The 121896-nt window shown below is 37.9% G+C and overlaps 1 protein-coding gene across 3 annotated transcripts; it reads right to left on the reverse strand.

Moving 5' to 3' along the window:
- Positions 1 to 69167: 69167 nt before the first annotated feature.
- AEBP2 (AE binding protein 2) lies at positions 69168 to 121556 on the reverse strand. 3 transcript variants are annotated; one of them, XM_067306369.1, is made up of 9 exons: positions 120862 to 121556; positions 101755 to 101962; positions 98423 to 98530; positions 90497 to 90683; positions 83678 to 83802; positions 76942 to 77009; positions 72890 to 73003; positions 72565 to 72631; positions 69168 to 71249 (listed from the first exon to the last, which is right to left on the reverse strand). In XM_067306369.1, exons 1-8 carry the CDS (start codon positions 121506 to 121508, stop codon positions 72577 to 72579), a joined length of 1512 nt encoding a protein of 503 aa, XP_067162470.1. In that variant the 5' UTR covers positions 121509 to 121556; the 3' UTR covers positions 69168 to 71249; positions 72565 to 72576. The 3 variants fall into 3 exon arrangements, with proteins under 3 accessions (XP_067162470.1, XP_067162474.1, XP_067162480.1); XM_067306373.1 differs by lacking the exon at positions 72565 to 72631; XM_067306379.1 differs by lacking the exons at positions 69168 to 71249; positions 72565 to 72631; positions 72890 to 73003 and adding an exon at positions 76597 to 76756.
- Between the last annotated feature and the right edge of the window lie 340 nt (positions 121557 to 121896).

The raw sequence follows: 121896 nt of genomic DNA on the forward strand, positions 1-121896 counted from the left end.
ACACAGACAGCTTTTGAAGGAAGAACTGAAATTCAGGTATCCTCAATACATCAACTATCCCCTGACAGTCGTGGTACTTTTTCAGGAAGTAGCACAGCTACAGTATGTGGGCTACAATCCTAGGCAGTCAAGGGAAGGGACTGCATCACATCTCCACCAGAGGCTTTAACCACAAGACTGTTGTGTAAACTGGAGTACCGTTACCATCCCACCCTTTCCCACAGGTTTTTTAACAAATGCAAAGGCTGCCACTGCACTCTGTATGGAGCCTAGTCTAGGAGATAAATCTTGACCATGCTGATAGCAGCAGGGTCCCAGACAGAATGTCTGCCTAAGGATCAAATTCTGCCTGATCCACGCACAGGTCCAGCAAATTGCTCTGCCCTAACATAAAGCAAACCACTCTGGACATACATTACTTTATATGAATGAGAAACTTTACTGGCAAAACTGTAGGTGTCTGCGGAGCTAGCTGTGGACATCCAAATCCCCTCTCTGTCCTAAACTCTTTTGAATTAATCTGTCCAGAGCTCAGTTTTCTCGTGTCAGGAATGGAGATGCTATAACTTTCTAACCTATTAAAAGTGACTTAAGGACAAACTTACAAAAATAAAAATCTGAAATCCTCAGATATAAACAGGTGTTAAATTTGTATCAGAGAGAGAGAGAGAAATAAACTTATAAGGTCTATAAACTTATCTCTGTTTCTGTGCAAACCTCCATGAACTTCCCCCTTGGATTATGCCTTTCTTGCTGTGTTTACAGGAAACTGAAAATGATTGAATGCAAAAATATTGCTTCATAAAGGCTTCAGTTTGCAGATACTATAACAGATAGCTTAACAGATATTTTAATGCCTCTCTGACTAATGCTGTATTTCCTAGTAAATGTATAAATATATCATTGTTAAATAAACAGTCCTCTAACTTCTTGTAATTACACACAGCTGCAAAAACCTGTTTGCACTAATTTCAGGAAGCAACACACAGAACTTTTTGCCTTTTCAGACTTTCCCATATTCCTAAGCAATTTATCCTGAAGCTTGAGCTGGTATATTTATCTCTTTTTCCTTTTTTTAATTATTAGAAATGGATTTCATTTTTTAAGCTTTTATGGCACATTCACTACAAACAATACTTGTGTTTTGCCCTTTCTCATAGATCTTTGACTAGTCAAGACTTTTCACAAAGATTTTAATTAAAGCAAAGAGCATTGTAGGTCAAGGTTGACATTTGTAGGTGTTAGCTTCACACGATATCCACAAGTTCATTATCCACAGACAACTCTGCTATACTTTGCCAATTTAAATCAATGTGCTGCCCAAAATGTCTGAAATGTATTGAGTTTCAAACAAAAAAACAAGTAGGGTCATAAATCCATATAAGTGATTTAAAATGAAAGATGGTTCTGAATTAAAACCTTGATCCAGACTCTGACTGCTGGTGAAATTCAAATCCAAATCTATTCACTCAAAAACTAGTGATGAGAGCCACATAAATATTTTAATACATATAAAATATTTTAATACATATAACTTCTTGCCTGGCTTCTTTCCTTAGAAAGGATGAAACAAAAAATCCCAAGTCCAAATACTCTCTAAAGTCTGGGAAACTTTTTATCCAGCTCCAAACTCTGACTGTTCTCTCCTTATTTGAATTCTATGCCAAATAAGGAATAAAGGCTGTGGTTTTCAAAGCAGCCCAAGATTTAAATGCCCAAATCTCTTTTTTTTTTTTAAAAAAAAAAAGTTTCAATGTTAGAAGAAGAGATACTACTTATATGTTCATTAAATACCACCCCATTGCAAACTTTTGTTTCTAACTACTGTGCAGTACAGCTGCAATTATTAAAACTTCAAGTGATAATAGTATAAAACATTAGCGTCAAAAAACTGTGATGATAGTGTGGATGTGGAATCTTACATCCCTTCCAGATTTAACTTCATCATCCATGTCTGGGCATTTCCTTCTTCCCCCCTAAGTATTCACTATTCACAGATAGATTCCAGGACGCTTCCCAGGTGACCAAGTGACACAGTGGAAGATTTACCTTTAGAAGTTGACTCAACACAAGTAAACATGGTGCACATATGAACATAATCCAGAGACTTTGTTTCTAAGCAGAAATTTTAAGAACAATGACACTAAATTCAAAAGCCAAGGAGAAGTTCTCACCTCTTTAAGAGAAGATGGTCCTTGGACCAAAAACATAGATCCATAAACCTTTAAGCTTTATGGAAATGCAAATTTAAGTCCAAACTGCATAACATTTCCCTGCCTATATGCCAAACCAGAGCATTACACACATCACCATTCCTCTCAACTCCAGCAGCCTTTAGGAACTTCATTCAGCTGTAGTTATGATCGCACCTGATCAGGGTGGGGAAGTGAATTCTGCCTCTAAAGATCTTCTCCTTTTAACTACATAAGCCTGCTGTTGCTTATCCCCAAAATCTTGTGTCTGCCACAGAAACGCAGGTCAGGGAAGGGACTACTGGGACTGAAGAAAGGGAAATGGAACAGGGAGAAAAGTGTGTGGCACTGCATAAGGCTCTAATCCCCGAGCATCCTCCTTCACTAGCTCCAAAAGTTCATGCATAATACTCCCTGCTGCACAGCCCAAGAGCATATGGCTGACAAATTCCAGGTGCAACAAAAACCTTTGGAAAGCATCTCAGAAGAGCAAATCCTTTCATGAACTCTGATTCTTGACCTCTTCCTTCCCTTTGGAAAGCTGAGCAGTCATAGCAAATGCCTAACAAAAATTAATTAGGATTCACTCTCTAAGTGTAAATAATGAGTGATTAAAAAAAAAAAAGTTTCCAGCAGGAGAAATACATTTTGATCACAGGGGTTTTCTGTAATAGATAAACCAGGCAGTGTTTTTGACAGATGCAACTGTGGGTGAAACAAACTCCAGCTTTTATTATCCACTAATATATTTTAGTCCTTTCTTTTCCATGTATTTTTGTTTTCAAAAAAAGAGCTAAACAGTGTCCTTACTCTAATATACAGATTGTAAATAGCGTTTTAAATAGATGCAGGGTGCTTTTGAGCTGGATTCTAAAGCAGATGGAGCCAACATAATTCTTGAAAGAAGAGGCTGACATTCATGTTTTCTGACACATAAAATGAGGGCAGACTGCAGCATTCTGCTCCTGCTGAAGAGCTAAGATTTGGGCCAGAGAGCTGCAATAGTCAGGCTAGGAGGACATGAAGGCAGAATGGACATCAGTCAAAATGATGCCATACATGGGGAATACTGCATGACTTGCACAACCTAGTGCAAACACAGGAACAATACTACTTCACTGAAATTATTTACAAGAAAAACAATAGGGGCTTCTTTTCTCAGATGCTAAGCATTTAGAATTGCTAGACATTTCTCTCTGCTTATCAAAGCTTAAAGGACCCAGGACTGCCTACAGCTAGTGATTGTTCTGCTATTGGCAACTAGCAGTAATGGGATTTGGAGCTCAATGCATTAAAGACTTTGCTGAAATATAGAACATTTTTAATGATGGAAAGTCAAACTGTTTTCCTACATTCATTATTTTTATCATAACTGCTTGCTCACCCAAGCCAGACACCAGGCTAAGTTTTTCAAGGCCAGTAATTTGAGACATTTTATCGCTTGCAGAAAATCACACAAGAACCATGCTATCTTTCTGTGGATACACGTTCCAGCTATCTCATCAAGGCAGGAAAAAAAAAAAAAACACATCAAAAACCTATTTTTCTACTTTATTCGGATACAATATGTCTCAGGGAATAATTGACTGGGCAGAAGCTTGGTCTAGCGAATGTGCCCTACAGTTCTTAGAAACTGACTCTCATATCTTTCTCTCAACCAAGGACTCCCAGAGGAACTTTTCTACCCTGACACTTTTTACCATCTGCCAAGCAGTTACATGAGCAATGCATTCTTCCCATCCACCAAAATCTCTCTTTGTGCTCACAGTTTTTATGAGGACCAGATGTTCTTGAGTCTCACTAGACCTAAGACATAGAGATACAGCAGACAATAATCTAATTAGGCATAAATGGGTCTCAGCTCCCCTTAAACAGCCATTCATCTTATGACAAACTAGTTCAGGAACTTAATATTTTTCAACTGGCTAGCTAACTTGCTTCTTTAAATGTCAAGAAGAAAGAGGTGTATATATGCATGTTTGCATAAAGTCCCTCCCTTCTAATATATGTTTGGCGTTTAGGAAACGTGCCAAGACTACAGACACCATAGACTCAGAAGTCTATATTTTTCTCATTTAAAGCAGCGTAAATGTATGTCAGTTCCACCAACTTCAACACAGTGACCTAGGAGTTAAATTATCTTGTTATAGTTTTGTCTCAGGAATATTTTACTATGAATGCTAGAAACACATGGATTTACTTACAGAAGTTTTCCCTAACGTTTCAGTTTAGGTGGAAATTGTCCTTTTTCCTTGCTCCTTGCTTGTTTCCTTTCCTTTGAATCTTCCTTTCATTCTGCAGGCACTTAAACCACTTCACAAATGCACTTTCTCCAGTCCATGTAATCCCTTTTCTGACTGGAATGTTTTCAACACACTGGGTACACCCGAAGTGCTGAAGGATGTAGGAGTGCTTCTCCAGTCAGGACAAGAAGAAGCCGCACCAAACTGCCCCTCATCCTCTGAGCATGCAGACAAGAGCACTGTACTCCAGCAGGTCTGGGGACCTGGACAAACACAGACATAAGCTATATGGACTAGAGCTAAGGGGCGGGGGGTTGGGGGGGGAAAGTTACTCATTCAGACCTGTTTGTTTTATACAGAGCAGCACACAACACTAGCGACTCCCAGTAGCTTGCTCGATCAGAGACTTTATAGATCTATCATTGCTGCTGCATTTCTGGGTAATAACAGTGACCCTGAAGTACATCTGTTACTGCAGGATGACCTAGACAGTACAATCTTTCACTGAACAGGGCAGTCCTTGCCACTGGTTATTCAAGCTTTTATTATTTCAAGGCTGATCTATCACTTCTGTTCAAAGAGGTTCCTGAAATACCCTGGAAGCCTCAGCTACCGCAGAGTGCAGCCTTTCAACTGAGGCAGGCTGTTGTGAATGTATAAAACTTACACTACAACCCTTCCACATGGTCATCTTCACTGAAACTATTTCTTTGAAGCAGTGTCTTTATTTAAAATGCAAATGAAGTATTCAAAGTGATATGATTAACACAGAGCGTTAGAGAACCTGAGGGAGCAGAAGGTGCCAGGCCAACTACCTATCACAACCTGGACTTGTTCCAAGAGTATACCAAGTGTCTAAGCTTCCGGGAGCAGTTCTGGAAATCCATCAGCAACCTGCTGCATGGATGGTCCAACCATATATCCCTCACTAACAGCTAGATCAAGAACCACAAGGACCTACTAAGGAATCTCTACATTATTCTGATCATAAAATGTTCTGCTTGGTTTCTGTGCTGTGGAGGCTCAGAGCACACACTTCCCAAGATGACAGGAAATCTTGTTTAAATTTCAGAGCATCTGTGCAAGTGCAGATAACTCCTCTATTGCATTAGGCTAATGAGCTGAGTTCAACTGATAGCAGAACACTGGAGGCCCAGTCGTTCCCTCTTGACATCTCAGTCTTTTCAATGAACTCTTGGCAAAACTCTTGGCACACGGCACACACCATAGGAATCTGCAGCCCAAACCATCTGTTAGTGGGTACCGTTGTAGCTTTTCTTTTGAGGGACTGAATTTCCAAGATTTCTTTGTGCAATTATGTTCAAATGATACCTCAACAGCCCAGTGGTCAGCATCTTAGCACAGGCACATCCCTTATTCCCATATCCAGTGAATGGTACCTAGAAATCAGACTGGCAATCAATTGAATATATCCTGCTTTCTGAAAGTGTCACACATCTTGGTTTCCTATTGCATCCCATCTCCTCTAGTCATTTATTATGTTATTTATACTGTTCTAGTATTATTTACATTGGAAGAGTACAAAGAAAGGCATAAAACCAGAACAGCAAAGCCTATTAAAGCCACATCCGACAGGTGTAAACGCCTGGATGAAATTTAAGGAACTGAAGAATTAGGACAAGAGCATTCAAGCCCTGAATAAAACAGGAACCAGAGCTGGCCAGACAATGTTTCAACACTACATTTTTCCACTGAGAAATGGCTTCACTGAAATGTTTCACTAGAATGAATTTATTCAGAGAGAGATCAGTTTGGAAGCTGACGCCTTCCTCACCCGTAGCCCAAGCGGTCTTCCTCGCCGCATGAAGCCTAGGAGTACTGGCAGAGCAGCTCCCAGCTCTGCAGCAGGCTGGCTTCCTGGGTGCCTTGCCCCAGGGCAGTTTCAGATTCCAGGCTTTGCTGCATTCTCTGGCTGCCTCCTGGACTCTGCCAGCTTCTCAGCAGGTGGCTGTGGGCCTGGGAGTCCTCAGCATCAGTGCCCCTCTACATGGCTATCTCCTTCGCCTGTCTTTCCCAAAGATTAGGCGAGGCTGACTGCAGGCCAAACTCTGTGAAAAGTAAGTAACCTTAGTTCCACTTCAGGTGTCTGTGTTTGTTTCAAAACCTCTAAATTTTTATCAAAGCAGAAAATTCCATGACTCCTCAACTCTGACAGAGAAAAATCTCAAGCCCCTCACTCTATCACAGTTCTGGACAAGTTTCAGTGGATGAGGAAAGGAAAAATGCCCTTGCCTGTGGAAGTCCCATAACTGGGAAAACTTCTACCTGTTGAAGCCCATATTTCAACCAAGGAAATAACAGAACTGAAAAGTCTGAGCGTGGGGAATAGAATATAGAGAATTTGCCTCCTGCAGACTGCCCACTCATGTTTTGACCATTGCTGATTGCCAAGAGTGACTTGTCTTTCAGCCTACAAAAATCCTCTCTACCTAACAATGTGAGCGCGCCAGTGCTGCTCGCCAGTCAGAGTAAATGCAAAGGTTCTGTTAGGAAGATGTGATGTGAAAGCAGGATGAAAAAAAATCATCGTCTGTAGGTGAGGCTGAAGAGTGACCCTGAACTTGAAAAATGCTTGTAAAATTAGAAAGGCTTCTATTGTGTTAATTCAAATATTTGCAGGTAATTGCAGGCAATCTGAATTCCATTTCAAGGTTAGAGGAGTTTGCATAAATGATTCTCATTTAAGAGAGATCAGAATAAACATCATTTAGAGAACTTAAGTATTTATGACTGGAAACAAGCCTGTTAATTTTTAACTGATGAGCCGAATCCTGGATAAGGTCATGTTTTGAAATAGGATATGGAAAAGCAGTAAAACAGGTGTAATAGCCCTAGGAAAAAAAAAGGCAAAAAAAAAAACCCACCCCCAAACCCCTAAAATATCAAAACAAAAAGGAAGAGAGATTGAAATGGCATAGGTCAGGGTTAGTGCTTGATGAAGAGAAGCAGAATACAAGAAAATCTTTAGTTTCTCCTTTCTTGTTAAAATAATCATCGACTAATCAGCTTATGTGATGCGCTACTAGCATCATATATGCCCACATCCCAAAGCTATAGCTGGAAAAGAACTCTTCCTTGTCCCATAACATTTGGAGAGTTGCATAAAAATAAATTAATACAAATCTGGAAATGAAAAGGGGCCTTGGCTAATGAGAAGTGTTTGAAGAAGGACACACGTTTGTCTGGAGGGGATGTTTGGGGGAAAAGGAGCTCACCCCCGAGCCACCAGGAAATCCAAGCAATGATTCTGCTCAAGAGCCCCAAGCGTTTTTAACTCTCCCTGCTGTAGGGACTTGTCCAACAAGTTGCCAACAGCGACAACAAAGATTATGGCATCCTCTGTAAGGCACAGAACAGATTACTCCATGACTCCATGTTAAGAAATTGCACCAGCTGAGGAGCACTGGAGAGGGAGAACACCAGAGAGCAGCACAGCTGAGATTCTCAAACACCTCTATCTTTGACTGAGTTGAGTCTAGTCTTTTTAAGGGGGACCAGACTTTCTGAAACTCCTCTGTGGTTATCATCACCAATCTAAATCAGGAGTGGAGGACTGAAACTGTGGCCTGGGGACTATCAGTTTTGGGGTGTTACTGGAAGGTAAATAGCAAGATGGACTAATGCTAGTGTTACAGAAAGGGGACACACCTTTTATTCTTTATTTTCATATAGTTTCAGTTCTGCATTTACCAAATGCATTTGGTCATCCACTGATAAAAACTGGTTTGTATCTGAATGCGTGCAGAAGGCCCCATGGAGGATACATTTACTTATTTCCGAGTTTCTGTGCAAGGGCTCAGCCTAATTTAGAATACATGCAGGAGGCAGCCTAAATATTTTGATTCTGACCATTTTTGCTATCACTCACCGCCTGACAGCTTAAAATTACGATGACAGACATCTGTCCAAATCAAACTCTATTTCCTTTTAGCAATTTATGCTATCATCACAGGGAATACATTTGAATCAAATAAAAACATCCCTGCATAGTTCTGCATCAGTACAGATAAGACCCAAGATCCTTTCTGCCTTGCAGACGTGAACTGCTGCATTCTTCCTCCTATTCCTTCTCACCAAGCTGTGGATTGCTGCAGTGGGAAAGAAGGTTACTTTTGCCTCTTCCCCAGTCTTACCAGAGCTTTGCCTTCCCTTCAAGTTCAACGGAATCCTTGTGATCCTGGACCATTTTTTCCTAGGCAGAGAAAAAAATCTTATTACAGCTAACCCACAAACAAATTCTGACTGGATCAGCGAGCACCTTGGAATTTCAATTTTTAGGATATTTTGGGTATAAAGACATCTATCTCTCTGAACCCCTGACAAACAAATTCCAAAATGAGAAGACAGTGTAATGCAGGGCAGAAACACCTAAGCTGGCTCTGCATGAGATAAGATAGTAGTCCTGATACCCAACTAACATCTTTACATGGCACTGTAATGCTGTACGTAGCAGCACCAGCTCAGGCCAGCACTCACTCAGTGTCTCAGTGTTGTGCTCTTTTGTTCAGTATTGACATGGAAAAAAAGAAATAATTTTACTTCAAACACTTTCTTACTAGAGGCAGAGTTCATACGGCATTCCCACCCTCCAGCTGGTCTTTGAGTCAAGCTCTCTAGGGACGAAGAGAACCTGTCTTTAAAGAGGATATTCCCCCAGGGCATCAGCTGAAATCCCAACTCTCCTGCCCTTGGAAAGCACTCTCATAAGGTATCATCTCACAGGTCGGAAGCACTGGCAGCCGGTGATGAATAAATCATACTCTATAATCTCTTTAATACAAGTCTCGCTCCTAACTCCTAATAGACGAAAACACTATGTTTCCTTTAATAAGAAATGCATGAAAGTGTGCCATTCATAAAAAGATTCAATTAAACATATGAAGCATATCCTGCTGTGACCCATATTGGAGTAACAATGTGATCTTCTTTCTTGTGTGGCAGTGGGACTTGATCAGGCAATATTTTTTTACTTGTGAGTCACCTCATTGAGAAAACCTGGTCAAATTTTTAGGACTAATTCTATGAACGCAAAAATAATTCTCCAGTGCAAAAGCAGTAAATAGAACTATGTGAATAAAGGCTGCAGAATCATGTTTCTTTCTCCTTGAAGCAAAAATTGTTTTTTTCCTTTTTCTCTTAATGGAAAATAAAGAGGAGTTTTGATGCAGGCTAGGTAGATTTGGAGGAAGACTGGAGAAATTGTTTACAAAGAGAAAGATCCTCCTTCTCCAGCTTTTTGCTTCTAAATAATTGTATTCAGGTCTGAATGTAAAAAACTAAAATGTTATTAAGTGTCAATTTTTCTAAAGTGCTTCAAACGTTTTATTGCCATCTTTGATTTGAACAGTCCATGAGACAGAAAAGTAAGCAAATGAAGGAAAGGCAACAACAGAAGAGACCAATATCCCTGAAAAAAGAGGACAGTCCATAAACACACTACCTCTCCCTGAAATTAATTTACTGCCCAGTTTAAAGTCACAAAACTAGTTATCTCACTGTCATGGAAAAGCCTTGTCCTATGTAAATAGATTTCACTGAAATTACTCTAAGCACATACTGAACATTTACCTTTCTATTACAGGATTATTTAATTAGAGTGAAACCTAGTTCACTGAAGTCAATGGGTATCTGCTACTCACTCCACTAGTGCGAGGCTTTAATCTACAGATTTCAAAAGGACTACTTATGTGCTTTAAACTGAGCAGGTGCTTAGATACAATGGGTCACAAACCTCTACAGCTTGTTTATAAAGTTCTGTAGAAAATATGGAAAATAAGTATTAAGGAATTTCTAAAAGTGGGACCTATTAGACTCATCATTGAATGCTAGTGTCCTGCTTTCAGTTTTGCAAAGAACCTGTAAATGATGTTTTTTGGTGGTTCTTACCATCTCCAATTAGCTAAAGGATTTATCCCATTTCTGTGAAGGATGACACAGTCTTATTGACACACATCCACTACCACAGCACAGTATACCCTGACAGACAGCCAACAGCTCCCAATAAAATCCAATAAACAGAAGATGCTGCAACACTTCCCCTCTGTAATTCAAACCAGCATGAGCAGATCAGACTTACTCTGCTCTCTGTCAAGGCTTCTCAGGGAAGGAAGCCATACACAAGGTCGCAGCTCTCATCTGTTCATCACTTAGTAGCCTTCTAGGTACTGAAAGCATATATTTAGGACATCTCCCAAAGATGCAGGATGAAAATCATGTCATCAACAGTGATGATACTTTAGCACAATACAACTTTGTTTATGTAAAGGTAAAAGCTCAGCTGTGCAGAGCTTTCTTGAAGGACAGTCTAAAAATTCTCACTGAAGCAAAGACAAATCTTAGCACATCCCACTCTGTATGCAAAGCACACTTTAACCTTGCCCCTTTCTCTTTGTATCACAAATATGCAGCTGTGAATTGTTTTGAAACAAAACCCATATAAAATGGCACAAATAACAGCACATGCATTTGTCCTCCAGTGGAAAAGCTGAGAGTGAATAACATGTAACAAACATTAGCTGTGTCACTTTTTACAGAACTGCAGCATGCTCAGAAGCTTACAGTTATGAAAGCCATTGAGATATGCAGCATCCTGTTCTTTGAACAGGCTATTCATCCCACATTAAAATTATTGACTTGGAATCAGCAGAAACTGTCCATAATCAGGATTTAATACTGAAAATACTTAGAAGTCAAGCTAACTGAGCATGAGTAAAAGAAGCCATATCACTCTTATACGTATAAAAACATATTCCACACAGCAACCACTTCACATCAGAGATATGTCCCAAAAGAAATGTGCAGGGATACCCATACTTAAACCCTGTCTGATTACAGCGTACAGGTGATCAGAGTACTTCCTGCATGTTCAAAGTCTTAAGGACAAGTTCCTCCCAGATTTTTCTATCCTGGCCAAAGCATTGTGGGAGCACAACGATAGTTTCCGCTGTCCAGATTCTGGTACAGTACAACACATTTGCTAGGTTTCCATGGAATTCTCATTTTACTTTACCTTTTTGGCATGTTCCTTCAACAATCACTGAAGAGTTTTGTCCTCAAAAAACAAATTTAGCATGAACAAACAGCATTTAGGGAAAACAGTTTGTGATTAAAGCAGAACAAGACCTTAATATCTGTGACCATATGATTATTTGATATGCTTAATATTAACATAAATATTTAGAAATTATAGCATAGTTGTTATAAAATATATGTTAGCATTAGGCTAAATACCACTAGTGATAAAATGTACAATAAAAATTGATCAATTCCTAATAAAACTAAACCAAAACCTTCAAAAATCATATTACAAGATTATTAAAAATGCATTAAATAGTTTTAAAACTCTAGCAAAAGCCATTGAAGTGCAGTTTCAATGTACACATCCTAAAACTGAATATAACCAGCAGGTGAATGATCATTCAGTCACAAATTATTCCTATAAAGCCTTATTTTTGATAAGGGTATAAGCAAATTCAGTATTATCTCATTATAAGTTTTGGTCAGTTTTGCTGTGAATTAGATATTAAATGAAAAGGTAAATACAAAAGGCCAAGGAAAGGGCATATTGTACATTTCCTCAGTTGAACTAATAAACAGGGGAAATTCTTGCTGGAGATTATAAAAACTGAGCAGTTATAAACATGAGTGAGATATTGAGAAAAACATAGCTTATGCCCTCAAAGTTTTGGGAGAACCTGCTGGAGGCATACTGTATTCCCCAGCATCAGGGCATAGCTAACAGTCTCCAAGAACATGATATTTAAAAAATTCATCTGCTGTTTATGTGAGCTCGGTATAGCACTATACACACTTGGTAAGTCAAGGATGGTTACCAGTAGAAGAACACAGTATGCCATGTGGACAAGCTCAGTGCATGCTAGAGCTTATGGAATGGACAAAGATAAAGCTTGCATGAAAATGAAAAGTCAACCTGAAAGATCATATAACCTGTCCATGCAGTTATTACACCACAGCTGACCACAATGAAATTCTCTTTATTAAATTTCTCTTTCCAAAAACAGTTTAAGTTTTCACAAAATGGAAAAAATGCTTGATTTTATATTTGTTTACTTTTCTGGTAAGCTCTCATATACAATACATTACACAATGAACCCAAGCGTTCTCTATTTAGAACCTTTTATACTATTTTGATTGTCCTTTTAAAACTTACAGGCACCTACCATCCGCCAGTTACTGCTATACATGCACATATAATTGCCATTTGCTTTTCGCTATTCAGTATTTTAAGGTCATCTACAGCATTAATCCTTTCTCATATTTTATTAAACCACCATTCTCTTCCACCAAAAAATGTTATGTTGATCTCCTAAAACCCCTCTAGCTCCAGCTGTAATTCTCTTCCACTATGGATTTAGTCTGTTGCTCATCATTACAGCACCAAGTATACTTGCCTTAATAAAAATAGGAATGAATTAGACTTTAGTTAGCAATTGCCAAAGGGCAAGTTAATTAATAGCTAAACAGACATGAGTATATAATCACTCATGTAAAATGAACAGTGTGGTCTACCTGCTTGAAATCCTTATTAAACCTTTACTTGTTTTATTCTAGTATCAACAGAACGAGACAGAGCAGTCAACTAAGGAAGCTTTTGTCAGAATGATTTCTAGAACAGTCTTTTAATGCAGTCATTTAGCATTTCAAGATAAAGCCACAATAATTCAAGATTCAGAGACAGAAAAAAAACAGTATTTGATTTCTTTGGGTCAGAGTTTTACCTTTTGTCCAGATGAAGCATATTAGCACTGGGGTCTGAGATCTTACAGTCCTTAGTCATGTACACAGTACTATCAACTGCAGCATTCTGAAGACAGCAATAATAACTAGACACCCCTACACACACACCCTTACACACACAGGTGCCAGATAAGGCGGGCTGAACAAAGAGCCTGCTATTAAACCAGTTGTCAGTATTGCTTTCTCTTAAACTCAAAGACACTACTTTTGATTCAGGAACTTCTGGAGCCACAAGTCACTGGTGGCTTATAGAATATTTTGTGGAAATAGCACTATATCTTTACCTTATTCTTCTGTTCTGCCTCATACAGCCACTACTGCCACTATCAGAGACAAGATACAGGACTAGATGAATCTGGCCCAGAAATGCCATTCTCATGCAACATGAAGTTTCTTTGGAAAACATGAGGTATCAGTAGCTCTCACAGGGGTCTAGTAGTCTGGGTCTCTATTCAGTAGCTCTGTCTCTAGGGCCTCTACTACTGAATCAAGAGCAATCACTCTTCTAAACCAGATTTATTACTTGTGTATTAGTAGGATTTTTATCAGGTCACATATTGTTTGTCCTCCCAGTGCTGACATGAAAACATAAGGTCAACATAAACTGTACATCATGTGTTCTGACAATGATAAAATGTGACTGCCTCCCCATTCCTGATCCAGATCAAACCTGCACCAGGATATAATCCTGCATTGCAAAGATTAAGTATAAATGATCAAGGAACCACAGCATCACTTAAACATGCTGTATTAGACAGTGCTAGTGGCACAGCAAACTGAACCATAAATAATACCCCTCAAACATTCAAGGCACGCACCCTCCCAGAAAAAAAGAGCTGTGAAAGTTATTTGCATTTATATTACAGATACACAGAAGCAGGAGATGAAAGTCTTCAGATCTGTGTTTGTATGGGATTAGAAACAGGAAGCCACATTTCTGGTAAAAGGAAGAGTGAAAGGAAGTTGCCACCTATGACTGAAGAAAGATGCCAACAGTTGACTAACTCCAACAAAACCACACATTGAAGCTGGTATGGCTTTGAATCAGGACAAACAGGGTGGAAAGACTCTGGCAATAGCTTGCGAGAGTAGAGTAGTCTGGTGTTGAGCTATATTCCCATCCCTCCAGCTTTGTTTCAGAAACCAAGAATAGCAATTAAGTGATGGGGTATTTTTGTGAACTCTAAGCCCCCCCATCTCTAATGGCAAGAATATGTTTGGCCTACCTTCAGAAATTTAGTATTCAGAGAACTACACAGTTGTTGAGGTAGACCAGAATTTCATCTGTATTTGATTCACTTTTCACCAACTGTTCCTCGTCTTTCAGCTAAAAACCTGACCTTAAATGTTGTTTATTAATTCTTGTAGATTATTATGCCTTCTCAGCATTGTGGGAAGAGGGTGAATCAGGTGCCCTGGCTCCACAAAAATACTCAAATAAAACACTGATAACAAAAAAAACCCTATACATGTTAGCACTTCTAAAGACCTGTATCCACAAATCTGTAAAGACCACAAGCTGAGGAGTGCTTCCTGCTAAATCAGTACGAGACCTGCTATTGCATGGTGCTGAGTCTTGGAAAGAAGTATCCCATGGTAGGCACACAGCAATACAAGGATCAGATGACCTATGTACACATTCATGAACATGAAACAAGAAGCATCACACCTCCTGTTTTTGTGAGACCATCCACATTACATCAACTGAAGCTACTCTCCTCGTCCAGTCAAATGTTATTCTGCTCCCCAATTCATTCAAGACATTTATCCCTATTTGTGGCATCAGGTTTTTCTTCTCACGTTTGACTTCAAAGCCTCACACAAAGGTGTCTGTTCTACTTTTCAGATCTCACATCTAATGGTATCAACACACTGTCATTTCCTTTTATACAGCAAAAAATGATGGATAAAAGGAAGTGAAAAGGGGTGTGATCAATGACAAGCCAAAACTTCCTGATAATACAAAATTATTTAAGGTAGTTAGAATGTGGGCAGACTGAGAGGCTAAGCAATAAAATGGCAGATAAAATTCAATGTAGATAAGTATACAGTGATGCACAGGGGAAAAACAATCACAAGTAGAAGGTTCTGAGCTGACCATTGCCACTTCAGGAGTGAGGCTCTGGGATTAAAACAGTTCCATGAAATCATTATTTATGTGCTCAGCAATAGTCATGAAAGCAAATCAAACATTAGATAACATCAGGAACAGAGAATATAATTATGCCATTGCACAAATTCATAGTTTGTTCACACCTTGAATACTGTATGTTGTTCTAGTCTGGTTCTCAGAAAGAATATGTTAAAACTGGGAAAGATTCAGAGATGGGCAGCAAAGGGTTATCAGAGTACAGAATGACTTCTATATAAGGAAGATGATTTTTCAGCCTGAGGAAGATGACTTGGGAGAATATGGTTGAAGTCTATGAACTCTTGAATGACAAGGACAGTAGAGACAGGGATGACCTGTTCCCTGTCTCTTCCAAAGTGAGGTAGGGGCCATTCTGTAAAGCTGGTCAGAGCCTGGTACAAAACGTATAAGGAGGGTGATTCTTGCTCCAGTGGTTAGCAAACCTATGGTACTCCTTGGCAAAGGAAAACATGTATGCAATAAGTCTATATAGGTGAAACCAGGTGCTTAGAAAGATGCATCTTATGTTACAAAGCAGACTAAGCACAGGCAGGCTCAGGAAATTCTCCGAGGTGAGTGTAGCCAGAGCCTGAGAAAACATCGGAGTGGAAGTAGTATGTATGTTTGACCTATTCTCAGTCTTCCTCAGGCACCTATCTGTTTATGGCCACTCTTAGAGATAAAATTCTGGGCTATGTGGACAATTTCTATGAACAATTATGGGTGCTGTTATGTTCCAACAGGTTTGGAAACTTATTCCAAATTCTACTCCCCTAGCTGAACCCTCTCAAATCTTTTCTGAAGATGCATTTGTCTTATGAACCACTAGAACATAAATATTTTCAATATTTGAATTGTCTTTCCCTATCTGAAATCACTCCATTCCTTAGATTTCTCAAAGCATCTATAATAGGCCTTTCAGAACATACTATGACGAACTGTCAGTTTTGTACATTCATGAGATTATTGTAACACTTAGGTATTAGAGTTGAAAGAGTGCTGCAGAGATAGAGAAGGTGACATTTTAAAAATCCCACTTAAACGACACAGAGCTATGAAAGTCCAGCCCAAAGTTTTAGATAAACAAGCATGTAAGACTTTAAAAAAACTGGAATTAAAAAATTTTGCGTCCTAAATCCATTTTTAGAAAGATGTTACACACTTACTGGGAACTGTTGAGTAACTAGATCTTATAGCACCTTGATAGAAGAATATCTAAAACACAGGCTATAGAGCCATGTCTTCTCTTGGATTCCTCCTCCTCTTCTCATTTATTTCAGCTGTTATTTTATGTCCTCATCAGCCAGATTTGTCAGATAGAATTTCTCTAGTCAATACCACAGCCATCCATCTATTCTATATGCACATCTCTTTCTTGTGCTCACTCAACAAGGATTAAACAAATTTTATTAAAAATAAAAAAGCTTTACTCATCAATCACAAGAGGCCAATAAAAGCCTGTTCTTGGTCTGTGTCTTTGGTTCTGAGCAATATTCTCCCACAAAACTATGTTTTATTCATCCAAAGCAAAGCACAGTGTTCCTGGTTTGTGTACGTGTGTGAATCCACGCATATGTCTATGAAAATTAAAAACAGTCCTACCATCAGAACTGAGTGGAAATAATGTTTCAGAAACCTACAGATTCTTTTGCAAATAATTGTTGTCTCTGAATAAAAGCTTCTTTTTTCACCAATATCTAGGTGTTAGCAGTTTCCATGACAACTTTCTGTCAGTTTTCCACTATTTCCATGAGCTTTTTGAATTAAAGCTTACATATGTCATTATTCAAAGATTACCTTTAGTTTTCGCAAAACCCTAAAGCCTTCGTAACAAAGGCTGTTATGCCAATAACATTGGAAAAGTGTTTAAAGTCAATTTTGACACAAATGTCACATCCCCTTTGATAAAAGGAGGAAGAAGGAAATAGCAATGACTACTTATGTAAACATGCATTTATCATCTTGCAGCCTCGGCAGTCTATTCAAAACAGAGCATGCTATCATTCAACCATATCAAGGGGAGAAATACTTTGAAGAAAATCATATGAGAAAGATGTCTCTGACAGCAACTTGAGTCATGACAATCAAAGCTAAAATTGCTACATATTTTCTGGTTTGGAGAGTCAGAAGCATATAGATCATCTACGTTTCAGATGATCTCTCCAGCACTTTAAATTAGGCTTGATTCTTCTAGGCCCCTGATGGACTGGCTCATGGAAAGAGCTCAGTTTTTGAAACAAAGGAGGAAAAAATATAGAAAAGAGCTTCTGTACAAAATTAAATAATGCAGTTAACATTCAAAGAGGGGGGAAAAAGTTATGAAACACGCACAGCTTTATTCATTACATGACAAGACATTTTTGTTTGGTTCAGAAGATTGTTGGACAAGATTTGCTGTCATGGCACAGGGCATCTTAAGCTTGCAAAGGTGCTGACCTAGGAAAGAGTTTGCCCATGGCAGAAAAGCTCTTCTGCAGTCTTTACAAAAGACAAGGAGTAGTGCAACCTGACCACTGCAATTCTTAAGAGGGGTCCAACCTTTACTCCTGCTAGAAATGAATCTCTTTTCCCCTACCAGATCATGACAGACATTTTATTCTAGGGTAGGATATACCAGAAAATTAAGTCCTATGAGTTTTTTTTATATATTTTGGGTTTGTTTTTGTGTTTTGTTTGGTAAAGCAGAACATTTGATGTGATCTGTAGTTCAGACTGGCTTGAATAAAAACATGACCCTGTAAAGCATTTAAAATTGGCAGTCAGGCTGGGGTGAGCATTGAGGCAGCACAGCTGGGTGCCTGAAAAGGGAGAATCCAGGCAATAGTGACTGCACATGTTTAAATCCTGTGAGGATGAAAAAAGGATGCTGGCAATGTTCTACCCTGTCTAGAACGGGGAAAAAGCTTGTAGTGGCCCCAAACAGGGGAAACAATAACATGTGGTGATTCAGACTTGAAAGGGCAAAACACTTTGTTTGGTGCTAGCACTGTTTGGTGCTAGACTACTCTCAGGAAATGTCTGGACACACAAATCAGAGGAAGGAATGAAAGCACATTTGGGAAGGCCTTAGATAATGCTCAACTGTGAATGTCTGTGACTGCACATGGGTATGTAGCGCCTCATGTGGCCAAACCTCTTTCTGAAATTGAACATGAAGATCAAGCAATACAAAGCCAAACCAAACCAAAGTGGAAAGTATGGCTTTCCTAGAACCCTGAAATAACAAGAGTTTCAAGCAACTTCTAACACCTTCACTGCCATGGGGTCACTCTGGTTGATGTGCATTAGATTACTTGCACAATTAGAGGTGCACAACTACTACAGAGCATTTGCCACACAAGAATGGCAAGACAACAGGTCCTCTAGTTAGAGGCATCTAAAAGGGTCTTAAGGCTATTAAAAGGTGTGTTTTAACACCATTCGGATCTCTAACTCCTGTACATGGGGAAATGAGAAGGAAGACTACATTGGCTAAGTCACTGACTTAATACATCAGAGCTATCAGATACATAAACTATGATTACCTGTTACGTTCTGCCTTTTATAAGCCTTCTGTTACTCCCACTGCCATTGGATCTGATACAGCACACTTAAAAAAAAAAAAAAAAAAAAATCAAAGCACCTCTATGCCATTATTTACGTTTGGGAAGCTAAGCAGAGACCAAACCACCTACTTTCAGTGCCTGAGGAGCGAGTCAGACCATTCAAGTTTAGGATTCAAGGTCATTATCCTCTTAAGCACACAGACCTCCTTGAAGTCTACAAGGGGAAAGAAAATTGAACTAAAATTACCCACTGAACCACCATTTCTCTTCCTTACAATATCTAACTACAATGGCAGAAGATAGACAGGCATGTGGTGATAGAGAGATTGCATCATTTGATTCTCTTGGGGTAGTTTGTTCATAGGTGAGCACTGCAGTGAGATTTTCTGGCTTCCTCTTGATGCCACCAAATTCTGCTCATCTTCCTTTGGGAAAATTCACCTTCCAGAGAATAGCAACAAAGGAAGATCCTTATCATTCTTCTAAAGTCATCTGCTGAGTTTCTTCTCAACAACAGCCTGGCTATGAACACTAATATATTTCTGAAGCAAAGAAAAAGTTGCTCAGCGATATACTGTGATAATTCATTGCTGATTTTGGTATCATTGTGCTCATTTTAAATGCCATGCAGTGAACTACTAATTAGCTATTGAGATCCCCTTTGCACCATATGCATCATGGGAATTCTGTTCCTTTCTGTAACAGGAAAAGGGATTTATTTTAGAAGTCTCTTTCAGCTCATAACCTAACATGACACGTGTTGTATCAAACACTTATAGAGACAAGGTGTCTTGATCTGGACAAGCAATTACGCTAAAGACAGATGCACTGGCAGGCTGCAGCCCTATTAGCATAACACTAGGAAGAGCTGCTTCTCAGTTGGCTTCTCATATACATCACATGGCTTCTTCAACTCATGCTTTCTGTAGCTGACCTCTCAGATTCAACTCTTTTTCTCATTATCCTCCCTCTTCCCACCTAAAGATGGACTATAATAGGAGATGGACCTCAGTCTGCAAAAATTTTTGGCTTTCTCTTCTCCCCTGTACACAACGTCTATGACAAGGTGCCATTCCTTATCTCGTCTGTTTATTCACACTGATACAACTATAAAACTCCTCTTCTATAGACATCTATCTTGTTTATAAGAAACCAGAAAGGAGGATAAAAAATAAAAAAGAAAATCATCAAGCCTTTCCAAAACTGTCTCTTAGGAGACAAGAGGCTGAACTCTGAAGGCAGCAAGAAGTTGGACTTCCAGCATCTTGAAACATATAACTCCTGCACCAATGCTACAGGGCATTTTAAAGGACATAAAGCTCTAAAAAACACTAAATATGTTGTTTACATAAAGACGGTAAACCTGAACAAAGTGATAGTGCAGAAAAATCTGGCTGGGTACTTGCAAACTAATGCAAGTTTGGATATATAAGAGATTATATTGCACCCCTTTTGAGGCACTTTGCAATTTCTTCTAAGCAACTCTTGAAGAACTCTCTGGCAAAGGAGGCAGCAGTGAAGAAACAACTAATGACATTTGAAAAGGAAATAATGTGTCAAATCACTACAACAATTTAGTAATAAAAATCAGGGTAAATGGGATTCACAACAATTCCTAAATTCATGCACAACCATATTATCTAGAGTTATTTTGTTTTTTTTTTTTTCCTGGGCTCTCATTGCTTACAAAAAATAAACCTAAAGTACTATCAGTTTTGTTCATTTTTTGTTCGACTCGACAACATTCTCTACATAATGTGGGAAGTTGAACTTTCACAAAATGGTACAACTCCCATTTGCAGTTCTAACAGCAGAAGATTTCTGTTTCCTTTTAAAGTCAGCCCAGATGGTCTAGAGCAGACTTGCCCAACACAGTTTTTTTGGCATTCTTCTCCATAGTGATTTTGTCCCAAACAGATTTTTTTTTTCTTTTTTCTTCTGTGGAAGGTCTTACGACTAACACTCGGTATGAAACCACCTACATTTACTGAAGACTGAATATCCTTCATACCTATTCCAGTCAAGACTGTTGCTATACATTTCTTATACTGTCCCTATAATGCCCCATTTCACCTTCCTTACTGCTAACGCATTTTTTTCCCATTTGGTTATTCAGCCCCTGATGTTACCATGCAGTCATTTCCACTGCTTTACACTAGCTACAACCTCTTGGAGAGGACTATGAGTTGCCAATCAGCAAGTATCTTCTTCTGGCTGACCAGTGCAGGATGAAGGGAGCCCATTCTGAAGCATTTACCTGATTTGGTATAGTACAGTCATAGAATAGCTGATTATTATTCCACTTTATTCATGGAAAAAAGAAATCCCTTTTTTCAAAGCTACCAGAGCACAAAAATGTGACATTGAAGAAGTCAGTTTCTTCCATTCCTTCATTAATCTGCACAGAAGAACAAACAATCCCAATTCTTCTAATGAAAGAAAATTTAATAACAGGTCATGGAGCTGTCATATTACCATGGCAGTAAAATAAATATTATGCATTTGAAACTCTTCAATGAAAATAAAGACTGAAAGGCAGACTGAGGAGAAATGCACAGGTGCAGATTCACACTTCAAACAGTAATTGTGGGACACTATGATATGGGAATTTACTACAAAGACACCTTCAATAAAATATTTTATGCGAAACACTCAAATTCCTCCTAAACATGGCCAGTTTTCTCCCATACTGGTTGCACAGTCCTGCACATAGCAGTAGAATGATTTGGGAGAGGAAAGATGCTTATTCAAAAGACAAGGAATGAGAAGGGTAATTCTTCTGAAACACTTCTCAGCCCTGACACCTACTCGCCACTTGACCCAGGTTAAGTCACAACTTTCCTGCATTACAAAGAGTTGGGTTTAAATAGTTTTGAGTACACCATCTCATACTGAAGGCTGTAGGTCAATTAAATAATTTCCTGTCAAAACACTTTTTCATCAGAAATTTGGACTTTCCAGTAAATGTTGGGAAGGGGGAGAGAGAACAGAGGGTGAGGAGGAAAGAGAGAAGTGTAGGCTTTCCATGCAAAATGTCTATTTCATCTCAAGTCTGAAATCTCTTTTGATAAGCTGTTGTAGTTCAAGGACTTGATAGCATAAGCGCTGCCTGAACTGGACTCCTGTGACAGATTACATCTAACAACACCTGACTATTTAATTATTCTCCCGCTTCTGCTATGAGAGCTATCCATACAAAGTGTCTACCCTGTAGAATGGGAACATAAGACAACTGATCTACAATTTCCAATAGTTTCTTCAGCAGCATTTTCTAGTCAAATTATTTTGTGCACAGGCAAAACTTTTCAGACTTTTCCAAAAAGTTATTTTTTCACTAGAAGAGAAAAACAGTGTAATTGTCAGATTAATTGTTTTTAATGTAACCACTGTATTTGATAAATATGGCTCAAACCTTCACATCCCAAAATACAAACTAAGCCGAAATACACTATGTATGCAACTTTTTACATACTACATTAACAACCACCAACCTGAGTAATAAAAAAAAAATAATAATAAAAAAAAAGACTTTGGTTGTGTTATTTTACCTTTTTGCGGAACTATGCCTGAAGTTCACCTAGGGGAAATCTTTTTCCATACCTAGTTTTGCTTTGTTTTTACAAGTTATATGTAGATATATATTGAAATTTGCAGAGTTAACATATGAAAGGTCTCAGACCATATTACCACATATATATTTTAATTATAATCAGTAATTACATATGATGTCATCTGAAACTAATTCATTCCTTTTCACAACAAGTCTACATTTAGCACTCACATCATACTGGCCATGTGTGTTCCAATCTGTCCATATCTCCTGCCTCCTTCTTCAAAGACACACAGATGCCTCAGTGTCACCTTCCACACTGCCCCTTGTGCACAGAGCGCGCTGTCCAAGACCATCTGTCAAGCTACTTTCCTTGTCAATGTTTGCTTCTCATGCTGTCTGTGGAAATGAGGAAAGTTAAAATAAGCTGTCAAAATCCCAAGAGAAACATACACCTCCCTGAGTGACCATATGATCTTTCTTCTACTACCCTCATTATCTTCCTGTCTATAACACACTGTTCTGATGTTGTATTATTTTATATCAGAGACTGGGTTTATTTGGATCAGAATCCACAGACTGAATTCTTGGCTTGCTTCTGACCACATGCACAGATTATCTAGCACAAAACAAACTTAACGACTATTCTTTGTTGTTTCCTTTACTAATAATTCTGTTAATAGCTGTTGATGAGCACTTGACACTTTCGAAGAAGCACTCTTCCTTATTAAGTAACTAAATATTGAGTGACGAGCCTAACTTTAGACAGCCATTTATTTTAAACCTTGGCCTTTTACTGGTTCCTTCAGTTCTTCAAGCTAAATGGATTCCAAGTATTACCCCACTGTTAATAACTACACCATTAAATGCCAGCATCAACAATTTTCATTGACAAGCTGTGTTTGTTTTTTCCCCCCCCCTATTAAATATGTCAGTGCTTTTAAAATGTCCTCAAGTAACTGGAATTATTCGTTCCAAATAAAAGGACTATAAACTTCCCTCCATGTCGCACATAAGTCCAGGCATCTTGTCCATTATGCCTTTGGGTATTGCATTTTCTGCAGACACCACCTACAATTCCAAAAAAATATGTTTTTCAGACAAGGATCACAACAAGCAGTCATGCCAGTAGCAGTAACAAGCTTGCTGACAGCTCTGCAACTCTTACTTACCCAAAGCAGTCCTATATTTTTCAGCAGAGCTTTTTCCTCTTAATACATGTTTCTTTTCACATACCTATAAGGGCAATAGAGAATACAGCCCTGATTGATTGATTAACAAAAACCCACACCTTCTTTAACAGCATGAGTAAGGAATGCTACCCCATCTCCACCTTTTCCCTCTCATCCTCAGAAAACATTCTGCTGATATAAACCAATAACAGCTTTATTCCAACAGAGAATCTGCCCACCATCATTTCTTAATTTTCAACTTCTTCCCATTGAGGCAGGTACTAATAAAGGAAGCAAAAGAACAGCTTTAAAACTTTTGGCCCCTCAGACACTGAAGCGTGTGGTCAGTTTTTAGATATTTTGGCACAACCAGACAAGGCTGAGCTTGACTTAAAATAAAACCCAGGTTACCCAGTCCAAATTAACTCTCTTACGGCAGTGGCTATACAAAGTACATAATTCTATGACATCACAATTATGGATGAAGACAGGTTGTACAGATATTAACAACTTGGACAGTGAGGTGGATTGAGAACTGGCTGAATGGCAGAGCTCAGAGAGTTGTGATCAGTGGCACAGAGTCTAGTTGGAGGCCTGTAGCTAGCGGTGTCCCCCAGGGGTCAGTACTGGGTCCAGTCTTGTTCAACTTCTTCATCAATGACCTGGATGAAGGCACAGAGTGCACCCTCAGCAAGTTTGCTGATGATACAAAACTGGGAGGAGTGGCTGATACGCCAGAGGGCTGTGCTGCCATTCAAAGAGACTTGGACAGGCTGGAGAGGTGGGCAGAGAGGAACCTCATGAAGTTCAACAAAGGCAAGTGCAGGGTCCTGCACCTGGGGAGGAATAACCCCAGTCACTAGTACAGGTTGGGGGTTGAGCTGCTGGAAAGCAGCTCTGCAGAGAAGGACCTGGAAGTGCTGCTGGACACCAAGTTAACCGTGAGGCAGCAATGGGCCCTTGTGGCCAAGAAGGCCAATGGTATCCTGGGCTGCATCAGAAAGAGTGTTGCCAGCAGGTCGAGGGAGGTGATTCTCCCCCTCTACTCAGCCCTGGTGAGGCCACATCTGGAGTACTGCGTCCAGTTCTGGGCTCCCCAGTACAAGAGGGATGTGGCACTACTGGAGCAAGTCCAGCGAAGGGCTACAAAGATGATTAGGGGACTGGAGCATCTCTCTTATGAGGAAAGGCTGAGAGAGCTTGGCCTGTTTAGCTTGGAGAAGAGAAGGCTGAGAGGAGATCTTATCAATGTGTACAAGTATCTGAAGGGAGGGTGTCGAGAGGATGGAGCCAGACTCTTTTCAGTGGTGACGAGCGACAGGACGCGAGGCAATGGGCACAAACTGAAACACAGACAATTCCATCTGAACATGAGGAAAAACTTTTTCACTGTGAGGGTGACAGAGCACTGGAACAGGTTGCCCAGAGAGGTTGTGGAGTCTCCTTCTCTGGAGATATTCAAAACCCGCCTGGATGCAATCCTGTGCAACGTGCTCTAGGTGACCCTGCTTGAGCAGGGGGGTTGGACTAGATGATCTCCAGAGGTCCCTTCCAACCTCAGCGATTCTGTGATTCTGTGATTCTGTGTAACTTATGTGATGTCACATTTTGAAAATGCTCTGGAAACGTCAGAGAAAGTATGGGTTAAAAAAAAATAACTTTTTTTTTACTATTATTTGTAACATAGCAGCTATTTAGAGGTCCCAACAGAGGTTAGGACTCCATTCTGTTAGGTGCTACATACACAATAAGAGACAGGCTTTGTCCCACCCAGATTACACTCTGAAATTAAATGAGACAAAAAGTGTTTGAGAAAGAACACGATTGCAATTTTACAGGTGAGGAAAGTGACATACACGATCAGCAGGTAAGATCAGTGATTTTAAACATGGATGATTAGACACAATAATCTGTATCTGGGCACTAATGAAATCAGCAGAAATAGCAGTTATTCATTACCATGGAAAATCCAGTATCTTTTATTTACCTAAAAATGGATCTAGGTGCCTTTCAAATGTCAAAATAATTAAGTGGCTTTCTCAGTGTGGCAGATAGTGTCTGTGACTAAACTACAAATGCTGACCAGATTTTGTGGTAGTGACACAAGCAGAAAGCACATAACCCTATCTGCTCCCTAGAGTACGTGTATTAAGACCTACTTGTGCTAAAACAAAAATTCTTTGACCTTCTACTAACAGGTCTTCAAACTCTACTGCCTTGCTATTCAAAACTTCTCCTCAGCAGGAGCTGTTGAAAAATACTTGGATTTAAGTTTTAAAACGTTGGCAGAAAACAAACAGATTTTTTTTTTCCTTTGGCCCCTTCTGGAACACACTAGAAGCAACTTAACCTTTCTGCCTTTAAATCCTATCCTGAGGACTGCTACAGCAGCCAAGAATGCTTAAAAGGGTCTCCTATCAAGCTGCTGGTTTTGTTAGACAGTGAATCATTATCATGAATATATGTTCATATTCATGTGTTCATCATTATGAACATTTTAAGTCTGGTAATTTTATTTGATTTCAAATAATGAAACTTTAAAAAAACAAGCACACATGCAACACAACATACACTGTAATTAGGAGCACAGCACTTGGCAAGTATGTTAAAGACAAGATGGTAACATCAAATCAAACTACCATGAATGTAAATAATTATGATTATTAACATTAAGTATTATTTTTAAGCATGAAAATGTGATTTGTAGAATACATATATCTGTACAATTTGCACTGCAAGTTGAGACTGGCCTCAGTCATCAACACTGATGTGAAGACTCATTTTGACTTTAGGAGTGCTGACTGCTTAAGACATAAGCAGACACAAAAGGTAGCCTTACCTTGCTTGCCAAACCCTGGTAGGACAGAGATCAGTCAGTGGTTATTTTTCTTCTTCTTGTTGGCAACTCTTTTCTTGTACAAGACGACAATGACAAGGGGCCGAATGATAATGGTTTGGCTGCCTAAAAATGGCAAACTTGTGGAAAGGAAAACAAAAGCAAAATTTAAAAAAAAATGAATCAGAGGCACTCCATTTATGAGGATGGTCATCTGTAATACCAATACTATCATATGTGGGAACATAGCTCCATGTCTGGAGAGAATCCAGTCACCACAAATGTGAAAACATTTCAAAATGATTGAAAATTAACAGTGTATTTGATACAGCAGAATATGGCCAAAAGCCAGAAAGTACTGGAAGAAGGGAATGATCAAAATATTTGTAAGTGCTCATTTCATGCAGAAGACCTAGTGTGATTTCAGATCCCTAGAAAGCAGCAGAAAACATTTTGCTCAGCAGAAGAGTTCCCTGGGAGTTGTGGAAAAAGTTAATAAGCAGAAATGCCAGTGAAGATCTACCTTTCAAAACTTTAATGCTACCAGACTGGAAGTGAATCACAGGCCTGATGATGCCATGGCTAATTATAGCAATACTGGAGAGAGAGCACCAGCCCTTCCAGAACAGGTTTGTTAATAGAAAGCTGATGAAAAACTCCTGTACCAGTTTGTTTGGAGGACCTAGTCCCTCCAAAATATAGATATGTTATTAAATAAAAACAAATTTCAGACAAGCCATGCCTAAAAATAGAAAGGGGGGAAATAAAAAAGCAGACCAGGCAGGCCATGCCATACAAAAGACAAAATGCAAAAGCAGATCCATAAAGAGATAGGGAGTCCTTTCTTTAGAGTACAGAATCTAAATATTGCCAATCTTGCTATCTGGACCCTAAAACAAGAGAAATCATAAAAAAAAAAAGGAAAAGTAGAAATGGCAATTAGGATACTATTAAACAAAGTATTTAAATCAGTTATTTGCAATATGTCATTTCTTGTGTTATGCACAAGCATCCTGGAGAGCTAGCAGTGCACACTGATGGAAGATTGTCAAAACTGATGTAGAAATAATGCTTATAATGGCACGCAATTCATCATTATGAAGTCAAGAATACTCACAACATACAGTCACAAAACAACGCATACTGTTTATGAAGCAAGATGTCAGAGAAAGAGATTGGTAGGATTTAGGACTTGCTTTCAAGACTCACCTTGGCAACCTCCAAATGAGAGAAACGCAGAAGAAAGTCTACTATTGTATTAGATCATCAGAGCTTTTTAGCACTAATGTTTGAGACCTCTCAGAAGAGGCTTGTGAGAATAGTAAGAGTAAAGGAAAGAGGCCCAGCTTATTACAACTGAAGGATCTTTCAGTAGAAGAGGTATAACAGAATGGGATGGTATTAGCTGCAATAAAATGAAAAGGAACCGACAAGCATATGAGGCAATAGTTTAGGGAGGGCCTGTGGAATGGTTGCTTAAATTTAACATTAATCTTGGAAGGAAATATTGCAGTTCATTGAGGGACTTGGAACTTGGCATGATCAAACCAGGATCAAATTCTGCAATTACTGAACCCACAAAAAGCTCCTGTATCATTCTCTAATAGTACTTCCCTGCCTCAGCTTACCACTACAGCTGTCCAGTGATAAAATGCTCACTGAAAATCTTGGCAGAGTACTTTCTTGGGAACCACAGAAGAGGACTTAGAACAGACACAGAAGTTCCAATTTTTTTTTTTTTTTTTTAGTTCAGTTTTAATAAGAGGAGTAATAGGCAGAAAACTAGGTTTAAGGAAACAGCCTGAAAAGTGGAGAAAATAGGGGACACAGCTTCCAAAGAAACTATATCAACAACCTTTCCATTTCATATATTTGGATGGATTTCAGTGAAAGTTGGAGCAGAAAGGCATCCTTCAAAAGCCTTACCCGAATCTCTCCAAATTTGGTCAAAAGGGAGCTTCAAACAAATCACAGTTAAAAAAAAACACACACACACACACACACACAAAACCCTCAATTACCACAAAACATTTCAAAGTTATATCTGAGCTGTATGATTAGTTTCTCATTTTGCAGCCTGGTAGTATCTACAGTAATAAAGCCAGAATCAACAGTTGTTTTTTTCTGCTCTTCCTTCCTCCCCTAGAAAAAGGGACTGGTCAAGGCTATACTAGCCAAAGCCTAAAATACTTGGTAAATCAATTCTCCAAAGGGAGGAAGACAGGGATGAGGGGCACATGAGAAAATGAAGCAGTCATTTCAAAATAATATCAACAAGACAACACTGAAGTGTAGCCAGAACTGCCACATGCCATTGTAAACAGAGATTGTGCGAACAATTCTATTACTGTAGTCACAAGCAGATGTTTGTGTCAGAGATGAGTTCTCTGCATGGACAGGTCACAGAAGGTCATGCTGGTCCCAGGGGGAACAACTGATGGCGTAGATCGAATACAGCACAGCACAACCATGTCACCATGGGACAAAGATTCAGAACGTAGTTATGTTGTCTTATCTAGCAAGTTTTATTTCTGGCTGACAAAGCTAGGCTTTAGGGTCTCCAAAGACGCAAGTCCCAGGCTTCTTTGATTTGTGAAACTGGAAATGCTTGCTCTAATATCAGCTTGTTTAAAAAATAAGCATGTTTCTATCCCTGGTCTATCCCCTATCTTTCAAAATAATCTTGACAACATATACTGACTGATAGAGTTGAAAGTGTCATAAATGTTTCTTTACAATCAAGTTATTTCCACAGTCAGGACAAACAACTACCCAGAGCTGGCCTCCGAGAGTGCTCTCAAGTTTTTTAAAGGATCTCTGTTCATTTCAGCTGTGAAGAAAAGCACTGCCCTGGCTACCAGGGCCAACTGCAATTGCTTACAGCTGTAACAACTCTCGTGTGCAAGCAGCATGATAGCAAAACACTAATTCTAGGTCAGGACTGTGGCCTGAAAGCTGGGCATAGAGGGGACATTACAGAAGTCTCATTCCTGTGCAGAAGTCACTAAAAGCTTAGCTCGGACCAGCCAGAGCCAAAGAAAAGATCACAACCCCCCATCCTCTTGCTGCTGCTTCCACCACCTCCAAATCCACGGACAAACTCCTCAGACTCACTGCCAACAACACAGCAATCCTGTCCAGAGGCTGACAGGGGTGTCCTAAAGGAGTCTGCACAGGCAACTCTGTTGAAACTTAGAAGCAACTTCTGTTTAAAGGTGTGCGCATGCTGTGGAGGGTGGAAGGAAGTGAGAGGAAAAATTATCTCTACCAAAGGTCCTTTATCCCACCAACTGCACTATTTAGCATTCAAACACTGGCATGGTAGTTTCTGAGAATCCTTATCCCAGTCCTTTGCAGCCATGACTAATGTGGGAAGCAACAGGTAAGAGGATTATTTCTACAGCTACTAATGAAAAGAAGTTGAGATTAAATGCTCTAAAGAATAGAAGAGCAAAGCATACACAGTAGAACCTTGAAAGTGAATGCCTAGCAAGAGCTTTGATTTTCCACTTTTCAAAGCTGTGCACACTCACCATGACTGCCTTGAAAGTTCACTTTGATCCAGATGTTCTGGATCTATCCAATTGCAGACACAGATTTTTTTTTAAGGAAATCATCACAACATTAAATGGTATTGCCTTTTCCTTGTTTCTGAATGTTAGAACCATTTACATTAGCAGTTTTATGTGCAACACAGGTTCTTCTTACATGCAAAACCACCTCGTGTCTACATGGCATGTGCCATACAGAGTGCTTATGCCCTTCTGCACTGGGATGCACCTCTAGGTAACTGGCCATATATGAAATGACACAAATTACTAGAAGGTCTAAGAAAACACCTCAGACTGCAAGAGGATAGAAGGTATATTTTCCTCCCTGATATCTTGCAGCTGTTATAGCTGTAGGACTCTCCTAGAGAATCATTTTCCCAACACATCAAACCTCTTCAGTTTACTCCTGAGCACTGCTATAGTCAAAACAGTCTTCTGAATCATCCAGCCCACCTAGACACCACCAACACATGGAGGACTTATCTCTCTGTCTTCACTTATCAAATCATTTGTTCTGTAACCTAACACCACACTTGCATTGTTTATAGTAGATCACTTTTAATTTTTACATATTTGACATTTCCACCGTCATTACATTATCTCTAGATTCTTATCTAGAGTGAAACTGTATGCCACAACTCTTCTCTTCTGTAGCTATTAAGATTTTTATTTGTACGGCAGCACTGAAGAGCTCCTGTAATAGGATCGTGTTATGCCAGACCCAGTACAAAAAACAATAAAAACACCCTCCGTCCTAGAGATCTACCAGTCCATGTAACTTGCCCAGTCTTTTATTTGAGTTTTCAGTACAGATAACCTCTGTCATTGCTGAATACTATTTAGCTTTATTCTTTTTCCATACTCACACTTTAATCTGTCTCCTGACATGGTTCTGCTTTTCTCAAGATTTGTACCTTTTGTCAATTAACTGGGCCCAGCCAGAACCAAAGAAAAGAAAATACTGATCAGAACCCACAAATCCATGGACAAACTCCTCAGACTCTCTGCGGACAGAGATAGGCTATGTTTCCCCTTTCTGCAAACCTCTTAGAATTACATAAAATTAAGTTCATTACACCATGTGGCTGAATAGAGAGACCAAAGGTCCCTGTAGCTCAGTAACCCCCGACAGCAATCAAAGAGTGCCTCATGAAGAATGGAAATCCTTCACCAAACAGACCCTGCTCAGAACTTCACTGGACAATTATTTCCAACATATTTAACATCTAGTAGCAACTTTCCAAACTTGTGCAGCCATCTTACTGTAGTTGTTCTCTCTTGATTTCTTATGTAATAACATAATACTGCAACAAATGTCTTTCAAAGAACAGAAATACTCCTTTTTTTCTTTGAATTCCACTAATCTTACACACACAAAAGAATGAAATCAAGCAATCATGGCACAAACACTCTTAAATCCAGTATACTGTTATTTAAATGTTATCTACCAGTCTGTGCACATATTGCTTCCCTAATTAACCAGTGATCCGATCAGATATTTAATCAGACTTTTGACCCTCTCTTTAACATACAGTTCCCCAATCCTCTACTCTAGGCTGCTAAAATCCCACTTGCATCATCATTTCTAAAGCTAACTGCTAACGGCTTTCAGCTTTCCCCAGCTGTTTTCCTGAATTCTGTACTGTAGGATGAATGGATACTATATTTTGAGTACTTTCATGCTATCCTCAAGAAGGAGCACAGAAGACCCAAATCAATTTTTTTTCAGATTATAATTGACATAAAAGAAATACAGTAGCCATCATTAAGTATTCAAGCTACAGAAACAGAAAATTAAATAATAGACTTTTCTTTGCATAACAGCCACCATACTTACCAAATCTTTCCGTATAAACCAAACAAAAAAAGTTATGCATAGGAATTAATTTTAGTGTAGGTTTTAAGCATGCCACTGCTTTAGTACAGTTTCTTCTTCCTGTGTCACCTTCCTCATTAAAAAAAAAAAAAAAAAAAAAAAAAAACTTCCCCCCTCTCTTCCTGCAATCTTTAACTGATGGATATTCACAGCTATATATCAACCTGCACCCATATATATTTAGATATAAAGCCAAGCCAGCCTTTACAAATATTACTAAAAACTGTTACCTATCCTGGCAAAACTGGGATTCTTTGAGGCATCGGTGTTCATTCACATCAATATTCTGAGATCAGGGTCTTCTGTCCCTAACCCAGTGTTGTACACATACACTAAAAACATTCTTGTACCTTTCCAGATGACAGCATAAAGGCTGGAATGAGCCAATATGGCTCATGCGGAGTCAGTATGGAGTCCCAGCAGGATAGATCCCATAAGAACAGGAGGAAGAACAGGTTACAGATTCAATCTGGAAAACATATTGAAAGATCGACAATTGCCATAAGGTAAGTAACATTTCCTTCCTTTTCTAGCACGTGCCTGCACAGATTCCCCTCTTGGTGAGCAATCAATCAGTGGTCTACGTGTTACAGAACAGGTATGAGTCATCACACCTGAATAGAGACTACTGGGCAACGTACTAAAACTGGCATACTATCAGAAAACCCATGCCTGGGTACTACTACAATTAAATGTGAATGTCAAGCTTCCTAGGTTACTTTAGAAGTATTGGTCCCATCTGAAGTATTACATTCTCTAAGTAGAAAAGAGAGTCTGGCTAATTCCTAGTATAGTTTTTGTTTGTTTTTTTTCCCAGCTATACACTAAAAGTCTCTGATGAAGTTTCTGAAATATTTGGACAACCTCTTTGTAGATATTAATTGCTACTATCTCCTTCTGGCCCAAAATGGCTTGAAAAAATTCCTTCTTCATTTATATTTTTATGCAGAATGATAGCATTCATCACACAAGGTAAGAGCTTCACTTCATGGGAAGGTAGGAGCTTAAAGACAGAAAACTAGGATTTCTTACCTTTATCCTATGGTTTTCTGCATGCTGATTTGTACAGCCATGGTAAGAAGCTCTGCAAGAGGGCTAAGAATGTGGTAAGATATTTTGCAGAATATTGCTGCTCAGTGGACTTTAATGGAGATTTTGAAAAGCGCATGTTGCTTCAGGAGGAGCAAAAAATTCATTATCATCAAGGTCTGCAGATAAAACTAGTTCTGAACTGCTCAGGTAGAAAAAAATGTCTTTGTAAATAAACTGCATTGAAATAAAATCAATTTAATTTGCTCTGAAATAGAACAGGTCTCTCATTGGACCTTCAGTCAAGCAAAATTGAATTTGCTACAAGAAGAAATCAGTAGACTAGGTACAAGATTTGGTTATTATTCTGGAAGACAGTATCTGGTACAGTATGTGAAGCGATTGATCATTTTGCAGGCATCAGCAGATCAAAGCACCAGGACTCCCTCTCTCATGACAGAGCAATCTCAGCCTTCTTTTCTTAGGATTCTCAGAATCAAATCTGTACATCAGTCATAGTCCAAAAGAAGAGGAAGCCATCTCCCAGACAGTGTGTGAACTCACAACTCCTCTGGTAGGATTTTGGGGAATCCTCTTTATACAAGAGACCCTTGATGTCTAAGTCTTTAAAATTCTCAGAAAAATTCCTGCTACTGAACAGATATACGCAGAGGGACAGAAATGTCTTGGAGCAGAATGTAGAAATGAGGGACCATGACAAAGCAAGGGCTTGTCTCATCACCTCTTGCTCTTTAATTTCTTGCATTATTATGGTATTCTCTGCCTGTGTTTGATTAACTAATCCATGATGAAGGGAGAGGAAAACCCTGTATACCAGTCATGGGATTCAGAGCTTTGAGATAAACATACATGCAAGTAAGCTTCCAAAGTGGTTCACAGATCCTGAATTACATAGTAATTCAGATGAGTTTTCCCTCTACAACTGAGTCACTAAAGGATGTTAATTGCAACAGAACAGGAAAGCAGACAGCTTGAATCTTTGAGGTCCTCAAACCATAACAAGGATGAAACGTAAGGGATATGGCTGCTGAAGTCATCGTTCAAAATCTGAGATGATAAATGGTGTCAAACACCAGAGGGTCAAGCTTGTGTCTCCACTCCCTTTGCTTCTTTGAAATTGTAAAGCATCAGGAATAAAAGTTCCAAACCTCTAAACTCTCAGAGCACATCAGTTACCAATCCTAAACTCAGAGGATGACTAACCTTGTCCTGTAAAAAGAATCCTTTTAAAAAAATAGAAAAGAGCAAAAGGGGTTGGAATGATGGAAAACTGTATAGATGTATCTGATATGTTTATGAAAGCAAAGATCTATTGATCTGACACAATTTCATGCCAAACTCTAAGAGGCCAAGGAGCATAGCAAGAAAAAGCAGTATAAAATGTTCCTAGCATTTGTCAGCAAACCTAGTAGGTTTGTCAGCAAACCTACTACCTGCAGGAAGTCCCATCCAAAGCACAAAGCACCATTTCTGATTCCACCATGTTAACCTTGTAAATCTTAGTGGTTGGTGGCAGAACAGCATCACACTAAAATATGTTTGTTGTCACAAGTATTTCTTTAGGAATAATGACACGGAAACTCAGCAGAACTTGCCTGAGAGCACATTAGGATGTGGAGGGTATCATGTATATCACTGATGAAGACAATCTCAGACAGATGTCCTCAGCTTTTACATGGATCACTCGGAGGACTTCAGAACACTGAAATCATAATGACATCCATGCAGTCACAGAAATTGTCATTGTGTGTGCTACAGTGTCAGCCATGGTCAATGTAACCTAGAGACCTGTAAGTCAGAAGACTTAACTGTTTGGAACTGTAGCTAGTTTAGTTAGTTTAATAACTTATATTGGTAGAATGTCTAACAAAAACAATATCACATAACCAATCACTGCTGTTAAAAAATTGCAGAGTAAACATTTTCAGCCAAAAAAGCTCCAGGGATGTCTTTTATCTAGGAACTGCGCTAAGGGTCCATTTTCTGCTTGATTGCCTCATCCACTACAGTCAGGCACAAGAGCAAAAAACATGTTAAAAGGCTTTTGCAGGAGTTTGATGTCTTCCATCTGCTTTTTTTGGACATTGCTGAGGCCTATACAGGTGTATGCCAGATGGGCATGGCTAAACTGCTTGTGTTGACAAGTGCAATATTTCCAAAAGTTTTGCTGTTTTTCTTGGATAGTTTTCTAGAAAATGCCTAAGACTTCTGCCATGTACTTCATTAAATCCTGGATAATTTTAAACTCCTCTGTAGAAGCCAGGAGAAGATGAGGATATTGCAGCTGGGACTGCATGTTGTTCTGCTAGAGTTTGAGGTTTTTGTCCATTCTCTGCTCTGTCAGATAGCTGGTGTTCGAGAAGCCGAGTTGTATGAGAATATTTAATGTGTCCTTTGAAATGGAAGAGCTGTTCTTTGGAAACAGTGGACAATGCTGGCTTTGTGGGCTAACCCTGAACAATGTAGCTGAGAAGGTGAGAGGAGATGACAGCACAGCCAGTACTATTAACATCATGAACAGCATGGAGGAAGACACAGTGGAGGGGACCAAGTTGGGCACATTCCCATGGAGTCCTTGCTGCAACCTTGGGGCTCTTTTCCGGAATCTGAGCCATCTGCTGGGAGAGAGGAGTCTGAGAAAAGGAAAGCAGAAGGGTGCATTCCCAAGCAGAATCCTCTTTCTGATGTATTGAGACCATAAAGAGAAGAGCCTAGCTGAAGAACTAGAGAACCTGAAGCTGGTTCTCCAGTCACTCAGAGATATACGAACAATGTAGTGCTATCCCAAAGCCTTCCCTCCTGTGGGCCAATTCAGCGCTGTCTTGCTGTTTTTTTCTAGATATTTCCAGTAACTAAAATGAAGTGCAAGATATTAATGCAATATTCCTTGTCCTTCTTGGTCTAGGTTTGGTGACAGACTTCCTGACTAACATGATAGTCTCTCCAACCCAGTCTTCACAGCTGACTCAGTTTCCCAAACATTTAAGATAGCATTTTTTCTCTGTCATAATCTGTAATGAACACATGGCTTCCCCTTTGTCAACCTATCTGCAGCTTCTACAAACATTTATTCCTTAAAAGAGGCCATACCTTGGCAGAGGATCATGTCCAGTTCATTACTTCTGTAAAAACAAAACAAAACAAAGTCATTTACACTTTTCTAAGTTTCTCCAGAAGAGTTAACTTGGATATCACACCCACAAATCAAGCAATGTATTAACATATATTGTTTCATCACTGACACAACTATTTGAATCTAAATGCCTCTAGTACTATAAAGCAAGACACAGAGGCAGATAGTTTGAAAAACAGTTATAACCCAGAGCACTGGCACTGGTATTATGAACAGAAGAAAGCTATTTAGAATAGCTAGATAGCAATCTAGAATAGAAGAAAGCACAATTGCTAGAGGTGGAAGGCACCACATGTGCTGTCTTTGACATCAACAAAGGGGACCTAAAAAACCAGCTTATTCCTTTTAGAAAGAAATGAGCCAATCTTTGTGATGAACCTGCTCTCTCTTCCTATATACTGGGGAAAACAATCCATGCCTAAAATGCACGATTCTTTCTGCCCCTAACTAGCATTAGCACAGATGTAGGTGCAGATAAATGAGGCTGCTCTTATCAGTCATGGCTCAAAGAGAACTGAGATCTCACTGACAGAAAGGGACTAACCCACAGATTAAGGTTTTTCAAAAAATTCCCTTTCATATCACCCCAGATTTTCTAGTAGACAGTTTTATCCTCCAGTATTTCACTCAAATGAGGCACTGAGAGTGTTCACAGATGACTGGTACTGTGTTTTATACAAGCAATAGGTATTTTCTAAACCACAGAGACACAGCTTCTGCTTACACATTTAATATTCCTTCCTCTGAGGTAACAAAATTCTATTCCACGCATCTTTGATATATCATTAGGAGTGCTTGTTTTCAATATGCTAACAATTACAGTAAATTTGATAACTATATGATCACTGCTTTTAAATTCCAGTGTGTTAGATATTACTGTCCATGAACAAGTATCCATCTGTACTGAGCCTTTCTTTTTATGCTCTGCATAATAGTAATTTTTTCCCCCCTTCTGAATAGTACCACTGGGGGAATTCTAGGTTCCTTGGTCCCTTTTGCATAATTTTGCAATTACTCAATTGCTTAAGTACTCAAGTAGACACTTTTTCTCAACAGAGGACCCAAATTTTTCCAATATCTTTTCTCAATAGCTTTTTCAAAGCTAAGGGGTTGTTAACATCTACTCAATCCTTGTATTTATTAGAAATTTATTGTAGTATTTCAAAGTGTTTAGATCTCCTTCTGTGCTTTTAGATGATCTACAACTAATACACATATTAAAATGGCATACAGAAGATTCATAGTGTAGTCTTTAAATTGCCGATTTCCCAAAAACAAATCCTAAACTGCTAAACATAGCCATCTTAGGCAGCTTCTGACGTTGTTTTCATGTGAATACGACTGCCAAGGTAAGTAAACTGAGTCACTTTTTTCTTTGTCTTCTAAACTAGAATCCAGATTGGGATTTTTCATTGAATTTATTTGTAGAGCTATTTTTTTTTTTCCATAAATGATAACCAACTCCCTCTTTTTGGACAGTTTTTCTTGTGTTTACTTGTTCTTGGCTAAGCTACATAATCTGCAACATCTAATTATTCTAGCATACATTTATCAAAGCATGCAATGACTCCGTGTATATATTTACAAGTTTTCTTGTAATGGAATCAGTGACTGTATTTACTGGAGGTGAAAGAATGCATTCAAGTTTAATGCTAATATCTACAATGGATCAATCGTTCAAGTTTATAATTAAGAATAGGATCAGACCTTTGTGCTGTAGTTTTTTTTTCTTGGCATATCATCACACTTCAAGATGTTCCTCAGTGGACTGTGGTGGAAGCTTCTAAATAAAATCTGCGAGTATATAGCTGGCTTTCCCCTCCCCTACCATTTGATGGCCTTTTTGATGACTGTTACAGAGATTCTTACAGAGAAAAATCTGGTCAACTGATGATCTTTCAGCCTGAGATCTTCACCTTCATAACTTGCAGTGGTAAGGTCTTTTGCAAATTCTACTCAGGAAAGTGGTATAGTATCTCACCAATATTTGCTATAGTTTTCTTTGGTATTTAGGTTGTAGTACCTATTATCCATTTATCCACAGACTTTTCCTGGTCCCATGTGTCATTTAAGTTAGTAATTTTATCACTTATCCTGCCATCCATCCATCATTTTTACAGTTGCCTGGTCTTCAGCTGCAGTTTTCCTACTTTTTTGACTGTGTTGACTGTTGACTGTGTTTTTCTCTTTTCATGATATCAGATGGCTCCACTTCACCAATGTCCTGGAGAAACAGTACATATAGTACAACCTGAACGTGCTGCCGCTCGTTGCTTATTACTTTTTCTCTGCAGCTAAACCTTTCCTTGTCTACTTTTTTTTTTTTTTTTTTTTTTTTACAAATATTTCAACTAATGCAGACTTTCCAGTAAATACTTTCTGGAGGTACTATAGTATCTTCCTACCTTCTTCTTCCCCAGCAGCTTCAGCTTCAATGGCTGTTTTATTCATGTACTTCCTCCTAGCCAACCTTTCACAGCTAATCATTATAACTACACAAACTCATAATAAAATTATCAGAATGGCATAACACTCATCAAGTGACTATGTCTGGTATCACCAGGATGTAAGAAAGAACTGAGGAGTGACAGGACAACTCTGCTCTTAATGCTCTCAGGTAGGGTAGACCTAGAAGGCATGGTTTACATGGCTCTTATACATAAGGCAGCTGCACTCCAAACCATTCCCTTGAAATCTATCTTGACTATCACACAAAAAAGCTCAAATCCTACCCTACCTTCTTTAGTTTCGACCTCCTCTCCAAAAGGAAAGCATCTTTCCCTCCCCTTCTTATCCATAGCAGAGGTATGCCAAAACCATACCAATCAATGTCATGATTTTTGTTTTCTGCCAAAGAGATTTTACTACTACTATTTTTCTTGAAATTCACTGGGCAGAACTACTCTTACCTCTTCCATAGGTCATTTACAAAGCAAAGCTAAATAGCATATTGATATACTGTATACATTGATCTACTTAGATATTATTTACTTGTAAGATTTTAAGTATTTACAAATAATGTGCTTGCACTTTTTAATTAACAAAATAAGCAAGTTATCAAATCTTGATGGTATATTCAGTTAATACCCTGTAATTCATGACAGATTAACAGATTTGGCATTTTTCCTTATTGTTTTCTCAGATAGGATATATCTGACTTGAGATTACATAGAACTTTTTGATGCATCTTCAGGTAGATTGCACAATATTCAGGAATGACTTTTCTCCTTTTCCGAAAGCTGTTTTCAAAAGCATATAACGTTTACACAGCAAGAAAGTGACACTGAAAGCTAAGCCTAAGCCCCATTTTCAGAAGTGCCTGGAGCATTCAGAAGCTTTCCTTTTGATAAAAGACAGCAGCTCTTATGCACCTAACTAGTTCAGGCACATTGAAATGCTCACGTTAAATACCTTGTGCCAAACAAGGGTTGTATGTGTCAAATTGTAATTGCCTGTTGCTTTATGAATGTCATCATAATTATAACCCTCACTCTGCATTTTAACCTCCACAGTTTTAGCTGAAAACTGATTTATGTTTGACAACATCAGTCAATTCTCACACCATGTGTGTGCCACGATTGATATGCTTAGAAAAGAGCTAACCAGAAGAGAATTACTAAGATCATCAACATCTAATGAGTCTCCTTCACTGGACCTACATTCAAGTAATGCTTTTGACTGGAATAACTTCCTACTGAGAAGCTGGATAAGGCTGGGTCAGGAACTTCAGCAGCTAAAATGCATTGGCAAAGGCTATTTTCAAGAAATGACTGGTTTCCTGAGCACAGGCCCAGACCACCAGCAGAGCCCAATGACAGGCCAGCTGCCAGGCCTAAGGATGCCGAACCAAGCCTCCAGGCTCAGGAGAGATGAGGTCAGAGGCAGAGCATTCAGGTCCATTTGTCATTTTTCAAAAGATCTGTTAAGATCTCTAGAGCTTTCCAGAGTAAAACATCTATGGAGTTAAGAAATACCTTTGCTAATCCCATGTTCTTGTTCTCCAGCCACATCCTGTCTTAAGGATTTATCTAGTCAGCTCTCATAGTCAGCTTTTTATTTCTTTATTATTTTTTAAATAAGGGAGAGGATGGGAAGACTGTACTCCAGAATCTGTAGTTTTCCAACTCTGGGGTCCACAGCCAAAGAAAAGGACCAAACACATGATTAATACCCAGCACTATCCCCTGCCTATGAATCATATGGTGTCTCTTCAAACTGCTGGAGGAAGAGGAGGAGAGAGGAAGCAAGATCTACCATACAAGTTCACTTTCAGCCGACTGATATAGTGACTAAACAGCTTCTGCTCACAGGACCAGGTTAAAACAACTCCCAAAATCCACCTGAAGGAGACCAGCACTTCTGCTTTTATGTGGCCCAGGAGAGAAAAACCAAAGAAACTAGGTGACTTACCAAAAATCAAACAGGGTCTTTGTGACTTATCCTGGACTGTCTGGTTTGCCCTATGTTCCGTTCCCTGATTTAACTTTGTGGTTGGGTCTTTGATTTGGGCTGTTTGGATTTTTCAGTTCCTGCTTTCTACATGCTCATACTATTGCTCATTGGTGACTGAATTGTTTTCCAGTTACTGTTGCACAGGGGTGCAAAATTATCAGTGCAACTTATTAGTTCCATTGCAAGTAAGTTTAACCTGAACAAGCCAAGTGACAGAAGGTCCCTTGAAGACAATCTGCTTCACACCTTTTTATATAGTCATCTTGTGGTTTTGCATTATCACTACGCCTGCTCCATGCTTTGACTTAAAATCTTATGATGAATATTTCCACTGATTCAGAAGCAAAAATTATATTTTTTAACCTGGAAGCGCACAGCCTCATCTTTTGCTGTGATATTAGATTCTATCCATTTCTGCTGTTCTGCATTTACAAGTCTGCCACTGCTATCTTGGATTTGGTATGTCTAAACTGTGCATCACTGTCACACAACCAAATAATATAAAGGATTTGCTGGAATTCACTTAATTAGAAACTACACCATTCAGAGACCTGTACCAAAAATAACTTGGTTTATGAGTCAGCAGTTTAAGTAGACCCTTAGCAGCACTTAAAAACTATTGCTGATGTAAGATGTCTGTATTGATTCAGGACCATCCAGGTCTGAAGTGAGTGAGGCAGCTCCAGCTCACATGCATCAGAGCTGGCAGTTCACATCTGAAGGAAGAAATCTGAGACACAGTTTTACAGGACAGAAAACTGTTTAGAGACTTAGCAGAAACTTACTGTCAAATCACAGGCTGGAAAATAAACCCACATTTGCACTTCTGCTGGCATTTTCACCTTAAATGCCAGGCCAGTATAGCAAAGGAAACATTTTAGCTCTGAACACAGTTACTTTTCCTGCTGATACACTGAATTGTGGGAGAGATGGAACATTTTGCCTCTACTTCATTATTTTAAACTCAGCTTAGTCAGGTGAGAGTTGATAGTTGTTTTCAGGAGAGTCACTGCAGTCCGTGTACTTTGAGATGCAAGAGTCAGCAACTTCCTCTGCTTCCTCAGTTTCAGACTGAGTTCACTTAACATGGTCCTTTGTTACGATAGAAACCAAAGAGGACAGGTGAAAACTACTGGGTGGTGATCAGAGGATTTGATCAGAGAATCAAACCCTGTTTTCATTCTGGTGTTCCCATGATCAACGGCAAGTGAGAGTCACATTTGCCAACCATATCAGAAAAAGTACTGTAATCCCATGTTCCTACACATTTTCTTCACCACACGCACCACTCACACATATGGCTATTTTCCACTTTGAACTCAGGCTTCAGTTGTGGCAGGTACAGATCAAACCCTGGTATCAAAGCCTTACCACTCTCCTTGCAAAGAATGCAGGCTAGATGATGAGAAAGCACCAATACCCAGGGTCCCAGAACCCTTTTCACAGTCTCTCATGTACGACATTCACTCACAACTGAATGAGAATCTCCAAGAAGTCAACGGATGATCCACAATATGAATATTCATACTTGGGGTGTGAGTGCTGAGTGTCAGCTTTGGCTCACACCCAAGCTAACTGTGAGGTAGAGACACACAACAACATATGCTGCTCTCTGCAAGCACTGGCCTTTCACTACTCTCTGGTCTGGGAGTGGGGCAGGAGCAGAGTCCCAGGAGATTTGGGGTTATTGACAGGGGAAAGGAAAAGGGCACCTATGAAGAGACCATAGGCCCAACGCTGGGGGAAGAAACTTGCCCCCCAGGTAGGGGGGAAGAAACCAGCAGTGCACTGTAACAGATCACTCAGGAAGCTGCTGAGAACACAGAACTGTCTTCAGCACAATCCTGGAGGAATCTACGTCATTCTAAGTGAATTAGGTGCTTTGGAAAAGAGTCTAAGAAAAACTGGAAGGAAACATTTATAGATGAGATATAGAATATATCATGACTGAGGCAGAAATAGACTTAAATGTATTTGGGGGTGGGGAATGTCTATTACCCTTGTAAAAGCAGGGATAATAGTATCTCCATGCTTGAGGGGCAATGCAACACATTAGGGAGCAAGGCATCGAGAGGCTAGAGTGACTTGGGAGAACAAAGAATGAAAGGGAGCGATGAAAATGGCAATGTATGAGTAGGTACGTCTAAGCACTCTAAGCATTTTATAATCTGTTAACCAAGCAGAGTTTCTGGGAAAATGGATACTATAGAAAATTGGGGTATAGGAAGGGAGAGGAGTAGGAGGAAGAAGATAGGATATAATAACTAAGCCTGTCTCCTTAAACCTATAAAAGTTTGGAGCGGGGAGAGGGGTTAATACAGCTTTCCTGTATTACAACTCATGTTGCAATAAGCATCAATATTGTATTTGCTGAAGCTAGGCCAACTGTAGACACATATCTGTGAGACCTTGTCCCTGTGACTGAAGCTTGCACGTGTGCTTCACTGAAGGAGATGTCATATAGATCAGAGATGAATCATCTGATGTGCCGTTTGCTTGAGTAACCGTGCAATTTTCTGTGAACAGCAAACTAAGCAGCCATGCACAATCTGTAGTTCATTACTCTCTTCTTCCCTGTGGCTGAATCAACTTTTGTATTTTTTTAATGCAGTATTTAACCATTTGATCCATTCATACTCCTCTTTTTTTAAGCTGGTCTACTATTTATGGATTTGTAACTATATATGAATGCACATGACAAATCATTCAGACACAGGGATGGCAGGGAGGAGGGGAAGACATTTGTAGACAATATATATCCCATGGCATGTCTGAGACAGAGACGGGCTTAAATCTCTTTCAGGGGGATCTGTCTTTCAGAAGACCTGGCCATGACTAGGGTCCTTGGAGGCTGCCATCCTACAGTTACTTAAATAACACATCATAAACACAGTCATTTCCACCCCAATCCAATCTATTTTTCAGTCCATGGTTTTGAGCTTGAAACTCATGCTCCCCTGTCTGGTACCTTGTGTCTTGTGCGCTGGCCATGCTGTGCTGTGCATGCACTCCTGTCTCTCATTCTGCAGTTCTCTGCCCTAGTCACAGTTCATCAGCTGTCCTTCAGGAGGTAGATAGCTTGGAGGTAGATAGTTGTTTCTTCTACAAACACTGTGTAATTCAACAAGTGATTCAAACTAATACAAAAAACATATAATCATCATCCTTGTTAGCTGGACAGATTTAAGGGTTCATAATAGTGCAGTGTTATCTCTCAGTTTCTTGCTTATGGTTTCAAGTGCGTATCATAAAGACGGTGCAGCAGACAACATCGTGGTAGAACTCATACACTTTTCCTGACTTGAGTGTCACTTTGTTTCTTATTTAAATATGCACATACAGAGGCCCCTGTAGCATTGAAATGAGTTTTTCTTAGGATCATCTGTAACGACACATCCAGAGATGCTTGAATTTAATCCTTTTTAAAAAGCCTGCTTACCAGGTGTCCTTGTTTTTCTCTCATTACGCAAGCCACATGTGAATACATACACACAAAATTCCGTCCCACACAATTTATAGCAAAACATTGTTTGTATCTAAGTAATTAGGTAACATGCTCACTGCTTAAGCACAAGTAAAAATATACACATGCCAGGAAGATTTTCAAAAGGAATATCCTATATGAATATGTTGTGTCTGGGACACAGCAGGAAAAAATATGTTTTTTCAGTGCAACAGGTTCATTTGGCTAAATCATTTCAACTTTCAAAAGGATAGTCCTGCCTCTGCACAATAATTGACCAAATTATAATTTGTTATATTGTGGAAGGGTCGAATGTTAACAGTATTCTTAAAACCAAACTATAATCACCATACGCTACTGGGGATACATTTATGAATACAAGAAACTTGATAGTGATCCACTGATTTGAATTTGGCCTATATGTCAGACAACATGTGTGGTTACCAGGTGCAGGTCTCTTGAGTGCCTTTTGACCTAAGATAAGAAGCTCCATACACTGAGCCACATACATGAAAAGGGAGCCTCCTCCTTCACTAGCGAGTCGTATGATGGAAATAGTCTCAGGCAATGGAGCTGTACCACACAGGAAGCCCATTTACTCCACAGCTGCAGAATGCCGTATCTCACCTGCCATTCCCAGGTCTCACGTGCTGCAGGCTGACATAGTAATTAAGGGTGTATCGGGATGGGATTGGGAAGAAGGAGTAAGGGGGCACTGCTTTGATGAAAGAACTCAATACAGAGGCAAAAATCCAATACATGAAATGCAACACTTGGTAGGTCTACATGATGTTCAATTGTGATGTCTCTGGGCAAGTTGCCTCAAAAAGTATTTAGTGAGAAAACACCACTCAGCAGCATCATTCTGGGGCAGTTACAAACAATGGTCAGGGATCTCATTGAGCAACTCTGAGCAAAGTTACACTTAAAATTACATGAGAGCTACATAAACACACAATCAGAATGCTAAGAGGTGAGTCAGTATTTCATACACAGTGAAATTCACACTGTAACTCAACTTACAGTGAAGTAACTCCACAGATTTACACATACCTTAAACATTGTGGGCCCTAAGGAATATTTTCAAGTGTTTTCCCTGTACTGCAGCAATGCCAAGCCTTGACAGTGATTATAGTAGAAGGACACCCATCCTGTGTAAAATTCCTATTGAATTCGAATGTAACAGAGCTAGGCAAATCCAGAACTCTTGTAAAGTTCGCCTGTTCTTATATGCAAGGGCAAAACCACTATTTGCAGAGGAGAGAGAAAATCTAGTTTGAAAACATGGACAGTGTCTGGCTATAGGAGTTTAGAACTTCTCAGTGATGCTGATATATCGAAGGGCAAGCTTCGGCTATAGGCAGGACAAATCCTCAGGAATACATAAGCCTCAGCAGTTGAAGAACTTCCCGTCTCTCTCATTACAACTTGACCTTGTTTGGTCTCATTTCCTAGCTACTGATTGGATGCCATGACAACACCACACTTTACTTCATTTGAAGGTTTAGCATGTCATATAACAATAACCAGATCTCTCCCCCTAAAATACACAAAAATAATACAGAGAAAATAAAATTGCTTAGGAATGGAAAATCCTATTTGTGCTTCTGTTGTTTGGCACCAGTTATTCATGTGAATTACTTCTGGACAGCTTTCAAGCTCATAAATGAGAAAATCCATTACTAGTAAAATTATTCAACAAATATCAATTAGTTATCCTGAGACAGAAGTCAAACTAGTGATTCTGGAGGCTGCAAGTTTAATACCTCTTACACCAGTGAAGCCCAGAAACATGTGGTAATGCCTGGTACATACCCTATACTTATAATGGGAAAGAAGAGAGGAAAACAAGACAGAGAATAATATTAGATTGCAAAGTTCTTGAACCCTTCTTTCTACAACCTTAAAGACCCTTTCTCCTAATCCTCAGAGAAACTAGGCTATTTTATGAATTATTATTCCAAACAGCAAAAAAAACTTTGAAGTCTCCAAGACCTCATCTAAATGCACATCTTCCTTCCACCTATAGCTTGTGTCAAAACATGTATGTAGGCATACAACAGATCATGTTCTCCTGGGCCATGAATTACTGACACTGTTGAAGTGGCTGCCATCCTACAGATTGTACCAATTGCACAGGCAATTTAGTTGAGTATTTAAAATGATAGTTTTAGATTCTGTACTGAAAACCAGAATGAACATGAAAGCTATCAGCTAGATGAATATAAAGCCGTCATGCTACTAAACAACTCCTACCAGTTCTGAAGTCTAGGAACCTTACGTTAAGTATTCAGTATCAGTTAGCAATATCCTCTGATATCCCACATAAAACTTCCCTTTCAAAGGAGACTCTCAAGAAGATGTAAAACATGCTATAGCTGCAGCTCAATTTTACTTAAAGTGAAACACAGTATTGCACACGAAAATCCACTACAGTCTATATGAACCCCTTAAACAAGGGTTTTTGATGATTTTGCCCATGGAGTTCTCCTTTCAAGTCATCTATATATTCCACACCTGGAAAAATGGAATAAATAAGTACAAAATAGAATAACAAAACAGAATAGAGTAAATAAAGCGCAGATGATTTGGGGGGTGAACAGAGAACCAGCAGCATTTAACACGCAGGCAGGTCACTGTGACGCGCCATGGTGTGTCCGTTGACTTCTTTCAGATCCTCACTGGAAGGAGGATTCGCACGCGGTTAACTCCCTCTATTACTATGGGGTGATCTTTAATTTCTATTAAAAAAATAACAACGCCTCCTGCTTCGATAGCCCAGGGGCTACCTTGCCCTCGCCTCGCCAAGGCATCTCCAGCCTACCACGCCCATCACCACCACCCCTGCAGTTCAAGCCAGCCAATCACAGCGCTTTATTAGCCTGTTGTTGGGCGTGTCGCTCATGCACAGCACCTGGCTTGAACTGGTTCACTCTGGTTTGGGGCGGGGGGCGGGGGCGGGTTTCTAGCTAGGTGGGAGCCACCTAGTTTATTCACAGGTAAAATACAAGGGAGACGGACAAAGTTGGAGGGTCCTGGTACGTAAGCAGCTGACCTACTGCAGTCGGGTCATGATCCCGAAATTATGAAGCCTCAGTTGTGCACCATTCCTGGGAAACAGTCATTTCAGCTAGATAAATCACTTAAATAGGTTTTACCCAAACCCTTCCCCTCTGTGGTATGCTTTTTTTTATCCTAGGTTATCCTAGGGTTTTTTATCTTAGGGTTTTTTATCCTAGGTTATTACCCTAGTTGTGCCTGGAGGCCACTCTGCCACTCATTTACTTACTGACGGCCTCCCTGCAGCCCTCCTTTGGCGAGGTGCAACAGGGTTTTATAGGTGGGCTTCAAAAATACCCACACAGATCAGCCTGAAAACAGAGTTCCTCCTCCTCTTCAAAGCCTGTAGCTTTGAAATTTGACTGAAAACTTCAAGGATCTCATTAGCTGCTGCTTTGAATGCTTTCAACATGGATGCCCGCAGAAAGATAGATCCCTAGGATATATAGACAGATAAGCAAAAGATTAGGTATTATCTAAGCTACAGCTCTGAAAATACCACCACCCTCTTTCTGATACACCAAGAATTCCTTAAAAAAAAACCTAATCTCAAAATAAATACAAACATTGCTACAGCCACTAGCTAATCCTCTCCTATTGAAACTGGAGTTCATTATTTATTTCTTAGTTTAGTGCTTGAGAAACTTAGACCCTGCTGGTTAGTTGTTCTTTTCCACTGTATGTATGCATGTACGAGAAAGGAACAATCCACCTAAGGCTCCACTCATTCAAATGGATCCATGCCAGCAGATCCCAGCTACTTTTGGGACCTCTCTCTAGAAGAAACTGAGATACATGAGCAGGGAGATGGATGAACTCCCAGCTCCATCTGGGAGAAGTTTATTAAAGGACTGGGATCCTAGGTTAACCACATGTTATTACCATATACATTAATATTCTATTAGCAATGCTTAGTTTCAAATGATTCAGATATTTTAATAAGTGGCTTATAAACCTGAATAACAAATTACACCTATGTTCTTAGGAATATCTAGAATACACTGGATAACCACCTTAACACCCATTAGCTGTTTGTAAATGAAAGCTTAATACAGACTGTGACCTTCAAGTTTTACACATAAGTACCGAAATTACAACAATGCAGGAGCCTTTACACAGGGCAAATTCTACAGTGTTTGTGACCCCAAATAAAATCTGAGTTAGGGCTGCAGGATTTGGGCTATTTCCCAAATGCTAAGAACAAACTTTTCCCCATATTGTCTGAAGTAAGCAGATCTTTTCTGCCTTCAAACAAAGCATTCTGGCAGATCAGAGAGAAAGACATGATCAAATATTGACTGAAATACTTAATGCCCTTCTGGACGACATACAGAGGCTAAAGTGCTAGGAGAGGCTTGGACCAACCATACAATGAAATGGAAATTTTGCAGATATCTCCTACTTTCTGACAGATGTTGCAATGAGGCTGTTGCATTTTCCTGTTTTCAATGCTTACATACTTGTCCTTTAGACATTCCTCATATTAAGCTCATGCTTATATCTGTTGTTTGCAACAAGTCTCTAAGGTAACCACAGGGTTGGGCAAATAGTTTCACTTTGTACAAGATCATAGGTAATTCAAAACATCTATTTTTTTTAAAGCAGACTTAAGTCATCTACACATCAAATATTGCAACTGATTAAAAGCCAACTACAAAAAAGTTTAATTAGTGTGTCCAGCTAGACAATAACAACTTGATCCCAAAGTGCTGTAGCTCCCATTAATTTACAGGGTCAGTGATAAATTCAGGGGCATGTAAAACAGCCTGCTGCCAAACACTCACCCACTGTAACCACAGTGTGAGGAGAAGGTTGATTAACTGCAGATTTTATTCCCAGAGAATATATCATGTAGTTTCCCCCGAGGTGAAATTCACTTTTGTCCAAAGGGTCATCCTGGCACCTACAAACCAGCAGATGCATCTCACGCAAGCTCCAAGAGGGTCTGATCCAGAGCTCTATCCAACATAGAGACCACTCAAAATAGCACATGATAGTAAACAACTGTCATCCCCACTGGTCTAGAAAGTATTGAGGGAGAAACAGAGCTTCAAGTCAGAAAACAAGGGCTTGATCCTGACAAGTGATGAGCTTCTCTGATTCCCTAAACTTGACAGGATGAGACTGTAACTCACTAGCATGCAAAATGAACTTCTCTGATGTCCTTGGGATACATGGAAGCAGGGAGGTTAACCATACTGATAAAATTAACCTTTCTGAACACTGATTTGTCCTGAGACAAGAAGCTCTTCGCCAAAATTTCCTGTTACCATACACATTCATTAAAAGATATGAACAGAATTAGGCTAGAGCTTAGGACCTTAACAAATCAACCCTTAAAGGGTTATGTATGTGGGACACGGGACAGAAAGAATTGAAATAAACAACACTGATCTGGGTCAAACTCTAGTGGTTGAAAGCAGGCGATGCTATTAAGGTTGAGGTGTGACCAGCAGCCACTTCTTCACTCAGAAGAACTGCAGAGCCAGCACCTTAGGTCAGCAAAGGGGAGCTGCAGGCACTGCTGACAGCACCTCGTAGCCCAGAACATCCAGACAGTAAAAGCAATGCTGTGACAGTACCCCAAACCAGCCATGGGGCTTCCCAAGCCTTAGCACAGGTTCCCAGTTACCACCTCCATTGCTCTCCAAGCTGTCATGAACACATTGCTGTATGTTACAGCTTTTGCACTGTATCGCCATAATGCCTCCAGCCAATATTGCTGCTCTGAGCTATGTGTAGAAGTATTATTTGAAGAAAAAGGATAGTCTATAAAAAAAAGTTTAAATTGATTGATATGTTTTGCTTGGAGAAAGGGGATGTTTGCTCTGCCTCACACGCTGTAGGTCTAGGTACTCGCCCTAAGTGTTGCTGGCAGTTTTTCCCCTTGTAACATACACTTGCATCAGTGGCTGGAGTACAATCACCCAACACACATTTCTGCTCTGGAAGCAAACAGCTTAAAATCCATGCCTCTTCAAAGCTTTGCACGTGCTCGTGTACAGCTTGGGACTTGATCCTGTAAGCACTTCACTCACCAAACAGAACCCCCTTTGAAATTGGCTTGCATCCTACACTAAGATGGATTGGGCCCTTGACATTTACTTCCATTTTATCACTTTCCTGCTTTCTGTGTATTCAGGTGTTACTAATTTCTAACTCAGCTAGTGCCTACGCTTAATGTCAAGACAGTGATCCCAGAAACTTCTGAGAAATAGGATAACAGCAGCTTTGCAAGCCAGTTGTAACAAAGTCAGTAAATCCTACGGATCCCATAAAAGATACTATTGTCTCTGAACTCCAGTACTTTGAAAACAAAATACACCTCTTATTCCATGATGCCCAAAGTGTTTGTAGAGTAAAGAAGGTCACTTAGCTTACCAGTAACCCTAGCTCTTTGAGACACTGCAGTCAGCACAGATCACACCACTGATGTCTGTACCTCTCTTGTGGGAAACTCAGAATCTCTTGAAAACCTTGGTCCATCATGGGGCAAACATACATCCCATCTTCTCCTCCTCCCATGAGAGGAGCATGAAGGGTGCAATAAACTCAACTCTTCTAGAAGTTCTTCTATTGAACTTGACAGTACCTGAAAGTCCAAAAGCGAGGACAGAGGCAGGTTCTAGGTGCCACAGCAGATACACCTCAAACTATCATAGTTTACTATAACATAATTTATACCTCCATCAGTGAGGGGTCAACATAGATTCTAATGCAAGTCACTGGTGAGCAGGGAATCCTGCATCAGTTGAATGGAGATGGGAGTCCTGATACTCCAGATTTATCAGCTGATCCAGAAGTGCAAATTGCTTCACAACATACAGTTGCTTTGCTTACCAGCCTATATGTGTCTGATATCAGTCCTTTATAGAAGCATGCTACAAATGCCATCCAAGTCTGATGGAGTGAGTTTTAAGTCACCAAGAACATTAAGTTCCTAAAATATTTGGCCAGTGTCCAATGATGGAAGACAATTCCAGGGGATGCACATCAGAACTGCTGATTAAGCATACTTCAGCTGAGTTAAACAAAAGACCAAAGCATTTTCATAGAAGTATTAAGAACTTCAGTAGTGAACAGGCTTTTCAGTTTGTGCACCAAATGTCCTGGATGACATTATGGTCACAAAAGTTGACTCCTTTTTTTCGATGTTAGCAGTGTTCAGGTACCCGTTCAGAGCCACAAGGACCATCAGGTTGCTCTAATACTATTTCATTAATGAGAGACTTTGGAAAAGAATAACAAACTGAATCTGAGCTGTACTACTTACTGATCCCAAGGTCTGATAAGCAGATGGACTATCAAGGTTAGACAACTTCAGATTGTTACAGTCATATCTGATAGCACTAAGTTGGTAATGGCTGTGATAGGAAGAAACAATTCTCAGATGATTTTTGCTATTTTGAACATTCCCTCACACAATAGGATAAACACTGATTTATTATAGATTCCTGAGGATGTTTCTAAACCATGGGTTCATAAAAGTATTTCCTAACTCTCAGGTCCATGCAAATTTACAAGTCTTACTGACTTTTGGGGAGTTCAAGATCCAAGCATGCATTATTTCTGCTCCCTGCTCTTCCCCACCTCCTAGTTTCTTTCAGAAGGATATCTGGGTGAATGAACAGAGAAAGAGCTATAACAGATGAGAGATGTGTCTTCTTCACAACTCGGACACAACCTGAGACACAAACAGGCTGAGAACACAAAGTAGATAAACTTGAGGCTTATTTAGTTCCCTGGTGTGATACGCTGCTAACTGCCTGCTATCTAGATACAGACAGACATATGTTGTAATACTTTTGCTCTCCAGTAAGTCTCAGCTGTGTTAGTACAAACGTATGTGCATTTCCTGCAAGTGCAGAGTTAAAAAAAATCCTGAGGATATGTGACACAGTAATGAAGTTACTGCCCTACCTACATATTTTCAATTGGTCATACATATACATACGTGCATTATATATGCATATACACACACAATTAAGCTCCTCCTGTTGAAGCTCTTCCTCTGAGATGAAGCAAAAAAGCCAGTTTTGAGTATGCCCTCTTTAAAAAGAAGAGGGAAAGGGACTGGACTCCTTCAGAACGTAGAAGAGGGTAGGTAAGTACAATTGTCTACAACTTCTTGCATGCAATGGAAGGAAAACAGATAACATTTCCAGAGCAGCTCTGGCATGACCTTCATGGGCTTCTCAATCATCCCACATTAAACCTGTTGCCTTTGGAAAGAGACTGAATACAGAGGGAGCAGAGAGAAAAAGAAAAGGTATGAGTGGTCATTCCTCACTTGGAAAGCTGTAGGCAAAAACCTATAGGTAAAACACATTGTTGTGTGTCTTCCTTGGCACCCATACTTGACAGTGTAGATCCAACACTTGCAATATTGCCCTTAAGTTCTCAAATGAAGGAAGCATCTCATTTATCGCACTAGTAAAGAGCTCTGTACCTAGAAGAGTGCTCCTCTATATTCAACTATCTTTTATTTATTATGTTTTAAATCCCAGACACTATCAAAGGAGTATTTCAAGTACTTAAATTCAGGTGTCTAATGACATTCTAGACACCCTAGAGTGCCCCACTTGGTCTACAGAAAGGGAAAGGTATCCTATAGGCTATTATTTCTGCCAACTCTATGCAAATACCTTACAGTCTTGAAAGCAGTACTAGATCACTATACTTAGACACCTGAATTGCTCCCTAGGTGACTGCTGTAGCCACATTTGGAGTCATTGTTTTTGGAGGTTGGTTTTTTTTTTTTTTTTTTTTTTTTTTTTTTTTACAAATAAATGGCTCTTCCCTAGAGACTGTAGTAACACAAACAGGAATATAAGACCCTCTTCTTCCAGTAGAAAATTAGTGTGCAAACTGCTCATTAGCTAGGGAGGTGGTACATAGGAAAATCTCACAACCCTCAGTTGAGGCTCTCTTCTGATCTTGCATGTCTTGGAGAAATTTCATTGCTCCCAGACATGTCATTTTGAGCCTTATACCAATTGACAGCTTGCCAGGGATGCTTCCTTTCCTGAGCCAGAAGAGATGCCTCCTGTGACTAAGGTAATGACAAGATGAATAGTTTTTCAATTGGGTAGGTTTACATCCACCCTACTAGTCAGTGGTATATACAGTATCTGTCCTAGTTCTTGGAGCACCTGCAGTTTGGGGGGGAGGGGGGGAAGTATTTCATAAAAAGTCTGACAATGAAACAAACAGTAGCAGATCAGACACTCTCCAGCTTCCATCTTGTTGCCAAGAGTACTAGGCACAAACTCAGTAAGTTCACAGATCCTCCACACTCTTGAACAGAAGCACAAGGAGACACAAGGCACGCATGTGACTCCAAAGGACATCACTATTCAAAAGACTACAATACTCCTTCAGAATGGCCTGATGCACACCTACCAGGAGATCTGCACTGACTTGTATTTGAAGAACTGTTTTTCTTGAAAAGCCTCTTTTATGCATCTTAAGAATGGAATTATTGGCATGTCCTGTTAGAATGAAACAGAGGTACCATTGTCATAGAGCTGCTTTAAAAAAATTCCTAGACTGAAAGAAAAACAGCTGGAGTCACAGTTGGATCAAAAGCAACTGAAGCTCTTGGGCTTGCATCCATTAGCTGGAGGTGAATTGAAATAAACTCCCTGTTCCACAGAGCTTTGGCAATCTCCTGGGAACTGTACTCAACTCCAAAGCTATAAATAAATAAATAAAAGCAGCAAGCCCAGACCGCCCGCACCATCCTATTTGACATAACAGTTCACACTTGGGTGGTCCCATTCGTAAACCAGCCTGTCTTTTATGATAGTGGAAAACACTAACTCATGCTTGTGAAAACTCAATATAGTTCCCCAAAAGATATGAAAAAGAAACAGAACATAAGCAAGAGCAAAAACAAATTAAGTGCTCGGGAAGGAGGGAGGAGGAAAAAAAGTCATTAAAAAATTTAGCTTGGTTTGGGCTCCCCACACCCCAGTGCATTTTGATTCTTTTGTCTCTCTTTTTTTGTTGTTTTAAATGACTAAGTCTAGAATAATATTGGCAGGGACAGCATCTTGTCCCCTGCTTCAGAGCCTCACTGAATCCAGGTTTGCTAAGTGTCACACATCTGGCATTTTCTTTCCAGAAAAATGCCTTTTGCTGAGGGAAAGTGCCAAAACCTGCAGTGCTTTCTTTTTCTTACTTTATCCAGAGGCTGCAGTTAGGACTTTTACATTTCTCAGTCATGGTTATTTGAACAAGGGCTTGCAATTCACCCTAGAATATAATCTATGCTTGCAATATGACAGTGCAAAGTCAAAGCTTTCCCAAGTCACATATGGAACAAACATTCACACTTCAAGAGCTTGCCCATGTTGTACGTAATCCTTATTAGAAACCAGACCAGAGACTGTTTCCAAAGCCTAGAACAAAGGGGTCGTAATACCCAGTCCCCTGCTGCTGTCTCACCTGTAACTGGGAATCCATAAAAAAATAAATAAATAAAAAAAAGCATAATTATTTTTAAGAGCAAGATGAATAACATCCTCCTCCTAGTTCTAATTAGGAAGCTTAACTGGAACAGTTTTAACATTGTAGGGCTGTAGGCTCAAATCCCACTAAGAAAGTACATAGAAAAAAATAGATTTAACGTTCAAAGGTTGACTTTGCAAACATAAGTGGCAATAGCCCTCATGGTTACATACGACTTACCTATTATATGAACACTCCTGTTAGACTTGATACTGTGAGACTGCTAATGTGTTACACATGCTTTCACCCGTACTGCCAGTTTGAAGGCAACCTTGTCTATCGATCATTAAAGGTTGTTTTCATCTAATTAATCTTATAATGTACTGGAGAGAGAATCCTGATGGATCTCACTTCCACCTCACCTTCCACATGTGCATGACCTTGCTTTCCAGTGATTACACATTCCTCTGAAGATCCATGTATTCACCAGACACTGGCCCATCCAAAGACTGCTTCAGATCAGGTCTGAGGCGTGTATGAGAAAGCTTGTCCTGCTGCTTTTCTCTAAACATACCTAAAATACCTGGTTACAAGCTTATCAACTGCAATTAACAAAGTTAGATCATTCAGTAGCTTACATAAAAACTCACCAATGAAGTTGCATAGAATTTGGTTGCTAGGTTCTGACCATGTTGGTTTTACTAGCAAGATCGGGACTTTCCCTGCAAGCTCTTTGGATTGGGATTCATTTGCCCTCAAATTATAAAAACATATTTTTGGTACTTGACCAGTCAAAATATGCACTTTCTATCCAAGGCCATCTCCTTAATTTAAAAACAGTAATCTTACTCCTCCTCACGGAACAAGGACTTTACACTTTCACACTGAATATAGAAAAATCAGGGAAAACGTGGACTCTAACCAATGAGCCATATATCTAGGATGAGGGTGAGCAGTCTGACACACAGTTCCATCTTGTAGCTCTACCAAACGCATCTGAACAGACATACAGAAGAAAGAAAACCAGAGTAAATGAGGTTCCCATGCAAGACGCTTTACTGAGAATTAGGCAGCTGTTGACCATTTCTGAAAACACCACATTACCCTGTTACCCTCAAATTAAATTTACTGTACCTACAAAAAGACATGTCCTAGCAGCCAGCAGTTCTAAGGACATTTACATAAAAATATAATCTTAAAAAACAAAATCCCCAAGGCTCTTAATAAATAAGAGGAATATGAAAGAAAAAAAAACATACATGGATTTGCTTTTCTTTTGCAGTACTGATGTCCCTTCTGTAGCACGCAGTTTTAATTTTATGAGCAATTTTAGTTTTTTCATTGTTTTTTATAAAAATTTATCCATTTCAGTACACTGTTATAAACCAAAATGCTGAAGAGACACTGATAAGCAGGATACAGACATTCTGTATACAGGATATAAAGATGTATAGTATTACATATGTAGAATATATATTCAATATATAGAATATTCTGCTCTCTACTCCAGTGACAATCTTCTCTTGCAAAATGAAGCTTAAGAGACCCACAGACAGCTTTAAACCTGCTAACATGTAATGATCTCTGGCTTTGTTTTGGAAATCCCAGTAGTATACTAAAACACACCTGACATTGAATTATAAATAACATATAATGTAATTTTTACTGGGGAATGATGGAACCCAGGTACCTGAAAACAGACACACTCAGTTTAGTTCATCACTTGAAAGACCTTGGAGCAAAAATCTAACTACAGCAAGCCCCATGTTTTACCTGTTTAATATAATAGCATGTACATAGGATTTTATATTTGTCTACAATAAAATGACCAGTTACAGAGCCTGATTTGTTTCATAAAGTAAACTGCACAAAACGGGAACAAACTGCAGAAACTGTATGTATACTTGATTACTGTGACTGCATGTTCACAACCAGCCTATCCATTCTGCAGCAACCTCCTTCCTTCAGATTAAACAAGAGAGACAAGCAGTTGAAAGGGGACAAAGTTTTTGTTGAATACTCAGTCTTTCAAATGTGCACACAGGGCAAGAAACCTAATTTGATGGAGAGGGCATACAGAAGTCAATAGCAGGCCAAGTGAAGTTGTTTGATGATACTCTAAAGAATTTCCATTAAGGACACGCAGTCCTAACAGACTACACAGAACTCATTAGGTTTCAACTTCCTTACAACCTCCATTTTTGCCTTAGTTTGCCTGTGTGTAACAGAGACTAGCTCTTTTGCTACAGAAAGAAAGGATGTGGGTCCAGCTAAGCCAGCGAAAGAAGTTACTATCAGTGCTGATGGGCAATGACACTCACTCACTCTTCCCTTCCCTCCCTTTTACTCTGTGGTTTTGATCTCAGGACCAAATCTTGAGGCTTTCACTCAGTCCTCATTTGGACAGAAATCCTACCAACTCAGGCCACAGCTTTTGCTTGACAACTGGCATAAGATCTTCAGAGCTTGTCCTGCAGAATTTTGACCTAGAAGATGGCAGATCTTCTGCCTCTACAGCTGCTGTAGGTGAACTCATCTAAGGTAAGGTCATCTCCCTTTACTGCCCACCTTTTGTATCATACTGCTCTTCCTAAGGCACACACACACACACACACACGCACACAATCACACAACCCTTTGTCACATTTGAGTCACCTTTCTTAAAAGGATGTAACAGTACCTTACAAACATGCCATGCTTAGGTGAGGTGTCCCTGTGATTGCCAGAAAGGAAAGGCAGCCATTGCCAGCAGGTTTACTAACCATGCAGAAACAGAACCCAGAGCTTCTGACTCCAAGTCCTTTGCAGTCACCAGTGTCTTGGGAGGCTGCACCACAGCTGAGCTAAAGGAGGTCTAACGAAACATGGAGGACTGCAGAAGTGAAACAGGTGGAAGAGTTTGGAGTAACAATGTTGTCAATTATGACATCCTAAGAAGGAGAAAGTGACACAGACCAATGGAGGGTGCATATTAATTCTTTTACTCTATTTTTTCTTTCAAAATTTGTCCTGATAAGCCTCTAGGTATGGATGATGCCTTAGTATTAGAATTCTAATTAAGGTCAACTTGGAAGTTAAGGATGGAAGTAAACCAGCAATGTTGACCACCTCTAAGGCTTTTTGCCTGTGAACCATTTGTTCCTTTCCTGTGGGTCCCCTTTTACCTTGAAACACAGCACAACTTCTCTGGTGATAAGACAGCAGAAGAAGTCCCCAGACTGAAGCCAACTGATCTTCAAAGGGGGAAAGAGGAAGAAAGGATAAGCAAGAAAGCAAGGAGGTATTGGCTTTTGGATTTTGACTTTTAGAATATCCAGTCACTTAAACACCTATCATCTTTAAGAACTAAAACTTTGTCCCTTACTATATGAGAAACCGTGATGAAGTGCAGATCACAGGTTATATATTTAGTTAGCTACTTCATAAGCTTTAATTATGGTGGATACAAACGGATCACCTCATCCATCTGGAATAAAAGTGGGATTATCACTTGGCAATTTTGTTCTATATGGGGCTGCAAAATATCTTGCCCATCTCTACTCTTTGGCATCGCACGGGTTTAACACGTTGCAATATAAAAGAATGCAGAGCCCAGACTATCTTTTATTTACAGAAGTCATAAGTTAACCATTGCTAAGATAAAACCTGCCCAAGCAATCATTTCTCCTCACTGACCACATGCTTAGGCACTGCTTGGAATGAAATAAACTTCAGAAAAAGCCATCCGTAATTGAAAACAAATGGTGACACTGCTCAAAAAAGATACACCAAAAACTAATTTGTAGCTTCAAGACAGAGGTTTCCTAAGTCCCATGAAAGCTTGAACCTCTCCTCAACAGGCCAGCAATATCTAGTGACAAGTTGCAAAACTATACCCACCACCAAACCAGACTGCAAAAAACCAACTTATATAATTGATTCTAACCAAAAGATAATCTGAGTTCTTCTGTAACTTCTGATGACCGCCATGCTAACACACAATGACTGAAAATCACTACCTGAGTCATTAGAAAACAACTTACTATGTACAAACAGATTTTACATGGCCAAGAAGGCAGGGGGAAAACAGTTTTCACCAACAGGGTAAAATTTCAAAAAGCATCCAAATCCTGTTTTCAACCATGACTCATTTACCACTGTCCCATCATTTTTTTCCTAGTTTTATTCAGTTAATCATCCACTGCCTTCCACATTATGGCAGAACAAATACAGAAATTCTATACTTCTGCTTTGGCAGTATTTTGCATCCATTTTGGATGTCTGAGTTATAAAGCAACACTGAATTTGGCTCAAATTCTAACCTAGCTGAGAGGGGATGCCAAAAAAAAGTGAACTCAGGCCTACTCACCATCAAATAAAGAACTGAATATATAGAATCAAAGGTAAAAAATGGACAAGAAACCATCATTTTACCACCCTTTCCTTGCAAAGCCTTGACATAGCAAGAGTGAGATTTAAGGCTAGGTAAAGAGGTCACCTTCTCATCATACTTTTATCTGTCTTTAATCTACCCACATATTTTTAGTCTTCACAGCTGTGAATAAAAACTAGAAAGCAAGACCTGAGTGTACATTACGTACTGATCTCTACTTGAGGCTGCAGACATCCTGAGACTATTAGCACAAACATGGCATATCAGAAAACTTCTGGGAGGAAGAGAATAACTATCGTTTATACCAGAACAGAGGATATCACTGGCAAGTTTAGGAAGGAAAAGAAAATATGTGGCTCAGTTGGGGAAAACAACAACAACAACAAAAAAACCCCACATTATCAGAATCCCTAGAAAGCTACAGAGAGGGTGATGATAGCTGGTCATTTTCCAAACAACTGCTGAAAGAAGGAAAAAGAGGGCTGTAACCAAAAGAATACTTGATATGAGGTAAGGCTCAGGTTCTGTAATTCCTCACTGGTATTGGTCTAGTTGGGGAACATGGCCCAGCCACTGCTGTTTCCCCCCCACATCTGGCTATGCAGGATCATCTCTGAGATGCCAACTTAAAACGTTCAATCTTTCTTACTGGGAATGAAATTATATTGTATCATCTTTCATTTACTAGAAGATAATGTTTATGTAAGTAGTTACTGCAAAACAGTAGATGCACAACAATATTTTGGAGCATCAAAAGCCATTAGATATCTCACATTACTGAAGAAATACAGTAGAAAGCAAACCAACTGTAACCCCACTTCTCGAAGAAAAGATTTCATTCAGAGAAGCCCTATGAATACCAGCGTGGTAGAAGATTTCTCATGTCTTCTTGCTGCCATCACTTCAATGTTTCTACTGGACAATTCTGAGGGCAACTGCAGCTCTGAGCTGGAAAAGGAGCCAAGTCACTGCACTATGCCATCTTCCTGCACTACAAGAGACCACCAAATGAGGGGAGAGGTGTGGGAAGACTTCAGTATATGCAAAGTGACAGCACAACTCCATTCTAATCTAACCAATGATTCTCCTTAGAGTAATCTGAACAAGGAAATAATGGAAAAGAGAAGCTTCAGCATGGAAAATAGTACCAAACAACAAGTCTTAGCCTTTAATCTCCACATACTACTTTAATCCTGCCTGGTATGTGGTTACTCATTTCACAGATTTAAAAATAAAAAAAAAATAAATAAAAATTAAATCAAAATCTAAAGTTTTTTCCTTTGAAAAGACTATTCAGATACAGAAGAAATGCCATCATTCTTATTTGTCTTACATTTTACCAGCACTGTTATCCAATTTCCTAAGGTTAATTCCAATATGAAAAGCTTTGCAATTGGCAGGAAATTTCAGAAAGTTCCCCCCCCCCCCCAAATCCATGCTGAAAATACCAAATTTTTACTTGGAGGGAGGGGAGTTGCTACTGATCTGATTGGCTAAACAAATATATTTGATATGCAACATATTGAAATAATAAATACAGAATTTATAAATATTCTTCTTGTCATGTCCTTTTAGTAAATTAATCACAGGTCAAAGGGCAGTCTTAGACATCACTGGGAAAGAAAAGGTAATTAGCAAAAAAAAAGTGATCAAGTACCATAATTAGCCAATTTTAAAGAACTGGATAATGCTCAATTTTTTGAATACAATGAAACATTCCTTTAAAGTAGTTTCATTTTTATTAGTCAATTCCATTGCAGAGAAAAAGAGAATACAGTTTCTGTTCTCATTTGCAATATCCAAGATATAAACCAACTAGTAAGAAAAAAGCTAGGAGTTAGGCTGTAATTCCATCCTGTATCAAAAGACAATAAATTACATACAAGGAAACTGGTTCAGAAAAGCAAGTAAACACCCTCAGTAATAGCACTATTAAGTGCTATATTTTATTTATGCATCATCGTAGCATAGTAGATTGCTGCCACCTTTTGGTTATAGAAAGCTATGAATTGTTTTTAAAACTTTTACCAAAAATTCACACACAAGGTAAACACATTCTATAACATGTGTGGTCCTAAGATCTGGGAGGACAGTGGGGGGGGGCAGAAACATCATCTGTATTTTATGAAAACTGCACAGTGTGTGGTTGCATTTCTTGACAGCTACTTATCATTTTTCAGCTTAAAATATCTTTGTAAAACCATGAATTGAGTCTACCTATCACTGAAATCAGCTACTACTGGAATGCATATAATGGTTGCTAAATAACGAAATACATTCCAAGAATGCAATTTTATAAGTATACTAGCCAAGGAAAAAAACAGGAGAGGACTTCAAGAAGATAAATGCACATGAACATACCTATATATATATATACATATATATATCAGAAACTACAATGGGCAGTTTGTACAGTCTCTAGTGGATTGCTCAGATGAGGCATTAGCAGAGTTAAAGCTTTTGGCTTGTAATTTTACCCACAATAATTCACTTCTGAACAACAAAAGGAACGATGCAATTTCTTTTAAGGCAGAGGCCTCTTTACACCCCAAAAACAGCTCTTTGCAATTTTTACAGCATACATTTAACTTTTACCCCCATTGACTCATTTTAAAGGCTATCACTAACTAGTCCATGAGAACTAAAGTATGCAAAGAAAAAAAAAATTACTTCTTCAATCTTAGTCCTTCTAGGAGCATCCTAGTTAAAGTATGTGGTGAATGACCAGATCATCACTGCTCTTCCAGAAAGATTTAATGAGATCACATGGACAGGGTTGCTCTCTAAGACAACTACACATTGCAGTCTCGTATTGTTAGTATAAATTATGGCAGAAGCTAATAGTAGGTATGGATTATAAACTGCAATGGAAGTTTGTATATCTACAAGAGGATAGAAAGTAAAATTCTAGTTTTTGTTTCCTCCACATACAGCAGAACCATATTTTGGAACCAATGCTCAGATAGAAATATTTCCAAAAGACATCACTTGACAGAAGGCAAAAATTTGATCATTTGCAACAAGTTCTTATTTCCTACTGATGCATATTCATTATTTCAAATAAATTTGCCAATGTTTACTTCCTCTACTGCCACCATACCTTTGACCTATGCAGCCTACATTATCACTTGAAAGTTCCTGTATGAAATAAGCCAGAAAGCAAATCCAGACTGTTTTATCCATGGGGAAAATATTTCCAGGCTCTGAGGTCTGACACTACTATACAAATCCTCATCCTTCAAATCAGCAGCTAGTCTTCAACAACGGTAAAGGGAATAGCTAAAATGAAGCTAATAGATGAGCACAAAACTGTTAAAAATCTTTATACCTCTTACCATCCTTTTTTTAATGCTATAAAATCCAATCAAATGTTATTGGTATCAGACAGCAAGTGTGTCCAGTCAGTGATAACATGGAAGTACACAAAACTACACAGCAAAGAATGAACAGAAAGCAATGTCGCACAATGCCTCTGAGTACCGAGAGTAATATTTTTAATAAGTAATTACACATTAACTTGCTCACTGTCAGCAGAATGTCTCTTGACATCCTTTTATGTTTCCCCACCTCCCCACTCATTTAAAAAGAAAGAATCCAGCTGCAGGCAACTGCAAATTAAATACTTTGGCTTTCAACTACAGTCGCTGCATGCACACATCTGCTGTACAATAAACAGTTTTAAGTGTAACTGATGTATTTTCCATGCTCTGCGAGAGAGTATTTATGACACGAAGAAAGAAAAAGTAAGTAGTGTCCAAGACTGCCTCATATTCACTAAAAAGTAAAAGCTGCAAAGTGTTGTTTAAAATTAAGCATTCTAAGACGTCTTTATTTCTTAAGGGCAATCTTTAATTCTACATTCCAATATTTTGATCAAAACCAATATACTTACTGATTTTTTGGCCTTCAAATTATGTAAATCCAAACATAAAACATATCTAGCCACTTATACTTCAGTGCCTGTATTGAACATTTTGGCTTAAATGAATTATAAGCAACATCCTACCCCACTCCCCGATTTCACAATCGGAGTTTCAGACCTGAACTGAGGCAAGGCAAGACAAATATCCATAATAAAACCCTTCTAAAGTTAATAAGGCACTAGGCACACTTGGTAAATTACCTGTAAAAATCTCACCGAGCTTTGTGAGCTTAGACATAATATGGATGGAAAGAGACTCACAAAAGAGCTGGCTTAGCAATGACATTGAGGCAAATGAAATCAGAGTTTGATCAATAGCATTAAATACCTAGTGCTATTACCGAATTAGTTTTTGACTATATAATCATCGTGTGTTACTAGTATCCAAATACTTCACAAATCCCTTTTGGAACTCTGTTCTAGATCAAAGTGATTAAGTTTACATAGCCCCTGGTTAGACTAGTACAGCTTCTGGATATTAAGTTGCATCATTTTCATTAGATCATTGCAGCTGAAGTAACGGACTGCGCAAAAATGCTGCAAAAGTAAAAATACAGTATACTGTGACCAAACATCCTGAATATTTCACTGATCTGAAAGCTGACTGATCCCAAACAACTATCATCTGAGAGAACTTTTGGGAACTTTTGTCCCTTTTGCTGGATATCGCTGAAAGCGGCTGTTCTCACAAGCCAGTATTAGAGAAGGAAGTACATTTCCATTCAGATTCAAACATCTCCCTAAAACAGTAAACATTCCTCTCAAATATGAAAATTTCAGCTCAGCTTGCTTGACCAAACTATACCCTTGTAAGTCAAAGGAAAATCACTGACTGTACATTTTCTTGCTTCAGTTAGTCAGTAGCCCTTATGACGAACAATCTGCGTTAAATCAAAGAAGGCTATTCCTCTTCACAGTAAATATATGATGGGATCTTTTACAGTGACATCCACTGAGATGACAAACACTGGCAAAACACTACGACAAAAGGATATTAAGCTCCACAGAACTTTCTAATGGCATCCAGTAGACAGTACTCAAAAGCTTCTGTAAGCAAACCAGCCCAGCAGTATGCTGATCAGCAAGTGATTTACCTCTCATCAGGGACTAAGGGACTTATCATCGTATTACTTCTTGTTGTTACTCTATTACCAGAAAGGATTTATAGTAGAGTGAAAAAGACCTTTTTTAGAATCGGTAGAAACAAATCTAGCGTAAATCACAGAAAACTTTGCAAACAACTGCAAGTGTTTATGCCCTCCTCTCCCTTTTTAACATACCTATTGTAACAAGTTCAGCTGTGATAAATTTCAACTTTGCCTGAGGAAGTAAAATTAGTTTAGGAGCAATAATTTCTTGAAAACATCACAGATGAAGCTGTTTGGAATAGTATAGCCGTTTTTCTTGGTGAACTAACTTTCAATTACAGATACTGGATTGACATACCTGACACTGTGGAATAGACAAGTCTTGTTCACAGTGCTCGGCATCAATCTGGAAAGTTCATGCTCTCTCAAATTCAGCCCTTCTCCTATGACTGTCACTAATAATGCCAAATCCCAGTCACCTAAGGACAAGACAACTACCCTTTCTTTGGTTATTTTGCCATCTCTTCAAATATTGCTTCCTAGGCCTGAGGATAGGGAGCTCCTACTCCTCTGTAAACTCAGCTTTGAATCTTACACTACTTGCACAAAGTCCCTGAAGATAAAATCTCCTGAAGCAAAGATCTCTTTCCTCTCCCCCCCCCTTTTTTTAGTCTCCTAATGAGGTTCTTCTATTCACCTCCACTTGGACTTGTCCAGTCAATTCCAATAGCTACATTCCCTTTTTTGCCTACCAATAACCAACAAGGTGTTAACTTACCCTGTCCTGTATAATCTCACCAGGCAAGAATTTTTAGACCTATAAAAGAATGCATCATGCTCTCTCATGTGCATCTTAAAAAGCAAATGGTGTTCATAAAACCTGTAAAAATCCTGTGCTTGGGCAGTGAAAGTAACACTGGCTGGACCAGAATGACATTTTTCTTGTCCCTTTAGTTTAAAATGTTGGAAAACAGTAAACAAAAAGAATTATGCATAGAATCTTAGAGCAGAAATCTAGATCATAGTTCTGTCCAGCCTAGAACCAAGCCCAGTATTCCTAAGTCTCCTCATTCATCAATAGACAAACTCAAGTAGTGTCTCACTCCTCTCGCTTCTAGGTCTGCATCAAAAGTAACATCCACTACTGGTCCCAGTTACTCTCTTAGCTCCAACAGTGCAGCTCAGCACAATGATATTACACCTTCCAATCCTGCTATCAGGATCCCTTGCGGATTATGATAAAATGCTATATACTGGAATTGGTGTATGATATTTTAAAATCCTTAACAAACTACAGATAAAAGTATCTTAAGATGATGTTACCAGACAAGTTTTCAAAAATGAGGGCAGGCAAGAATTACAGGTACATTTGGAACTTTATTTTGGTCCTCCTCTCTGCTTGCACTACAGTACAGTGTAAATGTTTGAGCATGGAAAGTACTGCAGGCCAGGCAGCTTAGCATACAAAAAAGACCGGACAGAAAACATAATGCTTTGTAATCCTTGAAATATAACCAACTTGCCTAAGAGGTAAACAGAGAGATATTTTGTTAAAATGAAAAAAAAAAAATAGCAGTCATTCTTGAGATTACATAGGAAGGTTGACAAAATTAGGTCAGAGCCCAAAGTAATACATGCCCTGTAGATTACTGTGGCAGTATAAAAACTAAGGCAGCTGGATATAGAGTCTGGGGAAAACTTTTCACTGCAAGGACAGTTGATGATATAAGCAAAAAAGCAAGTTGTCAGTGTTGCCATTTCCAACCAAACAGCCCAAGATACAGGTTGCAACACTGATTTACACTCTTACCTGGAAAGACAAAACCCATCGCCCATTTCCTGGAACCCAAGTTCTGTTTCAAACACAAAACATAAGTCTCTTTTTCCCCTCCAGGAGATATCCTGAGATTTGCCAGCATAACTAAACCATTTACTATCTCTATTTTGTCAACTATATTCAAGGAGATGGAATATTTTGTTTAATACATTTTGTTGTAGGGATCAAATTGTTTATTTTACTTTCAAAGCCATGTGCATATAGGAGCCATTCACAAAATATTTACTTAACTTATAGAAAAGTAAAAGTCAGGGCAACTTATTCCAAAAGGACTAGTGATTTGGGGTACAGATATCTGGGTGCACTATAACTCTCAAAGAGGTAGATTCAGTACTTGCTCTTTAAAGGTGTCTCAAAAGATAAAGACATCCACAAACATTTGAAATTTCTGAAACTCCTTGTTGTCATCCAAGGTAAACATTTCATGCCCTTTTCTGACTCACATTCTCAGAGCATCAACGTCTACCTTGAAAAGAGACTAAACATCAGTAAATTAGAACACACATGTTCAGCAAATATTAGGATAAGATACAAATGCCATGATAGAGGAACTAAAGACATAGTTCATCTGAAATAATTTCTTTTCCCATTGCTGCAAATTCAAACATAGGTCCTCAAACCCAGATTGCAAGCCAAAAAGCCACAGGGACAAATTCAGAGTGTAAATGTGTTATATACAGAAGTTCTCAAAGCTTCTGTTCCCAACATAAAGTATTAACTCTCATCTTCCATTTGCTGCATGCTTCCCAATTCAACTATCACCAGTGCTGCCTTACAAATCACCCTTCTATTACCAATGGAAAGCAAGTTCAGCTAAGCAGTATGTCACAGTGTACAAGTTCAAGTACAGAAGTTGAGATCAGCTTACCAGGCTCAGTGTCAGCCAGTGGAATTCAAGCATATTGTATGCCAAAACAAATGCAGACTAAAGCCCCAGGCCCACGTTACTGCCACAGCTGGTCACTGTTCAAACAACTGCAGCCATCATCACTATGAACCACTTGCTAAAATAAATTGAAACTGTCTGGCTAAGAGCATAGGCTGGGAGAGAAACCTTACTTAGTTCAGAATCACAGAAGCACAGAATAATTCAGGTCAGGAGGGACCTCAGAAGGGCTTCTAGTCCAACCTCCTGCTCAGTGCAACACAAACACCACCAAATTCAGACCAGCTTGCTCAAGGTTTTGCCTGGGACTTGAAAAACCCCAAAGCCAGAGACGTTGCCACCTCTTGGAGTAATTTATTTCAGTGCTTGACTGTCCTCTTGGTGAAAAAAAATCTCCCATTTCAGTTGATGTCCACTGACCCTGATCCTCCTGCTTTGTGACCCTAAAAAGCCTGGCTCCACCTTCTTGAAAATTTCTTAGGTACTGAAAGGAAGCTGCAAGGTCCCCCAAAAGCCTGCTCTTCTCCAGGCTGAACTTATCCAGTTGCCTCAGCCTCTCCTCATAGACCACAAGCTCCAGTCCCCTGACCACCTTGGTGGCCTTCTGCTGGATTCACTTAAGTTTAGAAGAATCTTCCTTGTACTGGGGGCTCCTAAAAACCAGATGTCGTATTCTAGATGTGGCCTAATGATTGCCCAGCAAAGGGAAACTATCTCTTCTCTCAATCTACAGGCTAGGATGCTAGCAGCCTTCATGGCTGCCAGGGTGCTCTGCTGACTCATGTTCAGCTTGCTTTCCATCAGGATCCCAGGTCCCTCTCAGCAGAACTGGTAACCTGTCACTCAGTCATTGCACTTAATAGCCTATAATGTTGCAAGGGCTTATTCCATCCCCTCCTGAAAAGGCCTCTAGAAGGAGGTAGAAGGAACAAGTTGGATAGGGAACTAATTCCCTGATGTGTTTTGGCAGAACTGGTTTCTCCTTTGGCCTTCATTTTGTTTCCACAATTTTTCCCTCTTAGACCTCCCCCAGTTTTGTTAGGAATATTTCAGTAGTTCAGCAGGTATTTAAACTGAGCTTACCAACATTAATAAGATGGTTCAAATTTAAGTTGCTTCAGGACCTTCTCATTACCCCATACTTTTTCTTTTCTTTTTTCCATGACAAGGCCTAGAAACCAACATAGACTAAGATAGCAGAGATCCTGCAGAATGAAGCAAAGAGGTCCCAGACCTCTGTAAGCACAACTCAGATCCGTCCAAGCTGTACATCACTCAGGCACCTTATAGATTGTAAAAGATAAGAATAAGATGCTTTTGATTCTGAGGAAGGAAGCCCTGCAACTAATGATGAAAACTGACTAAGAAAATCTCCACCCAAATCAGAATATAGTTTATGCCCCCTTAAATTTACTAATTAATAAAGATATAAAAATACCATCAGATATCTTAATTATGATAATTTTCACTTTGAAAAGCTTTTATAAATAAATTTCATTATTCCCTATAAAACTACAATATTTAAAATTCAAGTGTCATCAAGTATGTTTATTAAAACATTTACTGTAAAATATAGCTTAATAATTTATAAACAATAACACATTAAGACCAAGTGACACACTTAGTTTCATGCTCAATGAACACATGAAGAAACAGCATTTTAAGGTGGAATTAAATGACAATTTTGCCATGATTTAATTTCAACTGCACAATTAGCCATTTTCTTTTGTTTACCTTCTACTCTGTATTAAAGAAAATAAAGAACCTCTGAGTGAAAAAGTATGAATCTGTGATGTTTATACGGTTATTTATTAAGCTAGTTTGGAAACACACTGCAATGAAGAGTAAGATAACTATAGGTTTATCCTGATAACACTTTCTACAAAGAAAACAAACACTCCAACTGGGAGGGAATCCATTCTGCGTGTATTTGGAGAACATATTTCAAAATAATTTATTAAGAAATACAGAGAGAAACCTCTCTGTTACATCCAGAAAGAAAGAACCTAGAACTACTCAAAACTTGGAAAAGCAATAATTTCATAACACTTTTCAAGAATAACAATAAGGAAAAAGGAAGAAAATTTTCAGAAGAAAGTGACAAACTCCCCGGCATTCTATGCCAATTCTGTATGTCTGGTATTCCATCAGAATTGGAATTCACCACAGAATGACAGCATAGCTTTAGCAATAAATGATTGTCACTTGAAACATAAAACACCATCGAGTAATTGCCTAATACCTAGACAATACAAACAACTTTTAAGTATAAATGGTTTTATTAATTCACTTGGATAATTTCCTTCAAGTTAAAAAAAATGCAAAATATTCACTTACCCTTTGACTGCTAGGGAAAATTTTCCAAGACAGAGGTTGTATCATGAAGACATCATACTATTTTTTTCAAACCCAAGGGAAAAAAGTCACAGTTTACATGAACAATATATGACTTGAATCCATGGACTCCCAATTATGTAAAGGTATGCATTTCACTATATACAGAGGAAATAGAGATAGTGACATTTTTTATATTTACTTTTGAAAACTTCATTGAAATCTTACAATTTTGAAGCTAATATGAGGTTGTTTGCTTTGTTTTATTAGAAAAAATACTCAGGCAAGGTCTACAATCATCTGTCAATTATAAATGACTTACAAGAAACTCATGAAGCAATAAAATTAAAAAAATACAAATACAAACTATATCTGAAACACTTCTATTTGGCAATTTTATAACAAATTCAAAAAAACCCCAAAGATTGCGGATTACTTTATAGGTACAGAAAAAGCAGTAGGTGAAGTGCTCAAGCAAAAAACAAAACAAAACAAAAAAACACTGCATTTTTTTCAAAAATAAAGTCACATCACTACATATTTTATGAATAATACCCTTATTAAACAACCATTCCAGAACATCTTATATTAGTGGTGCTTTTAATCTGCACTTCTTTTTGTTTGATAAGATTTTTTTCATGTATATAAGTAACATTTTAACCCATTGGAGCTAAGCAAAGCTCTTGTGTCAGTACCAATGCAGAATGCATTTGTATTATATTAGGATATGCTCACTTCTGCAACCAAAGGGTTACTTCTAAGTTTTATTCTATTTAATAAAAATTTAGTGTAAAAACTGCTGGTTATTAGATTCATTGTAGTAAATTCCTCCCCAATAAGGGGGACTAATTCTGCAGTTTGACTGCATATATCCATACAAATTTTACATATTAGTTCCTTCCAAGATCAAGGAAAAAACTAATTTCATGTTCACTATTAGAAAGGAGCGCCATGAATTAATTATGGGTACTATTCATCCCTCTAAGATTTCTGGGAAGGATGTTCAATGCATTTTTGTTCTTACAACAGATATTAACAGTAGTATATAGTCCCTTAGGTATGTAAAAGAAGGTTTTTTATTGTTAAGGAAGGTGCTTTTTTTAAACAATTCTTCTGGCAGCACTAGTGAATTACAATATCCTTCAATATTATTTCTACCATAATATATACATTTTAACTTTCATGCTCTAGAAAAACATCTACAGTACATTTTATGATATAAAAATATATTACAAATCTGCTGAAATATTTACAAGCAATGTCCTATTATCTATATGCAACATTTTTGTCTCCATACAAAGACTAACAGGTTAGACACATCTCTATTTGTCAGTTAAAAAAAACATGGCTTCTTGCTTATTAAGCAAGAAAGTGATTTTACTTTCCTTTTCAGAGCCAACTTTGGTGCATAAAGGATTGAATTTCTAGACTTTTTTTTTTTAAAAATACCATTTTTTTTTTTACATCTAGAAAACATTAGGCCTAATAAAAAAAGTATACTTCACAAGTGAATGGGGATCCTAAAGGGTCAAAAAAGTAAAATAAAACACCAATAACACTAACTGCTTAAGTAGAGGTTTTTCAAAAACCGTCCATTGATATGGATCACATAAAAGTAGATCTCATTAACATACTATACTACTCCTGAAAAAGGGGTCAGACATACTGCAACACTCTTAACATCTTTAAACCGTACTATATGTATTCATAGTTGATTGGAAAAGACAAGCATTCCATCAACATTTGTTTAAACATTATAATTCAACATATCTTAGAGATCTGCAAAAGGACACGAGGTTACAAATGACAAATGATTACTATCCACCATACTGAAAGGGCAACAAGATAATCCCTTGGAAGCTGTTTTACTGTCTGGCATGTGTTATAGTTCGTTAACATTGACAAGAAACCTAATAGCTTGTTAACAGTTCTTGTGGGAATTGTGAGTAAATGGTGATGGTTACTTTTTCTTTTCATCAAATATAAACTATTGTATTCACTAAAGAAAAAAGCAGCTTAAAGAAGCAAGCATGCAAAGCCTTTTAGTTGTTCCACTAAGTTGCCAGAAGAGTGTTTGCTCAGTCTCCCTCTGTACCATTCCATGAAAATGTGGATATACAGTAATATATTAATATATTCCACGGAAGCATCAACTTCATTCACAGAATGTTTACACTAAGCATAAATATTTATCTAAGAAAAAAAAAAAAGGATGGGATTTGACTAATGTGCAACTTTATTTCTAAATCCATTGTCAGTGACTAAGACTGCAGGCGTCCCCCACTTGCTTGGTTTTTACCTCTTCAATCTCTTCTGGGGCATTGTTCTACAAAAGAAGATAGTACAGTTTTACATAAAAACCCTGAAACAAAAGTCTGAGTCAGCTAAAGTGTATTATGATATTGTGATTATACACAATCTACTTTCATTTAATTTGATTAAAACTGAAAGCCATTTGAGGTGATCCCAAATTAGCATACACTACAGACAATAATTAATTATTTCTAACTTCCTACTGGAGTCATCATTTCATCATAACATCAAGAGTTGTCTCTGAACTCCCTTAGCTACTTTTTTCCTATGCAAAGTTTTGACCGTCACCTTCATTTCTTTGATCTCATCTACAGCTGACCTCAAAGCTCTTTTTAATCACATACTGATCTATACTGCTAAAAATCTAAAACAACAAATTATGTGAAGGCACCTGAATTTTATCTGGAGAGGAAGAAAGGTTTGCTCATTTTTTCCCCTAGGATTTCATCTCCCAAATCATTACATTTTTATTTAAAAAGGTTATTCTATCATTTTCAAACAAAACCAATCTATCAAGTTCTGCAAACAATCAATATAAAGACAATTAATACCTAAATTAGGTTATAAATCAGCCACTGTGTTTAAACAGTTTTAAAAATACACAATCCAATTTCCTTGTAACATTTTTATGAATTACTGTTCCCATCAATAATTCATACTAAAGTAAGTATTTTAAATACTTACATTTATAAAGACAGCACATTTAGCATAATGATTTATTTTTGTATTGTAAACCAAGTTTTCATTAATTTAATTAGTGAAATACACTGAATATTAAAGGTGAACTGAAAGGCTTATTACATATCAAAATCTCAAATTAGTGTTCTATGACACTAGGTCATCAGATGTTAAGGAAGAAATATAACACTGAACTATGATCATGACAGAAATTTTTTTTTTTCCCCTCCATTTTCAAGCATTTTAAAATAAGCCTATAATTACATTCTGTTAACATCTTCAGAACTTCAAAAAATTAAAGCGAATGAAGCATTTCAGATTACCTTTAAGAACTGTACACACACAGAACTGTGGGTACTGACAATTACTTGAGAACACTAATACAGAGGCAGGAGAAAAAAAAATCAGGAAATTATTAGAAACAAGATGGATTAGAAGCCAATCTGAAATCCTAAAAACACAAATGTGAATGCATCTTAAAGACATGTGACATGTACTGTCCCCTTTTGTCCCCCTCTAACAAATCTTGTATTAAAAAAATAACAGTACTTGTATACAAGTACAGGTTTCAAAGTAATACTGCATGTATTACAGCTGAATATAAAATATGTAAAGATAAATTTGGACTTTAAAAAAATTGGTATACAAACCAGTATGTGATCTTAACAGAAGTGATCTTTCAGGATTCCACTGTATGTACCTCCTTTACTAGAATTTCTGTACACCAAGCACAAAAAAGTAAAATACACTTGGTAAATACACACATTCCCCGTTTCTCAGTAACTAGAGTTCAGTTCAAGAAGTTAAGTAATTCTGAAATAACTTAAGACCTCAGAACTTAACTACTGGACGCTGACAGGATCGAGGCTCCCTGTTCTGATGTATAATGCATTAACAATCCTGATTTTCCAACGTCAAAAAGTTAAGTGAGGCTTAAGACCGTATTTAAATAAAGTTTCAAAGTTAGGACATTACCTGTATATGTTTGGGTCCAGAAGCAAGGCAGTATCTTTTGGTAGTTTTGATAAATGAACTACTTTAGTTTTTAATTGATGTCGCTCACTTTCATTTACCCACACATCAGGCAGACTATGAATAAATAAAATAAAAATATTCAAAAAAGATCAACCCTTTTTCTTACCATAAAATTATGTGGTAAACTAGTACATATGAAGTTTTTAAACGCAATCTTCACATTTCACTGGTTAAAAAGCATCTTCACTGGAGCGAGGAAAGGACAGCCAATCTTTACACATAATACTTCAAAGCCTTTCAAGTTCACAGTGTGAAAGAGATACTAAAACAAATTAAAGTTATTCCAGAAAGTACTAAACCAAAAATACAGTGGTAATGACATTACATTCTCCATTTTAACAGTTTAATGTGAGAATGGGTAGTAGGAAAAAACAGATCTTTGAAAATAGTTCATTATATTGGATGTAAAATTGTTTGATGCTGTCCAAGTGTCAAAGAGGAGGTAAGTGAAGGCTAGAATACTGCATGCACTAAACATTAGGCTAGAATAATTTGCTCGTTCTGTACATTCAACACTAAGTGTTTAATGTCAGAATGCTCCAACTTTGCTGAAGTTAATTGTTCAATTATCTTCGGAGGAAATTCAGATAAACACCATGTTTGGTTATGTACTCGTCTCACAATGAGAAATGAATAAAACTCTGTCATTACACATTAAAGAGAAACGTCATTTTAGTGCCACTTACGGTGGAACTTGTGGAGGAGGACTGCTGATAATGCACACCAGCCGACATTTTGTGCTTAAACACTTTGAAAGCAAACGTCTACTTCAGAGTGGCTTATTGCATGGTTGTTGCTTTTACCAAAATCAAATTGGGTTTTTAAGGTTCTGCTAAGGTTAACACCGTGACACTGGTGACACATTGTTAAAAGGGGCATCGGGCAGAGGTCCTGAATGCCATTACAAAAAGCTGCTTCTTCTCTCCTTCCAAGAGCAGGCACTGACCAAGGCTGTGCAAAGCAAACAAATGATCCATTTTGCTTCCACTAGTGGAAAAAAGATACGCTATTTTGAGTCTGCATAAAATGAATATTTTAAGTGACCTAGGAGCCAAAAACTTATTTTTTCCTACCTGAGATAAGTTTGAATTTGTAGTTTAAAATGATAATTTTTGAAACAAGTTTCAAATTGAGGAATCTAACATTTTTCAAAACTGTCTAAATGAACAAGTATTTTTCTGACCAAAGCTATATGCAATTTTACAAAGTTTGGAAAAACATTCAACTGAAACAATCTATTCTTCAGCAATAAAATTTAGCTGCAGCTCAAACTCAATTTTTTGGTTAAGCCTCCCAAAAATGTAATGAAAGAGAACTTCTATCATGGTAAGAAAAGGAAGTTTCTCCAAGAACGCTATTTCCCCTTTTCATGGGAATGTGGAAGAAAAAAACTGGAGGCAATCTATGATTTCACTGAGGTTTAATATGGATCATGAAAGGTGGAAAAAAAAAATCTATAAAACTTTTCTTAATAATGTGGAAATCAAATTTTTTCAGAAATTATATTAGGCACAAAATTTTGAAAAACATTTGGAAGACATCTGGAATATGCTGAGTTATACGCTCAGGATGCAAAAAGATACAAACAACAGATGAGAAAATCCTTTACATACAAAGCCAGAAACTCAGTAAAGGTAGCACTTGCATAAAAAACTCAAAGAGAATAAATATCTGCTTTAAAAAGCTTTAAAAAGTTATTTCCCACTTCATAGGAATTAAGTTCTTCTCTGGACTGGTATCTACTTTTCCTGAAGAAGTATTTAATCTACAAAAAACTTGGAGTAGTTTAACAGTTTCTCAAAATGACTCAAAGCAGAAAAAGTTAAATCACTATTACTCCATCTGAGAGAGTGATGAACAGCTTAGCACAATGGAAAATAATCATCATGAATTCATTCAACTTTTCTAAAGCATGAGTACCTTCACTGTGTAAGACAGATGGATAACATGAGCCATGATACATTGTATCTGCTGATCTTAACTGTAATGGTCAAGATGAAAAGGAATCTACTGAATACGCAGCGGTTCAAAACTATGTCATTCAGCACAGGAAATACACCTAACCAGCCCTACCAAAAGAAACAAGAAATATCAATATAAAACACATTATTCTTTTAAACTGTCTAACCAGCATCTACGGTCTCTCATGGATGCCTAACTTCACTGAATAACTTGTCTTCTCCAATGTAGAGGTTCTAAAATTGTATTCATCTGCACGAGCAAAAAACTGAGTTGACTTTGTATTAGAAAAAATAATTCTTTGAAATGTTTAATTTACTTCTGATGTTCCCAGAGCATTTTATGCTTAAACCTTTTAAGATGCAATTAACAGTCTGTCTTATTCTGTAATATTTTAGTAAGAAGAATTTCAAAAGAATTATGTACAGTATTTTCAACTGTCCTAAAAGGCAGCAAAAAACTACATCTTTTACTAGAACATTTTCCTAAACCCTTTCCAAGTTTCATCGAAACTTGCAGAGAGTAAACAGCTACAGACACTTTAAAATTGCACCAAAAAGCCAAACATTCCTGCAGATCACTTACCAGCAACCTTGGTCCTCTGCAGATAGAAGTTACAATAGATTCACACTGCTGAGTTCACACTACTGCACATGACTACTTTAGGACACTCAAAACTTAGTAATTTAAACCACTTCACCTAAGCAAAAGGTATCAGAGTTCTATTATACTAAGGCTTTGTATCGTCTTCCTACTCAATCACTTAAATTAACACTGAATCTAAAAGGTTCTCTAGTTTTAAAAGGTAATTGGACAAACTATGAGTATTTATCTTGCACAACTATTTTCTGTGCAGAAAAATCCAATATTTTTCCTGAAACTTAGATATCCTTATCTAATGAATGCTACCAAGTTACAGCTCTCTCTAGTAAAAGCAAGGTTAAAGAACCCCTAAACTTACATGTCCTGCCTAATTATGCAGCTATTTGTCTTAGCGTCTGAGCTTAATATCCCAACAGCTTCAGCTGTATGCAGGTGCATAGACCCAAGAATGAAAATCTATTATAATTCTACTTACCTTTAGAAGAAAAAGTAGTTAATTCCCTTAAAACTTGTGGAAAACATGGATCACAAAACACTTGCTAAACTACCCTCCTAATGGCTCTCCTAATAATGTTAAAACAAAGTGGAAACCAAAAATTTATTCTACTTTTCCATATAATTAAGATCTTAATATTTGCATATAAATTCTTTTCTTATTTAGGAGTCAGAGAGAAACAAGATCTCAGTTATACTCAGTGAAGTATATGAATTATTTTTAAAGTATTTGACACTTACTACTGCATATGTTCCAAGCCAATGTGAGGGCAATACCTTCATTTGCATTACATATGAAGCTACTCATTTGGAATAGGGCAGAACTTTGATAAAACAAGAGAAAAAGCAACCAAGCAGGTTGGAAGAGAATTCCAAACTTCAGAGGGAGAATCCAAAGGAGCAGCAATATGGGACAGACACTTTAAAGCACTAGCTGTGGAAATTTTACTGTTAAATTGTGGCACCTATGTCACGTTTCTTGTAGTTTGATTGTAATACTGCTGATTATAGTTCAGTGCCTAAAAGTATTTCAGAATCACGATGAATCAGTGGGGGGGGGGGGGGGAGGTGCCTTCATGATAGATTTCCTTATGTATATAGCCAGCAAAACCAACCTGAACTCCCCATTCAGTAAGTAGAAGATCTTGCTCTTAATATCCACAGTGACAAAATGCAGCAAAAATACAGCTTAAAATTTACCTGAACAGGTAGTGACAGAGTTTACAGACCTGGCAGCCAAAGTAAAATCAACTGAAAGTAGGAAAGGGTTGCTTATTATTTTTTAAGCTTCTAAACCACTAAAAAAAGTTAAGCATAAAATTTAATTTGAATATTAAAAGGAAGGCATAACATAATTTAGTGACAGACAGCACATTTACCCCACTGTAAATTCTTCCCCATTTAAATGCTATATCATATCACTAGCAAATACTCACATGTCCTCTGGTGTCCAATGAAGCAAGAGTTTTATTTTTCCAGAATCTTCTTTTCTTTTAGCTATTACCTGATAATAATTATAGAAATTGTAATTAAAACCAAATCTGCAGATTTTTCTCCTCAAATAACTGCTGTTCTTCAAGTTCAACTGGAAGCCCAGAAAACACACTGTTCTACTCTTTGAAAATTGTATTAATTCTATACATAGGCAGAACATATGTAACATTATTCAAACCATTCTTGCCAAGGTTTAATGTTTTCATTTAAATTTTCCTTTAAAATTTGTCTATTAAGTGGTCCCTGAAAAAATATGCACGCATTCTGTACGTAGTCTTTTCTTTCAAAATAGCTCAAACTTTTATAAGCAGTTACTCCAAAAACTTTGAGGTGCATACATTCTTGAATAAGGTTCACAAATGCCCTCTACAAACACATTCATGTTGTTTCACAAGACGTCTGTAGAAAATGTCAGAGACTGATGCAACTTACAATTTAATTCCAATATTACACAAGAAGAAAAATCTTGTCTCACAAATGCTTTGACATTTGGAAACGTCACATGTATAACTTCCTAAGTAACCATTATTTGCTCCCTTTCAACATCTTAAAACAAAGCACTGAATGAGGCAAAGGCTACTTGGAAGAACCCAGAGGCTCATAAGTATTGTTTAATGCAGACCTAATGGACACCTTAAGTAAAACTGCAGAGAGTACACCTGCTAATATTGTCATGACATGAATGACATGTCAAGTGTCAGAAGACCTGTACACAGCTCATAATATCTAAGCAGAATGTATGTATTCCCCCAGTGAGGTTCCAGGCAAGAAATGAAAACTACTTTCTTAACAGTTTCTCAGTCTAGTTCACAGTAGAACAGGGCACAAGTTACTCTCAAAGTTTTTTGGTGCACAACCCTGAAATTAGACTCCCACCTTCAGCACAGATATAAAGTATAATTACAAACATGCACACAAAATAGGTTAATTTAAAATTACTTAAAAGTATTCCATTCATTCAGATACAAATATTTTCCCTAACGCTGGTGTTCAAAAGACAGACGAGGAAAACAGGGAAAAGCCACTTGCTTTCTCTTCTATTGAACTACCCTCAGCTGCTTCTTTATTGTGCGTGCCACAATACTTCATATGGCTTTACACACAGATTTTCAGATGTTTCAAATATCAATTCTCCTACCTTTCGCACCTCTGTGAAAACATAAAGCTTATCAAATCCTTCCAAGCTTCTACAAACAGGCACTGTAGAGATTGTAAACATCAGAAAAGTTGACTACAGAATTTTTAAAGCCTAGAAATGCTGCTGGATGGCAAGTGATCTTTATAAAAAGGACTAAACTAAAATCTAGTATATAGAATAGAATACTGAAGTCCATAATCTGCATCAACCAAAGCAATGTCCCACAACTGAATATCATGGTAAACTAAACTCCAATCACAACATTTCAATGGAATCACAAATAAGACAGTAAGTCAGAATGTCTAAAAAGGTAAGCCAAGATCAAATCCAAAAAAATGGTTCTTTTTTTTTTTTTTTTTTTTGTAAACTCTTGGAACTTAGCAGGTTCTCCGATTCAAATGCTATCTTTGTTCAAAGTGTTATTATTACACACAGAATCACAGAATGGTTGAGGTTGGAAGGGACCTCTGGAGATCATCTAGTCCAACCCCCCTGCTCAAGCAGGGTCACCTAGAGCACGTTGCACAGGATCACGTCCAGGCGGGTTTTGAATATCTCCAGAGAAGGAGACTCCACAACCTCTCTGGGCAACCTGTTCCAGTGCTCTGTCACCCTCACAGTGAAAAAGTTTTTCCTCATGTTCAGATGGAAGTGTCTGTGTTTCAGTTTGTGCCCGTTGCCTCGCGTCCTGTCGCTGGGCACCACTGAAAAGAGTCTGGTTCCATCCTCTCGACACCCTCCCTTCAGATACTTGTACACATTGATAAGATCCCCTCTCAGCCTTCTCTTCTCCAGGCTAAACAGGCCCAGCTCTCTCAGCATTTCCCCATAAGAGAGATGCTCCAGTTCCCTAATCATCTACACCTACGCAACAATCTTACATCTCCAACAAAAAAGAAACAGACAGAAGTGTCCATAGATTTAATAGTCAGACTACCAAAAAATTTAGAAAGCTATTCAGGCCTGATATATTTGTGATCTCTGAAGGTGTCAAGATGCGGACCAGAGGATCGGGACTGGATTAAGTGTTTGAGATATTGAATTTTAAAAAAATTTTGAAGCCCCTCACCAAAAGCTTTTAAACCAAGTTGTCACAAGATATGGAAGAAGTCACCTAGTGACCTAATAAGGTTAAGAAGCAGGAAGCAAAGTATAAGAAGGGGCAGCTCTTGTAAAGGAAGGATGTTCCCCTTATAATTTGGACCAGCTTTAGGATCTGTCATTTAACATATACTCATAAATCATCTGGAAACAGGGCTGAAAGGCAAGGTGACAAAATCTGCTTTAGATATCAGGCAATTCAAGATAATCAAAGGAAAGCTGCTTGCAAGAGCTGCAATAGGATGTCATGATAGAATACTGCAGCTAAACATCAGTAAAAATCTTTTTTTTTTTTCAGTAATCTTTGATAGAAAAGTCTGTTAAAATTTGTCTAGCTAGCAAAGAACATTACAAGGTCCTTTAACTTTAGGCACTTCAAATATCACTACTACTTTCTTTGTAAGCCACAAGGCATATCCATAATAAGATATATCCTCTTGCTAGATCTGGAGCATGGATGAAAACCCTGACCACTTTTTAAAGAAAGATTTAGAAAGTACTCCACCAAACCCTTCCAACTTAAAGTTGCCCAGACCCATCGTCTTTTTCTGCAGACTCAGTTTCTTTGCTGTAGATTGGAGCACCTGAGTCCTGGAAGCAGATGAAGATAAGCCTGAACTCACTTTACAGGCCAAATAATGCTCAGTTCTTACCAGCTCTCCTATTCAAAAATAAATACATTTTCCTGCACTGAGTAGTTCATTCTAAAAGTAATCTTCAGGTTTTAAGGAGACACATATGCTCTCTCCTGTAATGCAAGCATCGTGGCTGTCACATGTAGAAAAGTTCATAGATGACATTTTAAAATGCTGTACTTGTGTACTTGGACACAGTAAAGTAGCTGCAGCCCAGTTAGAGGGAAGTCAATATTCTCCACAAACTGCTCTTCATCATATCTAAAACTTAAACAATTAGTGAGCTAGGAAAACATACAGAATATACAAGTTACATTTATATATTACACCTAAGTACCAGCTGGAGCTGTGGTTGCTGCCCTTCCATGACATGATCAATACCATAGTTACTACTGGGATTTACAGTATAACACATGATAATTCCAGAACCTCATAGATTTTTGTGAGAACCACCCCAATATCATCATCTGCATTCTCCTACAGAAAAAAGTGTGGACCCACTAACAACTCAGACATAACAACTTTTCATTTTCAGGAACATATAGCACAAAACTCAAAGACTCTTCTGTCTTGCTATCACCAGACTGAAAAGACAGATATCTGTAAAGACTAAACAAACAAACATTGATGCATAAAACAGATTCAGGCTATAAAATTCAGGGAAATTCAAGTACTGCCTGAATTACATGACTGCAAGTACCATTCTCTTTTTCTATAGCCCTATTAACAGCATCAAGCAATCAGTGCTAAAGCAAGGGCTTGAACGGGCTTTCATCCCCCACATTAATATATTGCTCTGTTCTTTGCAGACTAAGAGCAGTGATGAAGAAAGGAAGAAGCTTAACAGGAGGAGAAAGTAACTTTTTAACAGTAGAAAATCAAAAATCTAAACTTTCATAACAAAAGAGCTAATCATATTTAATATATGAAGGCTATGAAAAGCTAAAAAGAATGTTTATGATAACATTAAAGTAGCATGTTAGCTTTTCTTCAGGAGGGACAACAGAAATCTGCCTCTATAGTTGCCATTGACGCTTCCCACATGTATTTCAAAATCTTCAAATTTAAAGAAGCTTTTATAAAAGGTATAAAAAGTACCCAACTCTTTCAGCACAATTAGTGCCATGAAGATATTGCTGACTCTAGCTTTCCTAGAAAACAGTAACACAGCTACGATTAACATAGACAGAAATGGCCAACTGAAAAAACGAATGGTCACTCTGACAATCAGAGCCTTATGGCCAAGTTTGCTAAAGTACAGCTGGAATGGAAGAAATCTAGCATGCCTGCAACAATGATGTTCTGACAATTTAACAGTTTTTTACAGAATTATAATTTTAAGCCCATTTAAATTTTACATTTAAAAAACATTATAACCAGTTGATGTGTGTACAGAATGACTTTATTTGAAAAAAGTCTCACTATATTTTATACATTGCATGCACTGTTCCTGGAAACAAAAGAAAATTTGCATTTCTCTATGTGCAGGAAACATGCACCTGACAGTTGTGTTAGACATCAGAAGTGGAATTCTGCTGACCTCTTCTGGAAAATGAAAAAATTTCACTCGAAAAAATTAGTATGTTTCTGACTGTTTACTTACTGAGTTTCAAAGGTTTAAAATTTCAAAACACACAGAATTGGTAAGCTGAAATTTGTAAAAATAAATAAATAAATAAATAAACGATACTGAAGAATAGTTCAATATTCAAATATTTTAAAGAGAGGTAATTCTATCCATTTCAAAAAGCTTCAACAGAAAAAAAAAGATGGGGCAACATATGAGCTGCATTTTTAAACAGTGTAGTATCTACTCTTTATAGTAAATGGAAATGCTTGATATTCTTCATACAATTTAATATAGAGAATCAAAGTACCAAGGTTAATGATGAAAACAAGGAAGCCTGAACATAGGTTTTAAAAGATCACATAGAAAGGCAAAGTCCATTAATCTAGCCAATATGTCAACTAAGTAGCTGGAAAATTTTACAACAGAAATCACATTCAAAGGATTTGATTACATTAAAAATATAGAAAAAAAAACCCCACATAATGAAGCCAAAAGTTAACTGTGGATGGCAAAACATGTTTGCATAAAACTTTATTGATGATCGAATTGTACAACTTTCCATATCCATTAAAAAAGGATGTGTTTAAAATATACATATATGCGAAAGGAGTGTCTGTTTCATAGGAGGTGAAAGGGCACATACAGGGACTGCTTAGAAATTCTTCATGTTGGTAATTTTTCAGTAGGAAATCCATGCTGTAAAGTATACTGTGCTGACATTACTCTTATGCTGTACTAAAACAACTCCCAAACTTTACATCACTTGCCTCAGTTTTCAGGAATCAGGCAATTTTATCTTTAGATTTTTCATTTTTCAAATTAATGATTGTGATAATGACACATCTTTTTTTTGTTGTTGTTGTTCTTCATCCAAAAGGGAGACCACACATACTGCATCACACTATCTAACCAGTCAGCATTCAAAGTCCTACCTAATGCTGATAAGCTATGCAAAATCTATTTGTATTTGAGGGGACCATTAGCTCACGATAATAGTGTAGATCCACGAAACTGCTTCAGAGATTTCTCGGGTTTTTTGAAGGATATTTTAGGCCAAGCCTCATCAATAAATCTGATGTCCACCACAACCCCGTGCACAACTAACATCGCACTAATACGGTAGCAAAATGCAGTGTGGGGCGGGAATCTTGGAACAGTTTGCCACTAAAACCTCTCCTGCAACTGTGGTTTAAGCAATTTCATGTCTTCAGATCTAATCAACCCCCTACTATGTCTTAGCGACACATGCATGAATAAACTAAAAGGGTTTGCATTGCTTCCTCCAAGTTAATTTTTAACAGTTTTAGAGCTCATTCCTCACTCTACTTTCATCTTCCTATGAACTATCCCAACAGACAAAAGGGGGCTTCCACAATTGAGGAGTCTGCCTGGAAAAACTTTCAGAATAAAGCAAGCTGGCCATTTACAAAGCATTCCCTCTCATTTTATTCTATCCCTTAAATCTCTACCTCATTTATGCCCATATCTCCCAAACCAGGAAAAAAACCTGAGGCATAATTCTTTCTGAAATTGATTCCTATACCCAATTCAACACTGTCACTTTTTCTCCTGTTCTGAACATTTCTAAATGAATACTAAAGTCAGTCCTATCCATAGATACTTTGTAGAAAATCTGAACTGAAGTTAATAAAACTGGATGCGGAAACAGAACCAAGGACCTGCTCCCCACCTGGTACTTGTCTCCTTCTAGCAATTTGCTAATATTTTGGTAGTATAAAAAAAAGGGGGGGGGGGGACAATGCATTTATTCAGGATTTCATCTTTTAAATGGAAAGAATAAACACAAATTTCAAATCAACTTCTTAAAATAATCAATTATTCTATTACTCTCAAAGTATTCCTTGTGATAAATTAGCAGTGTGACTCACTATTGACTCAAGACTATAGAAATGCCAAATGAATTGCACTGTTATTTAGAAGATACAACTGTAAATTTTTCTGTATCATACACATGCTGTCAGATACTTCTTCAAGTGTATCAGACAGAAATGTTGGAAGCTATTCAATTCGTGAGACAGAACAACTACTAACACTACTTTAAAAAAGTTAATTTACTAGAAAAGGGGAAATCAACAATGTAAAATGACCCACTATTACTGTTACTTTTTCCTGATTAAATGCCTACACCGGTAAGAGGAAAATAGGAATCTACTTGAAGTATTAGATTTTTCAGACACAGAGGTAACAAACAGAATGCATAATGTAATACTTACAGTACTATGAAATACAACACTGTGGCCTTTTCCTAAACTTTCTATATGTGCTGAGAGGTTAAAGCAGATGGCTCGATGTCTTATAGCATCCAGTGTTTGTGCATCAAAGAAGTCATGTGGTCTTGCTAGAAAAAGAAAAGATCCTTAGTGTTGAACACATTGAAAGCATTCAAACACCCTCAAGCACTTACATAAAAGTCTGAAGTGTCATTAGCAAGTCATTTATCATTATGACAGCAGGACTATCTTGGCAAAGAGTTATAAACGTTAATTTAGCTGAGAGGAAGAACTGACTCTAAATGGGACACAATCCAATGTCTATCCATATAAGATCAGTCAAAACATATTTCTTCTAGATGAAACAGCTATTCGGACAAACCAATTAGATTTCGAGTGAATTCTATTCTTTTTTAACCTTTGACGTTAAGAATCTATTATTATTATTGCTGAGTACCTCTGGGAACATCCATCACAACCACCTCATAAAAAATAATTCTTAGTACCAAGAAACTAAAAATAGAACTTATTAACAAGTGGGAATTCTATTTCAATGCTAAAAAAGCTCAGGAAAGTTCCCATAAATTTCTCAACCTAACTGGCCAAGTCACCCTTAGAGCACAGTCAACAGTTCCAATACTACTGCTGTGACTTTTTGAAAATAGTATTAAGGTACTTAAAAACATTATACTGCATACTTCCAACATGTTAAAAGCAGAACTATATTCTGAGCTTGTAAGTGAACTGTATTAAAAACAATCTGCCCTGTTCTAATTCATAATCATTAAAAAATATATGAATATATATATATATTTCCAATGAATACTGGGATGCTACAAAGAGATCTACAATGGCACTGAAACAAAACTGCTTGGTACAGCAGTAGAACACAAAGCAAAGTATTAAATAAGTCATCAGTATTGTGAACATATGGAAAATAGTGTCCCACCCAGAAATTTTTGATCCCCAAAGGGTAATAGTGATGAACCATCAAATGAAAAAACACAGATGGATTTTTTTTTTTTTTTTAAATACAGGTACTCATTTCACATTTTTTGATTGTTAGTAGTTGAATTATTTTCTAGCCAAAAAGCACCAAATGAATCAGATTCTACACTTTAATTTGTAATTTTCAGTAAAGTGTAATTAACATCCATCTGATATTTTACAAGTAGTCTATAAACACCATGTACTAATAAAGTCCTTTTCCTTTTAGAAAATGACTTGTATAGTTAACTGTGTTTCATGAACCGTAAAAAGATTACTAAACTCTGATTTGGAGTGCAAAGAAGGTCTATCAATTCTACATTAAGGGTATTTTAACTGAAAAATAACTGCTACTAAGCACATGTTTACATATCGTATTCTGTTAGAAATATTTCATACTAAAATTTTAATACACCATATAGTACAGTAGTAAAACTACAGGGGTAAAGTGTATTAATGAAAGTATTCTGATTTTTTTTAAGTTTTATATGAGGACAGTAATTTTTCATACAATACACTGAAACTAAAAAAAGAACAGGAGTTTAAGACATATAATATTATCAAATATATCATCACATAACCTGAAAAAACAGTGAGTCAGAACTGCTTTGTCCTTATTTAAAACTTCTACATTCCTTTTCACCAAGATGATCTATCCATTATTTCAAAACAAACTACAAGTTCCACTTAAAACTAAATATTTGCTACACTCTTGGGACTAATTATTGTTAAGTCTTCATCTGTACATTATGTTCTGTCCTTATTCTCCCCAGCTGGATACTGCCAATTAGGCAATCATCTCACTGAAATGTTGTCTGGCTGTAAGTGGTAACTTAAAAATGAAGTTCATGCTGCAGAAGGTCACTGATGCAAGCATGCTTACATTGAAACTCTTAATTTATCACGTAAAAAAGGGGTATAGGTTATGGGTTGCATGTTTGTTTTTGTACATGGACTACCAGTTTTCTTTCTTCATAGACAGTTAAAAAAAATGAAGGGAGGGAGGGAAGAAGGGGCTGGGAAAGAGGGACAAGCTTATACACAATAATATACCAAGAAAAAAAATACAGGCACATTTTATTATCATAAATGCCTGATCAGTAACAGACACAAAGCATGAAACTTCCAAAACCAAGTGTTTTCCAACAGGTATCCTTCCATCCTTCTCTACTCGCTCTCAGAAAAGACCTTTCTTCCATTGATCTAAAATTCTGAAGCTCTCCACTCAAATAATCTAAATGCTGATCTAGGTATTTTTCTAGTTTGTTGTGTTATTAGGAACATGCATGGAACTCTGCTCCAATGCACATACAATACTTTATATATATAAACAGGCAGCCCCAAAAATTATGCCTTTAGTTTCATACAGCAAATTTGTACAGGATTTATCAATAGATAACACTTGACAGATGCAGAAGAAACAGCACAGTTTGTTAAGGGATACAAACAGCATTATTTATTCCTTATTCAGTGTTAATCTTGTATCTTCTTTCTGTGCATCTTAAATCTATTCCCTCAAAATTATTTCTGAAGTAAGGTGTCTCCCTTCCTGCTTAATACAACTTCCATGTATGCTTCAAGTACTTAAGTAAATGAAACATTCTGACTAGTAGCCTACTAAATAAAATGCCAAGACTTGTGTAATTAGTAACTTCTTACCATAAATTCCACGAACAGTAAACTTCCTGGTGTGTCTCATATACAGTAAACTTAATCATCATGGCTGTTAATCACCATGTCATCTTTGCAATTGGAAAAGCAAGTGACAATACTGTAAATATAATTTTAGCTTCTGCAAAAGTTCTGAAGCTATCTCAAAGGAAACAATAACATGACCCATTATAGACACATGCATCTTTGATATGTTTGGCTCTATACCTCTAAATGCCAGGCTACATAAAACAGAGAATGTGTTTGAGGCTATCCAGAAGAGAAAGAAAGCTACTTACTGCGATCCTGAATTATTCTGTAACATCAAAATGTATTTGACAAATCAGCCAGTCTCAATACCACCTCTAAAGTAACCAGCCGTGAGGGTGTCTATGGCAAAATATGCATTTATCATAAAAGTACTAATTTCCAAGCATAAAACCACACGTAGTGTTTACAGACAGGAAGAAAGAAATGCAAAACAGTTTAAGAATGGCAAAATATTAACAAAGGGGGGAGAAAAAAAAATCAAATAAGCTGTATGAATTCTCTTTACAGTCCACGTTAAGATATCATATTCTTGTCACATATAGCTATAGCAGAGTACTTCAATTTTTTTATTTATGCATTTATATTGTCCCTCAGAATGGTGTTAACGTTCAGATAGAAAACACCAGCCTACACAGAGTAAGCAACTTCATTAATTTGTTGAATTTAAACCTTCAAGAATTTATAGATAAGGATACTTCAGTTGTAGCATGTATTAACAAACAACTGTCGACAAATATTTAGTAAGCCAATTATGCCTTGCAAAGAAAGGCATGCTCAGATCAAACCATGAGCATGTAGAAAGAACATGTTGACAATGTTTTTCGGAAGAAAAATTATTTTCTAATGCAAAATTGTAATTTTTTGTCAAGTGATTTTTTGTGAATGATCTAGGCAGATTGTACACTCGGTATTAAATACCATCTTGCATTATATCTGTTTCTAATAACTCATGTCAATCTGACATGCAGAGAATATGGTATAAAACCTAACAACTCTCATTCTCGGCACTTTTTAAATATTTAAGAATAAATCTGTGTTCATAACTTCATGCACTCTAGAGTCAAAATACTGTATGTTGTTATTCTGTTACTTTGGCTTCTTAGATAAGGTTCCTTGCCCTCTCCTCTTCTTCTTGTAAAGACACAAATCTATACACTCACACACTTCATCCCTTATCTAACTAAAAGTAAAAATCTAAGCTAAAAAACAGTAAGCAAAAACCAGCCCTTTGTCAACTTTACCTAATCAACAAGATTAATAATCCACACAAAGTTTTAATGGAAAAGCTACCAGTATTTAGCATTTTCTGAAAATGCCATCAACTTTGGATACATTTCTGGGTCACATACCCTCTGGAGAAATACATTACAGTAGTCAGTTCCCAGCTCAGTTAGAGATGATTTTTGCCTTAAGGCAAAACTATACAGCCAGCATTGCATTTGTCTCAGGAGGCAACAAGACAAAAAAAAATGCTCAAGCAGCTGTCATTTTTCTTTCTATGCAACACTTGATCAAGACAGCAGACTATTCAAATACTAGAGTTAGGTCTTCAACATTTCCATAATATTTACTTTTTTATATTTTCTGTCCTAGATTCATTCAAGAATTTTCCATCTGCTTTTCTCACTGCTCTGTGAAGATGGCTGTGTGCATATCTGCAGAAGAAATTCTACAGTACATTCTTATTACAACTAGAGCATCTTAGCAGATAATTTGAAGTTTTAACTTTGAAGCTCCAATCTGAAACTTATAAGTCAATAATATTCGTCAATTAAAAATAAAATGCCAGTCTGAAATACTACTTCTGCATATATTGGCAAAATGTAGAATTCAGATGCATTAAGCCAAAATGGATAAATAAGCTAAGATGCAACTCAGGACCTCTAAAAGTGAAATAATTTTGAAATGACCAGTCTTAGGCACCTCTATTTTGTACGACAACCTTGACTAACGTAGTCAACAAATTGAGATAAGCTTCTAGAACCATGCAACTACTTCACAGTAAGTCTTTTTCATTATGGCTAAGATGAACTAAAAGGATACAGCAAAGTGACTGCATAGCCATCTTCTGATTAGCCTTCTCTGCTTGCACCTTTCTGGTTTGCATAGATTGCTAGAGTGAAAAGGAAGGCTCTTCGAAAGTCAAATTCTGAAAAGAGGAGCTTTCTACGTTATTTTAATATTGAATCGATGTCAAAATTAGAGGAAGTCTTTAGGTTTGCACTTAAGATGTGTCTAATGATATATTTAAGAATGTATATTTATATGTATATTTAAGAATACCTAAGCATTGTTGGGGGGGGCACCCTAAGTTAACAACAGCTCTTCTAGCACTGAACTGGCTAGTGGCCACACAGTTTGGAAGACAGAGGAATATGAAATAAATACTTCTGAGTTCTAGGAGACACTAACTTTCCAGGAGTGACTTCCTTATTGAATTCAAGGCAGAAAAGTGACCACTGCTTCATATGTTTCAGTTGCTAAAACACACAGGTGAGGTATTAAAATAAGAACAATCACAACCATGTGATTTAGAATAAACCCTTAAGACCACTGGTATGTGCAACCACTGTTGCAGTATCATCTGGATAACACATAACTGTATTTCCTCATTGAATCAGAAACAGAGAGATCACTACAGTTGAAGTGGTCTGCCACAGAAAAGTTGTGGAAAAATAAGGAGTGCAATTGCCAACCCAGTGAAGTAACAGAAGGTTTCAGATGCACAGTCACTAAAATCCTACTACCAGTCAGGAGGCAAGACTTAAACAATTGCCTCCTTACAAACACAGTTCCATTTCTGTAGATAGTACAAGATATAACAGGTCTTGGAGCTCATTTAAACAAAAAAACAGAAAAAAAAATATTTCCCACTTCTCTCCAATACTATAAAGTTGACTTTACATCACAGGTAAAAAAAATTAATGGAAAATATTTCTTAAACTACTGATATGCCAGCAAGAAAAAAAAAAAAGGATTTTTTACACGTCTGTACTATAAAATGTAAGTGTCACAGGAACAGTTTAAAAATCAGAAAATAACTAGTTCACTATTGGAAAGTGGTATCTAAATCAATTATCAAACTAACATAAGAATTTGTTAACACTTGCCTAGCTTTTTTCTAACCATTCCTGTACATAAAAATCTCTAAATAAATTTGACATATTTATTAGCCTGATGCTAGGGCAATGAGAAATCAAAAAATTGTATCAAAGTGGATTAGAAAAGGTATGTGATTAGTGATTACTGCTGCTGACAGCATGCTTACTGGAAGTAACCATCCTCACTTTAAATAGTAAATCACATTTCAGTATATAAAAATCAATGGACTTCAATTGTGCAGAGAAAGATTAAAAATAACAAATCAAATCTATCCAAAATTAGATCTTGGTTATGCTGGTAAAACCATCATTAAGCTAATGAATAGTTGTGCTCAAAGAAGAGCTTATATAATACACACTTATCTCTAATTTACGTGATTATGCATTCCCTTTCTACAGTAATGAACTTCAGATCTCATGATTGCTAAACAGAACATTTTCCAATAGTAATATAGTTAGCATACAAAAGGTCATTCCTAAAATGAAAAGCAACATTAAACTGGAAACTTGAACTGCTGCTCACAGAAAACCAAACTTTTCTACTGAACACATAGGCGCTTTGCCCTAAAAAGGGAACACAGACAGAGTCTAGAGTTGTTTTATTCCCATCACAACAGATGCCAACACTACATTGCTAAAGACCACCAACCCCATCAGACCCACATTTGGAGAGAAACAAGCCTTTCCATCCACAGAACATCCACAATGAAGGACTGAAGTACACTTTCTTTTTTCTTTTTCTTTTTTTTAAAGTTTTGACCTAAACTAGTTCTTGAAACTCAAAAGAACAAGAATTACCTTAAAAAAATTATTTCACCTGCATTTAGATTTTTACATTCCTCTGTTGCTTGGAAAATGTTTTTCAAGCATATCTCACTTTTCTGTGAAAACATCTCTAACTGCAGGCAGCTTGAGGAAAGATACCATGGTCAAAGAAAATGGAAAAAAAAATATCACAATAAAGCTATTAAAAAGTTTTGCAAGTTCTAACACTGCAGAACTTTGAATAAATTCTACTTCTGGAAATACTTACGTAACGATCGTCGTCTTTTGTTCTTTAACTTTCTTCTTTTATTCATTCCAGCTTTAGATGGAGATTCCTCTTTGGCCTTTGGCTGGCTGGCAACTTTTGAAGAGTTCTGCTGGCTGAAGTGTGTGGGCACGTGACGGGCAAGTCCTCCCTGAGATGCAAAGCTGGCATTGCACCCACCAACCACACACTAATGAGGAAAAAAAAAAATTAAAAATGGTATCAGTATGTTAGGTGGCACTCATTCACATGAGTTTGACAGATCTTTCAGTTTGCCTTTTCTGGCTTAACCTTCAACACACTAAAAGGAAGATAAGTTCTAAATGACCATGACATTCTAAAAAAGAAAAACAGAAATATTACCTGAAATATATTCCTATTTGAATTTGTATTAGCTCATAACAATTATCCAGTGGTATAATCTTTATCTATGCTGTATAACACTGTATAGTTTAATACTTTCTGTTAATGCTCCACAAAGTTAATAAAAGATTATCTTAAGATTCTTTTAAGTTATTGATGTTCAAGTTTTATTAGCAGTTATCTATACATTTATTTGGGGACATTGCTACTACTTTACAAGCACTTAAGTTCTTATTCCTAAGAGAACGGCCTCTTTCTCTCAAAGAGAAAAATAAAAAAAGATCCAATAATACCTGGTTGGAAATACAGAAATCACAGGATACACACATGCCACTAAGCTAGTACTGACTACAGTCACTATTAGTATTTTTATAAGCATTTGGCTTATATTTACAATTATCTAATCTACAGAATGAGAATTTAAATTACACTGTTGGGGAGGGAGCAAAACGCTTCTCCTGTGATCTGAATTTTTAAGTGTAATACAAAAATGATTCTAAGACATTCAGTCAACCACAGACTGCAAAGAATTATGCATGCAAGTGACACATTTTTCTTCTCCTGATCCAAACAACAGCAGCAGGCAGGTGAACTGACCAGCCAGCAGCAACAAACCCATCGTCATCATTCTGAACCATCTGAAACTTCTCCTTCCTCCAACTCTGTTCTGCTTGTCCCCTCCTTTCCCTCTTTCCCAGCTCTTATCTGTATCGCTCCTCTCTAGCACCCCCTTCACAGCAAACTGATGAAGCAGCTGCTGCATGAGCTTGGGAATAAGTAATGCTGCAACTATGCACATAACATTAAGTTTTCTCTGAAGACTAAGGAAGAATTTCAAGCTCTTACAGCAATCTACCCCAGGCCTGCACATTTGACTGAGAGGCAAGAAAACAACAGTAAAACACCACTCAGCACGTTTTGTCCCTAATACCCAACTGTGTTATTTTCAACTGTGGCTGCAGAAGAACCAAACAGCCTATTTCTGCCTCAAAACTAGTAAATGGTTTTCCCTGATCATACAGAATGGGAATATAGTGTCCATAAAAGAAATCCTGTGTTATCCCTGAGGACATAATATTTGCTTTAGGACTAAAAATAAATAGATTTCAAAACAATAAAAGCCAAAAACAGAAGGACATTTTTAACATTTTTATTTGCATGTTCTTATTTTTTTAGTAAGCTTAAAGGAAGTTTTCTAAGAAGTCACCTGACTAGAAACATGTAATTGTCTGATAAAAAGCTTTAGGATTTTTCATACTGTGTATTTGTTCCTGCCACATACTGTGTATTTGTTCCTCCCCCCCCCACCCCTTCCTTGCCTGCACTAGTAAGTGTTTTAGGAACTGTGAAGATTTCAACCAAAAAACCTATCTACATCTATTTATCTTGCCCTGTAATTCCCCAAGTTCAAAAACTGCAATACTGTACACTTATAATGTAGTGACTTACAGTATTAGAAATCTATCACATCTATCAAATTCAAAAAAACACTCAAGATCCTGATTTCACTTTCTCTATGGTAACTTCAATGCAATATTATTTACTTTAAAATCACACTGAAGATAAAAATTTACACTTTGTTCTACTAAAGATATAATCAAACTCACAATCAACACAGATAAAGATAAAAAATACACCCATACATTAATTTGACCAATTTCTTATTCTCCAGTTTTGAAGTCCCTGGAACCAGCTGTCTTGTACAGAATAAGCAGTTTCATGAAACTAAACTAAGCAATTAAATCAAAACTTAGATTTAACTTTCATTAAGGTGCTATTGACTTAAGTTGCTGGCTCTTTCCAATCCTATGAGCACAGACAAAAAAAAGTTTGAGCACAGAGAAAAATCCTGCCCTGAAGTTCAGCCAAACTCACTATGAAATTTTAAGTTTCAGTTTTGCCAATGCCTGCTAGAAGGCATCAAAAGGTATCAAAAGGTATCAAAAATAATACTAAAGTCTTGGTACAGGGCCTGCATTACAATATTACAATTTTATTAAAGTATAACGTCAAAAAGCATTACCTTCTGAAAGTAGTACATAAACATTGTCAGGCACATTTCTAAAAATTTATAAAACCTTCAGTTTTTAGGTTCATAAGACCTTACAGTATTTCTTGTCAGATGGGAAAAAATGATTTTATGACTAACTGCAGTTTGGCTCACAATGTCATAACTTTACTTTTGTCTAGCCATTTACGGAGAAAGCACAATCACAGATATTCAATAGATCCTCCACTATAGCTAGCACTTACTTCTCTCGCTCTACCCAAGTTTTACTTTAAAATGCATTAAATCAGCATTCTTAAATCCTCGATACATACAACTTGCAATTCGAAATTATCTAAGAAGCCTATTTATAGTCTGCAGCCAAGGTATAAAATATTTGCAAAGACCACTGCATTCAGATACTGTGTAGTTTGAGACTACCAGGTCATGTCATCAAATATTCAAAAAATGATATATCAAAGATGATAGAGAATACCTTTGTAGTGGACAGGAAATATCAGAAGAGGAGAAAAATCTTACCTGTATTTTCTGTTTTTTTTCTCTAAAATAATATATCCAGCAATCCGTTACTAATGGGTTAAGTCTCTTCTCTCCAAAGATAAAGGAGCAGTTCAGGCTGTCACTTCAGGATCTCTGGACGGTAAGTCACACCAAATCAGCTTCCCACCAGATAATTACACAGATCTAGAGGGCTTCTAATAAATCAAACTCAACTATTATGCACAACTTTAAACCAATCTCTTCATTTTTCCCCAAAACTTAAATCTCAAAATTTTGCATTTAATTTTAAATATGATAGTTTGGGTCCGGATTGGTGGATATGTTACTTCAAGAGAAAATAAGTTAACATGTAAGAAGTTTAATTTCTCCAGCGTACCCATACCCACCATTATTAATGGGCAGTAATGAACAGTGACTTTAACAAACAGGATATAAAAACATCTAGCAATACAGTTTTTTTTCTATTAAATTCAAAATAATCAAATCTCCTTTTTAGAACATTCAATGTGTAATTTTTCCAATAATAAATCCAATAATAATATCTTGGACATCTGAATAAACCTTCTTACTGTCTTATCTTCTGACTGTCCAGGCAGAATGCCTTTACATTTTCTATCTGCATCTGCAATGCTCTAATGGATAGAAGCTATTCTGCCAAAAGAATAATTGACATGAATTCCAAATGAGGACTGAATTTGCTTGGCTGTTTTCTAGGTTTCAACAAATGTTACTCTGTTGAGAATCATGTGAAGTGCAGTCATCCCTTAATGAATTCCGGAAGTTAGAGAGAGTAAAATGAGCACCAAATTTCATTTTTATTTTTTTAACAAAGGATAAAAGCCTCTGTTAAATCTGTATACTGTCATTCACTGTTACAGAAAACATTTACCACACACGAGCAAACCCTGCATGACTGATCTCAAACATTAAGAATATACCCACTGGAATCACTATGTGAAAGCAGCTGGTAGCATACCCAAATGCAATCTTCTATGTGAAGAGAACTTTTATACGCAGTTATTTTGCAGAAAATCTCCCTCAGTTTTGAGCCAACTCTGCTTTAGCATTTGTCCTTTCATTGTGGCTAACACCTTGTATTTGGTAAATCAGACTACATTTAAGAGTTTATTTGGCATGGCTTCAGGTAACTTTCAATGTCTTCTATGGCAACGAGGCACAGCAAATAGTACTTCAAATCTTTCTGAAGTACTAGAAACCATGCTGAAAAATGCAGGGTGTCACAGCACATTAACTATTTAATTATTATTCATAACAGGCAAGTCTAGGACAATAAAAATACTTAAGCGAAGGAAGAAATTCTTGCTCAACTAGGCAAAGACCTGTTATCTGCATCAGTTTTCTAACTCAACAGGTTATTCCTCTAGTTCCATCTGCCTACCTCTTCTGAAACCCTGAGAGTTTTAAGTTGTGGTACTCTAGAAAGGACCACTACTAAATGCTGATGACACTCCACAATGTTTCACCAGTTTCTAAAAAGCTACAAAACTTGATTTATATAAGAGAACTAGAAAAGAACAGTGTAAGTTTTTATAACTCTCAACTCTAGATGTAAGATCATACACAAACATACTAAATGTCTTCAGACAATTACATGCTCTAAAAATACCCGTATTAAATCAATGCCTGCAATGGCAAAAAAGCTGAAGGGATAGCTAGAATCAAACTGCTATAAAGAAAGAGAAAACTTCCAGCAGCACAAAAGCAATGAACTTTAGGTACTAAGAGGAGAAGCAAAAACTTCAAAAATACCGAACTGCAAGCCAAAGAAAGTGAGTAAACTCTCAGACCAGAAACACATTCTGCAAGACCCATTTTTTTTCCCCACTTGACAATGAAAACAAATCTAAGAAACAGTGCTTAAAAAGGTGCGACCAGAAAAGTATACCACTTTGCAGGAATAATATTTGACTACAGACAGAGAACTAGATCTGAATGGACTTGTTTTTTCCTGTTTTTGGAGAGATTGCTGGCTGCTCTAGGAAAAGCTGCTTTCTAAATAATCTAAATTTAGCTATGATGGCCTCAAAAAAAAAAAAAAAAAAAAAAAAACACCCTATCCATTTGTGCTACATGAAGCCCAAGGCCATCAGTATTAAAGATTTAGGGTAGGAGGGCACAAGTGGAAGGGCAATATGACAACAGCAAAGGGGAAAATGAGGTCCTAAATTCTGTTCAAAGATCCAGAGTATCATTTTTTTCCTTAGTTTAGTAGATGAATCAGTTATGTCTCCTTCTTATTAGCTGAACTCACACTACTAGGAAATGGGTCCATATAAAAGCAGAACTAACATATCAATGGGCTCAGAAATAAGTATTCATAAGCAAATTTACCTTTTTTGTGACACATATAATATTAACATTGAGGGGGACACTAAATTACACAAAGAGAAAGTACAGGAAAACTTGTGAAAATATGAAACAATTGCCTTTGTAATTTAGAAGTGGGTTCATTCCAGTGACTACACAGTTATGAAACTTATATGTATGCACGAAAAGGGCAGGTATACCCACAAACACCTTTTAATAGGAATGCACAGCTGCTTATTTACAGCAAAATACAGTTTGTAATCAAAGGGTATCACATGCTTCTTAAAAATACAGTATTAAACCCAAAATGGGCAACTACATAAAATGAATCCATCTACAAGCAGAAGGGAGGCAGGACAGGGACACATCCTTCAGAATAATCCTGTTGCAAAAGAGCTTTATGCCTCAGACAGTCCTCTATTGACTTTCAATTTAATAAAATATCTTTGTGTCTTATTTTGAAATAAAGAGGTGTAAGAATATAGAAATCTCCCATATATTTACGAATCTCTTCTCTACATTAAACAATTCCAGCTTTCTCATACGTTTACAAACGTGTATTTTCCATGCTTCTGATTGTCACTTTCCTAGCTAATATTCTTTGCCTTTCTTAAAAATATCCTGAACAGAACAGAAGGTCTCAAAGTTCGCAGGACCAGGTTAAGAAATACAGAGATAAAAACAGAGGGACCTGAAGACAGTAGGAATAAATGCTGAAGTGACATGCATTGAGCCACAATGTTAAAGTACTGCAATCCCAGCCTGGGATGTATTCTTTCCCTCATTACAATCCCAAAGTGCAGAAAGTCAGCTGATAAAATAAGCACATTTAATACAAGACACTTACTTTTAGACCTAATAGTTTGAAATTTTAGGTCTCTATCTAGCCCAAAAGACTGGGATATCAGCTTTTGCCGAGTTTGCTAGGTAACTCTGGCACTCAAAAGTATTAGAGGTATGTCTGAGGTATGCCCTCTTCTTTCAAAGCCACTGTCTCTACAATTGAATTCTTAACTGTTTCTCACCTGTTCTTTCACAGTTAAGTTTCCATCCTTTACAACAACACTATAGCTGAATAGTTGCACCTTTTGACAGCTTGCCTATTGGCTTCAAAGTTGTGGCATGGTAAATACTTGGTCTGAACAGAGCAATGCTCCAATAACAGACATTTAAACAGCAATTAAGGATTAACAGAGAATCATTATCAACTTTGAGCCAGAACAGCACAAGCCTACAAACTACCCTACTGGAAGACTTATCTTCAAAAAAAAAAACAAAAACAAAAACAAAAACAAGCAAACAAACAAAAAAACCTGCCATTATATTTTAAGGCACATAAAAATATTCAGTTCAAGGATGAGACAAGGGACAAGTTTCCTCTGATGACTCATTTTTTAATTTGATTCAGGGACTACCATTTAAGATAAGATCAGTTACTGGAACAATCATTTTCTCAAACTTTCAGGGGTCTACGATCCTTATGGATGCTTCTAAGAGCATGCTAACCTTATGCTTTTGAACAAAGGGTATGACAACCTGTAGAGTAAGTTCTCCCTTGCCACTCACTCTCTGTCACAAATTTTCAGACTAAACTATGCAGTTTGGAATGGGGGGGAAAGAAAAAAAAAGTATTTGGTACGGAAAAATCTAGTTTAAATTTCACTGGAGGAAAAAAAAAAAAAAAAAAAGAGTTGTTCACTTGCACAGAAGTGTTTTTACTCTCCAGGCATTTAGCATAGTTTTGTTTTCTGTCATAACTACAGTTATAAGCTGTGCAGAATAAGTAAATCCTGGAAGAGGTCACTGTAACAGAAAATTATTTTTCCAGTAATTAAACTGCCTTAAAATAGAAAAGCAGAACATGTTACTTGGGGGGGGGGGGGGGGAAGAGAGAAGAAGGAAGTGGAGAAACAGTGACTAAAACCTTTTTCGGGTGGGAGGAGGGGGAAAAAAAGGGGAATGAAATGCTACCTAAATTTAAGAAAAACCCTAATTGATTTTCAAATCCTATATGGAAGGAGAACTTCAGTCTAAAGTAGCATGGGTGGGACTTACCATCAAGTGATCCAGGACTGACAGCTATGAACTGCCCCAACTGTATCCATAAGAGCATGAAGCAACTCATTAATAACGGATTGGTGGATATGGGAATGATAAACACTACTATACCTAGAATTGCAGGTACAGATTAGGGGGAGAAAGAAAGAGAAAGTTAGAAATACTATGCAGGAAATACAGTCAGCTCAACGGTCCTGCATTCCTGACTTCCTTATTATTTTCAGAGAGGTTAACCATAAATAGTCATTGACTGTGTTTCAACTGAAGTTTGTTAAAAAAACCCTGCTTTTATCCAAGCACAGAACGTGCACCATCAAGCACGATCCCGACTTTAATGTGGAAGTGTAAAGCATGAGGCAAAATATCTTATTGTTACAATGTAGACGAAAATGCACACAAAAACTGAACTTCAGACAGTATTCTTCTGTCTTAGACTCCCCTACCATTTACAGACTAAAAGGAACAGGGAGGAACAATAATAGTACCTTCAGCTGTTTTCATGAGAGAACAGAATCTTTGGGCACTACCACCGCAAGACCAAAGCTCAGCTCACTTGATACTTTTAGCAGATCCTCCTGCATTGGCATTATGATTAATACAGTCTATCAGGAAAAAAAAAAACCGCTATCATTCTTAAAATAAAGGATGACACATTTTACAATGAATCTTACCTTGAAAGGTTTGTCCCCGCTGTGTGTCAGCATATGCCTCTGCAACCAGCTTTGACTTGTTGAAGGTGTATTATATACTTTGCAACCTTTCCATAAGCAAACAAATACCTAATAAAGTAAAAACGTGATTAGCTTAAAACTAACTCTAAACAACAGTAAAAAGTTGTTCAAAATCAGGTTAATAAAGAAGTTTGTTTTCACAATACAAAGTAGTTCAAAACATTTTGAGACAATAACCATTGACTTTTAAACACACTTCTCATAACAAGAAAAAAAAAAAACCTCAAGTATTCAAAAAAGCAGGTCAGTGGTACAAAATATCAAAATCCAGATGCTTGTCCAGATAAACATACTCAGGATTCACTGTAGATACAGTTGAAAACAAACTCTTTAATTGCTAAGTATTTAGAAAAAAAAATTAAAATAACAAATTTACATTTTCTGGATAACAATGATAGAAAGGAAGAACAGACCTCATAACCAAGTCATAATTCTTTGAGCATGACAAAGTTTAAAATTTTTCCAGATATCTAAATATCCTTATTTTAAGAGTTTTATATTAGGAAAAAATGGACATTCTAAATTGGTACCTTATACTCATATCCCAATGAAGAAAGTCACAACCTTATCATGGGATTAAAAATTTGCATTTTTTTTTTAATGGTTCCGGTGTACAGAACAATCACATGCACAACAGTGCATGAAGGGAGTAGAATTTACTCATGCTGCTTTTCTCTCATCTCATTTTGTCTATTTATAAACTAAAGAACAAAAAGGACTCAATGAACACGGCTTTCATTATAATTTCTTCAACAGGTCTGTGTGTAAAGAAATCTAATATATAGCCCTAATTTTTAACAGCAGAATGCAGTCTCCCAGAATAGAGTTGTCCAAAATACAGGATTTCAGAACAACAGGAAACTAATTGAATTCAAGTTTCTTCTTCTCTTTCAGATATTAAAAAATTTGAACCTTCAAAAGATAGTGGTACATCAAGGTACCCCAGCTTACTGATGAAGAGCTGGAAACCCTGCATGCCTGTCCAGCTGATCCAGATTCACTGGGCCAGAAAGCCCAGCTCCCAAGTATTTTGGTGCCTGCTGCGCCTCTGTGTTGAGATTCCCCACCCGCTGGCAGCCACAGAACTGGAGACTCTGAGATTCCTGGCCTCCAACAAAGCTCTTGACTTTCCAATGTTTTCATCATCACCTGTAGACTGCAGGGCACTCAGCAAAGGAGAACTACTATGAAATAACAAATTACAGAAATGCAGTCCCCTCAAAATCAAAAACAAGCACTTGGTTTTACGACAACCCATCAGAAGTCCAGGTAAGGCTCCTTGGGAAATCTTGCCTAAAGACTGAACCCAAAATATTTCTGACAGAACTCTTTTTTTCCTTTTTTTTTCTCTTTTTTTTGGTAAAACTGTTTTGTCAAAAGATAAAAAATTTCCTAGGCTTTTCATGGAGCTATCTGGTTTGGTATGGAACTATTATCTCAATATCAACTTGGAAAAGATATATACCTTTTACCATACAAGGATGCTTATCTCGTTGCTTTTAAGCTCTCAATAAGCAGTTACTAATATTACTTTTCTTTAAATTTACAGTCATTATAGATGAGTAGTATCTGAAATCTAGTCAAAACCACAGTATTTCTAACTCTCCACTTAAACGCCTCGCCAGCAGGTGGCAGACAAGTCCTTGAAACAAAACAGCCAGTGTCAGTAGCCTTCCCAAGTATCAGTTCAAAGAATTTTTTAAAAAAATAAAACTCCAACAGGACAGATAGAAGAAGTGTGAACTGAATGAAACGGTCAGATGCTTGGTGCTTCCAGCAACCTTTTCCTTCAGAAAGACAACTACAGTCTAACATTTTATAAACAAAAACCTCCACAAGTCATGTCATATAGAATGTAAGCAAACAGAAACAAAATAAATTAAAAAAAAAAGAAAAAAAAAAACTTACAATCCTTTTGCAAAGGAATCAAAAGGAGCCAAGGATGGGACAACACGTATTACCAGAGATGCACTTATGCTAAAGTCCACAGGATACTGATACACCTCATCTACTTAATTCTTTCATCCAGGATTCAAATAGTATTTTTACAAATCTATGAATAGAACCACACAAATTTATCTCACAGATAGTTAAGAAGTTGATTTACTGGCTGGATGATTCCGCTCGGGGCTTGGACTAAAAAAAAAAAGTCATCAAATACCAAGCTGGAAGTTCCATCATACTAAAAAACATTACCTAATACAACCACTGAGTCATGCCTTTCTCAGTGACTAAATGACATAATAAAGTAATGAAAATCTGTGTTTTGTTTAAATCTCCTATACACTCCAGATAAAAGTTAATGGTCTAACATTTCACTTCTAAGGAAGTGGCAGGACAAAATGTCAAAGATAATGACTACTCTAGGCTAAGATTTGACATCACCTCTCCAAGAATTTGAAGAGATGCAGCATATGATACTGAACGCCCAATATGAAGCGGATAGATTGCTTGTGTTTGATATAAAGCTAGTTTACTTTGAAATATTCTAGGCAAAGGGAATTTGGGAGTCTTTCACAGGGAGAGTGTTTTTGTTTTTAACTAAAGTACAAAGCTGAAACTACATTACTGGGAGCTGTTTTGAAACATTAAAATTGTGAAACCAACAGAAACTACATCATTTGACTTGGGAGTAGATTAAAATTGAAACGCATACATGATCATCTATATTTCAAAAAAAAAAAAATTAAATGCAGTGTATGTTGAAGCTATGACTTCCGAGCATCTATATCAGAACTACAGACAGAGCTGTTTCAGTTTGAACTCCCATGATAACCAATCTTACATCTGCCCTATTTTATATATATATATTTTATGTTTATATATTAAATATATTTTATCCCTAATGAGATTCCATTTGTGAATATTATCAAGCTGTGACTTTTCCTCAGTTTACATGCAGCAACATGTATGCTAATGATTTTAAGAAAATTAATGCCAAGTATAAGCACTTAAATATACACCAACAGCTTCAAGATGCTGAGAGATTAGCACCTCTATCAACAATTTCAGACTTTCAAATGACTTACTAAGAAGAATTTACTCCATGTCTGAAGTTAGTCATTCAATCAAAAAAACCACATGATACCAAATCAAGTGAATGATGTAAAACACAACAGCTGAATGCCCAGTGCCAGGCTGCTGAAGGCTTACTCCTAGTTACCACTAGATAGAGAGACGATACTTCAAAACAAAATTTGTGCCTATCATTGAAGAAAGGAGTATTGGGAACTAAGGAAGAGGGAAATAAGGTAAAAAAAAGTAACACCAACCCCTCCTCGCTGACCATCCACATGTATGGAGCGAATGTGATCTGCCAAATCCGGGCTGGAGCTGAAGCAAGCATGGCAGTGGTCCCAACAACAGTTATACGCAATGCTTTTTGTAGAGGAGGCAGGAACTCCTTGTCCATTCATCATAACTGGAGTTGAACGCCCACTGGAAATTGTGCTGTCTACATCCATAATAGTGCTGCTTATGCTGTAAGATAAAAAGAGAAAGTTGGTATCTGTTGCACAATGTCTCTTTCAGATGTATTCAGACATGTTGAAAAGATGATCTTAGGCAAACACAGCATTATTTTCAGTGGCTCTTTGCCTGAACTACAATAAATTTATAGTAAGGCAGTAGTTACTGTAACTCCACAGTATAACTTATTCTGGACACTACCAACAAAAGGGAAGGCTGGAAAATTCTCCCAGTCACTGACTTGCCAGAAGATTAATTCTCCTGTGATTAACAATTATTTTTCAACTTCATCAAGCAGCCATTCATTATTTTCATTCTCCAGAAACACAAAAAAAAGGCATGCTGGGTCAGGTCAGAGATGTATCTAGCCCAGCATCCACCACCAATGCTAGATCCTTAAAAGCACGCAGAAGAAAAGTTTTACAAAAGGTTTAAGGCACTCCCATACTTGCTCATAGCCCTCCCTCTCAGGGGGTCGAGGACTTGTTTGGGTTGTTTTGTGGTGGGTTTTCTTTGGGGGAGGAAGGGGGGAGGAAGGGAAGAGGGGTTTTGATCCCCCCCCCAAGTTTCCAGAGAAGTTGGTCACAGTACTGGAAATATATGGCCAGCAGGAGTCATTTTTGTCAGCAGTTCTGCTCTGTATCTTGGTCTAAGTCAAGCCAACTACCAAAAAAAAAAAAAAAAAAAAAAAAAAAAAAAAAAAAAAAGTGTGGAGATGGCTGCAAGTTGTCCCTGAATCAACACGTCACGCAGCCACTGACGTACCTCTCTTTCCATACATTTGTTCACAGCCTTTTAGAACTCTTAAACTGTTCTGTGACTTGATGGAAGAAAATAATTTATTTTGGAAGGGACCTCAGCAGGTCAGCTGGTCCAATCCCCTGCTCAAACAGGGCCAACTCGGATCACATTGCTCATGGCCTCGTCCAGTTGAGTTTTTAATGGATGCTTTTAAAGGATGGAGATACTGCTACCTCTCTGAACAAAGTCTCTAATGTCTGATTAATATTTTCTCTGTGGAGTAAAAAAAAAATCCCAACATCTCATTAGAATTTCTGGTGTTGAACTTTTGCCTGTTGTCTCTTGTCCTTACCAGCTGTACACTTGAGAAGACTCTGGCTCCTCCTTTTCTATACTCCCCATCTGGTCACTGAAACAAACAGTAACTCAGTAACTAACAGTAACTTCTTTTCCTAAAATTGAAGGAACCCAACTCACTCAGCCTCTGTCACGTGCTTAAGCCTTTTAACCATCTTGGAGGCCCTCCACTGAATTTCCTCCAGCGTGTCAGTATCTGGGACGAGCACCAAACTGGACATTAATCCAGATGCAAGTGCATAGAGGGAAAGAATCACTTCTACTCACCTGATAGCTACACTTTTGCTAATACAGCCCTGTATGTGGCAGTAATTTTACACAGCTGTCTTTAAATATTATTCGAGCAAAGTGCAAGGAACACTCAATGAAATTGCTTTAAAGAAAGAGAAAATAATAATATCCCATCCATTTCCACATAACATTTATAATTTTATAGACTTTAATCACACCCCTTTTCTTCCCAAGCCTCTTGCATATCTTTTTTGTGCCAAAGCATCCTGCTTTTACAGGTACAGGTGCTGTTCCATCTTTCTGACCATGACTGAAAGCTTTTTCCATATCTGTTCTTATTCTACTAGTTTTTGAGATGGATGAAACAAGAACTGCATCATTATTCAAAATGCAGCATCATTAGCATGTTTTCTCTTTTGTTTTCAAAGACATTACTACCAATTTCTCACATTACCTGTGTCTTGTTTAATCATTATTGAACCAGCATTGTTTCCTGGGACATCTATGATGATTTCAAGATATCTTTGCTTATTTGCCTTTAGATTTTTTCCTCACCCGCTATCTGCATTCCTCTGTATTTATCAATATCAAATTTTATGGCTTAGTCCCAATAACAGATTCCCTTTGCAATACTTTCCACATTAAGCTTTAGTTTTAACTACTCTGAGTAATCATTAGCAAACTCTGATCTGAAACAGGGAGAGATACCAGTAAGGTAACATTTATGAAAATGCTGACTATTATATTCCAAGAACAGATCCCTCTGAAATCCCCTTTTGATAAACTTGTCTCCTGATATTATTAAAACTGAGAAATTATTCTTAGGCTTTTGTTTTCAAAATTAATCCAAAAAAGAATCTTTCTCCTTCAAACATTTTAGTTTTAGAGCCCTTGACAACAGGATTTTACTTTTAATTAAAGTGTATCAAATTCAAACTTCTTAAATGTCATGCAAATACCATATCCTATTTTTTCTATTAAAGAAAAAAAAATCTAGTAATTTGCAAGGCATGACTTCTCCCTGTGAAAGTCATAATGGCTCTTTACTGCTACACAACATTTTTCCATGTGCCACTATTTTTATTTTCTTCCTTTTCTATGTCCTGAATATTACACATCTTTCCATCTCCCCTCCTCTTCCCTCACTCCCCTTTTCCCCTCCAAAAGGTAACCTCAGTTCCCTTCTTGCCATGTAAACTCACCATCTGTGACTACCAAATAAAGCAAAGGTGGCCAACAGAAGCATACATATCTGGCTTTGAATCTGTTCAATACTGATTTCTTTCCCCAAAAGACTGTTTTGTATGTTCATTAGAAACTTCCAAAAAGTGCATCTAGCACTGAGCTGAAGCTACCAGTCCCAACAGTGTTAACAGCCACTAGCTGCAAACTACTCGTAAGAGTAGTTTAGGATCCCTCTAGAAAATTGGCATAGCTTTAAGTGTAAAATATGTTGCAAGCAACACCAATTTTTCCACTAAGCCAGGCCCACAATAGATGTACTAGGGGACTGACAACCCCTCCTTCCTCAGCTGATGCCTAAGTCAAAAATTATTCCTGAAAGTAACATCCTTAAAATTGTGTTATGAAAGCAAAGTTAACAAAGAGGATGAAAAAGAAGAATTGAAGAAATAATTTAATCTGACCCCACATACCAAATCTAGAATTATCAAAATATACATTTCTCAAAATCAGTGTTAAGGAGAAGTTTTAAATGCATACAAGATGGCACACAGTCTGACCACTTGTGTTGAATACGGTAATGTTATACGGATCAGTGGTTCCAACAGGAAGCTGCTTAACCAAGAACAGCAAAGCACTGTAGATACACTACTCATGCAATAGCTGCCTCAGATCACTTCAAATGGATAAATAACCCTAACTTTCTCACAGCTGAGAAGTATCAAAAGTAAAGATTTTTTTTTAAACTAGGAACTCAAACTTCTAAGCAATTTACAGTCAGTCCATGTTTCTATATCCATTGACAGCATTAGTATCATTCTAAAAAACCCCTCAGAAGAGCATAAGCCAACTTTCAAACAAAAGGCATAGAGCTAGAGACCATAAGTACAGACTAAGAGTGGTTATTGAGCATACTTCTCAAGGGTGCCCTTCTTTTAAGGCCTAGTTTTAAGTGAGAAGACAATTAGAATACATAACCCAGCATGAGTTTTGTGAAGGGTGTGTGTGTGGTTTCTTCAGTTCACAGGCATGAAATCTGACTAATTTCTCTAAACAAAGATGAAAAATACCCTAAAATCAACCAACCCGTAGCAGATGAGTGTTTATTTAATATGGCAAATGCAACATACCCTGACCATTTTAGGGTACAAAGTCACAGGTCACTAATTTTTACAGCCTAAAAAACACAAGCAGTCAGACATTCTATATATGCTAGTCCACTTGTAGAAAACAAACTTATTTTCAGGAAAAAATATGGAAGAGATGAAACTAGTAATATTGATTCAGGAAAGGATATAAATATATAGATAAGAGATTTCTAGCTATAGATGGATATATAAAGATATAAGTTTATTAATGACTTGAGAAACCAGTAACACTTAGAAGGCTGATTTGGTTGTGATAGTTTAAATGTTTGCTTGATTTGGTTCTAATAGCCTATGTGTTTGATAAGGACTGACAGATTAGAGTTTCATGCATTATATCAAATTTTAATATTAGAGGAACAGAAACAGAAAAAGCAGGCCATAGCACTTAAAACAAAAATAGCACATGGAATTTCTTGGAAGTTGAGGATGAAGTGCTATACCTGACCATGCTTCTATGATCCATTCGATCATGCTGAATTCTATTTAACTGTCAAATCCAGATGATTTTTAACATGTCAATAATTTATTTATTTAACAGAGAACTCCCCCTTTCTCCCAGTTTGAATAACTTTGTGTAAGATATTAAGAAAGTAGACCAATATCGTGATCAGAGGACCTACTACAGAAATAGCCAAAATGCTTATAAAACAAAATGGCAAGCAGCAGTCAAACAACAGATCACTATTTTCTGATCGTTTCTCTTGGCAACTTCCCCCAAAGTGCTGCCCTGACCACATTCCTTCACTAAAAATAATTCATTAAATAAAAACACAAAATGAAATTTGCAGTTTTCACAGAATCACAGAATAGTTGAGGTTGGAAGGGACCTCTGGAAATCATCTGGTCCAAGCCCCTGCAAAAGCAGGATTAGCTAGTACAGACTGCACCCAGAACCATGTCTAGTTGGGAATTTTTTCTCCTGTGTCTCCAGAAGCAATATATTTTAGGTGCTCAGGGATCTACCAGTACTCAGAGGACCCAGGATTATTTTCAGTCTTTCACACTCAATGAGTTCTGGGTCATCCAGTAAAGAAGAGCTGTGAAGAGAATCCCTGTAAGACCAAAAACATCTTTCCTCTGTATCATAATGTTTTATACAGCTCAAGAATGTACACATTTTCTCTGCTAGTATTCCATACACCGAGAAAAGATCAGGAAACTTTTTGGAGAAAAAACTATAGCATCAGAGCAGACAATGACTTGGAAGGTCACTTGCCACTGAACTGCTATTTCAAGAGGCAGCTGAAAGATGATGTTAAGTTTTATAACCAGACCTATGGCTGTTGCTGAATACTGTGAAGACTTAATTGCAACACTGTTTTTGTTAAACCTGCTGATTCACCCGCTTTTTTGGTTCTTTGGGTTTTCAAAAAGGGCATGAGGGAGGACATGCATGGAGGTGAGATGTGTCCACACGCTGCACAATTTTTTTAGTCCACTTGAGTCTTTTCCTGACCAAAAGAATGGAAATAAGTCAACCCAGCCCTGTTTGGAATACTAAGACAGTGTCCGTATATCTTTCACCTCTGAATGGGACTTTTCAATCGAATCTGACTCAGTATCTACTTGGGATGATCCAAGAAAGGGAAAAGGTCCTTAACAAAGAAAAGATAATAATGGAAAGCACATCACTCTGCTTTCCTTTCGCTTTCTCATCTGAAATCCACAAAGCCTGTGAGTCAGAAACTAATAATACATATCAAAGGAGAGGAAATGGAACAAAGTAAGGAAAACGAGCATTCTGGAAAACTACTGATAACACAATGAAGATACTAAAACAAATTTTTAGCTAAGTAAGTTAAAGTGAGCTTTCCCTCCTTAAAGGAGAAAGAAAAAAAGAAGAAAAAAAGACTTTTCCCCAGCGCAGAGATCTGTTTAAATCTTGACTGCCACTCTCAAGGCAGAACGACACTAGTAGAACTTAAGCGCTTGTGGTATTCTCCTATTGCCAGTGACAGACAGGTCTGGTTTTGCTCCCTTGCTGCAAGCAGGCTCCAGTTCCATTGTAACGGATCTATAGACCATAGCCCGATGAAGAACATTAGACATTTGAGTTTCAGAGAGTTCAACTCAGGGGTCATCCCAAACAATAGAGCATCAAAAACAGTCACTGCTGGAGAGAGCCTGCATACACAATAGCTGTTTTTAAGAACCACCATTCAAAAGACTGACTAATTACTAAAATTTAAAACTGTTACAGCAAGCACAACATAGACTTCAAGCTTATACTATCCCCATTTTCATCCTCATCTGAGTACCAGAATCAGCCTGAAGCAAAAATCACAGCACTAGAGACAAGAATCAAGGACACAAATCTTTAAAATGCCTTAGCACATGCACACACCTCATTTTACTCAAACACCGGCAAATGATGCCTTCCAAATGCAGCAAGGTAGAACTGGAAACACAGAATCTTCTCAGAAGAGTCAGACCTTTTTCCCTCCTCCTGTAACTTTTCCTCTGCTAAGAGGAACAGCTTTGAAATGGTACTGACATTTAAAGTCTGTTCATTAGGCAATACAATTAATGTAAGCTTAAATAGAGGAACCATTACCTCAAAAGCACTGCTTGAGCTATTATTTTTACATTCTACCCATAGCTAAAATAATAAATCTTCATGATCAGGAGGATTAAGATTTTTCTAACATCAATTTCATGTTAGAGGTTAGCATCTGCACAATCTGTATGTGCATGTGAATCAAATCAATCTAGCTGGTTGAATCCAGTCCAGACAGTATTTAAAAATAATCTTAAAACTGATAAACATCAGTGCTAACAGCTGAAAAGTCATTAGTAGTTATAAGCCATTATTTTCACTTCATAAGCCATTATGTTCACTTTATAAAGAACAAAAGTTCTTCAAGCAGTTTCAATCCTGGATTCTTCTCCTCCTTTAAGGATCTGAACAAAATTAAGTCATTGTTGGAGTCATGTAAACATGAAAATGTTCTTTAATAATAAAAAACCCTCCAAATTCTTTCCAATTTAAAATGCACAAACTTTAAACCACATAACTTACATGCACATTTGTGCATTAATTGCTGTGTACAGTTAAATGCAAATGAAAATATAATGAGCCTGTGATTTAATGCATTGAAGAAAATGGTGTATGGCACATCATTCCTGACACATATTTAGCTCTCCAAGGAGATCGATTTCCTATTTCAAGTAATCCCTTCCATTCAATTAAATGAATGGGATGCCTACCCCAAAATCTTTTTTTCTTTTAATTTTCTATAACTGCAGACATAGCAGTCTAGAAGAAATATCAACAAAAACAAAACACGCGAGAACAGCGTGATTTCTTAACTTTCCATGAACCCCCCATTAGCAACTGTCCACTTGAAGTAATAGCACAGCCACACACCAAACATACACCAATACAAAAGCCCAGTCAATTTATTACTGTATTTTTAATGTCTGCTAAACATACTCCCTCTAGACTTTAACTGAAGTAACCTTCCCTCAGGCAAATTCAGACCTAACAGATGGGCCTTACACCATGCCCTTGAGGGTCAGCAAGCGCGAGTTCAGTCTGATCAACAGGAGCTCATTTCAGAGTTGCAGCACCTCCACTGAGAACGCTTAGCTTCCAGTCCCCAGATGTTCAGTAGGTAGGCAAAAGACTCGGCTGATTTCAGCTAACACCAAGGGAAATTATTTTGATCCTATAATAAATAACCTCATCTTGTAAGGCAACAAACTAAAGACCAGCAGAGTTTTCAGGGAACATGGTTGCTAAAGCCAACACTACTGAGTAGCCACGAAGCTGCACACTAAATACACTAAATGCAACAGAAGAATCTTCAAAAGCAGTTTCATATAAAGTACACAATGAAAATCAAGTCATAAAGCATCAAATCCATGGAAGATTGCCTCTGACTAGATGAAAGGCATAATTAACATTCGAGAATCCAAATATGATGAACCTCACTGAAAGTACACGAATATTTTAATTATAAAAAAAAAAAACCTACCAGGTTTTTTTAGTTTTCACTAGCCTGTGAAACACAAATTCCAATGATTTAATTATAGGTGCCAAGTAAAAACAAAACAAAAATTGCAAGGGGGAGAGGGTGGGGGGGGGGGGAGGACAGGCCCAGTGATCTGTTCAGTGACATACCTGGGCACTTCATCATTTTCATTTGACTAGGAAAAATCAAAATATAAAGAATATAAAGAAACTTAAACTTCACAAGTTTCCCCATTATTCTATTCCTTTCCAAGGTGAGAAGCAGCACTCTGGAGCATAACGGCCAGTGGACCATTTCCACAATAACAACAGAATATCTAACAATTTCAGGACTTTTGACAATGGCAAATTCAAAGTGATTTACACTCACTATTTCCTATAGACTTCTTTTACCATCAACAGTCAAGCAAAAAAAATCCTTATGATACTTGAAAATTATCAAGCCTGACCTCCCATCTTTGATATGAAGAGCCTTCATCTGTCCTAGGAAATAAATCACTTTTTTTTTGATAAAATCTCCATCACTCGCAAATGTGGGAGCGGCTACATGTTCTCCAAGAAGCATTATCTGATTTATTACTTTATGTTCCACTCAAGAATAAGAACTGCAGACCAAAGCTATTAAGAACTAAAGTAGGACTAACATTGTTTTTAACAGCTAACAATTTCAATGGTACAACTGAACTTGTTATAATTGACCTTGACGCAACTGAACTTGATACCAGAAATTGTTACATTGGCTCCCAAATGAGAGCAGAGAAAGAATAAATTCATACATTTTTGTATTAACTATCACTGGCCTTCAACGAATATTAAGCAAATGTGAATGCCAACATCTTTATGATGTTACTATCAGAACATCAACAACAGGGTACCAATATACAATAAAATGCAGTGCTCAAGGCAACTATTCACAGTTGCCCAAGCAGATTTAAATTAATCTTTGCCTTATGCTCTCCAAATGACTATGGTGCCAATTTAAAAATGAGATTAAAACAGATCTGAAGAAAAATGAAGAGCTCACAAAAAACAAGCCAACACTATGAGCCAGCAACAGAGTGGAAAAATTTAACACTTGCCTGATCTTTCTCGTTCCACTCCCTACATTTGGTCAATTTTGTGTTTTATGATGTATTATTTCTATATTGGTAATACATACACTTCTACTATTAAATTTCCACGATTACCAATTTAATTCCCCAAATCAGAAACATTTCTGCTCCACAAGAGAAAGAGTTTCTCTTATTTTAATGTGTGTAGTCTGATTCCAGCATAGAAATGCCATAAAGCTTTGGAGCTCCTATAGTTTTTTTCACTTAACCAGCAAGTAATTCAGAGATAATCTTCACAGTAGACAGGAAATAACTTCAGCTACCTGAATTCCTAATTAGCTTTTTGATGATTAGCTTTTTTTTCCTGGGAAAACCATTTGTTTTTAATTTAATAGGCTGTCAAAATCATATAATGACTCAGATAATCATCAGTTCCTGAATTCAGGAGAACCTACCATCAGTAAGAAAAATTCAATGTATGCATATAAACTACCATCAAAAAAAAAAGGAACACAGTCTGCAAAACACTAAATGTCTGCAAAAGAAAAAAAAAATGCAACAAGACACAAGAATGCCTGGGTCCAAACAATAACCCAGAACTATGCGCAGTAAAATCCACCACTACATCCTGAAGGCAGCACCTTCTATTCACATCTGCTCTTGCAGCTCCAGATACAGTCCACTGATAGTCAACAACACAACTCACTCCATGGCTCTTCAAAGGCAAGGGAATAAAAACAGTATAGGGAAAAATTGCAGATGTCAGCAAAGTTGTTTTGCAAGGAAACAAAATGAAGGAGAATTAAACCAGCAATTAAGAGCTGTTATAAGAAAAGTTAAGAGAGGGATTAAAAAAAAAAAAAAAAAAGGGGGAAACAGGACTGCAAGCTTGGTGTTGTAGCATTTTCTGGAAGCGCTTTCAGGTTCCTGATACCTTTAAATAGGTGAAAAGCATGTTGATTAGGTCAACCTATGGAGAAAGAAAAAAGACCAGAATTTCCAGAACTGCATGAGTTAAGAGCATCAATTCTCTTAGAAGCACTTCTGCTTCTGAATCACATTTACCTGGCATTTTTTGGAAATTCCACCTATGCTTTTTTTTTCATTAAGTTATCCTAACAAAAGATTCCTGAAATGAACAAAACTCGAGAAATTTTCAGAAATCAATCTTAAAAACAAGCCAGCAAAACTCCTTATTGAAAACCTATACAATTACACAATTACTAAGAAATCAACATGGGGGAAAATTAAAGAAATCAGGGAGAGATAATTTCATACAGCACAACAAGTGATAACATTAAAGACTTGTTTAGAAATTTCTTTTGAGGCAGCAGCTTATTTTAGAATAAAGCTATTTCTAGATTAGGTAGAAATACCTTGAAAAAGGAGCAACACTACAAACATTTCAGTTTGATGATATAAAAGTGGGAGAAGTTAGAAAAGCTCTTCAACGGAGAGAAATCAAAGGAACTTAAAATAACAAACACGCACAGGAAATAAAACAAGACTGAGAAAGTGTGTTCTGAATCACCACCTCTCTGGAGCTGTTTCCACTCTCCTGAATTACCTATTTGATTATGTAGGTTGTTAGCCCTAGAATACTTGGGCTCATAGATTTACATAACACAAAACCAGGTTATCGTCCAATTTGTAGCATACAGAGGAATCAATAATATGATAAAGAAATGTGGAATGCCAAAATATCAGAAGAACAGTGAGAGAGTACAGCAAGTTAAATGTGCATGCCTTGCGATACGACAGCAAAAAAGACTACATATGCAAAAGCATTACACAAATCAAGAAACTGTAAGTGTCTGCCTTAAAGATACAAATAACACTGAATTTCATTTCTGGGAACCACATTATCTGCAACTTGATTATCTCCTTAGAAAGTTAGGGAACAGGAACAAGTGGTTCATAATTTTAAATCTTTACTGATAAAGCAGTGTCCTTTACAAACACAGGTTAACTAAGATAGGCACAAAATAAATGCTTTCTATAGTTGAAGAACTGCCAGATTTTAAATTTTTTATTGTGCTTTTCATTCTGAAAATCATAACCAATTTGAAGTCTAGTCAGCAATGGAAGTCAAAAATATTCAGGCACAATGTCAAGTAAATTCTGCCAGGTGCTAACATTGCTGTCCCATTCTCCCATCCCCAAGACATGTTTCCCCTGTACTAAATGCGAAACTCAAAAAATGAACAGAGAAAGATGCAAAAGAGACAGTACACAAAGGAGACCCAAAAAAGCTCTAATTTCAGTTACTGTCACATTAGGTTTGACTCAAGAAATAGAGAAAAGAAACACAGACAGGATAGCATTCTATGAAGTAGCAACTTTGCCTGTTCATACTTCAGTGAATAGTTGCTACTTCGAGTATTAACCAGCCATCAAAAGTAGAGAAACCAGCAACATAGAACTACACTAATGGACTCAATTCATAACATAAAGGCCATAATTAAGGTCTGATTCCCATTCTGCTAAACACTCTACTAAATACTACTTGTATAAATTGTTCAATATACAGCTTGACATGCAAGTCAGCCTAAGGAAGTCTACTAAAGACATTCCAAAAGTAGCTTTATTTCAAAAGAAAAAAAAATGTGATTTCTCTACTTACTGTGTATATAGAGAAAGTATTTTCATTGAACCTTTAAGATCATTTACATTTGAAATCTTTCTTACACTTACTAGCATGCATCTGAGTTATGGTTACAGCACAATAAACTATAATATCAAAATTAGGACTTCGCTGCAATTTTACAGGGCAAATGGTAATTCGTACAAGATGCTATGCTGAACAATGTTAAGATTAACAATAAGTGGAGGTTATGCTGCATTCTTATATAGGTAAAGTATATTTCATAAACGATATTAACATTACCTGTGCTAGTAATCTTGTTTTAAGTCTCTGAACTCAAATATCTTAGGTTCTTTTTATTCAGTGAAACTTCAAGTTATTTGAATAACAGCAATCTTATACTACGCATCATGATGACAATGTTTGATATCTATCAAATTAAATCTTTTGCTTTTATACCAAATATCTTAGCCTATGTCTTAAGGAGCCCTCTATTAAAGAAAGCATCCATTAAACTTAAGCAACCAGAAGTTTAGGCAAAGATCATTTAAGACCTTAAATCCTATTATAAAGAGAACTGTATGGAGAGAAAAATTAGACACGGAAAAACAAATTCCAGGTCACTATTTTTTGCATTTTACCACCATGAAGAGGGGAAAAAAACCCAACAAACACACACACATCAATATCTTGAGTTAGAGGCTGCACATTTATTTTCTTGATAATGTTTTATTTTTTAGTTTTGCAAAATGATAACTTAAGAATTGTAAATGCTATCTCAATGCACTGCAAAAACAATGATAAACAGCAAGTATAATAAGGAATGTTTATATTTCATCTTCTAAATTAAATTTATTTGAACATACTCTTATTTTAAATGTGAACAACTCTGGACACCAGGCATACAAAGCTACAAAAAGGACCTAGTTACATAGATAACAAAACAAAAAAAAGTTCAATTATCTTGAACAACCTTCTAAAACTACTAATTTTGTTTTTCAACAAGTCATGCCATCAGTTTTTAAAGCAACAGGGAGCCTGGAAGAGACTCACTGCTCACACAAAGAGGTTCATTACTCTCTTCTGTTCCCCCCTCCTGCACGAGTTAGCTGGAGATTACCTTCCCTCTCTGACCTATTTCAAGGATTCCTTGCAATTACTTAGCTCCTTTATGACAGGGACTAATTTTCCACTTCCCTCATAAGCTCTCACTTTTTCTCAGGCTACTAGACACATCTCATTCCCTATCATGCCAAAAGGTTTCTGTGTATATCTCATTTTCCCCTTGCCAGAAACTCCTATTCCCATCTCAAGTGCTCCACCTGTTCCCTTCTATGCCACGTCCCCACTTTTCTACTCAAGAACAGATTGCTCTGTGACTTCTTCAACAGAGCAGGTTCTAGGAATACTTCCACACTGCTGTCTTCCACATTAGCTCTGCGTACTGCCCATTCCCCCACCATTATTCTCTAATCGGATAGTACTTAATAATAATAATTATTATTATTATTATATATTAAAGCTATTGGAAAAATGTGTAGACCTGAGTAAGAGTGGCTACCGGAAAGTGTTTGAATTGCAAAAAAGTTAGTTTGATCTGTGAGCAACTCCAGAAATGCACGATGTTATCTCTTTGCCAAACAGATGTTAAGGCTGCATATAACCTCCACTTTAACTTAAATGGAAAGCGAAAAAAATAAGCACAGTTCCTTCCACTAATGCCTAGGAAATTCCCTGAAATTGCCCACCGATCATACCTCATATACAAAAGTTACCACACTTAATGGCATCACAAGCTTAACTAACAAACTACACAAATACCTGTGTGGATGCCAACAAACAACAAAAATAATACCACTTATCTCTTATATTGAGTAGGAAAATACTTTTCTCAAATTATAGGAAGTATATTTAAATATTACTGCAATAACTGTAACAGCTCACAAGACCAAGCTCTTTCATCTAGTTCACAAAAAGACCTCATGTTAACCACTCAGTTATACCAAGCAACTTCTTTAGTAATGAAGATATTAGTTTTGCAAAATGTCTAGGCTATTTTGTCTTCCCATCAAAAGCTACTTTCTTCAGTGCTAAAAAGGCCTGAACGCAACCTAAGCAAGGATTTTATTTTGCAATTTGAAAGCAAAAAAACCCAGTAACAATAATTGCAGTCAGAAACACTGTTAATATAATGTTCAGCAGAATGTTGGTATCCCAGGTAATCACCTACATACCCAAATGCCCACTGTGACGCATCAATATTACACACACACACACACAAAAAAAAAATTTAATGACTTAACCACCTTGCCACAAGTGCTAATGAATGATCTTCACTTCCTGGATCGGAACAAGTGAGACTATGTAGCAAAAGAGGCCTGAAGAATTTTATAATCTGGTCTCATAGATACATGATACAAAGGTATTAGAACCATATGCCTTCTTGATCATATTTCAGATTTCCCTACTGCCTTCATAACTGTCATTCTTATAATTCATGTATCACTGCCAAATCAGTCTGGAAAATTATTCAGTTTTAAAACTACAAGTTTAAAAACAAGATCAAATAAGGACAATACTTAGACCTTTAAAGAACTAAAAGATATTTTTTTTTTAATCAACATACACACAAAAGGCTAAGGAGGCCTTCATTTTAAATGAGATCAGATAAAAATAAGCCTAGTTTCTGGATTTTTCAAGTTTAAGTCTCTTATCGTTGGACCTGTTAGTTTCACTCTGTCTCATTTCATTCTATAAAATGAACAGACCTAACAAAATTTTAAGCATAAAAAGGTTTATTAGCGATCTCAGAGAAGTTTTTCAATAACAGTTTTAAGACTGAGTAAAGCATCGCTCACCTATTACACAGAGACAGAATATCCTTTCTAGAAATATTTTACAAGTCTAATATGGTTTACTATAGCTAAAAGTTTCCTTTAATATTACTTTTAGACTAGTTTTCTTATAAAGTGAGGTTTGTGCTATCATATTGTCAGTGCCTCCTAATAATTTTGATTCTGTTGATGAACTTCAATAAAGTGAAAAAGGCTCAAAAAAAAAAAACCCCCAAAACACTCAAATCTTACCAGTTTCATGAAAATTGTCCACTGTATGGAAAAGACAGACATAAATCAGTGCTGCGCATGAAGGAAAGATTACAACATAGGTCCAACAGCTACCTGTTATATTTGGCCTACCAATTAGTCAACCAGCACTTACGTACTAGTCGGCAAAACTGCTCATGCATACTTCCAACTGAAACACATTTTGCAGTGCTTCTTGCCCAGTCAGTAAGACAGAGCAAAGAATGAAGTGCTAGAGAAGGGCAAAGATGATACAAGAAAGAGGAACCTGGGTAACTTCTAGGAAAGGGTACAAAGATGCAAGACAAATCCACAAGTGTTGGGGGGGGGGGAAAGGGGGGGAGGTAGGGGAAGGCGGACCCTCATTAGCTGTACTACTTAGAAAATAATTTATTTCTTCTGAAACATTTTATTACAATTGTAATGTTTGCCACTGTTCTCTAAATCAAACACAAAATCTGATAACAAGACTATTTCAAATTTAAATACACGTCCACAATAAAATTACTGTTAAACAGTATTTAAATGATGAGTAATGTAACACTTAAAATGTTTCTAAATAAATATTGTAGTTCAGCAATAACGCACCACTGAGCTGCTGCTATACCTTCACTGCATTCAGATCAGCTATTTGTACTCAGATCCATGCATCTGCTTAAGTCTAGCTTTGGTACAAGAGGCTAAAGTCAGTTACTGTGTTTATTATTAATTGAACCATTATTTTTGCTTTTAGAAGCATCTCAAATGTTTCTCAGCATTGTAGTAAGATAAGCTGCTCCAGAGAACTGTGGAAAAACTTACCCATTCTTTCAACACATGCCTGAGGTTCGGGAAAAGCAGTAGAAAACTACGAGAAGTTACATGGCTTTGTCCTTGCCCTAAGTACAGATCGGAGGGTGACTAGACCTAATTTCAGCCTATTACTCTTGAGCTAGTTGACCTGGGCAGAATAAAAGGCAGGCCAACTTTAGCACAGTAGTAGGAGCCTCGCACAATACCCAGGAAAAGGCTTAGCTTAGCTCTGCCACTAACAGTCAACTAAATCAAACACTGCTAAGCCTGCGTTTTGATTTTAGAAAAAGAATCATCACTTCAGCTCTTTCCTTTATTATTTTTATTTTAAAATTGGTATCTCACTGATTTGTAATCACTCCAGAGTTATTGCCCTGAACACTGATCACTAATATTAAACTGAAAATGCCACCTGGTTATCCCAGGTACCAGCTTGGGTTTTGCTTTTTGGTGGTGTTTTTGGAAAATACATCTGTTCAAACAAAGTACAAAGTCTATGTGCATGGAAAGAGCTGGTTAAAATTCACTCTAAGTTTCAGGGCATCATTTTTTGACATTATTTTTGTTTCTTTTATTGTTTAAAATACTTAAAAATTTCCTACAGTAATGCCCCCCAATTTTTTTTTATTTTATTAGCAGATACTCTCAAAATCCATTCAAAATATCAGTATTAGCAGTGGATGAACAGTAGTTAAAAAAATTTCAGCTGAACAGGAAAAGTTTGCATATGATCCAAATATATATAGTATAATTTTATATTTCATACCATTAACTCAAAAATCACATGGATAATTCTTTGATAATCGCAGAAAATGATAAAGAGCATGCACAGAGAAAAAGGAATTTGATCACTTATGGAATTCAGGCCCTCTCACCACACCCTCTTATTTATTCAAATTTTCTAAAGAGGAAACAAGAAAAAAAAATCCCAAGCCTGAGGGCACGATCTGAGTGTTACCAAACCTGCCTACAGCAGTCTTAACAGGAGAACCTTTACCAATTATACCCTTCTACCAGCTTCCTCTTGCTTAATCCTGGGACTGTACAAGTTAAGCACGCTAGTTCAGTTTCTTTCTTTCTCTCTTCCCTCCCCCAGGTAATCTTACTACACAGCACACTGAGACAAGCATAGGCCTAGTTGTTCAGGACTACAGAAGCAAAAATTCAGAAGCTCCATTCAGGACACAAATAGTCAAAGATCATGAAATACTGTACAATATACTATTTAATATAAAACATCACTTATCAGATAAAATATCATTCTCCCATAGTCACAGGTTTTATACTTTAATGCAAAGGTACCCAAATCAATGAACGGCTAAATCTCAAAGGATTTTATTATTTAATCGTAAATCTGTACCTCCATTTACAGGTCTAAACTATTCCCAGCTCTTCCCTGGTACTTCACCGTCCTATCTTTCATACTCTTCAGCTTTTCTGCACATTCTCTACCTTCTACAACACTGTTCATCTGGCTGACTGTTCAAAAGGCACATACTATGCTCTGACTCACTGCCAGGGAACAGCAATCATTTGGATCAGTAGGTCAGGCAAGTGACTTGTTGGGCTACATGTAGCAAAAATAATAATGCAGTCTACCATGCTGCAGCAAGGAGTGCACCTAAAATGAAATTTTCAATCGTCAGGAAAAACAAATGGCAGCCTTAGCATTGCTCTTTACCTACCCAACTCAGCTCAACTAACAGGCTTTGAAACTACAGTGAAGCGCCTGTGAATTACAGCGCCTTCTCAGCATCCCCACGTTTTCCGCCTGGAAGCTCAAGATGAAACTTTATGAAGATTAAAAAGAAGGCAGAGTCCTTATTTAAACAGCTAAACACAAAGGGTCCCGCTCCTGCAAGTGAATCTGTGCCAATGTTACTGCAAAGGAGCAATGAAGAGTGCACACATAGATATAACTATGTCACTACAGCAAGAGAAACACAAAAACAACGATAGAGAAAGAAAATAGGACACTGGCTTCGGAGTGCACAAGCAAGACATAATACCAACTCTATCACCAGAAACCCCCCTGCAACTCATTTCTATTATTTCCTCAACTCACAATTGATCTGGACTCAGGACGGATCAGGATTAGATTCAGATTACACATAAAACAAGAAATGATTATCTTAAAACTCCATTATGTATCTGCTGTTTTTCCAGAAGCCTACTCCCATACTTACACGATTTCATGTAAAATCTCAGCTTTCACAAAAAAAGCCTTCTAATCTTGCACATGTACGGAGAAAAGAAAATGTGACCCCAGAAAAGCCTGAAGTCTCAAAAGTCAGATGGAAACCAAAGAATTAAGGTTTTTTTCTAGTCTTAAGACTTGCAGGCCAATTACACGGTCTTGGGGAACTGACTCATGGGGATTCTGTTTGCTTGTTTTTAATACCTGAGGTTAGATCTACTGATGCCACACTTCTGAAATATGGATACTTGAATAGGTACATGGGATTCAGTCTAATGTATTCTGAAAATACATATCTGGAGCAAGACATGTAATTCTTCACACCGTAACAATGAAACTCTCCCAAGAAAAATTCTATTTGATTTAAATCAAATTATATTTTTTACTTAATTGTAATTCCAACAGGGAAATGAGATACTGTTTTTAGGCTAAAGTGAGAAGAAAAATAGTACACTAATTTCTTAACCTATTTGACAGGACAAGCTGGTAAAGAGCCGTACAGTATTTCAAGTATCCTATCTTCAGTTTAAGCATCCTATCTATTTTCAGTTCAATTCAACCATAGCACACACATCTGAAAAAGCCACTACATAAACCACAATCTTTGGAAGTTCTTGACACAGTAAACTAAACAATATCTGAAAGGTAGAATTCAATCACATGTGAGGATTTGGTTGTGCCTTTCCACAAGAACTAAGTCTCAATACAAGAAAGATGATCCAAAAGCCAAATAATCTTCATCTTTGGATGAATTCCATAGCAGTAAATGTAACTTTTACATTTGAGTATTCTGCCACGCTTAATACTTTGCGGACTTATTTCTTGTGCGTGCTTAATGCTGAAAGACTAGCTACCTTTTTATTTCGGTAAACTATTTTTTTTATCCTCGTGCTTGGAAAGATTGAGGTTCTGTTTCTGCCTGTAGCACAGAGACACTTGTGCGGGTGCAGGCAGCACAAGTCCGCAGAGTACTTCCCCATCCTTAAGCTTTAGCACATCCTGCCTGCGCTTTAACGCAAGGCACAACCTCAGCATCTGCTAAAAAAGAAAACACCAGCTTCCGAGGAAAAATAACAACTAGCCGAGGCCGCCCAAGCAGGCGCTGCTCCGAGCCGGCACCCCAGCGGAGTGCTTGCTGCGATCTTCAGCAAAACACCGACCCAGCGACCGACTTGTGAAGCGCCACAACTCCCCCACGGCGCGCGCGGGCCGGGGGGCCGAGCCCGCTCCCCGGACGCGGGGGGGGTCGGGCAGGGCCCGAAGGAGCAGAGGGCCCCGGGGGGGGCAGGCAGGGCAGGGCAGGGCGAGGCGGCTCTGCCCCGCACGCCGCGCCGGGCGGCACAAGTTGGCCCGGGAAACCTGTGGCTGACATGACAGCGCGGGGCTCCCCGCCGCCGCCCCGCAGCTGCGATGGCGCCCGGGGCCCGCGGCGGCTCGGGGCGGTTGGGCGGGCGCGGAGCCGGCGGCGGCGGGGAGCCCCGGGCCGCGCGGCGGCGGGACATGGCGCCCGCGGGAGGGCAGCGGCCCGAGGGCAGGGCCCAGGGCGGCGCGGAAGGGCTCGCGGCACTGACCTGTCCTCCGAGTCCATGCGGCTCAGGGGCTCCCCGTCCGAGGACATCTCCAGGCTGCCCCGCCGGCCCCCCGACGTGGCGCTGCAGCTGCTACTGCCGCTGCTGCTGCCGCCGCCGCCGCCGGTGCCGTAGCCCTCGTCGCCGCCGCTGGACACGCTGCTGGAGCTGCTCCCGCCGCCGCCGCGGCCCAGCCCGTCCTCCTGGCTGCCCCGGGGGCCCTTGGGCTCCTCCTTGGCGTCGGCCTCGCTGCTGCCGCCGGGGCTCAGCGAGCGGGTCTCGTCGCTGCAGCAGCCGCTGCTCGTGCTGCTGCTGCCCACCAGGCTGCTCTCCTCCTCCTCGCCGCCCTCCTCCTCTTCCTCCTCCTCCTCCTCCTCCTCCTCGTCGTCGTCGTCCTCGTCCTCCCCGTCTCCGGCCTGGCTGGCGCTCTCCGGGCTCGGCTCCGACATGCTCTCCGCCTCGCCGCTCAGCAGCAGCAGCGACTCCGCCTCTGCCGCCGCTGCGGAGGACGAAGACGACGACGAGGATCCAGCCCCGGCGGCGGCCGCCGCCGCCGCCGCCTCCTCCTCCTCCTCGGCCGCGGCCGCCGCCTCGCCGGGAAGCAGCAGCAGCCCCTCCGGCTCCGCCATGTCGCTGAGAGCGGCCGCCATGGCGCCTGCAAGTCGCTGCGAGCGAGCGGGGCCGGGCGAGCACGCGCGCGCGGGGGCGGCGGCGGCAGCGTGCGTGTGCGCTGGGCGCGCGCCCGCGCTCCCCCCGCCCCTGCCCTCCTCACCCGCACAATCGCGCGGCGGCGCGAGCCGCAGAGAGGCGGGGCTCGGGCAGCCGGCGCCGCTGCACGCGCTACGGAGCGCGCCCGGGGACAAAAAACGGGGGAAGGGCGGAGCGGCGGGCACCGTGCGCTATGTTCCCGACGGGGTGAAGGTGGTGCGTGGGAGGGGCGTTAACGGCCCAGCCCGCCGTGGGGGGGCGGGGGGCTGCTCGCACAAGCAGCGTCACGGCCCAGCAGCAGCCTTCCCCCCCGCCGGTGCGGTGGGCAGA

This window comes from Apteryx mantelli, chromosome 1, assembly GCF_036417845.1.
Source record: "Apteryx mantelli isolate bAptMan1 chromosome 1, bAptMan1.hap1, whole genome shotgun sequence".
NCBI lineage: Eukaryota > Metazoa > Chordata > Aves > Apterygiformes > Apterygidae > Apteryx > Apteryx mantelli.

Excerpts from the sequence above, each read along its gene's own strand:
- AEBP2 (XM_067306369.1), bottom strand. The coding sequence starts at position 121,508 with ATGGCGGCCGCTCTCAGCGACATGGCGGAGCCGGAGGGGCTGCTGCTG. Across the intron at positions 77,010-83,677 it reads GTGTTGTATTTCATAGTACT|GTAATAGCTAAAAGAAAAGA; the intron begins GTAAGTATTACA and ends AATTATTATCAG. Across the intron at positions 72,632-72,889 it reads CTGGACCCAAACATATACAG|AAATTCTAGTAAAGGAGGTA; the intron begins GTAATGTCCTAA and ends CTTGGTGTACAG.